Raw genomic sequence first — 121,896 nt, 5'->3', positions numbered from 1 at the left:
AAAATAATAGAGCTAGCATTTGGGGGAGATATGGGTGGATAGATTTCCCTCCTCCAGTGTGAACGGTGATTATAGTTTTGTCAGGGTCATTATTAAGTCCTTGAGTCCTTGTGCAGTTTTAAATTTTCATAACTTCTGTTCTACTATACATGATAAAATCAATCTGTAAAAAATGTTAGAAATGTAATTTAGTGAAGTTTAGTATGTACTAAAAGTGATTCATTTATTTTATTGTAGTTTAGCAAATTATTATTTATTTTTTTTTTTTTCAGAATTAGGCTTGACCAAATGGCTCCAACAGAAGAGAAAATAAATTGTGTTCTATGGTTGGCCAAGTTAAAGTCTGTAATTGCAGTACAAAAAAAGATTTAGAACCCATTACAACAAAAATGCACTACACAGGAATTCCATAACTAATTGAATGAAAAAGTTTTAAAGAAACAGGTTCCGTTAATGATAAACCATGATCTTGGAAGGCTTAGTGCTTAGTGTAAGTGAGGAGCCGACCGGGCTAGCCGAGTGGGTAAAGTACCTGCCCGGCAACCCAAAGGTCGCGGGTTCGATTCCCGCCTCGGGCTTGGATCAAAAGTACTGCAAAAACCTTGGAGGTGCAATATGGCCACAGAAGCCGATGCGCCAAAAACTACCAAATCAAAAAAAAAAAAAAAAAAAAAAAAAAGTAAGTGAGGAAAGTGTTGCATCTGTAGAACAATCTTTTACAGCAAGTCCACGGAAATCAATTAAATTCCAAGAATAAATGTATGTAAAACTGTAATAAATTCTTTCACTTACCCTTTTTACAGATTGATTTTATCATGTATAGAATGCTAGTTAAGAAAATTTAAATCTGCATATGGACTTTAATATTAACCCTTTATGGTATTATACAGTTTTGTGCAGTCTTTGTCACGTGCATTCATCCCCTCTGTAGAGAGAGCGAGAGAAATTTCTGCATTTCTATTTTTTTTTTTTATGTATTATATAAAATAAAATATTAATATTATTAATTGATTTATTTTAATTTAAAGCTAACTGTTGCATTATTGTTGACATGTAGAAAATTTAATACAAATTTTCTTTTTTTTTTTTTTTTTTTTGTTTTAATTTAATTATTTTTATTTATTTATTATTTTATTATTATTTTTTTTTTGCTGGCTGGGTTTCGCTGTGGTACCAGTCACTGCAACTGTGGGTTGGGTGCAGGTCTAATTCAATGGACCCGAGTAGGACTTGAGGGGCAGTACTATACACTTTCCCCACATATAGTGCTCTGCGGCTAATCCTTTGGAAAGCACCCTAAACAGAAGTTTGTTGTAATAGATATACTCTGAATAGCTGTTTGTAGCATTTTATATTATTGTCAATATTTACATCATGTACCCGAATACCATTTTTAATGTATTTATTAGGTAATTAACATAACCCAACTTAACAGTTAGATTAGGTTAAGTTACATTAATGTAATTTTTATGAAATATTAAGTGTCTATAACTAATGTAATTTATATCAAAAATAATTAATAGTATAACTCTTATTATACAAATAAGACTGAACTTATGATACAGGTTTGGCCATACTGACTGTACCTAGATTCATTAAGATGTCACTGGTGATTGACATTGCAGCTAACAAAATAGTATCAGCGTATTGAATGAAATTCATATTTTTTATACAGTAAACCCTCGATTTAATGGAACGGACAAATAATAATACAGTAATGTATATATTAATTTACATATGTACATATTAATGTACATATAAATGCTGATGGAACTGATATTCGGGTGACATTTGAGTCAAGTGGACCCAATTTCGGCGAAGTTCGGACGGTCTGTGACAGCCATATCCTCTGCTTGCACCTTCACGATGTCGGGACCGTTAGTAATCCTGGGTATAACCTCCATGCACAAGCACTGTGGGTGACTACCCAGGTGTGAACCAACGTAAGCAGGGGTTGAGGTGTGGCGCCCACACCACATGGAGGAATTCCGCCCCTCTGTGTTACCAGGCAATACTAGGTGGAAGATGACTCTCATCAACCGGTGCAATACCACCACTTTGCTTATTGGAGGCTTGAAGTGGTGAAACCCATGTTTAGTCTCCAGAGCTAAGTTCCGGTCAACCCTTCCCCATTTCTCTTCCATCATGCAGTATGACTGATGACTTTTGAGGTTATTATGAACATCATGGCGAGATCCCATCTTCCTTACATTTCGAGGGTACAGCTCTAAAACGGTGTTCGCAGGCCAGACGCTAGTTAGTACACCAGACCGAACCTATTGGTAACTCTTTAGGAGGCTTCTGGATCAGCTAGTGTATAATCTTGCTACCTCTACTCTGCCAGATAGTGACTGGAGGCAGTCCGAGTAGTGTGTATGCGGGGGGGGGGGCATTGTCAAGGCCACGTTATGTCAAGGATCTGGGTATATTCTTACCATTTGTACGCCATATCCAAAAATTTCATTACTTCATACAGCATGTCCCCCCCACTTTTTCTTACTATTGAATACACCATGAATTGTCAAACTAATAGAGTAAGCTTATCTGTGAAAAGATCTAAACCTCCCAAACACTTCCTAGTTTATTTCACAAATATACATGGTCTCAATTCTAATCTCAGTGATGTCCATTTCCACTTGCACTCTGCCAAACCCCGTGTACTTTTTCTGACAGAATCTCAGTTATCGGTTGATTCAATCACTGATATCCGTAAATCAAAGTCCAAATTGAAACATCTGTAACTAATGTAATTTATATCAAAAATAATTAACAGTATAACTCTTGTTATACGAATAAGACTGAACTTGTGATACAGGTTTGGCATAATTTTATATTGTTTTATTGTTATATTTATATAAAACATGATTTTATATTGTACAGTACTGTATATTGTATTAAAGCCTTTTTTTTTTTACATTAATTATAATAAAAAATGCCACTCCAGGTTACATTCCATTTAACGGACTTTCGGCATTAACAGACACCCTTTCTCCCCTATTAGTCCGTTAAATCGAGGGTTTACTGTACTATTTTTTTTTACTAGAATGATAAGGTATGCTTATTTCAGATGTAGTTTATGAAAAGAATCTCACCCCCAAACGAGACCACCTAACAATTACAACATAATCTTATACTATACCACGCATGCTGTATTATGTAACATTCTTTGTAATGAAAGGCTGAAGTGACCTTCTGAAAAACCTAGCTTCTTTTTAATATGTAACCATTTCTGATCACGCATGACAGAGGCAACAGAAAGTACAATTGCTGAATTAAACAAGTTGTAATTCCAGGAGATCTTAGCAAGCAGTCATGCCCTTTAGGATTTGTTAATTGTTTGTTAAATGAACGCATTGAATGGTTTTTAAAGTATTCATGCATGAGAAGTGGACCAACTGAATGGAGGCACCAAATCATGAATTGATACCAACAGAATGAATCAGCCAACAATTTCACAGGTGAAAAATTTATGGGAGTTGGCAAAAAACAAGACATTTGTCATCTTTCAAGAAATAAGGAATCAGCAACACCTTTGATCTCACTGAAGGTCTTGCAGACTTTGAAGAATGCAAACATCCAGACTGTAATATTAGTAATAGATGAATATCACAATAAAGATGATGAGAATTTGGTGTTAGTGGTAGCAAATGTAAGAAAAAAAGTTTATAATGCATCAGCCAAAAAAAAAAAAAAAAATTTCCTTCCAATAATTCGTTTAGTTCTTCCTTGAATTTACTCAAACTTCCTGCTTACAAAACAAATGGAAGTTTGTTCCAACAATCAATCACCTGCTGGCTGAAGGCAAACTTGCATACATATATCCTGCAACCAACTCTCCTCAGTTTGAATATATGCCCTCTCACTTGTGTTGTCTGAGCAAGAGGAAGAATACCATCAGTATTTAACTTGCTGAATCCATTAAAAGTGTTAAATGCCTCAATCAGATAACCTCACAGGTGCCTAGTCTCCGATGCTGTAATTTGCAGAACTAAAGCTTTCTTGGTAAGACCACCTTTTGTTCCCTTTACCCATCTCACTGCCCTTCTCTCCACCCATTTCAACAGGTCTACATCCTTCCTAAAATGAGGCCTCTAGACCTCTATATAGTATTCAAGATGTGGTCTACCCCTTGCTTTGTACAATGGGATAATCACTTCCTTATCCTGCTAGCAAAGTTCCTGTGTATCATTGAGAAAACCCCATGAGCTGCCCTGGTAGCTGGTTTGCACTGCTCAGTGAACCTCATATCTAACTGCACAGTTAACCCCCCCCCCAAGGTCTTTTTCATTTTCCAGTGTAGTATCACACAATTGTTACTTTGATCTAGGATTACCAGTCAGCGGGTGGTTGATTGCTGGAACAAACTTCTATCTGTCGTAGAAGTTGACAGCTTAAATAAATTCAAGGCAGAACTAGACAAACATTTGGAGTGAATGGATGGATGGGTGAAATGGGAAGGGTTTTTTTTTGGCTGATGCTGTATAATCTTTCTTTCTTGCATCATATTCCAATAATAATGCTAATGCTACTTGTATGCAGTATGTTGCATTTGTCAATATTAAACTTCAACTTTACAAATTGGCACAGTTCATTTCTCAGTCCATCATTAACAAATCTGCCAGTCTTTGTATTGTCTCTCTTCTCCTACTCAACCGTCTCTTCATCTATAGCAGTAACTTGCCCTTAATGCCACACTGCTCCAATTTGTAAAGCTTTTGATACTGTTGCACATTTTTTTATGTGCAACAATATCAAAAGCTTTCCTGAAATCTAAGTGTATGTTATCAAAATTATTTTTTACATTCAGTTCCTTTGCATCATAGTATCAATGTGATTGGTCAGACACGATCATCCCTTAACAAATCCGTGATGTGACTGCATGGATTTGTTAAGCATAATTGCATTCCTGTCTAGTGTTCTGAGACAAATAAATACTTCATTGTACACAGACATTTTGTTCAGTGAGCACTTGAGTCTGTATTTCAGTTATATGGTATGAAATTTTTTTTTTCCTGAAATTTGCTTTGAATACATTTGTGAATACATCAAATATGAATACATTTTGTCATCTATAAATTATGATAATGTGAAATCTTTTAATATTAATATTAGTAGCAGCAAATTATGCAAGAAAAAAATAAAAAGAAGAAAACTGCCCACCTGATCTGTTTACCCTTCTAAAGCATCCTCGCTAAGTTTGTTAATTTACTTTACAGAAAATTATAGAAAATTTTTTTTTATATTCATTTAAAATATATTTTAATATATTATTCTGTTCTATAGAAGTGTTCATATGTATTTGTGTTTGTAGAAAGATAAGAGAAATTTACCTCAATATGATAAATAGAACACTTCTGTATGATACTCTACAGAAATTAAAACAAATGAAAGATTAATGCAAAATGATTACAGAAAAAATCAATTGAACGCAATACAAAATTAATTAAATTCAAAAAAATTTTGAAAAATGATTTTCTTACCTTGTTTTTGAAAAACGAGGAATGTTTAACTTACGTTACGTTACGAGGTAACGTTTAACTTACGTTTAACTTTAATTAATTTTTTTTTAATTGTTTTTTTGAATTTTAGTTAATTTTGTATTGTATTCAATTGATTTTTTACTGTAATCATTTTGTGTTAATCTTTTATTCATTTTAATATTCTATGTATCATATTGAAGTAAATTTCTCTTATCCTTCTACAAATATTGATATCAACGTAGAATGCATTGAGCATCATAGCTCTGTTATATACAGGCAGTTCTTGCTTTACGAGTTTTAGTTTTACAACTTCCCGGGTTTACGAGTTTTTTTTCCCCCAAGTATGAAGTAGCAACAAAATCGAAAATATGAACATTAATTACAAAAAATGAATGTTAAACATTCATAAATACCGATTTCCAAAACACGTGCATAGCTATACAATACAATGTACCCCGCTTTACGATATTAATCAGTTCCAGAGACACCACCATATTGTTAAAATACCGTAATGTGAACCCAATAATACATTGGTTTTTGGTAATTCATTTCAAGATCTCGGAAATTGAAATTTTCGCTGTATAACTAAGCTATTCATCTCTCTAAAATGTCATTTTTAAGGTCACGAGCGTGACCTTAAGCCATATAAAAGGTCGTGAGCGTGGTTTGTAAATTGTATTAGTTACCAATTCAAATCATTAAAATGCACTACACGTTCATCATTATCATATGTTCCGTTATAAGAATTTTTGTAATATTTGCCTTTGTAATATTTTTCTAAAGCACATTTCTGGAGGTCACGACCATAAAACAATTTGCACATACCGGTTTATTGGGCTTTTTTGTTACTGCAACAATTATAAACGGGTAGTAAACTTGATCTTCTTGCATTTGCTAAAATACCGATAGCTGGAATTATGTGGTGTTTTACATTATTATGGTGAAATATGTTTCCCCTTTACTGAAATCTTCAATCGTATAAAAAACATAAATAAATTTTCAGAATCTTCTCTTCGTTCTTTTTTTTTAAGCTGTTACACTTGTTACTTGTTAACTCGTAAACTTGTTACTCCTCGCGAATCGTGTTAGTTGCAATTTGTGTGTGCCATTAAAAAATGCTTATGCATGCAATCGTGAAATTTATAATTAAAAGAGAAGATTATTTTGGAAACAAATGGCTCCTGAAACATTTCTGAAGAAGACTACTCCTTGTGCAACAAGCCAACGGGGTGCCGAGCCAATAATGAGTGTTGATGAGTGTGCATTTAGTCGATGATGATGAAGAATAAACATTCTTTAACATTTGTAAGTCGTAAATAATTTCTTTATTATTATGATTTTCTTGATTTTAAAGGCTACGTTTTCATTTCTTTCAATAAATCAATCATTGTTTAAACATAAACTAGTTAGCTAACTAATTTCATTATTGTGAACATATTTTTAACCTTATGTCTATGGGAAATAAATTCCTGCTTTACAGGCGTGTGCTAGGAATGAATTAACTTGTAAAGTCAAGAACTACCTGTACTATCAAATTCATATATTTGTGTAAATTTGTACAGTAATAATCAATTGTTTTTTTTTTTTTTTGTTATTCTAGTATCATGTAGAAAATGAAGATGCATGTAATATTACAGATGACGATGATGATGATATTTTCTATAAACTGAAAAAGAAGAAGAAAAAGAAGCTGTTGTTGGAAAAGAGTTCTATACTAAGGCCAATCTGTTCAAAACTTCTTTTTATGAAAGTGAAACCACAAATTAGTTCTAAAGGATGGTCTTCTTGTGCTGATGGTTTTGAAATTCCAAATGACATCGTCACCAAGCCACTGTGCCTAAAGCAGAGTAGTAAAGCTGCATTATTTGCTGATGTGTCAGATTCCTTCACTATTTCTGATAATGGTATGAATTCATATTGTAATATGAGGCATTCTTAAAAATAACTAAACTACCCAGTTGCATGGTTGTCTCTTAATGATTGATAATAAATACATGTCTAAAATCCTTATATCATTAACATCTTGAACAAAATTTATATTTCTAAGCAAGTTCTTGTAGTCAGAATACTGCAAAGCCTATTCTAAATATACAGCTCCTCTCTATCAGTAAAACTGAAACATGTCAGTATTGGACATTACAAAAAAAAATATATATATATATTTTTTTAAATATATATTTATTTACTGTAAACAGTTATTTATCATATCACAGAAGTAGATTTGGAGGGGAGTGGAATTTCTAGTGTTATTTGCCAACTTCTTGACAGTGCTTTATTAACTAACATATGCTTCTGTTTGTCAGTCGCACAGTATACAGTGCTCATGTCATATTTTGTTAAGTGTCTGTATTCCAACAAATAAACAAGTAATGATTAGCAGCAAATGTTCAAGTTACCTCAGCTTATGAGGTAACTTGTAACTCAATATTAAGTGACAATTACTGTACAAATTGTTCTGCGCTGTTCAGAACGTGTTATACTAGATACACTCTGTTGTACAATTGTATTTTGTTTTGTTTTGACTTTCTGCAATGTGTATCTTTAAAAAAAATATGTGCTCTAAGTATATGTGATAAACCTAAAACTGAGGGATGGGGGAAAAATTATGAAAATTTCAAGTTTGTTTATGTGCTGTTAAAATTTTTTTGATTTTTTATAAATAGGATGATTCAGGACTTTCTTGCCAAACTTTATTACTGATCACCCAGTACCAAATGGTATTGGGTGATCAGTAATAAAGAGGTTCTTATCAACCTAAAAACATTTTCTTACTAAGTTAGATTCAATTTTATTAGTCATCTACTACTCACTCAATACTTCTCATTACCTTGTTTATTTTGAATTGTTCTAATGGGATAAATAACATGTACAACCAATGCATATAGACTCAATAAAATAAAATCGCTCCATTCATCTAACTGCATCTGAACAGTGGTCAGAGTTGACTAACTACTGTACACTTGTTCCAAAAGCAATTCTTACTTTTGGAACAAGGAACTTGGCATATATCCTGAGTTCTTGCAGACACTTTCACTTTTATTAGAAGCGGTCAGCTATTTCTGCATGGTGTAACACCTCTGCAGTATCAAAATTAGCAAAGGGCTTAGCTAAATGAAAATTTCCTTCAGCAGTTGATTGGTTCAGAGGAAACAACTATCCAAGCCTACCTTCATTTGATTTTTACTTTTGAGAACACCTAAAGCAAGTAGAATGCAAGATTGAAGTGTTGACTCACTTCAAGACATGAAATCAGCATATTCAACATGCTTCTAAAGGAGTGCACGGCATCCCATATTGGTTGCATGATCTGTGAGAATTGCTTGTTAATGTGAGGCATGTATATAGGTTGAGGTGAATATTTCAAGCATTTATGAATTTTTTCATTTTTTTAAAGAAAGTACAGTAAATCCTTGTTAATCCGGATTAAGCGATAATCCAGATTAATGAAGCAAAAGATAGCTCTAAAAGACAAAAAAAACTTATAACACAAATAAATGGAAAATTTAATGATATAGATAGTGCTGATAAAAATAAATAAAAGAAATCACTGTAGAGCCTTTATTTAAAAATTATAAAAAAAGACAATACTGTATATTTATCCATTGATAGATGGATAAATGTACCGTCTTTTTATACATTTATCAGGTGGCATTTGTGTCGCACGCCAACACCACTTGATCGTTGCTGTGAATATCACTTGAATACAGCTTCTTCACTTGAATACAGCTTCTTTGACTATCTATTTGATACACTGCTTTTATCCCTCCCCACATCGAATTTCAAAGCAAATGCCTTTATAGATTCTTTTTCTTTTTTAATAACGACACTGTCCGTTGGCCAATACCAAATTCTTCAGCAATTTTTTTTCAAGGAACATCATTTTCAAGTTGTTCTATCACTTTGAGCTTGTCATTGATAGTTAAAATAACGTGTTTTATTTTACTTTTCAATTCTTTAGAACCCATAATTATATAAAATGTGTTAACTTATGTACATATATACGTATAAATAAGTACCCAAATGGAGTGCATCAATAGCATCCATCCGACTCGGAGTCAACAATAATACCAATGTAATGTAAGATCCGTCTCTCTCTGCACTATGGCGCCTCCGTAGCCAGGTGGGAAGGAGCAGCAGTGCGTAGCATACGCTTCTTGATTAGACCGGGGTTCGAGCCCGTCACCACCAAATACGGAGGATGCGGAAAGGTCAAGGGAATGACCACCGCATATTCCCGGAGCAATATGGCCTTAGTCGCTAATGCTCCTAAAAAAAAAAAAACCAAACAAACCAAACAACCTCTCTGCACTGTCAATCAGAGTGACTGATCTGCCTTCCTAAATCCCGTATGTCTTTCAAAGTATTCAACTGTGAACAGAATTTTTCATATTTAGATCTGGATTATTTGGCATCTAGATTAACTGTAACCGGATTAGCAAGGGTTTACTGTAATATAATAAATAAAATTATGAATTAAAGATTGTTTGAGTACTTTATATTTAAATAGCAAAATTTCAAATGCAAGATACTTTTAGAAATATTTATAAGTGTTTTTTTTCTTTGTTATTGTTTTCTGCAGATGGTAATGTTCTCTTCTGATTCAGTGTAAACACCTCAGATTTTGTATGTTCATCATGGAGGATAATCAAAAAATTTATTCCTTAAATTTTGTGGAAGTGTTCTGAATCACCCTGTATGTTTTTGTAGGAAATTTGAGGAATAAATTTTTTGATTAACCTCCATGATGAACATACAAAATCTGAGGTGTTTACACTGAACCAGAAGAGAACATTACCATCTGCAGAAAACAATAACAAAGAAAAAAAACACTTATAAATATTTCTAAAAGTATCTTGCATTTGAAATTTTGCTATTTAAATATAAAGTACTATTAAATATAAAGTACTAAAATTTTGTGGAAGTGTTCTGAATCACCCTGTATGTTTTTGTAGGAAATTTGAAACTAAAACTAAATTCTAAGTTTGTAAGACAATATTTAAAGAATAATGAAAATCTAAGAATTTCAGTCTGCATAGAGTGAAGTCTGTCTTTATTTCTTAAAGGATTACAGATATTTAGTATATAAATAGTGGCAAATGATGCAAGGAAGCAAGCTTATATAGCAAAAAAAAAAAAAAAATGCTACCCACCTCATTTCGCCATCCCTTCTAACAGTTTGGGTAAATATTCCTTAAATTTATTCAAATTACCCACCTCCACAATTCCAGATGGCAGTTTGTTCCAACAATCAGTCAACCTTTGGCTGAAAGCAGATTCTCACACATCTGTTCAACAACCATAATTTTTCAATATAAATTTATGTCTTCTTAATGTCTGGCTTCAATAAATATAAAGACTGCACAACAGGTATAGACTGATAATTAAATTATACAGAACTCTTTCTTTATTTAATTTCAAGCTTACTTGACATCAGAGAAGTACTTGTATTTCTTTAAGAAATTAAAGACACTTCATTCTACAGTGGTTGGTGTTTAGATTTTAACTTGGGTTAATAATATAATGTAATAAGGATAAATGTTAATAATATAATGTGGATTAATATTAATTGGTTAATATAGATTATTCGTAGATCAAATGTTAATAAATACCAGTGTACATGAATTGCTGCTCTTATTACATCAACTTTACATACCTAAGACATAGGTTGATTATTAAGCTGTATTTCAGGGCTATTTGGCCCCACTGAGAACAGTCTTCTCCTTCGGGTGAAGTGTTACTTATTCGAAGTAGTGCAATGTCATAGCAACTCATCGTGAAGGTATTCACAATATGAGATGTAACTTAAACGATGCCGCTATTGCAAATTTGCTAAACTATAATTAGCTGTGTATAAATGATGCAATTGCGCTAAAATACATATAGTCTAATCTCTTTCACAGCTTGAGGCTTAAGCCCTTAATGCATTAGAGAATAGTTTTAGGATAACTTAAGTACGTACTTTTAGAGTAACTAATCATTCATATAAATGCAGCTTAATAATAAACTTGTATCAGTATGTGAAATTGACAGCGTAACAAGGACAGTAGTTCAAATATGTTGTTTATTATTTTATTTTTGTTATTCATTAATTTGATCTACAAAATTTTAATCAATTAACTATTGAATTTATCTATTAATTGTAAATTGATGTATTAATATTTATTAATTCACTTAATTAGTTTAAATAAACTACAAATTAATTATAGTAAAAATTCTGTATAATTTATTTAATTTAATATGTGCAGTCTTAACAGTCACTGAAGAAGTTGCACAGGATTTACCATGCAATATCTATGAATTATCTGTATTCCTTTAAGAAATTAAAGACATTCTATGCTGGTTGATGTTTAGATTTTCACTATCCACCATTTTGATTTAACTGCATACCATGCCTGGCGCCTCCGTAGCCAGGTGGGAAGGAGCAGCAGTGCGTAGCATACGCTTCTTGATTAGACCGGGGTTCGAGCCTGTCACCACCAAATACGGAGGATGCAGAAAAGTCGGGGAATGACCACTGCATATCCCCGAGCAATATGGTCTTAGTTGCTAATGCTCCTAAATAACAAACAAACAAACAAGCATACCATGCCACTAAAAGGACAACTAAGGCAAAGTTTAAAAATATATATACAGTTGTTTGTTATTTGGTTTTTAGGAGCATTAGCAACTAAGGCCATATTGCTCCGGGATATGCGGTGGTCATTCCCTGACCTTTCCACATCATCCGTATTTGGTGGTGACGGGCTCGAACCCTGGTCTAATCAAGAAGCATGTGCTATGTACTGCTGCTCCTTCCCACCTGGCTACGGAGGCGCCTAGATATATACAGTACTCTGCAGTTGCCATCTGCTACCAGATTGTATTACAAGGTGAAATAAGGAAAACCTTATTTCACTTAACCATACATTATAAAGAGGTACACAAAGATATACATATTGCATTTTGGCTACTGGAATATTACAGTATTGTATAAAATGCAGATAACTGGTTTATCCAAGTAATTGGAAGACCATATTTTTTGCTGAGTGCCTAAGATGTTAGTTACTATGGCTGCCTTTTTCCTAATTGTATATTTTTTAGAATATTTTTGTGTTATTGTGCATGTTTTTGTGTAATTGGTTACACAAAAATAAAATATAGCATATAAATATCTAGGAATGGCTAAAACCAAAATTGAGCCCCTCTGTTCACACTGTTGTTTACTAATGTGCATACACCAGAGTATATGGTGTACCAGAGAATCACAGTAGTATACCACATTACTAAATCACCTTTCCTTCTTGAATTTCCCCTTCCCGCAGTGGAGGGGCAATGAAAGAAACTTCTTTCACCTAAGGGGAGGGTAAATTTGAGTTTGCTGTTGCCTTACTTTTCTTTTATCTTATCAGACAAACTCTTCACTTTATCACAAATAACACTTTGTGTAAGAGGAATTTTTTTCTTTTTTTCATTTGACTCATCAACCCACAATGAGAGTAACTGTTCCATTTTTCCAATCACAGGACCATGCAAGTATTACCTAAGAGTTGTAATAGTTTCCTGGTTCCACTTTCATTTTTTATTTTAAAGAACAAATTTATGAAAAATTCTAAGGCATAATATTAAAGTACACAATAAACACTGATAATGTAGCACACAGTAATTATAAACACAACTTCACAAACAGAGTTTTTTCAAATTAATTCACCGTTACATAAAGAGCCACTACTGTACACAACATTGTATAGAGAAAGAGCATATATATATAGGAATATATTCCTGAATGCACTGTTTGCCATTAATGCATACTCAGTAGCATTGTGCAGTGACTTTTTTTTTAAGGTGGTAATGCAGAATAGGATTTTCCAGAATTTTTGGTGAAAACTAACAAACTTACTAGAAAATTTTCAAACCGGCGGCTGTTCAAATCAGAATAAATGAAACCATTCTAAATGAAGGGTCCACTGTACTTAGATTTCAGAGAAACATTTGATACTGTTGCACATAAAACACTGCTATACAAATTGGAGCACTATGGTATTAAGGGTAAGTTGCTACTATGGATAAAGGAATAGTTGTGTGGAAGAAGACACAGTGGTTTAATGGGTACTGCTCTTCTTAGACTACTGTTATTAGTGGAGTCCCCTGGGGTTCAGTGCTGGGCCCATTATTGTTCTGTATTTATTAATGATACAGATGAAGGTATATCAGGCTTAATGTCTAAGTTTGCAGATGATACAAAGGTTGGCAGAGTTGTTAATGACAGTAATCAAAGTAAGTTACTGCAACCGGGTCTAGAAAAATTAGACAGATGGGCTGAGAAATGACAGTTGAAGTTTAACATTGATAAATGCAAGGAACTACATATGAGTAGTAGCAATCCTAGATTAAAGTACCAACTGTGTGGTATTATATATTTAGTGTAGTGGAAAATGAAAAAAAATCTGGGCGGGGGGAAATTGTGCAGCTAGGTATGAAGTTCTCTAAGCAGTGCAGACTGGCTGCCAGGACAGCTAATGGGGTTTTGTGAATGATACACAGGAACGTTTTTAGCAGTATAAGGAAGTGATTAGCCCATTGTACAAGGAAGTGGTTAAGCCACATCTGGCCGACCGGGCTAGCCGAGTGGGTAAAGTACCTGCCCGGCAACCCAAAGGTCGCGGGTTCGATTCCCGCCTCAGGCTTGGATCAGAGTACTGCAAAAACCTTGGGAGGTGCAATATGGCCACAGAAGCCGATGCGCCAACAACTACCAAATCAAAAAAAAAAAAAAAAAAAAGCCACATCTTGAATACTACATACAGGTCTAGAGGCCTCATTTTAGGATGTAGAACTGTAAGAATGGGTGCAGAGAAGGGCAGTGAGATTTGTGAGGGGGATCAAAAGGGTGGTCTTACTAGGAAAGGCTTCAGTTTTTCAAATTTCAACCTCTGAAAACTAGACACCTGCACCTGCAAGGAGATCTGATTGCAATGTTTAAGAATGGATTGAGTTGCCCAATGCTGCTGGAATCCTTTCCCTTGCTCAGACTACACATTTGTGGGGGTATAAATTCAAATTGAGGAAGGATTGTTGTAAGTTGGATGTGTGGAAATTTGCCTTCAGCCAGAGGGTGGTTGATTGTTGGAACAAACTCTCATCTGGTATTGTAGAGGTGGTTAGTTTGACAGATTATTAGTGGAGATGGACATATAATGTGGGTATTTTCTCTTTTATTTTAATGGGTGATACTATATAAGCTTATTCTTGGCACTTTGTGTCATTTACTGCTACTAATACTGATTTCACACTTTTTGTACATAATTTGCACTTGTCTATTGGTTTTGTAACAGCTATAATACATGAAAGAGAATGGGACTTTGGCACTGGTTTCCATGGTTTAGAAGAAGAGAATACAGCAGAACCAGTGGAAGCAGTAACTAAAATAAACAAGTTTTAATACGACAAGTAGCTTTCGGGGTCTTTACTACTTCCACTGGCTCTTTTGTATTCTCTTCTTCTAAGCTGTAATACATTATTCATTAGCACTGCTGTTATCTGGGCTTTTGTAGTGTTACCAAAGGATAAAAATTAGTTTGGCATAGACAATAAATGAACAGTAATAAAATATGAATTGCAACGAATATACATTTTTTTTACAAAAAAAAATCTCTGAGTTTACTAATTTTGTATGCTGTATTATGACATGTAATAATTACATGTTTTATAATTTTTTTATTTGTATTTAAAAGTACACATACAAAGAATTGTAATTTTGATGACTGCATCTCCTTTTTTTAGTAAATACAGTTTTCTGTTTTTAATATTCTGGAAATATTTGTTACAGATCATGATGAAATTGATTGGTCCTTAAGTGAAAGCAATGGATCAGATGTCGAAAGCAGAAATTACAACAGTAATTCTGAGTCTGAGGAATCTGAAAGGCAACAGATTCTAAGCTATAGTGACTCTTCAAGTTCAGAATGTTTTCATGCTTTGAGAGATTGCAAAACCAACTCAACAGAGGTGGAAAAAAATCATGACATAGAAGTGTTTTCTAGTCAGAATATTCAGTCATCAGAGCCATCTTTAGAACAAAATCATGATATAAAAGTGATTTCTAGTCAGAATATTAACTCAATAGAACTGCCTTTGAATCAAAATCATGATACAGAGGTAATTTCTCAGAAAATTGTGTTAACTATTGTTTTAAATGTCTGTTTATTGTAGATCTGACATAATTTTTAAGCTTCTCGATTTTCTCATTTTAGTAATTCTATTATTGTAGTAGTAGTAATAATGTTGGCATGTGATGCAAGAAAGCAAGCATATGAGCTTATGCAGCATCAGCCAAAAAAAAAAAAATTTACACAACCATTCCCTCTAAATGTTTTTTCAGTTCCTCCTTAAATTTATTTAACCTATCAACTTCCACAACGACAGATGGAAGTTTGTTCCAGCAATTAACCACCCGCTAGCTAAAGGCAAATTTCCGCACATCTGTTCTACATCTGTCTTTCCTCAAGAGATGAATCTGTTACGTTCATGTTTTCCCATGCCAACTGCATTGGTATTTAAAGTAGAGATGAAAGTTCTGTTGAGTATCTTTTATTTCTAAACAAGTTTGTGAATTATGCATTCTTGTAGGAAGCAGCATAGGCTAGGTTTTGCTGTACCCTTTTTCTTGAAATGGAAATTTAGATTTTCTAAACTAGAAAAAAAAAAAAAAAAATGTGGTTGAGTGGATTGGTAGATGACTATCCATTGGGAGGGTAATTATTTTGACCATTGGTAATTTTTTCCTGGCATATGCAAGAAATGGATATGTTTGTAAATTCATGTATCCACAAGTCAGTTTGCCTATTTGCATGCTGAAAAACCTGTGTAAATGTTGAGGAAGGATTTACACTTAAGACAGGCAAAGTCATCCCTGAGTGAAAACTGCTTTTTTTTTTATCTGTCTATATTGTTTACATTACTCCTTTGTGTCTTATCAAGTAGTGCTGGTCAAGTTGTGCTTTTGACCACAATGATATGTTCTCCAGTATCAAAAAAGCTCAAAGATCACTACTCACCTGTGTTGTTATTACCAGGGAAAATGAGAGAAATTCCAGTAGAGTTTGTGGCCACAAATGGTAAATCAGCCAGCCCCAGGGTATTTGCATTCCAGGAAGGTAACACAATAATATTTGTAACACTTTCCTGAAAATATTTGTCACAATAATATTTGCTGCATTACGAAAAAAAAAAAAATAGTGAATGTCACAAGAACCTTGGCGGGGAAAAAAAGAGATTAATACCATATTGCTGTTCCATTTTTATATTTGTTACATATATAGGCAGAATTAATAGCCAATTTATTATTTTTTTCTTGTTGAAATATGTTAATTTCAGAATATTTTTTATGAATATTGATTAAATTTGTTGTGTTGGAGTAATTCTAGAGTTTCATGCAATGAATGCCTTCACAGACATAAATTTGGCATTTCAGATTAACTATTTCATGTTTCCATTTTATGATACTAATATTTTTCCGAAAGTTTAACTATAATTAATAACCTTTTTTTTTTTTTTTTCCCCATCAAAACTACTGTGTATTTTTAGTGGCAAAAAAACATTTACAAAATTCCCAATTTTTAGTAAAAAAATAAAGCATTGCAATCAACTGGTAAGGGGTCAAGCACAATTCAAAAAACTGGACACTTTTTTTAAAAGATTAAAGTTAAAACCTCTGTCCTGTCAGGTTGTGTGATACCATTTATATTACAAAAAAGGGTAACACTACTGCTGGGTTAATTGAGAACATACTCATTATGTATGTGAGGGCATGGAAAGTACAAAGTCCTTTTACTGTGTAATTGATCTTTTGGACTATCACTGAGTTTCTTTGGTGTTGTATTTCCAATAAACAGTTGACCCTTTAATTAATGCTGGTTATGCTGCCTAATAATTAAGGTAACCTTACAAAAGGATTAGATGTTATTAATAATTAAAGAGATTACAGGCATTGCTACAAAAATAGCACCCAATATGAACGCTATACTGGAATGTGATTGGATAGTATCGTTGCCAAATAAATGGCAATGAGCATGACACGTTATTAGTTGTTATTTGGTTTTTAGGAGCATTAGCAACTAAGGCCATATTGCTCCGGGGATATGCGGTGGTCATTCCCTGACCTTTCTGCATGCTCTGTATTTGGTAGTGATGGGCTCGAACCCCGGTCTAATCAAGAAGCGTGTGCTATGCACTGCTGCTCCTTCCCACTTGGCTACGGAGGTGCCACATTATTAGTAACAAAGTGTGTGTGTGATGCATTTTTATTTTGTATGCAAGTGACGCATGCATTCCATGGACAGGACTTGTTATAGTGGAATGGTTTGTTCTTATATATTTGTAACACAGTACAAAAGCTATTTTTTTATTTTATATCTTTCTTTGTGATGAATGTTACAGGAAGTTGTTTAGATATATTAAAACAAATGATGTGCATCCTTGATTTCCACCTCATGGTATTGGAATAACCATCAAAATAGGTACCATCAGTATTAAAAGCTTAAAAGGCAAAGAAGTAGGATGAGCTTAACGTAAGGCCACTGCATAATTCAAGGGTGACTGTTTCATTTGCCATTTCAGGCTATGGCATCACTAGTTCTTATCTTTACTGAGGGATTACTCGAGAAAGCCCCACATCCTCAAAGCTAGGCTTGTGAGGAAGCATTTCTTGTCCTGACCCAACAGCAAAGTCTCCCCTTCTTGTGCTGTAACCTGTTAATAAGAAAGCCAGCTAATATGGCAACTGAATGAATGGAGGTGACTATAAATATAGAACTGATCTGGTAAGATTACAAACTGAAAACATCAATATGGTAAGACATCAGTTGAGAGTGAAACTAGCTGGGGCATCCCTTGGATTGATGAGGTCCCTGCTATACTTGTCAGAGAACTGGGACATGGTGTTAAATATAAATAAATGAATAAATGTCCATTTATACTCAGAACAGCTGATGCTAGAAGAGTTTGAAACTTCATTGTGATTGTTTTATTGCAGCTGACATAACAGCACAGCAGGCTAACAATGGGCTGTGCACTGTTTTGTGGCAGCATAAAGGCTTGCTCTCGCAATATGTGAATTTGCTTCTGTGCACATCACTTCAGGACCACAGCCAGCCCTCATGGTATTGGAATAACCATTAAAAGAGGTACCATCAGTATTAGAAGCTTAAAAGGCAAAGAAGTAGAATTAGCAAAACCAGTAGTATACTCTTCTGAAAGTAATGTATGCTACAAAGAAGATTTAGCAACAGTTTTGGAAGAAAGTTTAATTGGCTACCAAATGTCCAAAATACATTAATTGAATAGGGTTGTGTAGGCAATATTTAATATGGAAATTTAGGTGATGAAATTTGTCTGTGCATGGAGTCCCCTTGAACACTCAAAAAAAAAATGAAATAAAAGACTAATATTTTACAAGGAGCAATAGAAATTAATGACAAAGAAAGAATAGTAGTGGTTGGAGATCTAAATAGTAGGACAGAAAATAAGAAATTGTATAGAGAAAAATAAACGTAACAGTAATAGCAAAAGGTTATTGTTATTGTATCAAATTAGAATTTTGTGCATGCCACACCTTCTTAATTACAAATACAGTATTTTAGCATAAAGACAGCCCCAAGTTTACATGGAAGGAATATAATAGAAACAAGAAAAGAATATAATAAATCATTTTAGGAAAGAATCTTTTATGCAGTTTATTATAATTTGAGATTGAAAGTGCTCATTCTCAAAACGTCAAATTGGAAGATTAGATTGTTGATTAAGTAACCAGAAATTAGAACAAGTTTTTCAAAGAGATGCTGAAAGAATTGAATCAGCTGTCTATATTGAAAGAGAAAGTTAGTAATTTTGTATGTCTAGGAAGAACTTTTAATGAAGATGGAAAATTGGGCACAGAAATAAACCAAATAATAAGTAAAGCAAGTGTAGGAAACTAGTTAAATTCATTTTCAGCAAATTAAATATGAAAAATACAAGATTATCAGTGACAAAAGACAAAATTAAGATTACAAACGTTTAACTTGTAGGTTAGTGTGATCTTAATTTTGTCTTTTGTCACTGCTAATTTTTATATTTTTAGCTCAGCTGAGAACTGGATAAGAAACAAAAGAATTGATCTAAAGTTAAAATCTTAAAAAAAATGACAGTTTTAAGAAAATTAAATAGTGCTAACAAATAGAAGCAATGGCAAGATCATTATTATTATTAATAGCCATATGGTGCAAGGAAGCCTGAAGCTTATGCTGCACTAGGAAAAAAAAAAATTCCCAAGTTACCCTGAAAGAGAGAGAGAGAGAGAGAGAGAGAGAGAGAGAGTCAAAAGTAGAAGAGAATCACCAAGAAAGAGAAGAATGATGATATCCAGCTCAGGACCCTGGGTGTGCCAAGCCAGGACTTACCAAATGTTGAGCCCCTGTGGTTATATTAGAAATGGAGTAACAAGGAAAAAATCTTGGGGGGGGGGGTGACAAGTATTCAATCAGAGGTAAGTGAAGCTAACTGTCAATGGTATATGGATATGTAGAAGGGGTGGGAGAAGGGAGAGTAGCTAAGCAGATATTAAAAAAAAAATGATAATAGACAGGCAAAGAGGAAAGTGGATAAATATTGTCAAGCAAGCTTTAAAGGAAAGAGGATTTTAGATAACACTAAAGGAGGCTTTAAAGATCTAAGAGAAAATAAGAGAGCATGGAGAGAAATAGTGAATGGAAGGCTGGTGGGCCAGATTATATTGTAATGGGACTGGTCCCATCCTTACTAGAGTATATCAGATTCGGTTAATGATGATGACAGTAATGTACATGATACTGTTATCATAGTCAACCATATTGACAAAGATTTTGATACCATTTCTTGCTGATCTGCAGTGTATTTATCACTCAAGAACTTGCCTTTGAGCACATTACTTTTGGCAAGATGACCTGCAACACCACTTCTCTTATTCTCACTGGGATGACTCATTTCATAGGCAGTTACACACACCCACACTTGCTCTTGATCTTGCATTTCCATGTGTATTCTGTGCATAATTCTCAGGAGGTATGATCATTATGGAGCTAAGCTTATAATTCAATCCCTGTAGAAATCCTATTACTACCAAATGTCCAAAATACGTTATTCTAATTTTGTTTATGAATAAATTAGGAAAAATCATATTAAAAGAGAGAGAAATCCATCCCATTTAAAAATACAGCTTTAAATCAACCCATTTGTATTAACTAAAACCTTAAGTTAAATAATCAAAGACAATTTGAAAATCAAATCTCATGCCATCTTTTGTAAACATCCCAGTGAAATGAAGCATCATAAACTTGCCTTAAAGTATTAGTCTTTTGACCATCCTTTTTCAAAGAGATGCTGAAAGAATTGAATCAGCTGTCTATATTGAAAGAGAAATATCTCATTTATAGCCTTGGGTAGGAATGATGATAGTCAGGAATCTTTCCATATCCTCAGATTTCCTTAATAGTTTTAGGGAAAACAAATTATAATCTATTAACAAAAAATGACATGAAGGAAAGATTAAAGTTTTTCATCAGAGGCCCAGGTGCATTACCACCCATCCTACTAATAACCTCAGGTTCCAATTAGGAAAGACTTTTAAGAATTCCTACAGTACCCTATGAGATTCAAACTTAGACTTCTCCAAATGAGTGACATGGCAAAACAAAGAGAATCTTCACCATTCAGGTGAAATGATTTCACATTTCATCTCAGTTGGTATACCACAAGTGGAGCCCTTTTTGTACTGTTATTTGTTTCTTTAATTTCTCATTTTCATCACTTCCCATAATTTCTTAAGCTGGTAATAAAGGTAAAGTGCAGCCATTATCAACCCACTGCAGGATGGAAGCCTCCTCAACAATTCATGCTTAGGGAAATGGACCATAATCTGCCACGCTGGTTCAGTGCAGGTTGGCAAATCAACCATATTCAGCAGTCAGGGGCTTGAACCCCGGTCTGCTCAAAGAGCATGTGCTACTGCACTCCCGCTCCTGACCACTCGGCTATGGAGGTAAAACCAAAGTTGCAATCCATTTCTCATTCATTGAAGAGGTAACTAGTAATAGTTTTATTATGTATTAACATATTGTCATTTTTAAATATCTGAGGTCTTAATAGTAATAGTAATGGAGGCATGTGATGCAAGAAAGCAAGCATATGAGTTTATGCAGCATCAGCCAAAAAAAAAAAAAAAAAAAAAAAATTTCACACATCCATTCCCTCTAAAGTTTGTCCAGTTCCTCTTTGAATTTATTTAAGCTATCAACTTCCATGTTGATAGCTTAAATAAATTCATCCACCCGCTCGCTAAAGGCAAATATCCACACATCTATTCTACAACTGTCTTTCCTCAATTTGAATTTATGCTTCCTCAGATTCATAATCTGAGGAATCAGAAGAATTCCAGCAGAATTCAGCATGCTCAACCCATTCAAGGCCTTATACACCTCAATCAGATCACCTCGCAGGTGCCTAGTCTCTAGCCACTGCAATTTGCAGAACTTACGCTTTTCTTGATAATTGTTGAGCTTAGTGAAGAGAAGGAAAACTGCCTAACTGGGACACATCTTTAGAAATGAGAAATATAAATTGCTTCAAGTAATAATAGAGGGAAAGAGGAATGGGGAGGAGGAAACTTTCTTGCCTGAAAAACATCTGCAACTGGGCTGGCAGATCAGCTGAGGATCTTTTTCATCTCGCCCAAGACAGAATTACAGCGTGGTGATCGCCAACCTCCAGTAGGAGGCAGCATCAAAAGAAGAAGCCTTTCTTGGTAGGAGGAACCCTTCTTTCCCCTCACCAATCTTGTTGCCCTTCTCTGTACATGTTCAAGCAGCTCTACATCCTTCCTAAAATGAGGCTTCCAGACCTGTACGCAGTACTCAAGGTGTGGTCTGACCATTGCCTTATACAAAGGGATAATAACCTTTTCTCTACTAGCAAAATTCCTGTATATCATTGACAATACCCCATGATCTGCTCTGGCGGCCTGTTTGCATTGCTCAGAAAACTTCATATTTGACTGCACAATTACTCCCACGTCTTTTTCATTTTCTACCACCCCAAGTATAGTACCACACAGATGGTATGTTTCTCTGGAGTTACTTCTACCCATATGCAGTACTTTGCATTTGTCAGTGTTAAACTTCAGTTGCACCTCTCAGCCCACCTGCTCAAATTTTCAAGATCCTGTTGCAGTAGCACACTGCGATTACTGTCATTAACAACCCTGCCAACCTTTGTGTTACCTGCAAACTTTGACATTAAGCCTGATATACCTTCATCAATATCATTGATACAAAATAACAGTGGGCTGAATCCTGGGGAAACCCACTAATAACGTTAGTCCACGAAGAGCAGCGTCCATTAATTACCACTCTCTGTCTTCTCCCACTCAACCACCCTTTTATCCATTCTGGGAATTTACCCTTAATACCATACTGCTCCAGTTTTTACAGTAATCTTCCATGCACAACAGTTTTCCTGAAATCCAATTATATGATATCAAAATTATTTTATTCATTCAGTTTCTTTGTAACCACATCATAGTATCCAATCAAATTTGCCAGACAAGACTTTCCCTTAACAAACCCATGTTGTGTGTGAATTATTACTGCAGTCTTGTCTAGATGATCCTGCAATGCATCTTTAACCAGTGACTCCATTATTTTCCCCAGAACATAAATTAAACTAACTGGTCTGTAATTACTTGTGTCACTCTTAGATCCCCCATTGTGAATTGGGGATACATTTGCACATCTCCAGTCCATGGGGACTTCCCAAGTCCAAGGATGCTCTCATAATTATGGCTAAGAGTTTGCTTACTTCCTTTGCTGCCACCTTTAATATAACTGTATAGATCCCATCCACCCGAGGTGCTTATCTTCTCTTTAAATTCAACAATTTCTCCTCCACTTTGCTCTCAGTTATTACAAAATCATTAAGCACCCTGTTACAGTTTGATAAACTTCTGGCATTTTCCTCCCTTAATAACTCTTGTGTGAATGTAGATGCGAAATACTCATTCCAATTATCAGCTATCTGAACAGGATCATCAACAGTTGAACCATCGATATCAAGTGCACCAATCTGTTTCATCCCTTTCCTTCTAGAGTTTATATAAGTAAAAAAATCCTTGCTGTTTTTCTTAGCATCATTTTCCGAAGATTTCTCATCTGCCTTCGCTTGCCTAATCTTCTTTGTGACTTGATTACAGACTAGCTTATATCTGCCATAGGCTTCTGTGTCTCCTGATAATTTATATGCATCCCATGCATTTTTCTTCTCTGCCACAAGTCTCATTAATTCATCTGACATCCATTTAGGCCTAAACCTTGAACAATATTTCTTAATAGGTATGAAAAGCCTAGTAGCTTCCACGATTAGTTCCTTGAATGCTTCCCACTTAGAATTTGCTGTTGGTAACATCATCAGTTTGTCCCACTGTACAAAATATAAAAACTGTCTGAGACCACTGTAGTCACCTTTACGGAAGCAAAAAACCTTCCCTTTACCCCTAATGGTAATTATGTCTTTAAGTAAACCCCACATCAGTATTCTGTGATTACTGCCACCTAGTGGTTCCTTTATCTGCAGATTCTTAATGCATGAAGAATAACTACTGATAATCGTAGGTGGTAGATGACTTTCATCAACCGGTGAAATACCACCACTTTGCTTATTGGAGGCTTGAAGTGGTGAAACCCATGTTTAGTCTCTAGAGCAAAGTTTCCGGCATCCCCCTCCCCCCATACTTCTCCTTCAACCCATGCACGGTACTAAGTACTATAGGTTTTGATACCTTTCGTGTTTGGGGTTTTCATAAAAAAAATAAATAAATAAAATAAGATCACGAGTATTACTCCCTCTGGTTACCCCCCCCCCCCAAGAGTATTACTTCCTCCCAAACATGCTGCTGTAGAAAACAATCTTTTGGACTCCTGTTGAATCTTTTGAAGTTGGCACATTTATCTATTACAATGAGAGTTGTATCTTTTCCATTATATTTTGAAATATCTAATACTGCTGCTTACAAAGTCTTTGCATCTTTTATTTGAATTTACTGTGTAAACCTCCAAACTGTCTAAACTCTAATTTTCTAATTATAGTCAGTTATATTTAAATTCATCTGCACTCTGTGATGATGTATTTCGCTGCTACAAAATCAAATTTAAAGTTACTTTTGTTGGCTGAATTTGATATTCAGAAGTGGTCCAATGATAACCCTTTAGCTGACACCCCTAAAAGTCATTGGCACATATGATTTATATGCATGGAAATGGAAATGTTTGCAATAAAGAGATTCAATAATTTAAAATTTGGCACTTTTTAATGTATTCATTTCCACTGACAGTGTAGTGGTTATAAGAAGAAATAATAAGTATTTTCATTATTAAATTAATTAATTCTTTTTTTAAAAAATTAACATCAAACAGATTAAAATATCTTCTACTATGGAAATATATATAGCGTTGGCTTTGCATTGCACCTTGTGTAGGAATGGACCTAGGTGTGACATTAGTGAAGGCTGAAAGTCAGGACCTGCTGATATAACATTGTAGTTTGCACACGTAGCAATCAGTTTTTGAGTTATCTGCAAGGAAGAATGGGTCAACGTCGAGATCTTTCTGACTTCAAACATGGATCGTTGTGGGGCCAAGACATGCAGGTGCCAGTATTTCAACAACAGCCAGTAGCATTAGCATTAACAAGGGCATATGATGCAAGAAAGCAGGCTTATATAGCATCAGCCCCCCCCTTCATTCGAAATACCTGTCCAGCTGAGCCTTAAATTTATTTAGGCTATCAACTTCCATAACAGGGATGAAAGTCTGTTCCACCAACCAACTACCCGCTGGCTAAAGGCAAATTTCTGCACATCTATCCTACATCTGTCTTTCCTCAATCTCAATTTATGCCCTCTCAGGTGATTATTCTGAGCAAGAGGAAGAATCCCATCGGCATTGAGCATGCTCAAACCATTCAAAGCTTTATACACCTCTATCAGATCACCTCGCCGAAATTGATAATCTTGGATGCTGATGTAACAGTAAAGGATTATTTTATTTCTTAAGTACTGCAGACAGTACTAAAGTGATGGGCACGTACTAAATTATAGTGCTGATGCTTTCAGAAATTTTTTGTTGTCATGTCAGCAGCTCACTAGTGACTGTTATATTTTGCATGCCAGACTGTACTAACTGAATGCTAGTACTGAAAAACTGTCATGTGACATTTAGGGTAAAAGTCTAACATGCTGATTATATATGTAAGCTGACTTCTACCTTTTTTTTATGTATATATGTTTTTGTAGATCAGGAAATAGATCTTTTATTAGATTTTATTTACTTTTTTTTATCGATCTTTATTACTTTTTATTTATATGCCTTTTTGATTTTCTAAAGTATAACTGCAAGTAGTACTATAGTTAAATTTGGTTTATGAGGTGTAGTCTTATCAAATGAATTTTTTAATTTTTCATTGCTAACAGAAAGCTACATTAATAAAATGCTTTACCTAAAAATATATTACAAAATAGCATAATTTAGTTTAGTTTCTTTTTTTTTTTCATCATGACAAGTTTGTGATCAAAATGTTTTTGCTTAACTTTGCTTGTCTTATACCCATCAATTCAGAATACATATTTTTTGATATTTATATATTGAAATGTGTTCTTTTAGAAAGAACCTTGTCTTGGCTCCCCAAGTATTTCTCCCCCTCTGTCTCCTGCAGAAAGTAGTAAGCTGTCTGTTCCTACAGGTAGTGAATGGTTGGAAGCAATTTGCTGGGAATCAGAATTTTCTACAGTGACTGGAGATCCTTATCTAGATTCATGCAACAAAAGAAAGAAATTCATGAGGTACTAGTTTTGAATATCTTTAATGTTTAATTACTGCAGTCGAACCATCGATATATATGTTCCACAACAATTGTATTTGGCAGTGATTTATCAGTATAACTATTTTGGTGTGTTAATTTAAATTAAAGTTTACATTGTGGCAAATAAGGTTAAATTAAATTAAAGTTGATATTCTGCTTATTTGCATAGCATTCAGGTTTTTCATACAAAGACAAATTGTGAAGAGAAAATTCATCCAAGTAAATCAATAAATGATTTAGCTCTTTTTTGTTAACATATTTCTAGAATTATCCAAGTCAAACTGAAATTGCAATTATCTGAGTAAACAAATATGTAATAATAATAATAATAATTTCTTTACTGAGAGAACAATACATTTCAAGGCTGCCCTGTTTTTTTTTTTTTTTTTTGTTGCACTGTAAGACAACTTACTGTGTACCATACTATTATCCTGTATACCATTCAATTACTCTACATACAGAGTGAGTTCTTTCTCTGGTTTTCTACCATACCTAAGTTTTAGATAAACAAAATTGGCATTCAGTGAAAATAATGGTAACTGGCTATCAGTTAAGTTTGTTATATATTTCATCTTGCTTGAGATGGAGCAAAACCTGAGTGCCAATATGCACTCTCTGTATTAAGTTTATTCTCATTAAACTGTTAGCAGCAATTCCACAATTCCTCAAAAGTATTAACTGAATTGTGCATTTATTGTTATTCTAGCCCTGTTGCTCAAAATTTCATTAAATTTTCTAAATTTAATGTAACCATATTAGCATTAATCGAGGCATATGATGCAAGAAAGCAAGCTTATGCAGCATCAGCCAAAAATCTCCCATTTCACCTATCCATTCACTCCAAATGCCTGTCTAGCTCAGCCTTAAATTTATTTAAGCTATAAAGTTCCAGCAATCAACTACCCGCTAGCGAAAGGCAAATTTCCACTCATCTATTCCACAACTGTCTGTCTTCAATTTGAAACTGTGATTATTCAGGTTCTTAATCTGAGCAAGAGGAAGAATCCCGCCAGCATTGAGCTTGCTCAACCCATTCAAGGCCTTATACACCTCAATCAGATCACCTCGCAGGTGCCTAGTTTCAAGGCACTGCAATTTTCAGACTAAAGCCTTTTTGGTAAGAGCACCCCTTTGTTCCCCTCACCAATCTTGTTGCCTTTCTTTGTACTCTTTTTGCAACTCTACATCCTTCCTAAAAGGAAGCCTCCAGACCTGTACACAGTACTCAAGGTGTGGCCTGACCATTGCCTTGTACCACAGGATAATCACCTCCTTGTCTCTGCTAGCAAAATTCCTATATATCATTGACAAGACTCCATGACTTGCTGTGGCAGCCCATCTACACTGGTCAGTGAACTTCATATCTGACTGCACAATTACCCCCAGGTCTTTTTCATTCTCCACTTCCCTGAGTGTAGTACAACACAGTTAGTATGTTTCTCTTGAGTTACTGCTACCCATATGCAGTACTTTGCATTTGTCAATGTTAAACTTCAATTGCCACTTCTCAGCCCATCTGCTCAAATTTTCAAGATCCTGTTGCAGTAGCATACTATCATTAAGAACCCTGCCAACCTTTGTATCATCTGCAAACTTGGACATTAAGTCTGATATACCTTCATCAATATCATTGATGAATACACAAAACAACAATGGCCCAGCACCGAACCCTGGGGAACTCCACTAATAACATTGGTCCACGAAGAGCAGTGTTCATTGATTACCACTCTCTGTCATCTCCCACTCAACCATCCTTTTATCCATTGTAGAAACTTGCCCTTAATGCTATACCACTCCAATTTGTACAGCAGCCTTCCATGTCCAACAGTATCAAAATCTTTCCTGAAATCCAAGTATATGATATCAAGATTATTTTTGCAACCAGTTCCTTTGTGACCACACCATAGTATCCAATCAAATTGGTCAGACAAGACCTCCCTTTAACAAACCCATGCTGTGTCTGAATTATTACTGCAGTCTTGTCTATGTGCAATGCTTCTTTAACCAGTGACTCCATTATTTTCCCCAGAACACAAGTTAAAATACCAGGTCTATAATTACTTGTCACCTTTTAAACTCCCTTTGTGAATTAGGGATACATTTGCACACCTCCAGTCCACGGGGAGTCCAAGGAAGCTCTCATAATTTTGGGTAAGGGTTTGCTTACTTCCTTGGCTGCCTCCTTTAATATAACTGGATAGATCCCATCCATTCCAGGTGCCTTATTATGTTTAACTTCAACAATATCTCCTCCACTTTGCTCTCAGTATAGTGCCCATGGTTTAATTTCATTAAAAAATGGGCACTACATGAGTTGAAAAAAATTACTAAAACACCAAAAAAAAAAAATTGTTTTATATTGTTTTGTTTTGTTTTATATAAAACAGCATTTTATATTATTCTACTGCTGTTATATAACAGCAGTAGCTGTGGGGTGATTACTTATTTTAGTAATATTTATTATTAAATTATTACTGAGTGCCAATATGCACTCTGTATTAAGTTTATTCTCAGTAAACTATTGGTCGCTTTTCCACAAACACTCTAAAGTATGAACGTCACACTTCACAGCCAATTTGAATTTTGCAGTTACTGTTATTGTAGCTCTTTTGTCCAAAATTTCATTAATTTAAAATATCTCTAGAATTGGGATAATAGTAAACATCCTTTAACTCTAAGAAAATTCTGATTAATTCAAATATTTTTAATAATGAACAACCAAGTTCACTACAAATGTTTAAAAAAAAAATTGGTAAAATACTGAAAACAATAGCATTATACAAAAAAAAACAATGTTTTATATAACAGCAGTAATTGTAGTATGATTACTTATTTATTTAGTAATGAATATATTTTAATACATGAAATTTATTCATAGTGGAGGACTTGCAGAACAAGCAATGAGATTGCAATCTAGGGAAACATCATTAAGAAACATATGGATGCACGAGAAGTCTAAATTAGTCAATAAAGGTAATGTTTATTTATATTAAGGAATTATATACTTCAATGTTGACATAATTGTAGACATTCTTTTGTGTTATCTCTCTATACATTAAAAAAGTTTTCCTCTTAGTGATATTTATTCGAGCCAATGGGAGAAGACGGTGGGGGCATTTGCGTCTCTACAAATGCGCTGGTAAATAATTACATTGTTGTCTTCCATTGAAAGACAACTGCCTCCATAACGCTCACCAACCTCATGCGCATGCTTCACTGTCTAATACATGACCATGCCCAGCATCATTTGATGTTTCATTGTAATGTCAGCTGATGAAGGGACCCAATATAGTTTAATATTTTGTAAATATTTCAGATCTTGAATGTCGCGTGGTGGGATAGCCAATGGGAAAAGAGGGATGCGAGTCACGTGGTACAAGTGGACGGGGCAATTATGTCACTACAAATGCGCAAGTAAATAATTATGTAGGTCATTCCTTGATTAGATATAGATCAGTGTGTTTTGACAGATGTGTCTTTTACATAGAAAAGATTTGACTTATTCCGTCATACCTCTACATTTTACGTAGAAAAGTGTGCACGGGTGCTGATGAGTAAAGCGAGCAGGGCGCAAAGTCCCCCTAATCTAAATTAAAAATGTTTTGCATTTCAGGTTGAAATTGAACAAGATATTATTATATAACTTTTCTTTGATGTGTATTTGAACTTAAACATTTTGGGAAATTTATTTATTGGCAGCTGTGATTCAACTGCAGAAATGTGTCAAATAGAAAACTTTGTATCACCTTATGCTATGCTCAAAAGAGGGGAAAAAGAAAGGGTAAAATTGTTGCTTGAAATCCATACTGTTATATCATTCTCCTTGATCTAATAATAAAATTTAAAGGGAAATTATCCATTGGCAGCTGCATTATAAACTTGTAAAAATTTGTGCAAAATATAAATCGGATGTATTCAGACCATTGTTTTGTGCAAGGAAAATAGTGAGTGCTGTTCGTAACTATTTTTTGAAAAGCATATTATCATATACTCTCTCTTTGATGTTTACTTTTTTAGTAACAAAACGTGAAGGAAAATTATCTACCTGGCAGCTGCATTATAGACTCAAAAACTGGTGTTAAATAGAAAACTTCACATCCACCTTACATTGTGCACAAAAGGAAAAAGGTGCACAGTACTCATAAAAAATAATTTTCTTGTAAATCATGTTATTTAGCACCTATCTTGGATTTGTATTTAACCTGGAAGCATAATTTTAAGGAATTTTTTATTTTAAAAATAGTTATTGTATTTATCAATAAGATATTTTAACCTTGAAAACTAGATAGTACACTACTGAACTGGGGAAGGGGGGTTCAGTAAGACACTTTAAGAAATGCCAATGCTATTGAATTTTAAAAAGCAGGTCTCCTTAACCACAAGCAAAAACATGCCAGTTACTCATATGTTTACTTAAAGGATTAGGGATAAGTGTCAGATGGACTGAGTCAATGAATAGGAAGTTTTTCTTTGATAGTGATTCCCAGTAGTAGATATTTGTTGGATAAATAAATGCAGCTACAGTAGTGGGGAAGCAGCTAGTGCTGATGCAGAAGCTGCAGAAAGCTGTCCAGTTGAGTTAGCTAGGTAACTGAAGAAGGTGGCTACACTAAGCAGCAGATTTTCAACGTTGACGAAACGGCCCCTTATCGAAGAAGATGCTGTCTAGGACTTTCATAGCTAGAGAGGAGAAGTCAATGCCTGGCTTCAAAAATATAGTAATGATAAGTTTTGGAAAGGAAACTTTGAAGTTTCCTTTCCAAAATATGTTTTCCTTTCCTAAATATGTTCCTTCAACATTGAAGGAACATATTTAGGAATATAAAGAGCATATTTAACGTGTTCTTTGTGATTGATTGTAATCAGAAAAAGTCTGTTGTTATTTTAATATGTCTTACAACTCATTCCCTGTATTGCAAAGTAATTCTCAATAATCATTTTAAAAAAAATTATATTGCTTGTGTTGAATGCAAAATCAATTAATTTCAAGATTATTAAATTTATTGTTGCAATGTGTAAGAAATTTGTATAATTAAGAGAAATAAAGCACTAATATATTATAATCTGTGAGGCACAAATTTGGTAGTTTATATGCTATTGAAATTCAATAAGATGTAAGAAACTTTAATCAAAAAAATAATAAATACGTAAAATAAGAGTTTAGCCTGTGCAAGATCACAATCCATTATTTGTCACCCAGTTACTATGACTTAAAATTAGAACTATGTTTTTGATGAATTTTAGGTAGCGAGAGAATAGAAATACTGATATAGGAGAGATAATCCAAAGTGTGTACTATTAAAAAGAAGTTTAAAAAGCAAAGCACATATCATTGACAACACAAAACTGGCTATAGTGATAATACTGTGCTTATATATCAACAAATTGGGGACTTTTAATTGCCATTAAAAAGCAAATCATTATGAGCAGTTGAGGGTGTTTAATAGTGCATCTTCAATTTAGTTTTCCTTTTGCATATCTCATCATATGTGTGAAATTAAAATTGACATAATTATCAGCTACTTAAATTCAAAAATTTGGGGGTGTTAGAATTTTTCCTCTGATGGTTATCAGATGTACATGCAAAAATTTCAGTCTCCTGGTTCAAGCAGAGGTACCTTAGAATTTAACTGCACAGATATTAAACTCTCATTTTTGCCCTCACAAATATCTTCTTCAACTTGGGCCATTATATAGTTGTAAAAGTTGTGTTTCCACTGTCATGTTAGGATATTTTCTATTTTAATTCATCAATGGAGGGAGACTGGATTTGGTAGTTACACATTTCCCCATTGTTTAAGATAAAATTTATGGAAAATAATTACCAGATCATCAAATTTTAATAAAACAGGTAACAGGTGTATAAAAAGGTATATAAAGAAGTAGCATTCATATATAGAAGGAATACAGATTGATTCTTTTGAAAAGTTTAACCATTAATTCTATTGTCTTTCTGCAGTTACTTTTCAAAAAATAAATCTTATAACATACTGAATTTAGATAATTATTATTGAAATTTGTGTTCTTTAGTATTAATCCCATTCTTTTGGCTGTGATCCCTTTAACATCTTCTGTTTGTGAAGTGTGAATAATTAAGATCATTCTTGGAATTATCTGCTTTGTCTATCATCCACAAATAATAAGTTGTTTACCTTTCGAGTTGGCCCCTCCGTAGCCAGGTGGGCAGGAGCAGCAGCAGCAGTGCGTAGCACACACTTCTTGATTAGACCGGGGTTCGAGCCCGTGACCACCAAATACGAAGGATGCAGAAAGGTCAGGAAATGACCACTGCATATCCCCGGAGCAATATGGCCTTAGTTGCTAATGCTCCTAAAAACAACAACAACAACAACAACCTTTCTATCACAGAACTAGTTTCAAATGATTGCCATTAAGTCGTAATTTAAACCAATAAAAATACATAAATGGTGGAATTTAAAAATAGAATATCCTTGTGAAAAGCAGGGAACCTCTTCATCTTTGTTTTTTCCCTCCTCCAGGCTGCAGACTTCTATGTGTCTATCTACTTTCAAACAGATAGCATAAATGAAGGATTCTCCTGTCATTGATTTAAAACAAATGCAGGATAAGTTCTGAAACAGATGTTGATGACAGTCAAATTCTGAACTTATTGGCCCAGGTGCCAAGCAATTTGTGACTAAATGATTTTCTAGTGATTTCTAGTTTTTTTGTTCCTATTGTTAATAAATCTCCTTATTTCATAGCAGCTTTTGTTTCAAAAGTATTTGAAAAGTGCAAGAAAGGAAAGTTACCCTTTTTATTTTGTTTATACTAATATATACTAATCTTTGCTTGGTCATACTAGACACTGTTCCTGCTTTCCTGTGGCAGGGCTGGAAGCCTGGGTGGTAAAAATAAACTCCCAGGGCAGAAAAGAACTAATGTGGATCCATCACTTCAGCCTCTGAGCTCAATTTCTTCAGAAACACAACCAGTTTTGACCAATGTCATCCTAGGAGACAAAGAAAATAATTATTCCATAAGGAATGACCATGGTCACTAATAATGCATTTTCAGACAAGTCAATATATTCATCATTAAGTTCACTTTTTCCATTTCTTATTCAGAAATATCTCAAGAATGCTGCTGGATCACCTAAAATGATGAAAGGACCATGAACTATAGACACTCTAAATACCTGTGAGGGCATCCTGTCTGAATGAGACTTACTACACATCTCTGAAGAACAATTAGGTCAAGAACTACGAGAAAACAAAGTTCCACAGGTGAAAAGAATTAAAATTAAGAAAGGTACTGACCTCATACCTACATGCAGTGTTATTCTGGCATTTTCTGCACCAGTGTTTCCAACAACAGTTAAGCTGGATACGTGAACTGCCATATATGACCTTATATTCTTAATCCTGTTAGGTGCTTCAAGTGCCAAAAATTTGGCCATGCTCAGCCAGTATGCAAAGGAGACTTGTTGTGCCTGAAATGTCGGTCCAAGGAACACATGCAGACTGCACTGCATGTGTTCCTTGGAACTATCCAACTTATTTAAAAGTCTTGAAAACAGTAAAGAAAATACAAAAGTCTAAGCTAGAATATAAAGTGACTTCCAAGAAGCAAGGAAAAAAATTTTACTCATTATGCTGAAATATTTATTTGCAGCTGCAACACAAAATACAAATACATCCCTTGTCAATTGGGTACAGCTGTCTTGGCAATCCCTGCAGCAGTCCCTTAAAGAACACATCACATGCCACTACTACTACTACTACTACATCAAGGATCAAGAAAATAATACACCAGTCACAATACCATATACTGCTACTCCAGCCCCTCCAGATAATGCAAGACTGAAGAAATCTAATTCAGTGAAGATTGTGCAGTCTTTTTCATCTACAGACATTGAAACTGATGATACAACTAACTTTGATGAAACCATCTAAGAGACCTATGCAGAGGAGGATATGGATACTCCACATCCCATATTTCAAAAAAAAAAAAAATGTTAAAATTGGAGTGCTGTAAACAGATTGTTGTTAAAATGCAGTAAAAAACACTCTTCTTCCAATGCTAAATGGACAATTTGTACATTGAAATTGCAGAGGTCTGTGTAGCAATATTGATGATATCCATGGCTTGACTAATCAGTATCAGGAATGTGTGAACAGTGAGGGCGATCATTTTTAACGCCTAAGGAATTGTGTATTTTTATCTGTGTATTTTTTTACCTTATATAGTTCATGTATAACAACTGTATACCTACTTTTTCTCCACCTTGTATTATTCAGTATCAGTCTATTATCCTACAACCTACGTAGAATATATTTTTCCTTTTTTTTTTTTTTTTTTTTTTTGTCTTGCTACCTTTTGGCCCTACTGAGATTATGCAAATGGTATAATGAAAGTTAATTGATAACTTAATATATTACTTTTGGTTTTCTCTTTTTATTTTTTACAGAAGAAACCAAAGCACTTCATCTGAAAGTATTAGATGCCAGTGTAGAAGGAGGAATGGTGTTAGTTTGCTGTAAAATTTATGGAACATATAATTGGAATAACAGGGATGAACCTGAAACAACTGAAGTGCATTCTTTCCTGAATTGTATTAAAATCAATGATGAACCTGCATTTGGACATTCCTCACCTAGTAATTATGTAAAAATCTCAGAACATTCTATATTTAGAGAAGGAAGAAAAGATGTGTCCCTTCAGTTTCAAGAGGAAGGTCATATTTCTTTTATAGATAATTTTTTCACTGTATTGATTGATATCAACAAATACAATGAAATGAAACTTTCAAGAGGCAGCATTTTTCAGATATTCCCTCCATGGTAATTATTTTGTGGTAAATATCATTTATTCTTAATAATACTAATCATAGTTCTCAAAATAATTCCACATATTTTAGAAATTGCAGAGATCATTATTTTATAGAAAATGAATTTAACAGTCTCAAATGTCTAATGTTGCTGATCATCATGCACTATATCCTGTGTAAAAGTAACTGATAACTGTGATATCAGATGTCATCAAAAGAACAAGAATATAGTTTAATGTATTTACAGAAAGTAAATACATTTAACTAAATTCTTGTTTTATTGATGAAACTAAAGCACATTGAGAGCATAAAATCAAATATTACTAAAAACATTTATAAATTGGCTAATTTATGATTTCACATTAATTTAAGGTAGTATAAGTTAATCATTTTGGATTAAAATTTTGACAGGGAACAGTAAATTTCAGTAAAAATCGTGACATTATCTTTGTAATGAGACACTAATGCCTTCTAAAAGAATATTTTCATAGCTGCTGTGAGAGCCATCTTGCATATATGTGTGCATCTGAACACATATGTGCAAGATGGCTTGTGATAATTTATCTTATGATGACTTCAGATGACTTACCTGCAATATGGTAGTAGTAGTAGTATCAAGCTTGCTACTAATACTACTACCAAATAGGAACCAACTTGCGATCAACTTTGGTTTAGGCTATTTAAATTCATGAATAAACTGGCTATATATATATATATATATATATATATATATATATTTTTTTTTTTTTTTTTTTATAAAAACCCCAAACACAAGAGATAATTAGAACCTATAGTACTTAGTACTGTGCTTGGGTTGGAGGTTGAGAAGACGAAAGAAGATATCTGTTGACATTAGACTTGAACTTCTGTAGGCTGTAATTTTCAGGAAATACATACGAAGGAAGGTTGTTCCAGAAAATGGCAGTTGAATGAATAAACAAGGAAGACGAAAAGTTGGTTCTGTGAGTTTGAAGTTGGACAGTAAATGGATGTTGGCTAGTGGTGACCCGTGTTCGGACTATTTTGAAAGAGAGAGCGAGAATTATAGAAGCCAGTTCAGAAAAAGAACAGTGCCCATGGAAGTATCTGTAGAAAAGGCATGCAGCAGAAACAGTATGTCTATGAGACAGCGAGTGGAGAGACTCTGTTAGAGAGGAGTCATTAATTAACCTAACTGCCCTCTTCTGAATGGAATCTAGAAGCCTGAGAGAGGTTTTGGGGCACCACCCCAGATGTGGGAACAATATTCCATGGTAGGGCGGATTTGCAATTTGTACAGAGTTAATAGCTGCTTGGAAGAAAAGTAACGCCGAGAGCGAAAGAGAAAACAAAGTTTTTTAGATGCAGAGGAAGCAATATTTGTAATATGCTTGTGCCAAGAGAGATTAGAAGTCGGGGTAATCCCCAAAAGAGATATATCATTTTGCCTAGAAATTGGAGTGTCAACAAAGATAAGCATAGGAGCAGAAGAATTCTTTTTGCGAGCTATAAGACAAGACTGAGTTTTAGAAAGATTGAAATCAACTAAGTTGTCTTCGCCCCACTGGAGAATTACCTGGAGATCAGCATTTAAGGAATTGGTAGTGGATATTCAAGATGTTGAAGCTGATTGGGCAGGGCAAGTTTCTCAAATTGGAAAGTGGAATGTAATGTGCTATCATCGGCAAAACTATGGATAGAATTTCCAGTCAATGGAAGAAGGTTATTAATATACAAGAGGAAAAGAGTGGGTGAAAGAACTGAACCTTGGGGGAGCATTAGTGGAAAAGTTAGAAGACAGAGAGCCATCTATCATCACCATCAGTAAGTGATCAGAGAGAAAATTAGATAACCAATTACAAAAACAGTTGGCAAACCATAAGATGGAAGCTTGTTTAGGAGATCTTTATGCCAAACACAATCGAAAGCCTTTGAGATGTCAAGAGCAACTGTTTGTGTTTCCCTGAACTTTTCCATTAAATTTGTCCATAAATGGGTAACATAAGCCAGAATATCACCAGTGGATCGACACTGACGGAATCCATACTGGCGATGGTTGATCAGACGGAAGGTTTCTAGGTAATTTAAGAGTTGGCGGTTAACTGATTTCTCCATTACTTTAGAAAGAGTAGAAGTAATTTCAATGGGACGATAATTGGATGGAAGGGATTTGTCACCCTTTTTAGGAACTGGCTGGATATGAGCAAATTTCCAAGCAGAAGGAAAAACACCTTTGGAATAAGAAAGTGAAAAAAAAAGGCGGCAAAGAACAGGAGGAAGTTCAGGAGCACAGGTTTTGAGAACAAGTGGAGAAATACCATCGGGACCTGGAGCTTTCTTAGCACCAAGATTCGTCAAAATCCTTCTGATATCCTTTTGACGTTAGACCACAGGAGGCATTGAATGGAGCGTGTTGGGAATGGTGGGAGGTGTTTTACCAAGATCATTAATACATGAGTTAGAAGAAAAATCGGATGCTAGCAGGTCAGCTTTATCCTTGACTGAAGTGACAACAGAACCATCCAGTTTTGGCAGAGGTGGAAACAGAGATGAGCAAAAGTTGCAGCCAATAGCTTTGGCAAGAGACCAGAATGCTCGGCTGCCATTAGGGCAAGAAGCAAGTTTTCTACTCTTAGCCTGTTCAAAATCTAGTTTGGACTGGTTAATAACTGCTTTACAATTGTTGTGAACTTTGGTGTAGGCAGAAAATGAAATTGAAGATTTGGAAACAAGCCAATTAGGATATGCAACATTCTTCTCTTGAACTGCCTTAGCACATTTATTGGAAAACCAAGGTTTAGATAAAGGACGAGATTTTAAAATGGAGTGTGGAATAAAGGATTCCATTCCTACAAGAATAATTTCACTGATTCACAAAAATTTACACACGTACACCAGCCTTCAGAGAATACTGCCCTTGCTCCTGTGGAACAACGTGCTGAGAGCCGTGAGCCTGCTGTTATTTAAGGAAGTGTTGTACCATAAAAATCTTACTGTTGAGAAAAAAGGCAGATGCCTCTGAAAGCTTCGGGATTTTAGCAATTTTACTCTCATTGTTTTATCGGTATTTTAGTGATTTTAGTTTCACTGTTTTATCGCTTTTATTTTCTCATAAATTTTTCTTATTTTATATATATATATATATTTTACATTTTATTGTAAATAGATTTTATTTTAATTCTATATTAATTTAAAGAAAAGTTTTATTTCATCAGTTGTATGTATATTTTACAGTAAAGTAAATTAAAAGTAAATTATTTCAGCAACGGTTGGTGTACGTTTGTAAATTTTTGTGAATATGAATTTTCCCAACCCCAGAGGCCTATTTGAAGAAAATAATTTCACTGACATGATCGGAGCAAACATTGACATCAGAAGTTTTGAAACAGTAATCCGACCAAGGAAAATAAGAAAAGAAATATCACAGGTCATCCCATTTTGCATTCTTGTAATGCCAAACAACACGAGGTTGGGAATAACCATGAAATAAAGGCTCCATTGGAGAGGAGACAATCACCAAGTTGTGATCTGAGGTGCCTAAAGGACCACTCACTTCGACCGTGTACTTAGAAGATTTGTTTGTGAGAAAAAGATCAAGCCTGTTGGCTGCATGATTAGGATTGTCCGGTATTCTTGTAGGTAAATGAACAATCTGTGCAAGGTCATTAGTAATTGCAAAAGCCTCAGCATCTCGACCAGCTGGGTCGGTGTGACTAGAAAATGGAAGCCAGCTGGAGTTGTGAACATTAAAATCACCAAGAAAATTTACCTCACTGTTAGGAAAGTTGGACTGGAGAAAGTTAAGTTGCAAAGAGAGGAAGTCAAAGAGCTCCAAGTGATTAGTGGATTTGGGACAGTGGTAGAGACAACAGTTGAATTTGATGCAATGAGGTAGAGAGATTTGAAGCCAGAGGAGATTCCAAATTACCAAGTCTCTGACGGGGAATATCAGAACGGACATATGCACAGTTACCACCTTTGAGGTGAAAGGAATCATACAGCGAATAATTTGGGGAACTGAGATGAGCAGTGGTTGAATCAACTGATAACTGAGATTCTGTCAGAAAAAGTACATGGGGTTTGGAAGACTGCAAGTGGAAATGGACATTGTTGAGATTAGAATTGAGACCTCGTATATTTGTGAAATGAACTAGGAAGTGTTTGGGAGGTTTAGATCTTTTCACAGATAAGCTTACTCTATTAGTTTGACAATTCATGGTGTATTCAATAGTAAGAAAAAGTGGGGGGGACATGCTGTATGAAGTAATGAAATTTTTGGGTATGGCATACACATGGTAAGAATATACCCAGATCCTCGACATAACGTGGCCTCGACAATGCTCCCGCATACACACTACTCGGACTCCCTCCAGAGTAGAGTAGAGTAGAGGTAGCAAGATTATACACTAGCTGATCTGGAAGCCTCCTAAAGAGTTACCAATAGGTTCGGTCCGGTGTACTAACTAGCGGCCGGCCTGCGAATACCGTTTTAGAGCTGTACCCTCAAAGTGTAAGGAAGATTGGATCTCACCATGATGTTCATCATAACCTCAAAAGTCATCAGTCATACTGCATGATGGAAGAGATGGAACTTAGCTCTGGAGACTAAACATGGGTTCCACTACTTTAAGCCTCCGATAAGCAAAGTGGTGGTATTTCACCAGTTGATGAGAGTCACCTACCACCTAGTATTGCTTGGTAACACAGAGGGGTGGCATTCCTCCATGTGGTGTGGGCACCACACCTCGAATCCTGCTTACGTTGGTTCACACCTGGTGGTCACCAACAGTGTGCATGTGAATGGAGGTTATACCCAGGGTTACTAATAGTCCCACCATCGTGAAGGTGCAAGCAGAGGATTTGGCTGTCACAGATCGTCCGGACTTCGCCAAAATTGGGTCCACTTGACTTGAATGTCACCCGAATATTAGTTCCATCAGCGTTTTAGACTCCCAGTAGCGAGTACAGCTTGTCTGGCATATCTGAGAGAATGTCTGTGACAACGTCAAGGACATAAACTATAAGTTAAAATGTATGGCTTATATAGCCAATCACTACTATATCCATTTTATTCATAAAATATATGAAATTGGTTGCAGGAAACTATATTAAAATTGAAATAAGTGATGTGATTTACAAAAAAAAAAAAAAAAAAAAAAAAAAAAATGCACTTACACAAATCCAAAAATTAAGGAACTGTTTAAGTATATAGCAACAAGTAGCTCAATAGTTATGTACTTTAAAATGCAAAAGGCTGAATGCAAATTGTGGACATGATTCTCATGGACAACAGGCCTCAAGAATAGTTCCTTGCAACTAATTGTTTATTTATTTATCCATTTTTTTAAATAGGATTTAATTTCTGTTAATCAACTTTTATATTTGCAATTTAATTTTTTATATTTAATTAAATATGAAATCTAATACTATTATTACATTGCACTAATAACATTCTTATTATATAAGATTTTTAAATAGTATGAACTAGAGCGCTAATGCTCAATACGTTCTACATTGATATCAATATATTTGAAAAATTATAAGAGGTTTATCTCAATATGATATGTAGAACACTTCTGTATGATACTCTCCAGAAATTAAAACGAAAACAATTAAAAAATTGAGAAACTTACATTACAGTCAAAAATAATTAAAAATCAATTTAAATGAAATTAAAAATCAAGTAAAAAATTAATTTAACAAAAAAATTGAAAAACAGTTTTCCTTCTTGAAGCTGACAATGCTTTTTGACCATATGTTGTAATCACAGGGATGAAAATTACCGAATAGGGGTGAGCATGAAACTTAAATAGGGATTATTTGTCTTCGTGCATGTGCTTTAAAAGACCACAAATCGGAGATTAAATATGGCTGGCGATATTAACAGAATTCTCATGTAATTTAATTTTGATGGTTTCTGCAATTAATAGTCTCGTATAATTACGTTGGACACTAAGTATTTTTGCTTCATTAAATAAGAAAGTATGTTTTTTGTTAACGGCATGAAAGGCTAATTCTGATGCTGCTGAATGAGGAGCACAACCTGAGGCCGCATGTTGATTAACACAAAAATTGAGAGGAAACCGCGTAGAAACTTGATAAGATGAGTCGCAATTGCCACAAGAAATGTTGTATACCAGGTCATTTATTTGTGTTCCAAACGAGGAAAGGACTGAGTGATTTTTCAGTATAGTGTATAATTTCCATATTGGCCTGGACACAATTTTAAATTCAGTATTTTTGAAGAATCTGTTAAGCTGTTTGTGCCACTGTTCAACATATGGGACAGAAATAAAGTATTTTTTGATATTACTATTGTCGGTCGGTTGGTGTAGTGTTTTGTATCCTATCCTTAGCTTGTATCCTAATTCAGTTTATTGTAGCAAGGGGATAACCCCTGTTTAAGAATCTGCTGGTTAATATTTGTATTTCTGTGCCCAAAGCTGATTCCTTCATTGAATATTTATAGGCATTGAGAAATTGATTACAGATAATCGATCTTTTGTAGGTAAATGGGTGGTAGCTGTTATAATGCAGAAGCATATTGGTGTTTGTAGGTTTACGATAGAGGTTAAATTGGATTTTATTCGAGTCCTGAGTAAGCATGAAATTTAGAAAATTTAATGACTTAGTATCCATATTCTCCCTTTCCAATGTAAATTTGAGTTTAGAATGAATATTATTAAACGAATGTAAAATGTCTTGGATAGTGCTACTATCAGTAATAACTAGAATATCGTCTAAATATCCCCCATAGTATGTGGGGGATATTTAGACGATATGGGGTAAAAAAGGCATCAAATGTATACGCTAAGATACCTCTCCAATCTGCAGCTGCTCACGCAGCGCCTTTATAGCCAGGTGGGAAGGAGCAGCAGTGCATAGCACACGCTTCTTGATTAGACCGGGGTTCAAGCCTGTCACCACCAGATACGAAGGATGCGGATAGTTCAAGGGAATGACCACTGCATATTCCCGGAGAAATATGGCCTTAGTTGCTAATGCTCCTAGAAACCAAATAACAAACAAACAGCTGCTCACGCTTAATCCCATTGGTAACCCAAAAATTTGTTTGTATACTTTGGCTTGAAAGGTGATATAGTAGGCTTCAACTAAGATATTCATTAAATGAAAAATTTCCTTAATAGGAATCTTCTTATAATTAATCAGTATCGAGTTATCCAAAGGATTAAATTATAATTTGCCACCTCGAAAACTGCCTAAAAAAACAGTGCGTAACATATATTGAATTTGGACTTCGTAATGTTCCACAAAAAGACTTATTTATTCAACAAGTTAATCAAGTAGTAGTAGTAGTAGTGGCATGTGATGCAAGAAAGCAAATGTATGAGCTTATGCAGCATCAGCCAAAAAAAAAAAAAAAAAATCACACCATTCCCTCAAAATGCCTGTCCAGTTCCTCCTTAAATTTATTTAACCTATCAACTTCCACAACGACAGATGGAAGTTTGTTCCAGCAATTAACCATCCACTGGCTAAAGGCAAATTTCCACACATCTATTCTATATCTGTCTTTTCTTAATTTGAATTTATGCCTCTTAGGTTCGTAATCTGAACAAGTGGAAAGATCCCATCAGAATTCAATGTGCTCAACACATTCAAGGTCTTATACACCTCAATCAGATCACCGCGCAGGTGTCTTAGTCTCCAGCCACTGCAATTTGCAGAACTTAAGCCTCTCTTGGTAAGAGGATCCCTTCATTCCCCTCACCAATCTTGTTGCCCTTCTCTGTACTCACTCAAGTAAATCTACATCCTTCCTAAAATGAGGCCTCCAGACCTGTACGCAGCACTCAAGGTGTGGCCTGACCATTGCCTTATACAGAGGGACAATCACCTCCTTCTCCCTGCTAGAAAAATTCCTATATATGATTGACAAAACAACATGACCTACCCTGGCAGCCTGTCTGCATTGCTCAGAAAACTTAATATCTGACTGCACAATTATTCCCAGGTCTTTTTCGTTTTCTACCACCTTAAGTGTAGTACCACACAGTTGGTACGTTTCTCTGGGGTTACTTCTACCCATATGCAGTACTTTGCATTTGTCAAGGTTAAACTTTGGTTGTCACTTCTTACCCCATCTGCCCAAATTATCTAGATCCTGTTGCAGTAGCACACTGCCATTAACAACCCTGCCAACCTTTGTATCATCTGCAAACTTCGACACTAAGTCTGATATACCTTCATCAATATCATTGATAAATATACAAAACAACAGAGGATCCAACACCGAACCCAGTGGGACTCCACTAATAACGTTAGTCCAAGAAGAGCAGCACCCATTCATTACCACCCTCTGTCTTCTCGCACTTAACCATCCTTTTATCCATTGTAGCAACTTACCCTTAATGTCATTCTGCTCCAATTTGTACAATAGTCTTCCATGCGCAACAGTGTCAAAAGCTTTCCTGAAATCCAAATATATGATGTCAAAATTATTTTTTGCATCCAGTTCCTTTGTAACCACATCATAATATCCTATCAAGTTTGTCAGACACGACTTTCCCTTAACAAACCCATGCTGTGTCTGAATTATTGCTGCAGTCTTGTCTAGATGATCCTGCAATGCATCTTTAGCCAGTGACTTCATTATTTACCTGGAACAGAAGTTAAACTAACTGGTCTGTAATTACTCGTGTCACCCTTCAATCCCCCTTTGTGAATTGGGGATACATTTGCACTCTCCAGTCCGTGGGGACCTCCCCTAAGTCTAAGGATGCTCTCATTATTATGGCTAAGGGTTTGCTTAGTTGCTTTGCCGCCTCCTTTAATATAACTGGATAGATCCCATCCACCACAGGTTAAACATCAGAAGTTAAACATCTTATGTTTAACTTCAACAATTTCTCCTCCACTTTGCTCTCAGTTATTACAAAATCATTAAGCACCCTGCTACAATTTGACAACCTTCTGGCGTTTTTAAACCTTAATAACTCCTCATGTGTGAATGTAGATGCAATATACTCATTCAGTTTGTTTCCTATCTGAGCAGGATCATCAACAGTCGAACCATCGATATCAAGTGGACCAATCAGATTCATCCCCTTCCTTTTAGAGTTTATATAAGTAAAGAAATCCCTGCTGTTTTTCTTAGCATCTTTTGCTAAAGATTTCTTGTAATCTGCCTAACCTGCTTTGTGACCCGATTACAGACTAGCTTATATCTGCCATGGGCTTCTGAGTTGCTTGATAATTTATATGCATCCCATGCATTTTTCTTCTCTGTCATGAGTCTCATTAGTTCATTTGATAACCATTTAGGTCTAAACCTTGAACAATATTTCTTAATAGGTATGAAACTTTTAGTAGCATCCACGATTAATTCCTTGAATGCTGCCCACTTAGAATTTACTGTTGGTAACATCATCAGTTGATCCGACTGTACAGAATTTAAAAACTGTCTGTGACCACTGTACTCACCTTTACGGAAGCAAAAACCATTTCCTTTACCTCTGATGTTAATTATATCTTTAAGTAAATCCCACATCAGTACACTGTGATCACTGCTACCTAGTGGTTCCTTTATCTGCAAATTCTTAATACCTAAATGATCACTGCTAATAACCAGATCAAGAGTATTACTCTCTCTGGTTGCCTCTCGAACATGCTGCTGCAGAAAACAATCATCCAATAAATTCACAAAAGTCTTACTAGTATGTGAGTGACCAACCCACAAGTTCCAGTCAATATCTGGGAAGTTAAAATCCCCATTATAAGACATTCTAATTTACTAGCCCAGTTTATTTCTCTGTACAATTGTTCATTGTACTCATTCGAGTCATTAGGCCTATAACACACTCCTACTCTTATTTTTGCTTTCACAGTGCTTATGTCACACCAAACTGACTCAGCAGTGCACTGTCCATCTATATCAACTGGATGCACTTCTTTTGATTTTATGTTTTTCTTAATTAACAGCATAACACCTCCTCCCTTTCCTATCCTTTCTGTACACATTGTACTCCCCAAATTCCAGTTCTGCATTCCTTATAACTGTGTGACACCACGTCTCTGCTATCCCAACAATATCTGCCTTTGATGTCTTGACCAACACTTCAAATTCTTTAAATTTTTTTACTATACTTCTAGCATTGGTATACATGCAAGTATACATGTACCTATTCCTAGTTACCCTGACACATCCCATATACCCACCTGTTTCACGATGACTGCCATCAGTCCCTGAAACCCCCAGCACCCCTCGCTCCAGGTCACTACTTATTCTAATAGAAGTTGTGCAAGAATCAGAATCACCTTCACCTCTGCCTGCAGCTACTTTTAGTCTGTGAATCCTCCCAAGCTAGCAGTTTTCCGACCCACCTAACACTGCCTCGATAGCATCAGCAAATATTCTTGCACCTTTTCTATTTAAGTGTATCCCATCCCTGTAAAAGCAGACTCTCCTGTTAACAAGCACAGAAACGCAACTTCCTAAATTGAATACTCATGACAGTTCAGCTTTTTTAATTGTGTTCAGTTGATTTTTAATTATTTTTGACTGTAATGTAAGTTTTTTGATATTTTAATTGTTTTCGTTTTAATTTCTGGAGAGTATCATACGGAAGTGTTCTACGTATCATATTGAGGTAAACTTCTCTTATTCTTTTACAAATATTGATAATGTAGAATGTATTGAGCATTAGAGCTCTGGTTCGTACTATCTAATTCTTTTTTTAAACTTATTGACTATTTCATTCACTTCCTTTCTCTCTGGGTATAACTTATCAATACACACAAAATTACATTAGATTAGCACTAAGATATTCGGCCCAAAGTTACCATATTTCTTTTCTAAAATATTGCCTTCAAAACAATGTCATTCCAAAGTTTGCCATGGTCAATTTAAGTTATAATTTCAGGCATAAAGGAACTAACACTTATGACATCATGTAATATAGTTAAACTTGCCTTAAGATCTCAGTATTCTAATAAACATGAATACTTTTCCCAGGTTAGGAAACTTCATATGAGTTCAAGCACATTGTCGCGAGCTTGTGACCAAGTGCATATGAGATGGACGATGACCCCCCCCCCCCTGCATACACATAATGTGCTACCGCAGAATACTTCAGCTAGTTTGGGAACACCCCCTAATCTGTTGATAAGTCGGTCCATTGAATGGCCCGACTTATCAACAGGTTACAAATCTTTCCTCATATACACTATCACAGGACCAGATTTCTCTTTTATTCAAAGGATTAAATTATAATTTGCCACCTCGAAAACTACCTAAAAAAACAGTGTGTAATTGATATTGAATTTGGACTTTGTAATGTTCCACAAAAATTTTTATTTATTCAACAAGTTAACCAAGTGGTGAATAACATAAAAGAAACGTGACTTCCTAAATTGAATACTCACAACAGTTCAGCTTTATGTGAACTTCGGGAAAATAAAGACATTATTATTCAGAGGGCAGATAAAGGTATACAGTGGTAATACTTGATAAACCTGATTATATTAATAAGTTAGATTCAGTTGTATCAGATACCTCCACTTATCTTGAAGTAGACCTGGCACTATTTACCAATTTGGTTAATCAATACAGTAAAATATTAACCACGTATGGAAAAAATGACTACATTACTATGGTTCAGTTAAAGGAATTGAAGGGCAGAACATACAATATTCCTACACTTTTCAGTCAGGTAAAATTATATAAGACCAGATTTCCTATTTGGCCTATTGTTTCCTACAGAAACTCGGCATTTCTGTTCTTGGCCACACATGTATATAGCATTATAAAACCCTTAGACAGGCAATACAATTTGGAATTAAGAACTACGATACATTATTTAATAATCTTAAGGACTGTAGACTTGGTGATAATGATAATTTATTCTCACTAAATGTTACCTCGTTATATACAAATGTAAACGTTGAATACACATTAGATATTCTTTGGGATATGTTAAATAATAACTTGATACCGATTAATTATGCGAAGCTTCCTATTAAGGAAATTTTTCATTTAATTAAACTCTTCGTTGAAGCCAACTATATCACCTTTCGAGACAAAGTATGCAAACAAATTTTTGGGTTACCAATGGGATTAAGCTTGAGCGGCTTAATATTGGAGATCTATCTCTCAACGATTGAGCGTATACCTTTGACGCCTTTTCTACCTTGTATCTCATACTGTGAGAGGTGTTTAGATGATGTTCTAGTCATCTAAACACCTCTTGTCTTGGATAGTGCTACCGATAGTAGCACTATCCAAGACATTTTACATTCGTTTAATAATATTCATTCTAGACTCAAATTTACATTGGAAAGGGAGAATATGGATACTAAGTCATTAAATTTTCTAAATTTCACACTTACTCAGGACTCGAATAAAATCCAATTTAACCTCTATCGTAAACCTACAAACACTGGTATGCTTCTGCATTATAACAGCTACCACCCATTCACCTACAAAAGATCGATTATCTTTAGTCAATTTCTCAATGCCTATAAATATTCAACGAAGGAATCGGCTTTGGGCACAGAATACAAATATTAACTAGCAGAGTCATAAACAGAGGTTACCTCCTTGCTACAATAAACTGAATTAGGATACAAGCTAAGGATAGGATACAAAACACTACACCAACTGACAATAGTAATATCAAAAAATACTTTATTTCTGTCCCATATGTTGAACAGTGGCATAAACAGCTTAACAGATTCTTCAAAGATACCGAATTTAAAATTGTGGCCAGGCCAATATGGAAATTATACACTATACTGAAAAATAACTCAGTCCTTTCCTTGTTTGCAACATAAATAAATGACCTGGTATACAACATTTCTTGTTGCGATTGCGACTCATCTTATCAAGGTTCTATGCGGTTTCCTCTCAATTTTTGTGTTAATCAACATGTGGCCTCAGTTTGTGCTTCTTGTTCAACAGCGCCAGAATTAGCATTTCATACCATTAACGAAAAACATACTTTTTCATTTAACGAAGCCAAAATACTTAGTGCCCAATGTAATTATACGAGACTAATTGCAGAAACCATCGAAATTAAATTACATGGGAATTCTGTTAATGTTTGCCAGCCATATCTAATCTCTGATTCGTGGTCTTTTACGCACATCCGCAAAAACAAATAATCCCTATTTAAGTTTCATGCTAACTCCTATTCGGTAATTTTCATTCCTGTGTTCATGACATACGGTCGAAAAGCATTGTCAGCTTCAAGAAGGAAAATCGTTTTGCATTTTTTTCGTTAAATTAATTTTTTACTTGATTTTTAATTGTTTTTGACTGTAATGTAATTTTTTCGATTTTTTAATTGTTTTTGTTTTAATTTCTGGAGGGTATCATACAGAAGTGTTCTACATATCATATTGAGGTAAACTTCTCTTATTCTTTTACAAATAATATTTTTAAATATTGAAGAAGATAAATAAAACAACATAAACAACAACACAGAAAAATTGAATATCTAAAAACAAATATTTAAAGGGAAAAAAAGAAAAAAGTTCTATATATACTCTGGCATGACCACTAGATCAGAAGAGTTTATAGTTAATAATTTCAACAATGAATACAGTTGTTTACCATATTTAGCAACCATGCAGGATTAAACTACAGTCCACTCAAATGCACACACTAGTCCACTCTCCCACTTAACCACTTGGCTATGTCAGGCCTAAAGTCAGTATGAAACATCTGTTCATGATGTTCTGTTTTAAGCTCAGAGAGGAAGAATATCACACTTAGAGCTATCTATGTGGCTACATACTGCACACACCACCAAATACGGAGGATGTGGAAAGGTTAGGGAAGGACCACCGCATATCCCCGGAGCAATATGGCGTTAGTTGCTAATGCTCCTAAAAACCAAATAACAACAATAACAACAGCATACTGCACAATATGAAGGAACGGGCTGCAGATTGGACTATGCTGCCTTTGAATATTTGTGCAGTGTAAAGCAAAGCAGGTTTTGTAACGTTGCTAATAAGTTTGCTAGCTGGTTTAACATATAAGCATCAAACAGTACCTCAAGTGCTATGCTGGGATGCATATAGGTGGCCATTCTTCAGTGGTCAATATACGAGTGGTACAAAAGTAAAGGCACATGGAATGAGCTGCTCAATTCTGTTGGTATACTGATTAACTCTGGGCTATTAACATCAATGATTCATTTTTGGTTATAACTTGGTACACATTTGTTTTCTGTGTCTGTCAAGATTATTTTATATATATAGAATTCAACTTCGATAAAATTTTTAGTTTTGTTCTGATTTACAGCTTAGCTCAAAGCTTAGTTCCCGTTTAGCTATGAATTTCAGACTTTTACTTTTCTACCATTATTTACAAATTTTTGCGATATTGAGGATTTCAGAATGTTATTTCTCAACATTCTGAAAATTATGGCACATTGAATGCATTCTCTTAAATATAGGTAGCAATGAGCATGTTAACCAGACAAAAGGCTGCAGGAAAACCCAATCTTTTACTTTACTGAAGCTGTCTAACATACTTTAGTTGAAAGAGAAGCTAGGTTAGTTGGTGATCATATGTCCAAAGTGTGAAAGAAGAGTAGCAAGATCAAAGTTAGTCAATTGGGGAAGTGTTCTTGTTAATGCTCTGGCACCTCTACTAGGTCAGAGGTGTTTACAATTAATTATTCTGACAATAAATTCAATTATTAACTGTATTTAGCAGTAATGTGAATTTGAGGAGCAATCCATTCATACACATGTTTGAATGATGCCTGGAGTAGGCTGAAAACTAAAAGGTCACAAGGCTGTGTACTGTTTGTGGAGATAATTTTAGAGAGAAGTTTATGCTGCAATCCTCCTGGATCTGAGCTGGATGAGAGATATCCACAATTGTTACAGAAGATAGGTTGAAGGCTGGGATTCTTTTTGGTCCTAGAAGGCCCGGAAAAGGGAGTTTATGCTATGGAAAGGCATGATGGAGAGAAATGGAGTTGAAGGAAAAGAGGAAAAAGAAGGGGAAGAGTGAGGGAGAGTAGAAGTTAAGAGGCAAGGTTGGTGAGTGCAGTTCTGTCTTAGTGTGCTGTATGGCCCTTGATGTGCGAATGGCAACACAATGGTGAATCTAGGATACATCTCTAACCAAAATAATGTTTAAAAATGGATTGTTTTCAAAGTCTGAAACTCAGTAACTGCACATTGTTTGAACTACATTTTCGGAGATGTTTCCACGTAAAATAGTGTTAACTTGTAAACAACATAGCTGCACAGAAATTTCACTATGTACCTACTGACTAGAAACTATTGGTTACTTACTTGGAGAACCTAGTTGGAACTTGCTGCACCATCTAGTGCTCAGATTATGAACAAACAGGCATTACCCTTCAGCCCAGTCTGGTATATAGGAAAAGGACTGAAACTGTAGTAATGAGGTAATCTGTATTAAAATAATACAGATTATTTGATATAACTATATAATATAGTTATATACATACTTAATTTAGTTTTTGCCATACTTATAAGTAAATCAATTTTTTGTTTTTCTTTCTATGATCGTGGTTAGAATGCACAACAATTGTATTGTAAAAATATTTCTTGACTAAATGTCTAAGAGTATGAAAAGGTTGTTTATGCATGGGTAATGCAACTTCCATCATTTCTACTACCCAGGTAATATGCATGCATTGTTTGATTATATCTCATATTGTGAATACCTTCACAACGAGTTGCCGAGGTATTGCACTGCTTTGAATAAGTAACATTGGTCTTCTCCACTGTTGAAGCTTTACTTATCAAAGCAGTGCAATACCTCAGCAACTTGTTGTGAGGGTATTCACAATATGAGATATAATCAAATGATGCATGCAATACTACCTGGGTAATAGAAATGATGGAAGTTGCATTACCCATGTATAAATAACCTTTTCAAAATTGTATTGTTTTAGATGAATAAAGAAAATTGTAAAGTTTTCTTTATTCATCTAAAACAGTACGATTGCTTAAATTTATATTTATATCAGTGAAAGATTATTTATATCTTTCATCGCTTTCTATTTTAGGCAATTATTAAGAGTTCCTTCTACATCAAAACCTGTGATATTTGGTAACTATTTATTAAGAGAAACCAATGGTGACATCTCAGAAGACAACAGCAAAGTGTTAGTTCAGCATGAAAAAATAATAGATGAATGGTTATGTCCTTGCAATACAGGTATTGTGGTATTACCTTAAATATTTACCCTGCCATTTTATTTTATTCTTGTATTTTCAAAAAGGTATGCCGTAAGGGCATTGGGATGTTGGGGTGGGTGGTTTTCTATCTACTCTCTGAAGAGGAACTAAACAAAAATGAATGCTCTGTTTGCTCTTGACTCTTAAATTGTATCAGGTAATGAGGCCTTTTGATATAACATTAGTGATTAAAAATCTAAATCGAACCTCAAACATTTAGTTGTGTTATAATAATTAATTATAATAAGTTTACACTAAATTATAATTATATATAAATGTATAACTAAGTGAATAAAGATTCCTTTACCCCACATTTATTAATGTAATTTGTTTATTGTGGACAAAACAATCAAAATACACAAAATGTTTATGCACCATAGCACTTAATATGCCTAGGTCATTATCTCACTATGTTTCAGAATTCACCTTGGTGCTTCATTATCAGCCGAAATAAAACTAAATCAGAGACAAGAAAAAAAAAGAAGTGAGATTATGAAATGGCCTAAATTTGAGACATGCAAACTGTTAATTATAAATATATGCATGTATGAAATTTAACTTAAGAAAGAACTTCCCCATTTTAAGTATAATTAACATACTTCCAATAAAATGCTAAAATAAGAACAGTGCCCATAGAAGCATATAAAAAAAGGCATGCAACAGAAACTGAATGTCTGTGAGACAGTGATTGGACTGACTTTGTGAACGACAGGTCAGGTAATTAACCTGACTATCCCTTTTTGAATAGTCTAGAAGCTTGAGAGAAGTTTTGGGGGCACCATCCCAGATGTGGAAACAATATTCCAGAATAGGGTGGATTTGAGATTTGTACAGAGTGAGCTGTTTAAAAGAAGAGTAACACAGTGAAAAAGAAAACCCAGTTTTTTTGATGCAGAGGAAGCAATATTTGTGAGGTATGTTTATGCCAAGAGCAATTAGAAGTCAGGGTAACCCCTAATATGAATATATGACCTTGTCTAGAAGTTTGAGTTCTAGACAAGGTCATATTTTCGAGACTTTTTTTTTTATACTGTCTTGTAAAAAAAAAATAATAAGAGGAGTAGACTTCTTTTTTTTTTACAAAAAATAAGATAGGACTGAGTTTTAGAAGGAATGAATTTAACTAAATTATCTTTGTCCCATTGGAATATTTCTTGAAGATTAGCATTTTCTAAATTACAGCAATACCTCTCTTAGCACGGCTTCAAACAGCACGGGTTTCACTATAAAATGGTTTTCAATTAAGTTTAAGTCAAAAATTTACTGTACATATTAAAACTCATTCAATAGCCTAGACATGTACTCTGCATATATGCTGCATTGTTGTAGCCTAGGAACACGTACAAAGATGCTGCAGTGCCAACTCTATTGTCTCACATGCACATGTGAGACGATAGAGTTGGTACTGCATCCCTCAGGCAGTCACTAGCAAAGTGCAACAGTGTTCAGTATTCTTAATTCCATCCTGACAAGACAACATGATAGCTTTTCATTTCACAGTTTATTTTTTACTCCTTTAAATACGATCGAAAATATATTTGCATCTTGGCTAGAAACCGCTGCCAAACCATGCATTCTGTTTGGCAGTATGTTTTGCCCCATTTGGCAAATTATTTCACTGGTTTTGAATTATGAATTCAGACAATTGCCAAAGACATTGTGAAGATCGGAAGAGACTTGAGATTTTAAACTTTTTGACACTGCCAATGTACATGACTGCATTGACTCACATGCAAATGACTTAGATGATGCAACTCTCCTTGAAATTGACGAGCAAACTGCATATGAAGAAGAGGAAAACAATTCTGAAGTGGATAACACTGAAGTAGCACCAAAAAAATTTTCAACAGAATTGAAGAAAGTTTTTTTTGGGGAGGGGGGTTGACATGGCCTGCAAGGCAATTATGAATGGAGATCCGGATGTTGAACGTAGCATCAAGATGCAGCAAATTTTACAAGATGGGTTTTGATGCTACAAAAAGTCAAAAACTTGTACACTGAGAAAAAGAAGGGACGACTTCACTGGACTTTTTTATTGAAATACCTAAATAAACAGTACAGCTTTTTTCTCATCTCTAATGATGTTACCTTTCATTAATAAAATTTTTGCAGTATTTTTAATTTCAAATCCTTTTAATTGCCTATCAACCGCGAATTGTTTATAGATTTATTATAATTGTTTATAGACTGTTTCTTTGGTACGCATTCAATTAAAACCCATTATAATTATACCTCAATCAGCATGGTTTCACATAACACGGAACAGTTTTCGTACCAATTATCAGTGTTATGCGAGGTATTGCTGTATATGCAATGTAATCAAAATGATTGTAAACTAATTATCACCCTGTATATGGTGATATTTGTATTTTTTGTATCTATTTGTATTTGTATCTTTTTCCTGGAAGAAACAAATTTGATTCATTTATTCTTTAAAATTTCAAAGCATTAAAAATCTAACATTTTCCTAAAAATATGTTTTACATTTTCTTATAGATTCAGTTAGCAAGCCTACTCAGTGTCCTCAAGCTAAATCTAGCTCAAAACTATTCCAACCCACATTGAAGAAGGATGATTTTAAAAATGACAATGATTTTATTAAGTTTGAACAAATAAAATCTTCTCAGTCAAATGCAAACCTAAAAAATCCCCCAAATGAGAGAGTTTCTGGAATAATGCCTGATTACAGACAATTGCTACTTAACTTGGTATATAAAGATACCATTTCAACTGCTATAGATCTAGCAGGAGAAGGAATACAAGCTTCTGATATTAGTATTTGTGGACGGATACAACGAATATGGAAATCTGTATCGATGCCAGCAGTCACAATAAATTCTGATTCCTGTATAAGGAAATTTTCAAATGATATTAGGTATGTATGAAATCTGCTAACTTGATCCATTTTATTTTTTTAAAATTTAGCTATGCCTAATAGTCATACCAGCCAACTCTTCAGATTTGATTTTGTCAGTCAGAAGATTCCAGTAATCAGGGTAAGTCTTCTGGTTTTCTGATAAGTTTGATTTCCTTCTGATTTTTAGTAAAGTTTGTGTTATTTTTCAAAGTCACAGATATGTAAGTTTTTCAATTATATGCTTTCCAACTTTAATGATGTACAAGGTGTGGCAATAAAGTTCCCAGACTGGTTCAATAAAAACAACACAAAGTGAAAGAGCTGAAAAATGGATTTATCTTTGTTCAAAGTAATCAGTATCTGATCGAATTCACGTATTACACTGTTTTAAAAGTTTTTGAAAAAATTCAGGGAAAGCATCCAAAGAAATTATGTTCACTTCGGTGGTTACATTTTTCTTTGTCTTCAATATCCTGAAATCTCTTTCCTTTCAGGAAAGCTTTCACCTTGGTGAAGAACTCTACTGGTGCTAGGTTGGGAGAGTAGAGTGGATGGTTGACCTGTACAATGCCATGTTTTGTCAGAAATGTCTTCACAAGTGCAAAATGGGTGGAAGGCATTGTTATGCAACAAGAACCACTGCCTTTCTCTCCAAATTGCAGTCTCATCTGGGAATGCACTTCAGTAGTCTTTGAAGCACCTGTACATAGAATGCAGTATTGACTCTCCCCTTCAGGTACAAATTCTGTGTGAATCGCCCTGTTTTTTGAAAAAATGATCAGATAGTCCTTATCCTGAACTTCTGTAAACGAAACTTTGTGGACCTTGGTGTTGATTTTGAAATCCACTGCATGCTCTGACACTGTCTTTGTCTGGATCATACTGAAACAGCAAACACTCATATACAGTGACAATGCAGTTGAAGGCAATTAGGATTTTCTCTTAAAGAGTCTGGATGAAGTTTGCATGACGATGTTCTTCATTGCTTCTGCTCATCCATGAGGCTGTGTGGCACAAATTTTGCACAGAACTTCCTTTTCTAAATCTTCAAGCAGAATTTGATGAATTGTCTCCTTATTTATATCCAACTCATCAGCCATCATGCTGAGGGCAAAACAACAATCTCTTGCCAAAAATTTCCCAAACATTTGGAACTCTATCCTCATTTTGAGAGGTTGACAAGATGTCCACTTCTTGGGTCTTCGTGAAAATCCTCACATCCATCTTTGAACTGCTTATACCATTCAAACAGACTGATATAAATTAATGTTTCATCACCATAAACAGATTTTAACATTTCATATGGTTCTGTTGCAAATTTTCCCAGTTTAAAGCAAAATTTGATATTCATTTGTTGCTCCATTGCAAAATTGTAACATTGAATGTTAACACTACTAATGAAACTGGTTGTTATTTGCAACCTGTCAGCCTAGTGGACAATCTCTGTACCATCATCTGTTGGAGGAAGTTTGAACTATAACATACCACTTCTAGTTTTTTTCAAACTCATCGAACGTGATCATAACAGCACCAGTCTGGGAACTTTATTGTTACACCTCATATGTTTAAAACTGGTGTTGGGTGATTCGGCATTAAAAAGGTTGTGAGGCTAATTTTGCACATTCCTCTGTGGCATAACATTATTATTGGGAACATCACATCAGTCTTGTTCCATACTTTAATATTGCAATTTTGAACTGTTCCTATGATATTTTCCATCACTCATTGGTTAGAAGTACTCCATATTTATATGGGGGATTCCATTATTAATTGAAATATTATGACCCCCCCCCCCTCTATACACCTGATTATGAAAGCAGTAATTTTGCACTGTGATGCGCAATGAAAAATTCTGTGCAACGTACCCATTGTGTTTCCCTGGCATCAGACAAATAATTCTTTTGTTTTTCTCCCATTCTCTTTTCTCTTTCTTTTGTGTTCCTTTGGTTTCTCTCTCTCTCTCTCTCTCTCTCTCTCTCTCTCTCTCTCTCTCTCTCTCTCTCTCTCTCTCCCCCCTTTTCTTTTCTTATATTGCTTATCCCTTCTTTTTTTTTTTTTTTTTTCTCTCATCTTTACACGATCCATGCCAGTTCTTTTCCAGAATAGACTTGCACTGGGTGAAGTACCCTCAGTTACCCACTTTGCAGGTAACCTGAGGGTACTTCACCCAGTGCAGGACTATTCTTCAGTAAATTTTGTGGTTCATGGATTAGATGTGGGTTCCATTTTTGAATGTAAATAATTTAATATAGTAATACTAAAAATTAATATACTAACTCAAAAAGTAACTGTTAATATTATTATTTTCTTTTTTCTAAGTTAACATTTTTTGCTAAATTATCAGGTGTTTTGTATTTTTAATGCGTAATTTGAATTACGCACAACACTGCTCCACTGCTAATGTCTATTTAAATTACATACATTCACCTAAAAGGTATGATTAATTATCTAGATTTAAAACTAATATTTCAGATTTTGTTGTTGTTTTTATTATATAGCTAATATGGCCTTAGCATATAAGGCTATATTGTTATGTAATAACAACATTGTGCTTCTGATTATGAATTTTGCACTCAGTGCTGCAGAATTAGAAATTAAATTAACATTAAAAATGAAATCTTTCAATACAAAACTGAAAGTGCATCATTAAAAGTATTCTAAATTGCAGCTTAAAAGAACATTAACTCTTTAGGATTGCATTATCCTAAAGAGCTCACAAAAGAACTGGATGCAGGGAATAGCTTTGATATTATATACTTGGATCTTAGAAAGGCTTTTGATACTGTTGCACATGGAAGACTGCTACACAAATTGGAGCAGTGTGACATTGGAGGCAAATTGCTGCTATGGATAAAGGGGTGGTTGAGGGAGAGAAGACAGAGAGTGGTAATCAATGGACACTGCTCATCGTGGACTAATGTTATTAGTGGAGTCCCTCAGGGCTCAGTGTTGGGTCCATTATTGTTTTCTTTATTTATAAATGATATTGATGATGGTATATCAAGCTTAATGTCCAAGTTTGCAGATGATACAAAGGTTGGCAGTGTTGTCAAGGACAATACTGACACTATGCTGCTGCAACAGGATCTGGCAAGGTTGAGCAGATGGGCTGAGAGGTGGCAAATGAAGTTTAACATTGACAAATGTAAAGTACTACATTAGCATTAGCATTAGTAGAGTCATTTGATGCAAGAAAGCAAGCTTATGCAGCATCAGCCAAAAAAAAAAAAAAAAAAAAAAACCCACTTCCACTTTACCCCTCTGTTCATTCAAAATACCTGTCCAGCTGAGCCTTAAACTTATTTAGGCTATCAACCTCCACCACAAGGGATGGAAGTCTGTTCCACCAACCAACCACCCGCTGGCTAAAGGCAAATTTCCGCACGTCTATCCTACATCTGTCTTTCCTCAATTTGAATTTATGCCCTCTCAGGTGATTTTTCTGAGCTAGAGGAAGAATCCCATCAGCATTGAGCATGCTTAAACCATTCAAGGCTTTATACACCTCTATCAGATCACCTCGCTGGTGCCTAGTCTCCAGACACTGTAATTTGCAAAACTTAAGCCTTTCTTCGTAAGAGCACCCCTTTGTTCCATTCACTAATCTTGTTGCCCTTCTCTGTACTCGTTCCAGCAGCTCTACATCCTTCTTGAAATGAGGCCTCCAGACCTGTATACAGTACTCTAGGTGTGGCCTGACCATCACCTTATACAATGGAATAATCACCTCCTTATCCCTGCTGGAAAAATTCCTGTATATCATTGACAATACTCCATGAGCTACTCTTGCAGCCCGTCTGCACTGCTCAGAGAACTTCATATCTGCCTGCACAACCACCCCCAAGTCCCTTTCATTCTCACCACTGTCAGTGTAGTACCACAGAGTTGATACGTTGCTCTGGGGTTGCTGTTTCCCATGTGTAGTACTTTACATTTGTCAATGTTAAACTTCATTTGCCACCTCTCAGCCCATCTGCTCAACCTTTCCAGATCCTGTTGCAGCAGCATAGTGTCAGTAGTGTCCTTGACAACCCTGCCAACCTTTGTATCGTCTGCAAACTTGGACATTAAGCCCGATATACCATCATCAATATCATTTATAAATACAGAAAACAATAATGGACCCAACACTGAGCCCTGAGGGACTCCACTAATAACATTAGTCCACGATGAGCAGTGTCCATTGATTACCACTCTCTGTCTTCTCCCCCTCAACCACCCCTTTATCCATAGCAGCAATTTGCCTCCAATGTCACACTGCTCCAATTTGTGTAGCAGTCTTCCATGTGCAACAGTATCAAAAGCCTTTCTAAGATCCAAGTATATAATATCAAAGTTATTCCCTGCATCCAGTTCTTTTGTGACTGCATCATAGTATCCAATCAAGTTGGTCAGGCAAGACTTCCCCTTAACAAAACCATGCTGTGTCTGAGCTATAACTGAAGTCTTGTCTAAATGATCCTGCAGTGCTTCTTTAACCAGTGCCTCCATTAATTTTCCTGGAACAGAAGTTAAGCTCACAGGTCTATAATTACTTGTGTCAGCCTTTGATCCTCCTTTGTGAATTGGGGTCACATTTGCACATTTCCAGTCTATGGGTACCTCCCCTGAGTCCAAGGAAGCTCTCATAATTATGGCTAAGGGTTTGCTTACTTCCTTTGCTGCCTCCTTTAATATAACTGGAGAGATCCCATCCACCCCGGGTGCCTTTCTTGTGTTTATCTTCAACAGTTTCTCCTCCACTTTACTCCCAGTTATTTCAAGATTCTGTAGCTTACTGCTAGAGTTGAATACACCTCTGGCATTCCCCTCGCTGAATAACTCCTCATGTGTGAATGTCGATGCAAAATATTCATTTAGTTTGTTAGCTACCTGAGCAGGATCATCAACACTTGACCCATCAATATCAAGTGGACCAATCTGATTCATCCCCTTCCTTCTAGAGTTTACATAAGTAAAGAACTCTTTGCTGTTTTTCTTTGCATCCCTTGCCAAGGATTTCTCGTAATCTGCCTTCGCCTGCCTAACCTCCTTTGTAACTTGGTTGCATATCAACTTGTATCTATCATAGGCTTCTGTGTCATGTGTTAATTTGTATGTATCCCATGCATTTTTCTTCTCTGCCATATGCCTCATTAGTTCATCTGACATCCATTTTGGCCTAAACCTTGAACAATATTTCTTAGTTGGTATGTAAAGCCTAGTAGCTTCCAAGATAAGTTCTTTGAATGCTTCCCATTTTGAATTTGCTGTTGGTAACATCATCAGTTGGTCCCACTGTATAGAATTTAAATACTGTCTCAGTCCATCGTAGTCGCCTTTACGGAAGCAATAACCCTTCCCTTTACCCCTAATGGTAGTTACCTCTTTGAGTAAATCCCACTTCAGCACACTGTGATCACTGCCACCTAGTGGTTCATTTATCTGCAGATTCTTAATGCATGAAGAATCACTGCTGATAATCAAATCAAGAGTATTACTCCCTCTAGTTGCCTCCCGAACATGCTGATGTAGAAAACAATCATCCAATAAATCCACAAAAGCCCTGCTAGTGTGTGAGTAACCAGCCCCCAAATTCCAGTCAATATCTGAGAAATTAAAATCTCCCATTATAAGACACTCTGATTTACTGGCCCACTCTATTTCCCTGTACAGTTCCTTATTATACTCATCAGAGTCATTAGGCCTATAGCACACTCCTACTCTCAATTTTGATCTCCCAATGTTTATGTCACACCAAACTGACTCCACACTGCACTGTCCAGCAATGTCGACTGGCTTCACTTCCTTGGTTTTTATGTGTTTCTTAACTAATAGCATAACCCCTCCCCCCTTCCTATCCTGTCTATCCTTTCTGTAGACGTTGTACTCCCCAAATTGCAGTTCTGCATCCCTTATATCTGTGTGACACCACGTCTCTGATATCCCAACAATATCTGCCTTCGATGTTTTGAGCAATACCTCAAATTCATCCAATTTATTTACTAAACTCCTAGCATTGGTGTACACGCAAGTATACCTGCACCTGTTTCTATTCTTAGCTACCCTAACACAACCCATGTGTTTACTTGTACCGCAATGGCTCCCAGCAGTCTCTGAAATACCATGCATCTTGTTTTTCAGACTTCTGCTCATTCTAATAGAAGCAGTGCAAGAATCTCTTTCACCTCTGCCAGTGGCTACTGTCAATCTATTGGTCTTTGTCTCCCCCCAAGCTAGCAGTTTTCCGACCCACCTAACACTGCCTCGATAGCATCAGCAAATATTCTTGCACCCTTTCTATTTAAGTGTATCCCATCCCTGTAGAAGCAATCTCTCCTGTTAACAAGTACAGTCCAGGCTGAAAAAAATTCTACCCCTTGAGCCTTGCACAATCTTTCCAGGGCCGAATTGATCGACAAGGCTCTCATCATATACTCCCTCCTATCATGTCTGGGCAGAATTGCAGACACTTTCAAATTCAACCCTAATTCTCGGCTTTTGTTCAACAGTGACCTGTACTTGTTAAGTAATTCTGCCGGTCTCCTACTCTTAATATTATTAGTGCCAACGTGTACAACTATATCACCTTTTGTGCCCTTAAAAGATGATATTCGCTCTACAACGTCATCAACCTTTGCCCCTGGCAGACATACCCTGGTCCTGTTCCACCTATCTTTTTTACAAAGCATGTTCCCCGTTTCCCTGACAATAGAGTCACCAACAACTACTAGTTCCTTCGGGACCAGCGCATTCTGCCTTAGGGATTGTCTCTGTGTCACGCTATGCCCAAGTGCAAGCTCTGGCGCTGATGTGGGCAGCTGAGAGCTGGATGGGCCCCTCAATTTAGTTTCTTCGAGGGCATCCACCCTGTCCTTCAAGCTCTCATATAGGCCCACAAGAACGCCGAGTTGTTGCCTGATATCGATACACTCCTTGCATCGCGTACACACAAAGACATCCCCCATGGCAGTATCATGTCCCGTACCTGATTGCTCTGCAAACATCAAGCAAACAGTGCATTTTATAAGGCTGTGAGTCAGAGGACAACTGCCCCCCTCAGTTCTGCTCGGAGCCACAGCACTTCCGTTAGCTTGAGCCTTTTGCTTTGCTGCTCTGGTCTGAGTCATGATTCTATTAATTTATTAATTAATTATGTTATGTTATTAATTATATTACGTTTGTAATCTAAGTCGTTATGTATTTATTTAAACGTACAATTTAACTGCCAACGAAGTTCAACTAACGCTATCTAGTACGGTATATAACCTACGGTATATCTAGTACGGTATCACAGTGGCGGGAAAGTTACTAACGGTAGCGGTAGTTACGAACACGTGGAAACCCTTACCGATACTTTTACAAGGCCGAGTAAAGAATAAATACACCAAATTAATCAAAAAAATCACAAAATAATGTTATACTACTAAATTTAAATCAAAAGTTTTAGAAAAACAATAATTTCAAATCAATAAATAAGAAAAATCCACTTAGCGGCTTTGAACACGACCGTCACTAGTAGCCTCGTCAGCAGACCCCCATGTGGGAAACAGCAACCCCAGAGCAACGTATCAACTCTGTGGTACTACACTGACAGTGGTAGAGAATGAAAGGGACTTGGGGGTGGTTGTGCAGGCAGATATGAAGTTCTCTGAGCAGTGCAGACGGGCTGCAAGAGTAGCTCATGGAGTATTGTCAATGATATACAGGAATTTTTCCAGCAGGGATAAGGAGGTGATTATTCCCTTGTATAAGGCAATGGTCAGGCCACACCTAGAGTACTGTATACAGGTCTGGAGGCCTCATTTCAAGAAGGATGTAGAGCTGCTGGAACGAGTACAGAGAAGGACAACAACAAGATTAGTGAATGGAACAAAGGGGTGCTCTTACGAAGAAAGGCTTAAGTTTTGCAAATTACAGTGTCTGGAGACTAGGCACCAGCGAGGTGATCTGATAGAGGTGTATAAAGCCTTGAATGGTTTAAGCATGCTCAATGCTGATGGGATTCTTCCTCTAGCTCAGAATAATCACCTGAGAGGGCATAAATTCAAATTGAGGAAAGACAGATGTAGGATAGATGTGCGGAAATTTGCCTTTAGCCAGCGGGTGGTTGGTTGGTGGAACAGACTTCCATCCCTTGTAGTGGAGGTTGATAGCCTAAATAAGTTTAAGGCTCAGCTGGACAGGTATTTTGAACGAACAGAGGGGTGAAGTGGGGTTTTTTTTTTTTTTTTTTTTGGCTGATGCTGCATAAGCTTGCTTTCTTGCATCAAATTCCTCTACTAATGCTAATTAGTCACAGGAAGTGCAAAATTAATGTATAATTTAAGTACCTTATGGTTATACTTAAAAAATTATCAGAATTTTAATTTTTTTTACTGTTTATTAAAATTATTTTTATAGTGTGTATTCATATCTAGACTCCTTTAAGGTCATAGAGTTATAAATATGGATAGAAAGATTTGACTGATTAGATTTTAATTTTTGTGGTGCATGAACATGATGCAGCAAGTCCAAAAATATAAAGATATGAGGATATAAAATATAATAGACTATAAATTAAAAATAATAGAATATATAATTTAGAAAAAACGAGTATTTAGAGTTGGAATTCAGGACTGAAAATTGAGGCCAGAGATACAGGTGGGCAGAGATCCCTCTGCCCATTGCAAAGTGCAATTGTAGATTTGGCTGATAGTTTAAGCAATGTGCTTAAATTATGTTGTATCATATGGATCAATGTGGAAAGTAACATTTCAGGGTATATAATTTCATCTGGTCTTTATCAAGTTGTTGATAAAGACTAGATGAAACTGTATATCCCTCCTACTCTCCCCTCTGTTGGAAAACAGGAGGGATTTAATTCTTGCTGACCATGCCAACAGTGCAGAAATTGAAAGTTTTCTGCATCTGGATTTCTAATCCAAGAAAGAAGAATACAGCTGAAACCTAACACTATTGATGTTCTGTTTTCACAGAGCAGCTTACCAAAAAAATCTGTAAAATTAATTATGAATATTCCATTTTTTTTTTTTTTTTTTCAATTTAATTTTTTATTTTTATGTATTATATACAATATGATGGTAATATTATATTGTATATGATTGGTTTATTTTAATTTAATGTTAACTGTTACATTATTACTAATGTGTAGAAAATTTAATACAAATTTTCTTAATGTTGTCACTTTTTTTTTTTTTTTTTTTTTTCCCCTGGTTTGAATACAAACAGTGGGATGGGAGGGTCAGATTCAGGTATGGGTTTAATACAGTGGACTCATACAGGATTCTCTAGTTCAGACACTGACACATGTCTACCTTCCCATTTAAACTTTTGTATGCCATGCCATTCTTTCAAGAAAATGGAGGAATATTCCATTGTCTTTCAAGGCATGTTCTATTTTTTCTATTCTGTTTTTTAATTAATTTGTTTTCTGTTTTATCTTTATTTTTGTTTTGTTTTTATGTATTTTTATTTTAAGTAATTGCTATTTGTTTATTTATCTGCTATTTAGGTGGTTGTTGCAAGAACTTGAATATTATAGTGTCTGATTTTGGGAAAACAGTAAGCAGTTATTGTTTCTGGGACAAATTGTGAAAACAGTGACACATTGTAAAATGTCTATTATTATTTTTAAAATATGGCAATTTTTAATATTTTCATTTTAAAAACTGTGTGCTGTGATTTTAATTTTATACATATAATATGCAACATTCAAATTTGTCTATTTCAGATATTCTATCTTGATTCAAGATACAGAAAGTTTATTTTGTGAATTGCAACTTTCAGACAAAACTTCCAGTTTTGCTTACAGTGAATATTGGAATGATGTTTATAATGGATTAGGACAGGTGTTCTTGTTTTCAGGCATTAGACATGTTAAACAGTTTACTGATTTGAGGTACAGGTAACATTATGTATAATAATAATAATATATAAAATATGTCTATAGCATATATTGCTTAAAATTCCTGTTATAGTGCCTATTTAAATTGCTTATAGTGCCTATATGCATACTTATTTGTATTAGTTTTTAAAATAAAATTGAACTAAAGAATTTAAAAAAAGTAATATTTATTTTATAAAATAGTCCATTTTTTATAAAGTATATTATTTAATGAACATAAGTCACATTATTTATAATTGCTCAATATCCATTAAATAAAAAGTTTTTATTAAATAAAATAAGGCACTGAAGGAATTGAGCAAAATGATTGAATGTCTGTTTTCCCTTGTAGGTGAGATAACAGCTAGTGGCTGGAATCATTAAAGGTATGACCTTTAAAGGCATAATATTGTAGTCCCAAGTATTCAACCATGAGCTGGAAACTATCAGAAAAATTCTTCAAACCTACCTGTATTTTGTGACAAGATTATAGTCACCACAATAGCTAAGTTCCAGCTCTCCCCTCTCATTGTTCACCTTCTTTATCATTCTTGAAGTTTAGGATTGTGTCTAGGATTACTAGTAATTGTAATGTAAAAGTCTTCTACAGCAGAAAGTAAAAGCAGGAAATTAGACAGTTTACCAAGTTCATTGCCATTGTTGCAAACACAACATAGGGCAATCATACTGTAAACTGAAACCTTGCCTTATGAAGCATTCAAGGGTCACCAGGTTAAAAAACCTAACAGGAAGTGATATTACTTTCCATAGTATCACTGACTGTCACCAGGTTTTCTTACACCAGCTCTATATACTTGTACTTTTCGTGGTTTACTGCCAATACAGAAGGAATTTCATTGAAACCTGGATGATCTAGCCTGACCTGTCAGGAATTTCAACAGAAACAGAGCATGATTATCATCTCACTATCCATTATCCCTCTATAGGTAAGCAGCAACAAGCCCAGCCAAACACACCAAACAGGATTTCCCCCCTCCATTTTTTCACAACTTGGTATCCCCAGGACAGAAGGTAGAAGGAACTTTCCTACTATCCAGAGACCATCCAATCGGCCTTGATATGGAATCAAAGTTCAAAGTACCAACTAGAAGCAGACATTTAATATTCAGTCATAACCTCCAAACCCACCAATAGATACATACCAGTTTATATCACCCTACAGAGAAAGCCAGTAGGGCAACTATTCAGGAACAAAGGATATGCTTCCCAAAAAATTTTGCCGTGTTACGTTGAGCTGTTTTCCAGCATAGTCATCAATTTAGTAATTTCCAGATTTATGTAGCCAAGTTCTTCTTGACACTAAGCAATGTTATTATAAGATATTTTATTGTGTTCTTATTTATTTTGCCACAAGAATGGAACAAAAAGTCTGTACCAGAATGTTTGGAAATTGAATCTTTAAATTTCATTTTAAAATAGTTATTACAAAATTCAAATAAATTTTCTTTTATCGCAAGTGACATAATTATGAGGTGTAGCAAATAAAGTTCTCCGACTGTTGCAATAAAAAGAACACAAAGTGAAGGAGTTCAAAAATGGTTTTATTTCTATTCAAAGTAATCACCACCTAATTAAATTAAACTTACACCATTCTGAAAGTTTCTGAAAAGAGTCAGGGAAGGCATCCAAAGAGATGATGATGTTCAGTTCATTGGTTACATTTTTCTTTATGTCCTCAGCATCCTGAAATCTCTTTCCTTTGAGGGCAGTATCTTGGGAAAGAGGAAGAAGCCTGATGATGCTAGATCAGGAGAGTAGGGCGGATGGTTAAAATGGGCATTGTTTTGCAGTAAAAACCAGTGCCTTTCTCTCGAAATTGCAGCCCCACCTGGGAAATGCATTGAATCACTCTTCATTCAGAGAGTCAATTCCACATAGAATGTGACATTGACTCTCTGAATGAAGTGTGAATTACACCATTTGTCAAAAAACATAATTAGCATCATGATCCTGGACTTTGGAAACAAAACATTTTGGGCTTTGGTGATGATTTTGAAGTCCACTGCATGCTCTGATGCTGAGTCAGTCTGAGTTGTACTGAAACACCTAACAATTATCTCTCTCTCTCCAGTGACAATACAGTTCAAGAAATTAGGATTGTGATGACCAGTCTGGATGAAGCCTTCGTGCAATGATACACTTCATTGCTTATGCTCGTCTGTTAGGCTGTAAGGCATAGATTTTGCACAGACCTTCCTTTTACCTAAATCTTCATGCAAAATTTGACAAATTGTCTCCGTATTCATATTGAACTCATCAGCCATCATTCTGATGGTCAAACAACCAATCTCTTTCCACAATTTCCCCCAAGCTTTTGCAACTCTGTCCTCATTTCAAGAAGTTGATGGACTCCCACTTCTTTGATCATCGCAAACATACTCACATCTGCCTTTGAACCACTGTACTGTTCGAACACATTGGTATGACTTAACATTTCGTCACCATAAATAGTTTTTAACATTTGATATATTTCTGTTGCAGATTTTCCTATGTTAAAGTAAAATTGGTATTTGTTTGTTGTTACTTGCAACCTGTTGGCCTATTATTGGAGAAAGTTTAAAGTATAACATACCACTTCCATTTATTTTTAAAATTATCAAACATTATGGCAACAGCACCAGTCTGGAAACTTTATTGCCACACCTTGTATGTCAATAATTATTGACATTATTTCCATTAACAAAATTATCAGATCTGTGTTTTTGTATACCCTTCAACCACTATATCAAAAATTGCATTAATTAAATTAATAGCTGAACAAGTTAGTACAAAGTGTCATTTTAGTTTGTATCACCTACCTTGGTGATGCAAACGAAAAGTGTTAAATTTTGTATAACAAGAAATGGCATATTCTTGTTATATCTCATTGTGAATGCTTCACAATGTTTGTTTGTTATTTGGTTTTTAGGAGCATTAGCAACTAAGGCCATATTGCTCCGGGGATATGCGGTGGTCATTCCCTGACCTTTCCGCATCCTCCATATTTGGTAGTCACGGGCTCGAACCCCGGTCAATCAAGAAGCGTGTGCTACGCACTGTTGCTCCTGCCCACCTGGCTATGGAGGCGCCACTTCACAATGAGTTGCCTGCGTATTGCTTTGATAGGCTGGGTAGCATATTCTTCTTAGGAGATATATCTTAAAAGAAGCAATCACCCTTGGTCCATGGGTTAGAGCAGTGATGATCAGAACACAATCTTGATGTTGGGGTCTGCACCAGTAGGGTGCAGAGGATGTCTGGAGTTATTGTTCAAGGGCAACAATGCTTTAAATGGCAGTTTGTTCTGCTGACAGTGACTAAACCATTCCTCCAAATGAGCTCTAGTTGTCCAGACTCTGTAACTGGATTTGCAGATCAAAGTTTTCCTTTAACATAATCCTTGCATGCTCTTGGCTTTCCAGCATAATAAACAAGAAAGGGTTTCAGATAGGTTTTTTTGAAATTGCATGCAGCATTTGAACCATTAAAAGGACTAGTGTTCCCTTTCCTGGTTTAAAACTAGCATTAATTTTTCTTCATGACTGAGGTTAGGTTATTGAAGGCTTTCCTGGATCAATAACCTCCCTCATGGATCGTTTTTGTTTTATACTTATAATATTTGATATTTGAGTTTAAAGTTTTGAACTCTGAAATATCTGGGGTTATTAATTTTGTATCACAAGTTAAAATATACTCAGTTAAAACACAGGTTAAAAGATTTAAAGCCATCCACTTTATATTTGTTATAAGAATTCAGTATTATAGTATATCTAATATTTTAAATATATTTCTTTACTTAAATAGTAATTTTTAAATTGTTATTAGGCTCCTTTTTTTTTTGTAAAACATAAATGAGTTACTTACTTTGTTTATTCATTGTTTAAAGATCCCCTGCATTGTTTTCTCTTCTAAAAGGAATCATTTATGACCAACAAAAGGAGAATAAGGTAAAATCTTTGATTATGTATAATTTAATTTATATTATTTCCATATACAGGTGACCCCCACTTAACGCTGATAATTCGTTCCGTAAAAACAGAGCGCTAAGCGAGCGCCGCATTCCCATAAGGTAACATATGTATTTGTGAGTTGCGGTCAGTGCCATAGGATATTTCCTAATCAATAATAAACGGTAGTGAAAAGATGCACAAATGTCGGTCAAAATATTTAATATTAAAATATTTGTACATATAAAATATTCTGCATTACATACATATATAATTATGTGATAACTACTTATGTATCAAAATTAAACTTAAAATTCCAATTAAAATCATGAATTTAATTGACCTAAATTGATTTAATTTAATTGATGAATTTAATCAAGAAAAATGTGTCAATTTTGGGTTGAACTTTGGCCCTCTTCCAAATAAACTAAAAGGGGTATTAATTTTAAATCCCCCGCAGCGTTACCACTCAACAATAAAGTCAACTGATCCTTCGCCGCTTTGAATCCTGAACAAAATAATAATAAACAGAATTAATATGAATAAGGAAATCAAATATAATGAAGTATTAAAAACAAACAAATTGACAGAATAAATTAAAACATAATGAAGAAAGTGAGGATTGGTCATGAGCATTCAAATTAAAGAGAAAAGAGTCAGAGAGAAGAATCATACAAATCAAGGAAGAGGTGGGGAAAACACATGAAAACTCAGTGGACCATTTTACAAAAGTGATTCTTGCACTACTGTTATTGAAATGCAATTGAGCAGCAGCCTGGAAAGCAAGGCAATGGGAATTTCCAGGACTGCTGGGAGTCATAGTGGAACAAGTAAATACATGGGCTGTGTTAGGTAACAAAGAGTAGAAACGAATTTATTAACTATACTCCTAGCATTGGTGTACATGCAAGTATACATGCATGTACACCAATGCTAGGAGTATAGTTAATAAATTCGATGAGCTTGAAGTGCTAGTCAAGACATCAAAGGCAGATATTGTTGGGATGTCAGAGACATGGTGTCACACAGACATAAGCAGTGCAGAACTGGAATTTGGGGAGTACAAGGTGTACAGAAAGGATAGACAGGACAGGAAGGGAGGAGGGGTTATGCTGTTAGTTAAGAAACACATAAAATCTAAGGAAGTGCATCCAATTGATGTTGGTGGACAATGCAATGTTGATTCTGTTTGATGTGACATAAGAACTGGGAAAGGAAAAATGAGAGTAGGTGTGTGTTATAGGCCTAATGAATCTGATGAGTATAACGAGCAATTGTGCAGAGAAATAGAGTGGGCCAGTAAATTAGTGTCTTATAATGGGGGATTTTAATTTCTCGGATATTGACTGGAATTTGTGGGTTGGTCACTCACAAACTAGCAAGGCTTTTGTGGATTTATTGGATGATTGTTTTCTACAGCAGCATGTTTGGGAGGCAACTAGAGGGAGTAATACTCTTGATCTGATTATCAGTAATGATTCTTCATGCGTCAAGAATCTGCAGATAAAGGAACCACTAGGTGGTAGTGATCATAGTGTGCTGAAGTGGGATTTACTCAAAGAGGTAACTACCATCAGGGGTAAAGGGAAGGGTTTTTGTTTTCGTAAAGGTGACTACGGTGGTCTGAGACAGTATTTAAATTCTATAGGGTGGGACCAACTGATGATGTTACCAACAGCACATTCAAAATGGGAAGCATTCAAAGAATTAATCGTGGAAGCTACTAGACTTTTCATACCAACAAAGAAATATTGTTCACGATTTAGGCCTAAATGGATGTCAGATGAACTAATTAGACATGTGACAGAGAAGAAAAATGCATGGCATACATATAAATTAACATGTGACACAGAAACCTATGATAGATATAAGCTGGTCTGTAACCACGTTACAAAGGAGGTTTCAGGCGCCTCCGTAGCCAGGTGGGCAGGAGCGGCAGTGCGTAACACACGCTTCTTGATTAGACCGGGGTTCAAGCCTGTGACCACCAAATACGGAGGATGCGGAAAGGTCAGGGAACGACCATCGCATATCCCTGGAGCAATATAGCCTTAGTTGCTAATGCTCCCAAAAACCAAATAACAACAACAACAACAACAAAGGAGGTTAGGCAGGCGAAGGCAGATTACAAGAAGTCTTTGGTAAAGGATGCAAAGAAAAACAGCAAAGAGTTCTTTACTTATGTAAACTCTAGAAGGAAGGGAATGCCAGAGGTGTATTCAACTCTGGCAGTAAGCTAGATAATCTTGTAATAATTGAGAGTAAAGTGGAGGAGAAATTGTTGAAGATAAACATAAGAAAGGCACCTGGGGTGGAGGAATCTATCCATTTATATTAAAGGAGGTGGCAAAGAAAGTAAGCAAACCCTTAGCCATAATTATGTGAGCTTTCCTGGACTCAGGGAAGGGACCCATGGACTGGAGATGTGTAAATGTGACCCCAATCCACAAAGGAGGATCAAAGGAAGACAGGTAATTACAGACCTGTTAGTTTAACTTCTGTTCCAGAGAAATTAATGGAGGCACTGGTTAAAGAAGCATTGCAGGATTATCTAGACAAGACTTCAGTTGTATCTCGGACACAGCATGGGTTTGTTAAGGGGAAGTCTTGTCTGACTAATTTGTTTGGATACTATGATGTATTCACAAAGGAACTGAATGCAAAGAATAACTTTGATATCATATATTTGGATCTTAGAAAAGCCTTTGATACTGTTGCACATGGAAGACTGCTGCACAAATTGGAGCAGTGTAGCATTGGAGGCAAATTGCTGCTATGGATAAAGGGATGGTTGAGTGGGAGAAGACAGAGAGTGGTAATCAATGAACACTGCTCTTCGTGGACTAATGTTATTAGTAGATTCCCTTAGGGTTCAGTTTTGGGTCCATTGTTGTTTTCTGTATTTATAAATGATATTGATGATGGTATGTCAGGCTTAATGTCCAAGTTTGCAGATGATACGAAGGTTGGCAGGGTTGTTAATGACACTAATGACAGTACACTGCTGCAACAGGATCTAGAAAAGTTGAGCAGATGGGCTGAGAGGTGGCAAATGAAGTTTAACATTGACAAATGTAAAGCCAGCAGGTGGTTGATTGCTGGAACAAACTTCCATCTGTCATTGTAGAAGTTGATAGCTTAGATAGATTCAAGGCAGAACTTGACAAACATTTGGACCGAGTGGATGGGTGAAATAAGGGGTGGTTTTTTTTTTTTTGGCTGATGCTATATAAGCTTACTTTCTTGCATCATGTGCCTATGCTAATGCTAATACATCTATATCAAAGTAATTTTACTGTAAAGACTAACCTTGTTATGTCTCTAAGACTAATATAGAAAATGGAACTAAATATACCACAAAAATAATATAGCAAATTAATTCTGCAATTGGGGTTATACTTGACAAGGTGTGATTCTGCCACATAGGTAACGATACAACTCCAGTGTTCAAAATAAAATAAAATCATAAATAAGACAAAACAACATAGTGCAGATGCATGCCTCCCACCCAAAGAGACTTGCCCTCTCACCTACCGAAGCATGAGTGCTACTTTCTTAATGAAATAAACAGGAAAAATCCATAAGCACAACTCCTCAAAAAGACTTCCATGCTTATGAATTCTGAAAATAACATAATCTGTTGAATTTTCTTTTGTTTCCCCTTCTTTCTTGATTTGTATGTTTCTTTTGCCTCAGTCTTTCTGCCTTGGTTTCAGTGCTTTCTATAATTTGGTTTGTTTTTAGTAGTTTATTATATTTTAAATTATCACTAAAGGTATTAGCAGCAACAATTCCCATGACAAAATCATGTGACCTTCTCCTGTACTGAAAATTTGAACTTGCATAACACTTAACTTCCAAGACAATACATTCTAAACAAGTACTGCAACTGTACATACATTTTACATAGGACACATTGATTGATAGAAAAAGATCTTGTGATTTTGTCAGGGTGATTGAGAAAGCATGTCAAGTCTAATGAATTTGTGTACTGAAAATTGATGTCGTGCCCTCTCTCCACTTCTGCTTGGATTTAGCTCAATAACAGTTTGTTCTCTCTCTCTCTCTCTCTCTCTCTCTCTCTCTCTCTCTCTCTCTCTACCTCTACCTGTCTGTCTGTCTGTCTGTCTGTTTGAAATATGTGCATTATAGAACCATAGACCATTTTCATTCATAAATGGCTTACTAACACAATTTTTTTTTTACTCCCTCCAGGAAGCATCCAAAATTAAGGTTCAGCAGACATTTTATATTTTTTCAACTTGCTGTGGAAAGAAAGCTGAGTTACTGTCAACAGAAATTGCCTTACCTCTGTACTCTCCATATCACATTAGAAATTTTAAAACCGTACTAAAAGTAAGTTAATATTATATAGTTGTTTATTTTTGAAGACTATATCTTTCTTGGCATGTATTATTCTCTCCTCCACCCTTGCCTCAATTCAGATGAACATTAAAAATGTAATATTGTAAAGCATTTAAATAAGGATAGTTTTTTCCAGTTCACTCTTTAAATATTCGTAAACCTCCTAGTTCAACCAAAATTTATGAAAATTTAATTTGGTTTATTGGAATTATACTTACAATATACCAATACATGATGCCAGTGATCTATATAGTACATTTCATGTAATAACTCCGCATGGAAACATCACTTCCGAAACCACTTGTGTAAGATTGTGCATATATTTAGGGAGGTAGATAGAGTAATGACTACTAATTTCAAACAGTAACATGCAATAGATTTCTTTGGGGGGATCTGTCAGATTCCCCCACCATTACTGCCAGGTTAATTTAAATCTGTCTGCATGTGTGTGTTGTCTAAGAAAGAGAAAGAAAGGGTATCCATTATGATGTGAGATAACAATATCCACTGTGTGAATATCTTTATCTTATATGTTGAATATATTATTTTCCTGTTTGTATCAATTATAAATAAATAACCATTGCTTTTTAAAAATAAAAGAGTAATCACATCTTTGTTTCTATTGACAAAACTTCATATAATTCATCAATAGAGTCATTTGTAGTTCCCAGTAGCCAGTTGCATTCATGTCAAATTGTATCATTACCTAAATCTTTTTCATCTTAAGTTTGTTGTTTCCAAATTAATAAGTTAATTCAGGATTATTGCCATATAAATGCAGGATGAATAGTTTCAGGCTGTTTAAATAAACCACCCTGGTCACCCTCAGCAGTAGTTTGATGTTACAGCAGCAACACTAACATCAAATTTGCAATACCTTTGACAGTGTTTAGTCTTTTTTTTTTTTTTTTTTTTTTTGACATCTATTCTCCATAACAGTATATTGAATTCACTTGTCAGACCTCTCCAGATGTCTCACTCATTTGGAGAGGTGTCTGGGTTTGATTTTTGTTAAAGACTGGAGGAATTCTTAAAGGACTTTTCAACCATTGCTGTCCTTAGCTAATTTTAGGCAGAGAGAGAGAGAGTGTGGTTTTCCCTGACTCATCCCATGTTTTTTCAGTCCAGATACCATGAAAATCTACCTCTGAACTTGCATTTCTACAGACATAATAGACTGAAGCAGTGTGGTCTAATATGCTAATAACTCAAAAAATCAATAACTTTGGCATCTCTCACACAGCTGATGTGCAAACTGAAAATTACAGAGAATTGTCTACATAATCCTGCACTCATTCTGAATGCACAATGGGTTGCCACACATTACAACTTATAAACATATAGTAATGTGTCTTAAAAAAATAAAACAAATAAAAATAAAAAAAACTGGTGCACATTTTCATGTGCACAAGTTTTGTCATCTGCTGCAGTGTTTTTCAACTTTTTGTGCAGTTTCCTCTCTTAAAAAAAAAATATATATATATTATTAATTTATCCCCCAGTACCTATAGTATTGATGAATACAATACAATTTTTGATATAAATACAATTCACTTTTCTCAATTTCATTTGTATTGGCATATTAACCACCCCCAAGACTTCTCAACCTCAAGTGGTATGCATACTTCAGTTCAACTTCAGTTCACCATTTTTTTTTTAAAGCTTAGCAAATTAGTATGACTTTCCACGTACTGTATTTTAAATTTTACTTCTATAGAAATTGCCAGTTTTATCTCCATATGGGGTCAGAGGAGTTTATAAGATAAAGAATACAAGAACATTACCATATTTAGTGATTACTTTAATTCAAACCATGGCCAACTCAAATGTATGTACTTGTGTACCCCCTGCATTGACCACTCAGTTATGTAATGGATAGTCATTTAATAGGCAAAGCATATGTAGCCCTATTTTAAATTTGTTAAAACTTAAGTCTAAAATCAGTGTACAAGTTAGTGCAATTGCATCATTTCAGCCTATTCTGATTTTAAACTATTCTGTAGTCTAAAGTCAGTTTGTGTCTGCTTGTAACTTACTTCATTAGATTTTAACTAATTTGGTTTGGCCTTCTGACTAGATCTAAATTTAAAATGCACATGTAGGTCCACTTATGTCACAGTCTCCACTAGTTATGGCATGATGGCTGGGATTACAGTTCAGCAATCCATGTGACACTATCCACTCTGACTGTATAACTAGTTTAGTGGGTATAGATTTAATTTGTATAATTAATATGAAAGTATTCTTTGTGGAGAGAATTTGGAACTCCAAAGAATTTCTAGGTAGCTTTGTGTCTTACTTTTATAAATACTTTCCTTCATCTAATCATTGTGATTGTGCATTACGTTTTCTTGCTTGGTTAAGCAAGACATTAATTAAATGATTTTGTGTGTGTGTGTGCGTGAGTCTGAATAGAAATTACACTTTGGACTTTCACGATGTACGTAATAGCAGTCTTTTTTCTTCTCCAGACTTCAGTCTGTTTATTTCTACATATATGACTGGACAATTATTACTATTATTATTGATTTTAATACTTAAAATATATCTATTTATTCCATAAATTTTACTGAAATTAGCTTTATTTTTACTTAGAGCTCCCTTGATAAGGAACGCTGCAGTTTCCTTGCCAAAATTCTATGGATCAAAGCAGATGTCTTGTTTGTGACTGACTTATCACTACTGCAACAAGATGAAGATAATTCCAAAAATCTTTACCTAAGACCTTATGAAGAATTGCATATAAAACCTGATTGCATTCTTCCCAATTTAAAAGGATCATCAGATAATATTATTTTAATTCTTGATTGCAATTATTATGAAGGTACAGCATTTCTGTTCAAATAATATATATGTATTTTATTTTTTTTTTAATCAGTTACCCACACAGATATTCCCCTAAGATTATTTGTTCCTGTTCAAAAAGAAAAGTATCCACTTAGAAAAAGTATAATTACAACACAAAACTAATTTAGTATGTTTAGTAAATATCATAACATAGGATTAATGATGAAATAAGAAAAGTGTAAATTAAAAGTGCATTACATTGTTTCAGCAAAAAAATGTGTTATTACAGAGAAATGATTTAAAAAATGGCAGTTACAATCAGCAGTTTTCATGTGCACCAGTTTTGTCATCTGCTGCAGTGTTTTTCAACTTTTTGTGCAGTTTCCTCTCTTCAAAAAAAAAATATATATATTATTAATTTATCCCCCAGTACCTATAGTATTGATGAATACAATACAATTTTTGATATAAATACAATTCACTTTTCTCAATTTCATTTGTATTGGCATATTCCCCACCCCCAAGACTTCTCAACCTCAAGTGGTATGCATACCACTGGTTGAGAAATGTTGATCTTCTTTTTACTGCCTCTGTTTTGCATAATTATCTAGTAATTAACTTTTTCCAAAATACATATATAAATTTACATTTTGCATATCTTTTTGGGTAGAATTTTCTCAGTGTGGTCTGTGCTTGTTAATAGGAGAGACTGCTTCTACAGGGATGGGATACACTTAAATAGAAGAGGTGCAAGAATATTTGCTGATCCTGTAGAGGCAATGTTAGGTGGATCGGAAAACTGCTAACGTGAGGGGATTTACAGACTAATAGATTAACAGTAGCCGCAGGCAGAGGTGGAAATGATTCTTGCACTGCTTCTACTGGAATGAGCAGCAGCCCGGAAAGCCAGTTGCTGGGGATTTCAGGAACTGCTGGGGGGTCATGAAACAAGTAAATACATGGGCTGCGTTAGAGTAACAAAGAGTAAGAACAGGTGCATGTATACTTGTGTGTACACCAATGCTAGGAGTATAGTAAATTTGATGAATTTGAAGTGCTGGTTAAGACATCCAAGGCAGATATTGTTGGGATATCAAAGACGTGGTGCCACTCATATATAAGGGATACAGAATTGGAATTTGGGGAGTACAATGTGTACAGAAAGGATAGATGGGATAGGATTGGGGGGTGTTATGCTGTTAGTTAAGAAACACATAAAATATAAGGAAGTGCATCCAGTTGACATAGATGAACAGTGCAGTGTTCAGTCAGTTTGGTGTGACCTAAGCACTGGGAAAGCAAAAATGAGGGTAGGAGTTTGTTAAAGGCCTAATGACTCTGATGAGTAGAATGAACAATTATACAGAGAAATAGAGTGGGCCAGTAAATCAGTGTCTTATAATGGGGGACTTTAACTTCCCAGATATAGACTGGAACTTGTGGGTTGGTCACTTGCACACTAGCAAGGCTTTTGTGGATTTATTGGATGATTGTTTTTCTACAGCAGCATGTTAGAGAGGCAACAAGAGGGAGTAACACTCTTGATCTGATTATCAGCAGTCATTATTCATGCATTAAGAATTTATAGATAAAGGAACCACTAGGTAGCAGTGATCATAGTGTACTGATGTGGGATTTACTTAAAGATGTAACTACAATCAGGGGTAAAGGGAAGGGTTTTTGCTTCCGTAAAGACAACTACAGTGGTCTCAGAGATTTTTTAGGTTCTGTGCAGTGGACCAACTGATGATATTACCAACAGCAAATTCTAAATAGGAAGCATTCAAAGAAGTAACTTCGGAAGCTACTAGGCTTTTTGTTCCAACTAAGAAAAAACTGCTCTATATTCGGGCCCAAATGGATGTCAGATGAACTGATGAGACTCATGGCAGAGAAGAAAAATGCATGTAGTAGTAGTAGTTGCACTTGATGCAAGAAAGCAAGTGTAGGAGCTTATGCAGCATCAGCCAAAAAAAAAAAAAAAAAAAAATCACACCATACCCTCCAATTGCCTGTCCAGTTCCTCCTTAAATTTATTTAACCTATCAACTTCCACAACGGACAGATGGAAGTTTGTTCCAGCAATTAACCACCCGCTGGCTAAAGGCAAATTTCCGCACATCTATTCTACATCTATCCTTTCTTAATTTGAACTTATGTCCCCGTAGGTTCGTATTCTGAACAAGTGGGAGGATCCCATCAGAATTCAGCGTGCTCAACCCATTCAAGGCCTTATAGACCTCAATCAGATCACTGCGCAGGTGCCTAGTCTCCAGCCACTGCAATTTGCAGAACTTAAGCCTCTCTTGGTAAGAGGATCCCTTCATTCCCCTCACCAATCGTGTTGCTCTTCTCTGTACACGCTCAAGCAAATCTACATCCTTCCTAAAATGAGGCCTCCAGACCTGTACGCAGTACTCAAGGCGTGGCCTGACCATTGCCTTATACAGAGGGACAATCACCTCCTTTTCCCTGCTAGCAAAATTCCTATATATCATTGACAAAACCCCATGACCTGCCCTAGCAGCCTGTCTACATTGCTCAGAAAACTTCATATCTGACTGCACAATTACTCCCAGGTCTTTTTCATTTTCTACCACCTTAAGTGTAGTACCACACAGTTGGTATGTTTCTCTGGGGTTACTTCTACCCATATGCAGTACTTTGCATTTGTCAAGGTTAAACTTCAGTTGCCACTTCTTAGCCCATCTGCCCAAATTATCTAGATCCTGTTGCAGTAGCACACTGGCATTACTGTCATTAACAACCCTGCCAACCTTCATGTCATCTGCAAACTTCGACATTAAGCCTGATATACCTTCATCAATATCATTGATAAATATACAAAACAACAGTGGACCCAACACCGAACCCTGTGGGACTCCACTAATAACATTAGTCCACGAAGAGCAGCACCCATTGATTACCACCCTCTGTCTTCTCCCACTTAACCATCCTTTTATCCATTGTAGCAACTTACCCTTAATACCATTCTGCTCCAATTTGTACAGTAGTCTTCCATGCGCAACAGTGTCAAAAGCTTTCCTGAAATCCAAGTATATGATATCAAAATTATTTTTTGCATCCAGTTCCTTTGTGACCACATCATAATAACCAATCAAATTTGTCAGACAAGACTTTCCCTTAACAAACCCATGCTGTGTCTGAATTATTGCTGCAGTCTTGTCTAGATGATCCTGCAATGCATCTTTAACCAGTGACTCCATTATTTTACCCGGAACAGAAGTTAAACTAACTGGTCTGTAATTATTCGTGTCACCCTTCGAACCTCCTTTGTGAATTGGGGATACATTTGCACATCTCCAGTCCGTGGGAACCTCCCCTGAATCCAAGGATGCTCTCATAATTTTGGCTAAGGGTTTGCTTAGTTGCTTTGCCGCCTCCTTTAATATAACTGGATAGATCCCATCCGCCCCAGGTGCCTTTCTTATGTTTAACTTCAACAATTTCTCCTCCACTTTGCTCACAGTTATTACAAAATCATTAAGCACACTGCTACAATTTGATAACCTTCTTCCATTTTCAAACTGTAATGATTCCTCACGTGTGAATGTAGATGCAAAATACTCATTCAGTTTGTTTGCTATCTGAGCAGGATCATCAACAGTCGAACCATCGATGTCAAGTGGACCAATCATATTCAGCCCCTTCCTTTTAGAGTTTATATAAGTAAAGAAATCCTTGCTGTTTTTTCTTAGCATCTTTTGCCAAAGATTTCTCGTAATCCGCCTTTGCCTGCCGAACCTCCTTTGTGACCTGATTACAGACTAACTTATATCTGCTACAGGCTTCTGCGTCGCCTGATAATTTATATGCATCCCATGCATTTTTCTTCTCTGTCACGAGTCTCATTTTCATTTGATAACCATTTAGGCCTAAACCTTGAACAATATTTCTTCATCGGTATGAAAAGTCTAGTAGCTTCCACGATTAATTCCTTGAATGCTTCCCACTTAGAATTTACTGTTTGTAACATCGTCAGTCGATCCCACTGTACAGAATTTAAAAACTGTCTGAGACCACTGTACTCCCCTTTACGGAAGCAAAAACCCTTTCCTTTACCCGACGGTAGTTACCTCTTTGAGTAAATCCCACTTCAGCACACTGTGATCACTGCCACCTAGTGGTTCCTTTATCTGCAAATTCTTAATACACGAATGATCACTGCTGATAACCAGATCAAGAGTATTACTTTCTCTGGTTGCCTCTCGAACATGCTGCTGCAGAAAACAATCATCCAATAAATTCACAAAAGTCTGACTAGTGTGTGAGTGACCAACCCACAAGTTCCAGTCAATATCTGGGAAGTTAAAATCCCCCATTATAAGACATTCTGATTTACTGGCCCACTCTATTTCTCTGTACAATTGTTCATTGTACTCATTCGAGTCATTAGGCCTATAACACACTCCTACTCTTATTTTTGTTTTTGCAGTGCTTATGTCACACCAAACTGACTCAACAGTGCACTGTCCATCTATATCAACTGGATGCACTTCTTTTGATTTTATGTTTTTCTTAATTAACAGCATAACACCTCCTCCCTTTCTGTCTTGTCTATCCTTCCTGTACACATTGTACTCCCCAAATTCCAGTTCTGCATTCCTTATATCTTTGTGACACCACGTCTCTGCTATCCCAACAATATCCGCCTTTGATGTCTTGACCAACACTTCAAATTCATCAAATTTATTTACTATACTTCTAGCATTGGTATACATGCAAGCATACATGCTCCTATGCCTATTCCTTGTTACCCTAACACATCCCATGTACCCAACTATTCCAGGATGACTGCCATCCGTCCCAGAAACCCCCAACACCCCTCGCTCCAGGTCGCTTCTTATTCTAATAGAAGTTGTGCAAGAATCACCTTCACCTCTGCCTGCGGTTACTGTTAAACTATTAGTCTTTGTATCCCCCCAAGCTAGCAGTTTTCCGACCCACCTAACACTGCCTCGATAGCATCAGCAAATATTCTTGCACCCTTTCTATTTAAGTGTATCCCATCCCTGTAGAAGCAATCTCTCCTGTTAACAAGTACAGTCCAGGCTGAAAAAAATTTTACCCCTTGAGCCTTGCACAATCTTTCCAGGGCCGAATTGATCGACAAGGCTCTCATCATATACTCCCTCCTATCGTGTCTGGGCAGAATTGCAGACACTTTCAAGTTCAACCCTAATTCTCGGCTTTTTTTCAACAGTGACCTGTACTTGTTGAGTAATTCTGCCGGTCTCCTACTCTTAATATCATTAGTGCCAACGTGTACAACTATATCACCTTTTGTGCCCTTGAAAGATGATATCCGCTCTACAACGTCATCAACCTTTGCCCCTGGCAGACATACCCTGGTCCTGTTCCACCTATCCTTTTTACATAGCATGTTCCCCGTTTCCCTGACAATAGAGTCACCAACAACTAATAGTTCCTGTGGGACCAGCGCATTCTGCCTTGGGGGTTGCCGCTGTGTTGCGTGATGACCAAGTGCAAGCTCTGGCGTTGATGTGGGCAGCTGAGAGCTTGATGGGCCCCTCAATTTATTTCCTTCGAGGGCATCCACCCTGTCCTTCAAACTCTCATATAGGCCCATAAGAACGCTGAGTTGTCGCCTGATTTCCTTACACTCCTTACATCACGCACACACAAAGACATCCCCCATGGCAATATCATGTTCCGTTCCAGAGAGTTCGGCAAACATTTCATGGAATGCACATAGATTGTCAGGTGACACAGAAGCCTATGGTTGATACAAGCTAGTCTGTAATCAAGTCACAAAGGAGGTTAGGGAAGCGAAGGCAGATTATGAAAACCTTTGGCAAATGATACAAAGAAAACCAGCAAACACTACTTTACTTATATAAACTCTAAAAGGGAATGAATCAGATTGGTTCACTTGATCAATGGTTTGACTGTAGATGATCATTCTCAGATAGCTGTGGAACTAAATGAGTATTTTGCATCTACATTCACATATGAGGAGTTATTCAAGGTTGAGAGGACCAGATGTCTATCAAACTCTAACAGGGAGTTAAGTGATTTTGTAATAACTGAGCGAAAAGTGAAGGAGAAATTGTTTGAAGTTAAACATAAGAAAGGCACTGGAGGTGGATGGGATCTATCCAGTTATATTAAAGGAGGCAGCAAAGGAAGTAAGCAAACCCTTAGCCATAATTATGAGAGCATCCTTGACTTTGTGGAAATCTCCAATGACTGGAAATGTGCAAATGTATCTCCAATTCACAAAGGGGGATCAAAGGGTGACACAAGTAATTACAGACCTGTTAGTTTGACTTCTGTTCCAGGGAAAATAATGGTGTCATTGGTTAAATAAGCATTGCAAGATCATCTAGACAAGACAACAGTAATAATTCAGACACAGCATGGGTTTGTCAAGGGAAAGTCTTGTCTGACCAATTTGACTGGATACTATGATGTGGTTGCAAAGGAACTGGATGCAAAAAATAATTTTGATATCATATACTTGGATTTCTTTTGGAATCCAATAGTCGCTATGAGGGACTTTCGTTGAATAGAACGTCATCAGTTGGCAAATGTTCTATTTAACAAAAGTCCCTCGTAATGACTATTGGCATCACCGATCTTTTTTTCACTTGCGTCCTTTAACCTCTTTACGACAACCAAGGACTGGAGATCTACATTTCTACTTCCTTGCGCTCATTTAAAAATCTGTTTAAAATATTTTCACCCCACTCTCCGCTTTAGTTCTTTTTAATGCACCTTCAACCTAAATTTAATCACCATCTACCAATAAATTTATTGCAGATTTATACAAGGTGAGTACCATTTTTTAAGCACTTGCTATTAATTTTTAGTCAGATTTATCACGGTTTATAAGATTACTATAATTTCATTATCATCACTGTAGATTGTAAATGATAGTACTAACCTGGTGGTGCATACTTGCACTCATACTCATAAAGAATACCATGATGCATGTATTGCAGAACCTCTGTTAGGTTTGAGTAAGTGTTCATTTAGTAGCAAATATTTTTCACAGATATCCAGATATGCTCAGAGAGAGAGAGAGAGTACTATTAAACTAAGAGTAAAATGTCATATTCTTAATGGCAGAAGTTATATTAAATTTGAAAAACAACTTTTATAAAAGAAGTAATGTATGGTATACTTTCCATCATAATGTTTAGAAGCTTATGATGCAGAATGTGAATAGATATGTTATAATTAACTTATATTTTCTCACTCATAGAGAGTTCTCATTGAAAATTATTTTTCTGATCAGATATATTATAAAGAATGAATAAAAAAATGAAACATCACATTCATAACAGCAGTAGTTTCTTTAAAAAAAACTCAGACAACTTACTTAACAATTTATAATACATATTAGCATTAGCAGAGGCATATGATGTAAGAAAGCAAGCTTATACAGCATCAGGCAAAAAAAAAAACCCTTCCCATTTCACCCATCCATTCACTCCAAATGTTTGTCTAGTTCTGCCTTCAATTTATTTAAGCTCTCAACTTCTACAATGGCAGATTGAAGTTTGTTCCAGCAATTAACCACCTGCTGGCTACTAAAGGCAAATTTCCGCACATCTATTCTACAACTGTCTTTTCTCAATTTGAATTTATGTCCCCCTCAGGTATGGAATCTGAGCAAGAGGAAGAATCCCATCAGCATTGAGCTTGCTCAAACCATACAAAGCCTTATACACTTCAATCAGGTCACCTCGCAGGTGTCTAGTCTCCAGACACTGTAATTTGTCAAACTTAAGCCTTCTCAAGTGATTTAAGAGGGAGTGACTTCCATTAAGACCAGTTTCATCTGAATTGTAAACATTGTCCGTGGAAAAACTTTCTTCCTCTGCCATTTTCAGAAAAGACTTTAAAAGCTTTTTAACTCCTATAATGACAAATTAAGACTATTTCTATGCTATACTGCATATATCTTCAAATAAATAATCAGAAACGAATGCATTAAGGGGCAGGAGTAATATTTCAGTATAACACCAGTGCACTGATAGTAGATACTGTAATTTTTTTTTTTTTTTTTTTTTTAGCGCTGGTGGTTTGAATAATTGATGGTTCAGATAATCAATGTTCTACTGTATAAACAAAATTACAATTAATAATACAAATTATATAAGTCCTGGAGTATGTTTGTGTCATGTCGAGTCCCACTCGACAAGGGAGCACAGAAGATAACGTAATGAAACGTAATGAAACTGTTATCGTTTATAATGTGAGGTTTTTTTTTATTTTGGAATTATAAATTGAATGATCAGTTCACATATGTAAATACTGTCATTATGGTTTAACACAATAATAAGGATATATCTTTTTATAATGAAATAAATATATAAATTTTAAAAAAATAATAAAAAGTTTAAGTAACTTAAACCCAAATTACGTGGCACCCCTGGAACGTTGTTGCAACATCCTAAGGTGCCGTGGCACCCTAGTTGAAAACCACTGATCTATAATTCAAAAAGATAGGGAAGTGGCCAATGAGAGTGCGTTAGTAATTTTTTGAAATTGACTCTTAACTCTTCCTACTGGCTTATGTTTCACATCTCATTCCCTGCTTTTTGGGTGCCTCTGTAGCCAGGTGGGAAGGAGCAGCAGTGCTAGCACACACTTCTTGATTAGACTGGGGTTCGAGCACGTCACCACCAAATACAGAGGATGCAGAAAGGTCATGGAATGACCACCGCATATTCCCTGAGCAATATGGCCTTAGTTGCTAATGCTCCTAAAAAAAAAAAAAAAAACCCTGCTTTTTGATATGCAGCAAAGTTGCAGCATATCAAAAACCAGTTGTCACCTTGAGAATGAAAAGAGTCATTTTCAGGAAAGCCATCTCCACATTTTTTGCTTGTTTTATAAGTCTTGCAAAGGCTGCATTGTAAGAAGGTAATGATTTTATGAGTTCTACTTGCAAGGATAAAGACATTCGGGGTGAATAAATAAATATACAGGTAGTTCTCGACTTTACAAGTTAATTTATTCCTAGCGCACGCTCGTAAAGCGGGAATTAAATCCCATAGACAATGTTAAAAATAGGGGTTACGTTCTCAACAATGAAATTAGTTAGCTAATTATTTTATGTTTAAACAATGATTGATTTATCTAAAGAAATTAAAACATAGCCTGTAAAATCAAACAAATTATAATAATAAAAAAAGAAATTATTTATGACTTAGAAATTTTAAAGAATGTTTATTCTTCATCGTTGACTAAATGCACACTCGCTGATCACTTATTATTGGCTCGGCACTCATTGGTTTGTTGCACAAGGAATCGGCTTCTTCAGAAATGCTTTGAGGTGTTTGTTTCCAAGATAATCTTCTATTTTCTTTATAAATTTCAATAGATGCATAAGCATTTTTTAACAGAACGCACAAATTGCAACTAACACAATTTGCGTGGAGTAACAAGTTTACAAAGCTTAAAAAAAAAAAGGAATGAAGAGAAGATTCTGAAAATTTATTTGTTTTTTATACAAGTAAAGATTTCAGTAATGGGGAAACACATTTCACCATAATAACACAAAAAACCACACAATTCCAGCTATCGGTATTTTCACAAATGCAATAACGTTGAGTTTACTACCCATTTATAATTGCTTGCAGTAAGAGAAAAGTCCAATAAATCGGAAAGTGCAAATTGTTTTTATTGTTTTATGGTTGTGACCTCCAGAAATGTGCTTTAGAAAAATATCACAAAGCCATTCAAAATTGGTTCTTATAACAGAATATATGATAATGATGAAAGTGTAGTGCCTTTTAGTGATTTCAATTAGTAACTAATACAATTTGCTCTATAAAAACGACCTTTCAGAGAGTTATATAGTGAAAATTTCAACTTCTGAGGTCATGGAACGAATTACCAAAAAACAATGTGTTATTGGGTTCACATTACAATATTTTCACGATATGATGGTTTCTCTGGAATGAATTAATATCATAAAGCTGGGTACTGTATAGCTACGCGTGTAGTTTGAAATGCGGTATTTATGAATGTTATTTATGAATTAACATTCATTTTTTGCAATTAATGTTCATATTTTTGATTTTGTTGATACTTTATACTTTGAAAAAAAAAAAAAAAAACTCATAAAGCGAGAACTGAGTGTAATCTTGGTTGTGGTACATAAAAATATAGAAACAATCCCTTCAGTACTAACGAACATGTGATTAAAAAAATTTTCTATTTTTAATTCGACATGACTACTGAGTTATAAAAGTTTACAATTTATCATTTCAACAACAAATGCGAATGTTAATCATATTTAGTAGTCGTGCAGGCCAGAATATTTACTGGTCACAGCCAAAGCTTCAAGGATGGAGGTTGCTGTTTCTTCTTTAAAGTCCTCTATAAAGATTTCTATTTGCAGTGAAATGCATCAATTCTCAACTTTAATTGCTGAGTATTTAGCTTTTATGTCATTCTTTAATTGTGTTCTTGTTAAAAACTCTAATTTTATTTTCAGATTTATATTTCAACAGAGTTGACTATTTTAAAATCACAGTTCTAAAATAAATTAATTTACAAATTTTTATTTGTATACACTGCAAAAACCAGTAATGTAAACTGCATACATTACTGGTTTTTACCAGTAATGTATGCAGTTTTCTTATGTATTTGTTTTTATTTAATCTCATAGGTTCGTTTACTCTTGACAAATACAGCATTGTTTTGATGAATGATTTTACTCTCTTTGGTACAGACTGCCTTAGTTATTGCAAAATATTTAATAAGTGTAATATGGAATTGGTAAGGAAATTCTCCTTGAGAGATGTCTGCAAAGAAAAGCTTAATTCTGAAAGCAGTATTGGTGATCTAGTACATATTGAAGGTTGGTAAATCTAATTATCAATCTTATTTTATATATTTATTTTTGTATAATTCGCCAAAGCAGAGGTCATTAAGATTTTTGGCACATTGCATTTGAGTAACCAGGATATAGTAAAATTGTGTTTCAATGTTTATATAAATTTGTTTCTCTTGATGTATTTGCTGAATTTTATAAACTGCATCAGGCAAAGACTGTCATTTCATACAACAGTTCTCAGATATTTGTGGTCAGTAAAAGATTGACCAAAGTCGGAAAAAAACTGAAAATCCAGTTTTCAGTTAACATAACAGAGTATTATGTTAACTGTTTATTCAACTTGAAAATTGATTCAGAAAATCAAAAAATGATCACGAGCAGCTATATTTAAGGAATTTTTTATGAAAATCCTACCCTATGATCTAGGTTGTCCTCACTCATTTGACCATATATCTTAGAATAGCAGACACTCACTTCAATATCCTTTACTCTTCTATTAAAAGTGGACCTGAACAGAAATAACATCAGAAAAGTCTGCATTTTAGCCTTCTTCTGGGGGCTGTTTCAAAGCATATCCAGTAAGTTTAATTTATTCCCAAACTAAACTTGCTGTGTAAGGAGAGTCTTGCAATGGTAGAAAAAGAAATGTTCTGTTATACTGCAAAGCAGATGGTACTAAAAAGCTGTACCAACGTATGATTGTGAAATTTTCCAAGCCAAGGCATTTTAAAGCAGTTAACCAACTTCCATTCAATTATGGAAGTTGGTTATGGATTACAAATCAAACACAAAGTGCTTGATTTGTAATCAAAATTTTTCATTCTTGCTAGAGTGGATAGAAGAATGGCTACAGAAAAAAAAGAAACATTTTGATTATTAGATCATTGTACATCACATTCTGCTGAGGTGCCTCTATAGCCAAGTGGGCAGGAGCAGCAGTGCATAGCACACGCGTCTTGATTAGACTGGGGTTTGAGCCCATGACCACCAAATACGGAGGATGCGGAAAGGTCAGGGAGAATGACCACCGCATATCCCCATAGCAATATGGCCTTAGTTGCTAATGCTCCTAAAAACCAAATAACAAAAAAAAAACATTCTGCTGAGCTGCTTATGCAGAAGAACATACCTTCCAGTACCACCAGTTTTATGCAGCGAATGGATCAAAGCATTATTTTTTTAACCTCAAAAGAGCATATAAAGTCTACCTGATAAGATAGTTGATCAACAACTTAGGAGTGAAATTTTTCAGCCAAAGGGAAATACCATGGATGTTATTAATAACATTGCTATTGCTTCGGATGATACTGCATCAGAAAGAATGGTATTTGAAGGTGACATCGACAAAAAAAAACATGGTCCATCAAATGAATATGATAACAAAAATGAAGAATGGGAAACTTTGAAGGAATGTCTGGATTTTGTTAGAAAATCTAAATAGTTAGCATTAGTGGAGGCATAATGCAAGAAAGCAAGTTTATACAGCATCAGCCAAAAAAAAATCCCTTTCCCTTTTCACCCATTCAGTCATGCCAATTGTTTGTTTAGTTGTCTTAAATTTATTTAAGCTATCAACTTCCACAACGACAGATGGAAGTCTTCCAGCAATAAACTAGCCGCTGACTAAAGGCAAACTTCTGCACATCTGTTCTACAACTCTTTCCTCAATTTGAATCTATGCTCCCTCAGGTTCTTAATCTGAGCAAGCGGAAGTATCCAATCAGCATTGAGTCTGCTCAAACTATTCAAGGCCTTGTACACCTCAATCAGATCATCTTGCAGGTGCCTAGTCTCCATGTGCTGCAACTTGCAGAATTTAAGCCTCTCTTGGTAAGAGCATCCCTTTTTTCCTCTCACCAATCTTGTTACCCTTCTCTGTACTCATTCTAGCAACTCTACATCCTTCCTAAAATGAGGCCTCCAGACCTGTATTCAGTACTCAAGGTGTGGCCTGACCATTGCCTTATACAAAGGTATAATAACCTTATTGTCTCTGCGAGCAAAATTCCTCTATATCATTGACAAATCTCCATGACCTGCTCTGGCAGTCATCTGCACTGCTTAGAGAACTTCATATCTGACTGCACAATTATCCCCAGGTCTTTTTCATTCTCCACCTCCCTGAATGTAGTAGCACACAGTTGGTACATTTCTCTTGGGATACTGCTACCCATGTGCAGTACTTTGCATTTGTCAATGTTATACTTCAGTTGCCACTTCTCAGTCCATCTGCCCAACTTTTCTAGATCCCGTTGCAGTAACATGCTGTCTTTACTGTCATTTAACAACCCTGCCAACCTTTGTATCATCTGCAAACTTGAGCATTAAGCCTGATATACCTTCATCCATATATCATTGATAAATACACAAAACAATGGGCCTAGCACCAAACCCTGGGGGACACCACTAAATAACATTAGTCCACGTAGAGCAATGTCCATTTATTACCACTCTCTGCCGTCTCCCACTCAACCATCCTTTATCCATTGCAGCAACTTGCCCTTAATGCCATATCACTCCAATTTGTACAGCAGTCTTCCATGTGTAACAATATCAAAGGCTTTCCTGAAATCCAAGTATATGATATCAAAATTATTTTTTGCATCCAGTTCCTTTGTGACCACATCATAATATCCAATCAAATTGGTCAGACAAGACTTCCCCTTAACAAACCGTGCTGTGTCTAAACTATTACTGCAGTCTTGTCTAGGTGACCCTACATCACTTCTTTAACCAGTGACTTCATCATTTTCCTGGAACAGAAGTTAAACTGACAGGTGTATAATTATTTGCGTCACCCTTTGAACCTCCCCCCCCCTTGTGAATTGGGGATACATTTGCACATCTCCAGTCCATGGGGACCTTCCCTGAATCTAAGGATACTCTCAAAATTATGGCTAAGGGTTTGCTTAATTCTCTCGCTGTCTCCTTCAATATAACTCAGTAGATTCCATCTGCCTCAGGTGCCTTTTTTACGTTTAACTTCAACAATTTCTCCTCCACTGTTATTACAAAATCATTTAGCTCCCCATTAGAGTTTAGTAAATTTCTGTTCCCCTTCCTTGCAGAATTCCTCACGTGTGAACGTAGATGCAAAATACTCATTCAGTTTGTCAGCTAGCCGAGCAGAATCATCAACAGTTGAACCACCAACATGAAGTGGACCAATCTGATTCATCCCCTTCCTTCTAGAGTTTTCAGTTTACATAAGTAAAGAACTCTTTGCTGTTTTTCTTTGCATCCTTTGCCAAGGATTTCTTGTAATCAGCCTTTCCTTGTCTAACTTCCTTTGTGACTTGATTACAAACTAGCTTATATCTGCCATAGGCTATGTCACCTGATAATTTATATGCATCGCATGCATTTTTTTCCCTTTGCCATGAACCTCATTAGTTCATCTGGCATCCATTTAGGTCTAAATCTTGAACAGTATTTCTTAGTTAGTATGAAAATCTTAGTAGCTTCCAAGATTAATTCCTCAGCAGCTTCCCATTTAGAATTCATTGTTTTTAACATCATCAGTTGATCCCACTGTATAGAATTTAAAAACTGCCTGAGACCGCTGTAGTCACCTTTACGAAAACAAAAACCCTTCCCTTTACCCTTGATGGTATTTATATCTTTAAGTAAATTCCACATCATAGACTGTGATCACTGTCACCTAGTGGTTCCTTTATCTACAAATTCTTAATGCATGAATAATCACTGCTGATAATCAGATCAAGAATATTTCTCTCTCTGGTTGACCCTCGAACATGTTGCTGTAGAAAACAATCCTCCAATAAATCTACAAAAGTCTTGCTAGCATGTGAGTGACCAACCCACAAGTTCTGTCATTATATGTAAAATTAAAATCCCCATTACAAGAGATTCTGATTTACTGGCCCACCCTATTTCTTTGCACAATTGTTTGTTGTACTCATCAGAGTCATTAGACCTATAAACACTCCAACCTCATTTTCCCTTTCCAAGTGTTTATGTCACACCAAACTGACTCAACATTGCACTGTCCACCCATGTCAACTGGATGCACTTCCTTAGATTTTGTCTTTAGTATTAGTATTAGTAACGGCCAAATGGTGCAAGAAAGCCTATGGCTTATGCTGCACCAGCCAAAAAAAAAAAAACAATGATAAAAAATAAATAAATAAATAACTAAATAATAATAATTAATAAAAAAAAAAAAAGGAAATTAAACCTATCATCCTATGCGCTTCCCTTACCCGAAAGTACTATCCAGATGACCTTTGAATTTCCCCAAACTGTCAGCCTCTACCACCCATGAAGGCAACTTATTCCAGTAATTTATAACTCGCTGGCTAAAATAAAACTTTCTGCAGTCCAATCTAAACATTTCCCCCGTAACTTGAATTTATGTCCCCTAGTTCTAGCATCATTTATAATCTTGAAAATTTCATCCTCATTCATTTTACTGATGCCTCTCAGAGCCTTAAACACCACAATCAAATCTCCTCTAAGGTGTCTAGTTGCCAAACTCTGCAACCCACATATTCGAAGTCTTTCTTCATAAGGATGCCCTTTTGCCGATCTCACCAGGCGAGTTACCTGTCTTTGCACCCTTTCAAGAAGCTCGATGTCTTTCTTTAGGTGCGGTCTCCATACTTGAACACAGTATTCCAAGTGTGGTCTAACATAAGCCTTATATAATGGGATTATCACGTCCCTATCTCTACTTGCAAAAGTTCGATAGGACACCATGTACCTTCCTTGCAACCTGTTTACAATGCTCAGAGAATTTCATGTCTGACCGTATCGTAACACCCAAGTCCCTTTCCTCCAGTACTGGGTTTAGTTGAACTCCACCAAGTGAATAAGTTATTTTGGGATTACTGTTTCCCAGGTGTAATACCTTACACTTTGTTGGATTAAAGCATAGCTGCCATTTTTCTGACCATTCCTGAAGTCTATCTAGATCTCTCTGAAGAAGCTCAGCTTGACAGTGATCATTAACTACTCTACCAATTTTAACATCATCTGCAAATTTAGACATCACGCCCTCTATCCCTTCATCAATGTCGTTTATGAAAATTAAAAACAACAGTGGTCCTAATACTGATCCTTGGGGAACCCCACTTCTTACATCAACCCAATCTGAGGAATAGCCATTTATCACAACCCTCTGCCTCCTGCCCTGAAGCTATCCTTCTATCCATCTAAGGATTTTCCCAGTGATTCCAACCTGTTCCAGCTTATAAAGCAACTGCTCATGTGGGACTGAGTCAAAAGCTTTGCTGAAATCTAAATAAACAATGTCGAAATTATTCCCTAAATCCAGCTCGTGAGTGACCCTTTTGAAATAGTGAACCAGATTTGTTAAACATGATTTTCCCTTTACAAAACCATGCTGAGTATCCTTGAGAATTTCAATTCGATCCAAATGATCCTGAATTCCACCCTTGATCATTGCCTCCATGATTTTCCCTACTACTGAAGTCAGACTGACAGATCGATAATTTCCAACTTCACTTTTAGAGCCACCCTTATGTATGGGAGATACATTTGCACTTTTCCAATCCAAGGGAATCTCCCCAGAGTCTAGTGATGCTCGCATAATTAGCCTCAATGGTTCAATGCACTCGCTTGCTGCCTCCCTTAAGATTATAGGGTATATTCCATCAACTCCAGGAGCCTTACTGGTCTGTAGGCTCGAAAGTTTTTTCATTAAATAATCTTGCGAAATTTCAATATCATTAATTACATATTTTTTAACTTCGCTCCCACAATTTCCCATTGCCACAAAAGGCTTTTCATTTGTAAATATCGATGCAAAATAACTGTTGAGTTCATCTGCAACGGCAGCTGGTGTATTTATTACTATCCCCTTTCCCTTTCTTAACTAACAGCATAACTGCTCCTTCCTTCCTAACCTTTCTGTATACAATGTACTCCCCAAATTCCAATTCTGCACTGCTTATATATGTGTGACACCATGTCTCTGATATCTCAACAATATCTGCCTTTGATGTCTTGATCAGCACTTCAAATTTATTTACTATACTTCTAGCATTGGTGTACATGCAATTATACATGCGCCTGTTCTTACTCTTAGTTACCCTAACACAGCCCATGTATTAACTTGTTCCATGATGACTCCCAGCAGCTCTTGAAATCCCCATCAACCTGCTCTCTAGGCTGCTTGCTCATTACAATATCTTCTACATTCTAATTTCTTACTTTATTAAATTGGATGAAAATATTGCAATCACATCAGTGCTGGCACTAAAACAATTGATGACCACCAAACAAAAATGACAAAGTTGTTATTACCAGTGTTTAAAATGAAAGTTAAAAAAAAAAAAACTGAATTCACTGTCTTCTAAAAATGATCCCCAAAATGCATTAAAAACAAGAAAAAATCTATTGTACTTTGTTTGTTCTGTAGTTAAGAATGAATGTAAGAACACAAACTGTGAAAATACAAGAAATCTTTCTTTGAATTAGATTAATTAATTAGAAAGTTAATTTGTTTTCACTGAAAACTTGTTTCCTTTAATATTAATACCATTGTTAAGGTTTTACTATTTTATGTAGTACTACTTATATATGTGGTCATTTCAATTATGTTATTTTATTATTATTTATTATTATTATTATTTTTTTTTTTTTTCAATTAGACTTAGTAGTGGCAAATGATGCAAGAAAGTAAGATTATACAGCATCAGCCAAAAAAAAAAAAAAAAAAAAGTCATTCCCTCCAATAGTTTTTCTAGTTCTTCAGTGAATTTATTTAAGCAGTCAACCACATGCTGGCTAAAGGCAAACTTTTGCACACAGAAAACAGGTGTGTAATTCTGCAACGATCCTTCCTCAGTTGAATTTGTGCCCCCTCGTGTTTAGTCTGAGCAAGAGGAAGAATCCCATCAGCATTGAGCTTGCTCAATCCATTCAGAGCCTTAAACACCTTGATCACCTTGCTGAAACCTATTCTCCAAATGCTGCAATTTGCAGAACTGAAGCCTGTCTTGTTAAGAGCACCCCTTTGTTCTCCTCGCCAATCTCATTGCCCTCTTCTACTTGTTTCAGCAACTCTACATTCTTCCTAAAATTAGGCCTCCAGATCTGTATGCAGTACTCAAGATGTGGCCTAGCCATTGCCTTATACAATGGGATAATCACCCCCTTATCCCTGCTAGCAAAAATCCTGTATTTCATTGACAAACACCCTGAGCTGTCCTGCAGCCTATCTGCATTGCTCAGAGAACTTCATATCTGACTACTTGATCTTTGTAACTTCCAGGTAATTGTACAGGTATTTTCATTTTCCACTACCCTCAGTATAGTACCACACTTAATTGATACCTTACTCTAGGGTTACTGCTGCAGTACTTTGCATTTGTCAATGTTAAACTTCAGTTGCCATTTTTCAGCCCATCCACTTCTCTTGATCCTGTTGCAATAGCATACAGTCATTCCTGTCATTAATCACTCTGCCAACATTTGTATCATCTGCAAACTTGGACATTAAACCTGATGTGTCTTCATGAGTATCATTAATAAATATATAGAAAACAATGGCACCTCTGTAGCCAGGTGGGCAGGAGCAGCAGTGCGTAGCACACACTTCTTGATTAGACCAGGGTTTGAGCCCATGACCACCAAATACGGAGGATGCGGAAAGGTCAGGGAATAACCACCTCATATCCCCGGAGCAATATGGCCTTAGTTGCTAATGCTCCTAAAAACCAAGTAACAACAACATAACAACATTAATAAATATAGAAAACAACAATGAGCTCAACACTGGACTCCACTAATAACATTAGTCCACAACCAGCAATGTCCATTAATTACCACTCTTGTCTTCTCCCACTCAGCCATCCCTTTATCCATTGCAGCAACTTGCCCTTAATGACACACCACTCCATTTTGTACAGCAGTCTTTTATGTGCAACAATATCAAAAACTTTCCTGAACTCCAAGTATATGATACAAAATTATTTTTTACATCCAGTTCCTTTGTGACCACCGCATCCAATCAAATTGTTCATGTTTCTCCTTAACAAATATTTTCCCTTAACTAACCATGCTGTGTCTGAAGTATAATTGTAGCCTTTTCTAGATGATCCTGCATTACATCTTTTAACAGTGACTACATAATTTTCCCTGGAACAGAAATTAAACTACAGGTCTGTACTCGTGTCACCCTGTGATCCCCCTTTGTTAATTGTAGATACATATGCACCTCTCCAGTCCTATGGGGACCTCCCCTAAATCCAAGGATGCTCTCATAATTATGGCTAAGGGTTTGCTTACTTCCTTCACTGCCTCCCTTAATGTAATTGGATAGATTCCATTCACCTCAGGTGCCTTTCTTATATTTAAATTCAACAATTTCTCTTTCGCTTTCCTCTCAGTTATTATAAAATCATTTAGCTCTCTGTTAGAATTTGATAAACATCTGGCTCCCATTCCCTAAAGAATTCCTTGTGTGTGAATGTAACTGCAAAATACTCATTCAGTTTGTCAGAAACCTGAGCGGGATCATCAACATTCGAACCATCAATAGCAATTGAACCAATTTGATTCATCCCCTTCCTTCTAGTGTTTACATATGTAAAGAAGTCTTTGCTGTTTTTCTTTGCATTCCTCACCAAAGATTTCTCATAACCTGCCTTCACTTGCCTAATCTCCTTTGTGACTTGACTATGGACTAGTTTATATCTACCATAGGCTTCTGTGTTGTCTGATAATTTATATACATCCCATGCATTTTTCTTCTCTGTCACAAGTCTCATCAATTCATCTGATATCCATTTAGGCTTAAACCTTGAAGAGTATTTCTAACTGTCTGAGACCACTGTAGTCACCTTTACGAAAGCAAAAAGCCTTCTCTTTACCCTTGATGGTAGTTATGTCTTTAAGTAAATCTCAAATTAATACACTGTGATCACTGCCACTTAGTGGTTCTTTTACCTACAAATTCTTAATGCATGAATAATCACTGCTGATAATGAGATCAAGAGTATTACTCCCTCATGTTTCCTCTCAAACATGCTTCCCTAGAAAACAGTCATCAAATAAAATTATGCAAAAGTCTTTCTAGTCTATGAGTGACCAATCTACAAGTTCCCTCAATATCTGGAAAGTTAAAATCCACATTATATGACATTTAGATTTACTGCCCACTCTATTTCTCTGTTCATTGTACTCATCAGAGTCATTAGGCCTATAACACATCCTACTCTGATTTTTGCTTTTCCAGTGCTTATATCACACCAACTGATCAACATTGCACTGGCCGCCCATGTAAACTAGATGCACTGCCTTAGATTTTAAATGTATCTTAACTAAAAGCATAACCCCTCCCCCCGTCTATCCTGTCTGTCCTTTCTGTATACATTGTACTCCCTATATTCAAATTCTGCATCCCTGATATCTGACACCACATCTCTGAAATGTCAACAATGTCTGCATTTGATGTCTTGACCAGCACTTCAAATTCATCAAATTTATTTACTAAACTTCTAGCATTGGTGTACATGCAAGTATACATGCACCTGTTCTTACTCTTAGTTACGAGGTTGGTTCAATGAAGAATCGCCCTCACCTACTTCCACATATCGCAGAGTCGTCATAATATTTTGTGTGTAGCATCATATATCTCTGTACTAAAGGTGTAAAATTTCAGGCCTGTGTCTTAATTTGTTTTTCTCTTACAGAGCTGAACATGTGACGAAGTAGCATCATGCACAAAGTTGAAGCCAGAGCTGTAATCTGGTATCTGTTTTTGAAGGAGAAATCTCCTAAAGAAATCCACGAGGAGATGACTGCTGTATATAAGGATGACGCCCCATCCTATGGCATCGTGAAGCACTGGCATAGCCAGTTTAGGTGTGGTCGGACATCGGTAGAATCTGAGCCCATTCCATGTCATCCCCATTCAGCCATTGATGACAGCATGATCAGAAAAGTGGAGTCATTAATCATGAATGATCGCTGGATATCTGTGCGTGAATTGTCCCAGGAGGTGAAGATTAGTGTGAGCTCTGTTGAAACAGTCCTTCATGACCAACTCCATTTATGGAAATTGAGTGCAAGATGGATTACTCGATTATTGACTGGTTTCCAGAAGGCTGATCAATGACGGAAATCACGAGTTGTTAGCCCTGTGCCAAAAAAATGAGGAAGACTTTTTCTCTCGCCTAATCACTCAGGATGAAAGTTGGATACACCATTTCGACCCTGAAAGTAAAAGGCAGTCCATGGAATGGCGATATCATGGTTGGGAACCATGATATCACAAGGAAAGCAAGGGTCCAAGCTTCAGCAGGAAAGGTCTTGCTGACAGTATTTTTGGATGAGAAAGGCGTAATAATGACTGATTACCTGCCAAAAGGTAGAACAATTACAGGTGCTTATTATGCCAACTTACTCACAAAATTATAGGAGAAAATCAAAACATGAAGGTGTGGCATGCTGTCCAAAGGTGTGAGAATGCTTAAAGACAATGCCCCAGCAATGCAGACAGGCTGCCAGGGCAGGTCATGGGGTTTTGTCAATGATATATAGGAATTTTTCTAGCAGGGAGAAGGAGGTGATTGTCCCTCTATATAAGGCAATCGTCAGGCCACGCCTTGAGTACTGCGTACAGGTCTGGAGGCCTCATTTTAGGGTTGAGCACGCTGAATTCTAATGGGATCCTTCCACTTGTTCAGATTACGAACCTAAGGGGGCATAAATTCAAATTAAGAAAGGACAGATGTAGAATAGATGTGCGGAAATTTACCTTTAGCCAGCGGGTGGTTAATTGCTGGAACAAACTTCCATCTGTCGTTGTGGAAGTTGATAGGTTGAATAAATTTAAGGAGGAACTGGACAGGCATTTGGAGGGAACAGTGTGATTTTTTTTTTTTTTTTTTTTTGGCTGATGCTGCATAAGCTCATACACTTGCTTTCTTGCATCACATGCCACTACTACTAGTAGTTCCCACTTCTGAAATTGCAACAACACAAGGAGCCACTTGTGGATATGAAATACTTCCCCATCCAGCCTACTCACTCGATCTTGCACCATCAGACATCTTGTTTCCTTCCCTCAAATCATTTCTTCGGGGGACCCACTTCTCTGATGATGAGACACTCATTTCTGCAACAGAGTCATGGTTCAAATACCAACCTCACCACTTCTACAAAAACAGTATCCTTAGCCCCATCCATCAATGGGGAAAATGTGTAAATCTGCACAGTGGCTGTGTAGAAAAGGACTAAAACCTGTGCCAAGAATCAACAGACTAGCACCTCTGCAGCTAGGTCAGGGCGATTCTTTATTGAACCACCCTCGTACCATAACTCTGCCCGTGTATGTACTTGTTGCATGATGACTCCCAGCAATCCTTGAATTCCCCAGCACCTTGCTTTCAAGACTGCTGCTTGCTCCAATAGAAGCAGTGCAAGAATCACTTTCACCTCTGCCTGCAGCTCTTATTCTATTAGTCTGTGGATCACCCCGACCTAGCAGTTTTCTGACCCACCTAACACTGCCTTGATAGCATCAGCCAATGTTCTTGCACCCTTTCTATTTAAGTGTGTCCCATCCCTGTAGAAGCAGTCTCTCCTGTTAATAAGCACGGACCACGCTGAGAAAAATTCTCAGCATGGTCCGTGGTCCCCATAAGTCTTGCAGTCTCTCCAGGGCCGAATTGATTGACAAGGCTCTCATCATATATTTCCTCCTTTCGTGTCTGGGTGGAATTGCAGAAACTTTCAAATTTAACCCTAACTCACAACTTTTTTCAAAATTGCCCTGACTTGTTAAGTAAGTCTGCATGCAGATCTCCTACTCTAATGTCATTAGTGCCAATGTGTACAACAATATCAACTTTTGTCCCTGGCAGACATACCCTGGTCCTGTTCTACACATCCTTTTTGCAAAATATATTTCCTTTTATCATGATAGTAGAGTCACTGACAGAAACTAGCTCCTGTGAAGGCCCATAACAATGCTGAATTAGCACTTAATATGCTCATGCTCCTTACATTAAGCACATACGAAGAAAACTCCCTTTGATGATACCATGTCCCATTCCTGATTGCTCTGCTAACATCAAACAACCCATAAAATGAGGCTGAGACTCAGAGGACAACTGCCTCCCCCCCTCCTCAGTTCTTTCTCTAGCTTGAACCCTTTGCTTTGTTGCTGTGGTCTGAGGCATGATTTTCATTCAAATTCAGTAGAGTTAAAATAACTACACTAAACAAATATATTTAATGCAGTAATAACAACATGCACTGGTGTTATCACTGCTATGAAGTTTATGTTATTAATTATATATAATCAAAATTTGAATGTTCTTATCGATACAAAACAGTGACAGCTGCTGAAGTCAAATGTGGTTCCTTAAGCAATTATAAACAATAAGTAACAAACAAATTCATCAACGTATCCCAGATATTAACTACACTTCTAATTCTGAATAAAAAGTTCTAATTCTGAATGAAGGCCCATAACAAAGCTGAATATACTTAATATACTCACACTCCTAACATCAAGCACATACAAACAATACAATGAAGGCCCATAATAAAGTTAAATGCATTAACAATCCTACTCCAATTCACCAATTACCTAGCAATAATGCTGCCTTGCTACCAAGTTTGTGTTATGTGTATTAGGCTAGGCTATACCGTTCAGCCTGAAAGTTATAAGTGAATTATATTATAATAACAAAATTATCCAACTAACACCAACCTAAGTGATTCTTACTGTAGAGCTACCTATTTACCACAATTAAATAATTAGAGTTCCCTTACCACTCATTCTATAACTAAAACAATGGCAGCAAGATTTGACCAATACAGAGGTTCTACATATATTAAGTAGTAACCTGCAAATTCTCTAGCTAAATTAAAAAATAAACTAACAAGCCTGACTAGGACTATAAAACTACTTATAGAGTATGATTTAATACGTCAATGAAAATGCAAAATTTTTCAAATCTTATCCGTTTTGTGGAGCTAAAGATTCTTCAATTAGGACTTAGATACTCTCATCCCAAAGTTAGTTTCTCTTAGACAAAGAAATGGTCATGGTCATATTTTTGCATTTTTTGGTGGATTGCATTATCTGAAATTTTAATTCCATTTAACTTCTTTTTATTTGTGCTTTTTTTTTTTTTTTTTTTTTTTTTTTTAAGTCAGAAGATGAAGAAATGGCTACTTTAAACAAAGTGAGAGTAAATTGGGCATATACACAAGTGCAAAAGGGGGGGGGGGGGAAGCAGCGGAACCATAAGATTTATCTTCTTTCTGCCATATTCAATCAAAATAAGAAATATTTATGGTACACTCAATTGTGAAAGGCTTTGAAATATCAAGAGCAACTGTTTACATTCCAAAATCTTCCCATGGAATTAGTCCAAAAATGGTGACTTAAGCAAAATCCCCTGTACATGAACAGTAGTGGAATTTCTGCTGGTATTCATTAAGTGAGTTTTCTGGTAGTTTATAAATTGGTTCAAATTTATCAATTACTAAAAAACAAGTCTAAATAACAGCTATATGATAATAACTAAATAATAAACTTTTTTTGGAATAGGCTGCATGTTTTTTGGCTTCAGGAAATTGCTAATAGAGGAGGAGAGAGTATAAAAATATTACACCAAGTAGAAGCTAATGTTGGACTAAATCTTTGGTACTAAGATTTGTTAAGATTTTTTTTTATCTCTTTTTGGAAATAAATAACGAATTCTCTGTTAATTTCTTAGAGAGCTGAGGCCAGTAGAGTTTACAAATGCATCATAACTTTATACATGCTGAATTATTAATGGCAGTTGAATTTTCAGCACCACAGATACAATGGACCTTGCATTTTTTGTTCAGCGTGCAGGTTGAAATCTACAACCTTCTTCTTACTTATAGCCACACACTGTCTGCTGGCCCACAGGCAGCCCAAAAATGATACATTTTATGGTGGGTGGATTTTTCTAGTAATTATCATTGCAGGAAAAATAGCTACAGTTAGTTAGTGGGCCCTTTTGGTGATGTCAGGAGATTGGAAGTAATTTTGTCTATATGTGGCTAATTGGAACTGGATCTCATCTCTAGTTTGATCTAATTGTTCAATTAACTAGATCGTGCATATATGTGCAATATCACCTTTATAATTGTGCATGGATGACATCACACATAAACATTTAAATTATACACTTCATTTGGAAAGGTTTCATTCTAGAGTATAAATTATTATATATTGCCAATTACCCCTCTCATTTATATTTAATTTATTGTTAAAATATATATTTAATCTGCAGGTACCATAGTTGGTGTTGATGAAGAAGCTTCCTTTTCATGGATGGAATGTGGACTGTGCAATAATCAGAATCTGTATGAAGATGCAAGGTAGGGTGATTTTTATATATTCTTGAAAATGAATGCTCTCTCTCTCTCTCCCCCCCCCCCAGAAATAAATAACCCTAACTATGGAAAGAAAATTTATTTGAAAAAATATTCAATTCCTATCAAAAGTTCTCAATAGGAAGCCAAATTAAAAAAAAATAGGGAATTTGCACATTCAATTTAAATTCCCTGTTTTCACCAGTTAGTTGAATTACACAACAATACACACAATTCTAAGTTTGAACAAAGGTCATTCAAAAAGTAAGGTAATATGTTTTTGTGAAAAGCATTTAATCATGAAACAATGAAAGAATGCATAGATGAAAGCACATTAATATATAAAATGCTCATCATCACATTCAGAGACTTTTTCCGCTGTGTCATCACTGTAGTTATACCTAAAGTTTGCTAGATCATCTATTCCTATTTGGATAATAATCATCAAGCAGTTTGTGCTAGATAGTCAATAAGTTTTGGTTTCTTGTACATTCCAAATTGTATAATTAGTGGCCTCTTACTAATAGCTACTTTAAACCATATGCACTTGCACATGACATTAAACATCAAGTTATGCAGGGTTGAAGAGATTTCTAGTTTTAAAAACTGAGTAGCACCAGAATTTATGAAAAATTCTTGGTTTTTGCCCCCTGATCAGTAATACACTTTAGTTTAAAACTTTGAAATATTTTATCTGTAATCTTAGTAGTTATACACTGTAATCCTGACCTAGCAGTGTCACCTTGATGACATGCTGGTTGTGTTGAAAACTGTGCAAATCTCTGAAAGAACAAAAGCATGGTGGTCTCCTTTTCTCACTTCTTGCTTTAACCAAAAATAGGACCTCCACAAGATATGGAAACCTACTGGGGCCATCCATGCTGTATTGTCTCAGTCTCTTCAAAGTGGAAAACATCCCACAGAATGGCTTGATCTGATTACTAGGTTCTTGAACCAAAAACACATGACATTGTCTCTGACTTTCAGTCACCATCTGATGCCTTGGCAGATATCACAATCTCTAGGCAACAGCTGATTAAAACTGTTAATATGCTACCTCCAACTGCCACTTCTGGAGCTGATGGGGTGCCACCATTTATAATCAGATGCATAAGTTCTTTAATCTTAGAACCTCTACAGAACATCCTGAATACAGTCCTTCACCGGAACTTTTCCCTCAACAGTGGAAGGTGTATGTTGTGAAACCCATACCTATGATTCCATCCATATCGCAAGTCTAGTCACTACTAGTCCATTTCATGTGCCTAGTCTGCTTGAGTTTCTCAAGAAAATGTTGCTACCTATTTTCATTGAACAGCTTCTGCCAGGCAGACTTCTGTAAATTCACTATGCAATACAAAATTGTTCTGCTACAACCAACTTCTCAATACATTCCAAGACTATGTAGAAATTGCTGGCACCTACCTCAACCTCAAATCTACTTTTGATTCCATTGACATATCAGCATTCTCTCCTCTCTGTCAGAGGCACTTCCACATTTCTGGAAACATGCTCTCATTTTTGAACTTTCATATATCTCAGCCTCACTCGCTCATCTTGACATGAAAGGTCTTTTGTCAGTAAAAACTGATACGAAGTATCTATTCATTTCAAAAGTAGCATCAGCTAAGACTTTCCCACACCCAGTACACAAGAGTCTGATTTGTTTTCTTCTTTGTATTCATACACATGAAAAACTCCTTGTTCCCATTTTTTACTGTCTTAGCCAGTGCATTCTCATATTCAGCCTTTGCCTTCCTAATCTTATCTGTTGTACTGTTACAGATCAACTTGTAGCTGTTGATCTGTAACAGTACAACTGTTACAGATTGTATATTTGTCCATCTTGGCATCCTTCTCATTCTCCATTTTCTCAATGATATATATACAATCATGGCTTCTGTGATTATTGCTTTAAAGGTATTCTATAATTGAATGTATTTGCTCTCACTCTGCAATCCACCCAATTATTAGATGCCATGTAGTGCCTTATAGTCCCCTTTTCTAAAATTAAAACCCATGCCTTTATCTTTAACTATGCACCATCTTTCTTCATCTTCCAACTGATGACTGCATAATCACTACCTGCCAATTGTTTCTGTACTGTAAGCCCTGTATATCATATGATTTGTGAGTAACGCCTAATATCCTTACCCCTAGTAGTTTTTCTAACGTGCTGGTACAGATAATAATCTAGTTTATTTAAAAATTGTGTTTCCCATGGTTAGCTTCCCTCCCACTTGTTCCATTCAGTTAGGCAAAGATTGTAGTCATCCACAGTAAGATATTCACACTTTCTTGCTCATTCCATCTGCATGAAGAGACTTTCATCATAGTCTGCAATCCTGTGATCTGTAGATTACTCCCGCTCTCATTATATCTTTGCTTCCAAGGTGATTTGTTTCAGTTGTGTGGATAGTGTTATTGAAGGGCATGAAAAAGCTGGAAATCACAGGGTCTAGTCAACGTTGCTTGCATGTGAGTTGGTTCATTGGAAGGCTAGGTTACAAAAAATTACCTTCTTAAGGAAATGAGATGCAGTTGATTCCCAATTATCTGGAATGGTTGGAAAATAGATAATCAAAACTTTGTATAATTCTAAAAATTAAAGGAAAACATAAATGTGTCAGGAACAAATTTATTTACATACATAACTATATTTATAAAATTTAGTATGCACATATTACTTTTTAGAGGGGGGGGGAATGAAATTTGTTTTGGCCTTCTACAAATGGTAAATTACTGTGTAAATTACCTCTGAAATTACCGCATAAATTTCAAACATCTTGTCAGCAAAATTAGCTCCATGTTGTTCTGTTAGTTAATTCAGGACTCCACATGAGATAAGTCAGGGCTATGGCAATCCCAGTTAATCTGTAGAGAGGTAACTGTGAATCTTCGGCATTTGTTTATTTTTTATATATATATGTGTATATATATAATATGTGCATTACTTATTTTTTTATGACCTAAATGTGCATAAATTTAAACTTATTAATTTTTTTCAGTGGAACAATTTACTGTGAAACCTGTGGAACAAATGTAGCTAAACTCATTTTAAAAATGAGTATGGAAATATTTGTTAACATTTTGGATCTGGAGCAGAGTCAAGCAAAAGTTAATGTAAGTTTGCAGTTCTTTGTATATAAAAGTAATATTCATTAATTAATTAATATACATTAATAAAGTAACATAGGCCATTAAGACTAAAAGGCTCACCTTAGAGACAGCATTATCCATGTCAACCAAAATTGCAAATAGCAACCCACAAAGACAATTCTGAAATTCAGGGCACTTTGCTTACATACTTTTTGAGACGTACTGGTCTCTCACTGATTGAGGTTTATAAGGCTTTGAATGGGTTGAGCACGCTGAATTCTGATGGGATCCTTCCACTTGTTCAGATTACGGACCTAAGGGGGCATAAATTCAAATTAAGAAAAGACAGATATAGAATAGATGTGCGGAAATTTGCCTTTAGTCAGCGGGTGGTTAATTGCTGGAACAAACTTCCATCTGCCATTGTGGAAGTTGATAGGTTAAATAAATTTAAGAAGGAACTGGACAGGCATTTGGAGGGAATGGTGTGATTTTTTTTTTTTTTTTGGCTGATGCTGCATAAGCTCATACACTTGCTTTCTTGCATCACATGCCACTACTACTATGACAGGTAATCTCTGTTAGCAAATGTATGCCTACCTGTAAATAATGTCTCGAGTTTGAGGAGTAATCAAGCAGTGTATGGAAAGGAAAACTCAATTAAACACATAACAAAAGTTATGGATTATATTTCACTTCAGGCATTAAAATAATTTGGATATGTTTCTACATTCAGGTTCCACCTTGAGAATGCTTTGGTTCCTCCAGTGACAGAGGCCAGTTTTCAGCCAAGTTGATCTCTGTTATTAGAGGAATCAGAGTATCCTAAAGATAGAATTGAACAGAGATACAATTTTTAAAATATGGGCTTCATTTAAAAAAGAAAAGTTGCTTTTTTTTTTTTTTTTTTTTCTTTTTATCCTGAGAATGGTTCTTTTAAAATAAACCTCCTTCTTTATTACTGTTCCAGCACTGTTTCCAGTATTGTTAGTATAAAAACAACCTAATTTGGGAAAGATCTTTTAAGAATGCTTATGTTTATTTTACATTAGCTTTTAGAACTAGTAGAAAACTATACTCGTAAACTTTTTTTTTTTTTTTTTTTTCGTTGCAGAAGTATAGTACACAAGTAATGTTTATGACATGAAAGTTCATTCTCAAGTTCCCAATTTCTTACCTGTTTAGTAAAGAAGTTTTTCACATTTTTTTATCAAAAAATTTACCACTATGTTTTTATGACAACCAATTAGTGTATTCGTGTTACTTAGAAATTTCATAAATTGTTCTGCATCATATAGGAGAACAAGGCAACAATTAAAAAAAGAAAAAGAAACTCTCTAGATATGATTGCCAAACCATGACAATATGCTCTGAAAATGTAGTGATAGGATTTCTTTAAAAAGGTGCTTTGCCCCGGTGAACTTTTGGTTTATATGAACAGAAGATTCTTCATCGAACAATATCTGGAATACTTCATAATGATAGATTTTAAATTGGCAATATTTCTTTCTTTTTGATTATAGATTTTGCAATCAACAATGAAAGAGCTTCTTCCGGAGGTTGCTTGTTCTGATCAGGTATGTAACTTAATATTACCTAATATGACATTCTAAATTAAATACAACTTTCCTTTTATTTCCAAGCTGAGTCACGAAGTTTGTTTTATGATTTTCTAAGTCATTTTTGTTATATGCAGTACAGACAAAAAATTATGGTTGTGTATAATTTTATGAATGTGCTTTGAAGAATTGATTCTTCATATCACATAGACAAAATTAGCTAAAGTGTGTTTACCAATTGGAGTTTGAGTAGGAAATTATATAATTTTGCTGTTTTGCTTTGAAAGTATTAAAATATAAAGAGCTATATGATATAACCTTATAATAACAATAAGAATATGGGGAATGTGGAGGGAGGTGGGGGAGAGAGAGTGAGAGAATTATCCAAATCTGATATTTCCATTAGGTATACAGTTCATATGGTAGAATGTATCATTTCTTCTAGATTATCAGCATTCCACTCACTGTTTTCCCTCCATGCTATTCTATTTCTCTTTTTTTCTAATGCTTTCTCTTGAGCTCTCCCTGGCTCTCGAGCATGAGGCCTTGTCCTAAATTTACTTGAGTCTAAGCTTCCTTGATTCTCACAGTTGATCCACCTTCCTCTTGGTTTGCCTGTAGGCCACTACTATTCATTATTGCTTTGATTATAATATGCTTAGCTCCCTTCTTCCATTCTCTCTACATGCCCATTTTATTTTAAGTTTGCTTTTAGCATTAGCATTAGTAGAGGCACATGAAGCCAGAAAGCAAGCTTATACAGCATCAGCCAAAAAAAAAAAAAAATTCCCATTTCACTGATCCATTCATTCAAAATGTTTGTCTAGTTCTGCCTTGAATTTATTTAAGCTATCAACTTCCACAACAACAGATGGAAGTTTGTTCCAGCAATCAACTACCCACTGACTAAAGGCAAACACATCTGTTCTGCACATCTATTCTACAACTGTCTTCCCACAGTTTGAATCTATGCCCCCTCAGGTTTGTAATCTGAGCAAGTGGAAGAATCCCATCATCATTCAGCCTGCTCATTCCATTCAAGGCCTTATACACCTCAATCAGATCGCCTTGCAGGTGCCTAGTCTCCAGAAGCTGCTATTTGCGGAACTTAAACCTTTCTTCATAAGAGCATCCCTTTGCTCCCTTCACCAGTTTTGTTGCCCTTCTCTGTACTCGTTCTAGCAACTCTACATCTTTCCTAAAATGAGGCTTCCGAACCTGTACGCAGTACTCAAGGTGTGGCCTGAACATTGCCTTATACAAGGGGATAATCACCTCCTTATCCCTGCTTGCAAAATTCCTGTATATCATTGACAATACCCCATGATCTACTCTGGCAGCCTGTCTGCACTGCTCAGAAAACTTGAAATCTGACTGCACAATTACCCCCAGGTCTCTTTCATTTTCCACTATCCTGAGTGTAACACCACATAGTTGGTACATTTCTCTGGGATTATTAGCATTAGCAAGGGCACATGATGCAAGAAAGCTAGCTTATATAGCATCAGCCAGAAAAAAACAAAAAAAAACCCCTTATTTCACCCATCCACTTGCTCCAAATGTTTGTGAAGTTCTGCCTTGAATCTATCTAAGCTATCAACTTCTACAACAGATGGAAGTTTGTTTCAGCAATCAACCACCTGCTGGCTAAGGCAAACTTCAGCACATCTATCCTACAACCGTCTTTCCTCAATTTGAATTTATGCCCTCTCAGGCGATTATTCTGAGCAAGAGGAAGAATCCCATCAGTATTGAGCATGCTCAAACCATTCGAGGCTTTCTGTTCACTAATCTTGTTACCCTTCTCTGTACTCATTCCAACAGTTATACATCCATCTTAAAATGAGGACTCCAGACCTGTATACAGTACTCAGTGTGGCCTGACCATTGGCTTATACAAGGGGATAATCACCTCCTTATCCCTGCTAGAAAAATTGCTGAATATCATTGACAAGACACCATGAGCTACTCTTGCAGACCGTCTGTGCTGCTCAGAAAACTTAATATCTACCTGCACAATTACCCCCAGTTCCTTTTCATTCTCTACCACTGTCAGTGTGGTACCACAGAGTTGATACGTTACTCTGAGATTACTGTTTCCCACATGTAGTACTTTACATTTGTCAATGTTAAACTTCATTTGCCACCTCTCAGCCCATCTGCTCAACTTTTCTTAATCCTATTGCAGCAGTGTACTGTCATTAGTGTCATTAACAACCCTGCCAAACTTTGTATCGTCTGCAACTTGGACATTAAGCCTGATATACCATCATCAATATCATTTATAAATACAGAAAACAACAATGGACCCAACACTGAACCCTGAAGGACTCCACTAATAACATTAGTCCACGAAGAACAGTGTCCATTGATTACCACTCTGTCTTCTCTCACTCAACCATCCCTTTATTCATAGCAGCAATTTGCTTCCAGTGCCACACTGCTCCAATTTGTGCAGCAGTCTTCCATGTGCAAGAGTATCAAAGGCCTTTCTAAGATCCAAATATATGATATCAAAGTTATTCTTTGCATCCAGTTCCTTTGTGACTACATCATAGTATCCAATCAAATTAGTCAGAGAAGACTTCCCCTAAACAAACCCATGCTGTGTCCCGGATGATGATCCTGCAATGCTTCTTTAATCAGTGCCTCCATTCATTTTCCTGGAACAGAAGTTAAACTAACAGGTCTGTAATTACCTGTGTCTCCCTTTGTGGATTGGGGTCACATTTGCACATCTCCAGTCCATGGGTACCTCCCCTGAGTCCATGGAAGCTCTCATAATTATGGCTATGGGTTTGCTTACTTCCATTGCCACATCCTTTAATATAACTGGATAGATTCCATCCACCCCAGGTGCCTTTCTTATGTTTATCTTCAACAATTTCTCCTCCACTTTACTCTCAGTTATTACAAGATTATCTAGCTTACTGCATTGTTGAATACACCTCTGGCATTCCCCTCCCTGAATAACTCCTCATGTGTGAATGTAGATTCAAAATATTCATTTAGTTTGTTAGCTACCTGAACAGGATCATCAACAATTGAACCATTGATATCAAGTGGACCAATCTGATTCATCCCCTTCCTTCTAGAGTTTACATAAGTAAAGAACTCTTTGCTGTTTTTCTTTGCATCCTTTGCCAAAGATTTCTCATAATTTGCCTAACCTCCTTTGTAACTTCGTTACAGACCAGCTTATATCTATCATAGACTTCTGCGTCACATGTTAATTTATATGTATCCCATGCATTTTTCTTCTCTGTCACATGTCTAATTAGTTCATCTGACATCCATTTAGGTCTAAATCTTGAACAATATTTCTTAGTTGGTATGAAAAGTCTAGTAGCTTCCAAGATTAATTCTTTGAATGCTTCCCATTTTGAATTTGCTGTTGGTAACATCATCAGTTGGTCCCACCCTATAGAATTTAAATACTGTCTCAGACCACCGTAGTCACCTTTACGAAAGCAAAAACCCTTCCCTTTACCCCTGATGGTAGTAACCTATTTGAGTAAATCCCACTTCAGCACACTGTGATCACTGCCATCTAGTGGGTCTTTTATCTGCAGATTCTTGATGCATGAAGAATCACTACTGATAATCAGATCAAGAGTATTACTCCCTCTAGTTGCCTCCCAAACATGCTGCTGTAGAAAACAATCATTCAGTAAATCCATAAAAGCCTTGCTAGTGTGTGTGTGACCAACCCACAAATTCCAGTCAATCTCTGGGAAATTAAAATCCCGCATTATAAGACACTCTGATTTACTGGCCCACTCTATTTCTCTGCAGAATTGCTCATTATACTCATCAGATTCATTTGGCCTATAACGCACACCTACTCTCATTTTTCCTTTCCCAGTGCTTATGTCACACCAAACAGACTCAACATTGCATTGTCCACCAACATCAATTGGATGCACTTCCTTAGATTTTATGTGTTTCTTAACTAACAGCATAACCCCTCCTCCCTTTCTGTCCTGTCTATCCTTTCTGTACACATTGTACTCCCAAATTCCAGTTCTGCACTTTTTATGTCTGTATGACACTATGTCTCTGACATCCCAACAATATCTGCCTTTGATGTTTTGACTAGCACTTCAGGCTCATCGAATTTATTAACTATACTCCTAGCATTGGTGTACATGCACCTGTTTCTACCCTTAGCTACCCTAACACAGCCCATGTATTTACTTGTTCCACTATGACTCCCAGCAGTCCTGGAAATCCCCATTGCTTTTCTTTCCAGGCTGCTGCTCAATTGCATTTCAATAGAAGTAGTGCAAGAATCACTTTTACCTCTGCCAGCGTCTACTGTTAATCTATTAGTTCGTGTATTCCCCCCAAGCTAGCAGTTTTCCGACCCATCTAACTCTGCCTCAATAGCATCAGCAAATATTCTTGCACCCTTTCTATTTAAGTGTATCCCATCCCTGTAGAAGCAGTCTCTCCTGTTAACAAGTACAGACCAGGCTGAGAAAAATTCTACCCCTTGAGTCTTGCACAATCTCTCCAGGGCCGAATTGATCGACAAGGCACCACCATATACTCCCTCCTATCGTGTCTGGGCAGAATTGCAGACACTTTCAAATTCAACCCTAACTCACGGCTTTTTTTCTGCATTGACTTGTACTTGTTAAGTAATTCCACCGGTCTCCTACTCTTAATATCATTAGGCCAACGTGTACAACAATATCACCTTTGTGCCTTTAAAAGATGATATCTGCTCTACAACATCATCAACCTTTGCCCCTGGCAGACATACTCTGGTCCTGTTCCATCTATCCTTTCTGCACAATATGTTCCCCTTTTCCCTGACAATAGTCACCTACAACAACTAGTTCCTTTGGGACCAGCGCATTGTGCCTTGGGGTTTGCGACTGTGTTGCTTGATGTTCAAGTGCAAGCTCTGGCATTGATATGGGCAGCTGAGAGCTTGATGGTCTCTCAATTTAAATCCTTCGACGGCATCCACCATGTCCTTCAAGCTCCCATATAAGCCCATAACAATGCTGAGTTGGCGCCTGATTTCCTCACACTCCTTACATCGTGCACACACACAAAGACATTCATTCCCCTTGGCAATATCATGTCCCATTCCTGATTGCTCATCAAACAAGCAGTGCATTTCAATAGACTGTGATTCAGAGGAGAACTGCCCCCCTCAGTTCTCCCCTGAGCCACAGAACTTCCATTAGTTTGAGCCTTTTGCTTTGCTGCTCTGGTCTGAGTCATGATTTCTATTCAAGTTCAATAAAATTCCAATAAAAAATATAACCCTAAACTTATATCCCAATGCAGTTATAACACTATATATATATATATATATTTCGGTATCGAATGTTATCTCCGAGTTACGTTATATGACTTTCTTATCCCCTGTCAACTTATGTATTAATTTATGATGTTATGTTTGTAAAAACTAGGTCGCTATATTTATTTAGTTAAAGTACAATTCAATTGACAATGAAATTTAATGAGATTAATAAATTTTACTGATTAATTGATACTACTATACTCGCTATCTAGTTTTCCATTAGACCTTACGCTATCTAGTTCGGTGCACACGTTGTATCATATAACAATGGCAACAAGTTATGAACGGTTAATCTATGGACACGAGGTATTATTTACTTTCCAAATCGCGCTATCTAAATTCAAAATAAACCACGGAGCTTGACTAGGTCTATAAGCTACTTATAGAAATAATTTAATCTAACAATTAAGTCAATAAAGTGGCTAAGTATAATTAATAACTTGCGTTCGCGGGAGCTGCAAAACCTGTTCAACACGTGGATTTGATACCCTTACTGATACTAAGTAATAACCTACAAAATCTCTATCTAAATTCAAATTAAACTAAAGTATTGTTACTAGGAATATAAAGCAACTCTAAAAAATAAATTGAATACTGCTACCCATATGCAGTACTTTGCATTTGTCAATGTTAAACTTCAGTTGCCACTTTTCAGCCCATCTACCCAACTTTTCCAGATCCTATTGCAGTAGCATACTGTCATTACTGTTATTAACAACCCTACCAACCATTATATGATCTGCAAACTTTGACTGCAAGCTTGATATACCTTCATCAGTATCATTGATAAATATGCAAAACAACAAACTGTTTTTCTTTGCATCCTTTGTCAAAGATTTTTTATAATCTGCCATCACTTGCCTAACCTCCTTTGTGACTTGATTACAGACTAGCTCGTATCTACCATAGACTTCTGTGTCGCCTGACAATTGATGTGCATCCCATGCATTTTTCTTCTTTGCAATGAGTCTCATTAGTTCATCTGATATCCATTTGGGCCTGAACCTAGAATAGTATTTCTTAGTTGGAACAAAAAGACTAGTAGCTTCCAAAATTGCTTCTTTGAATGCTTCCCATTTAGAATTTGCTGTTGGTAACATCATCAGTTGGTCCCACTGCACAGAACCTAAAAAATCTCTGAGACCACTGTAGTTGCCTTTACGAAAGCAAAAACCCTTCCCTTTACTCCTGATGGTAGTTACATCTTTAAGTAAATCCCACATCAGTACACTATGATCACTGCTACCTAGTGGTTCCTTTATCTGTAAATTCTTAATGCATGAATAATCAAATCAAGAGTGTTACTCCCTCTTTTGCCTCTCTAACCTGCTGCTGTAGAAAACAATCATCCTATAAATTCACAAAAGCATTGCTAGTGTGCGAGTGACCAATCCTATAACATTAGGCCTATAACAAACTCCTACCCTCATTTTTGCTTTCCCAGTGCTTATGTCACACCAAACTGACTGAACATTGCACTGTCCATCTATGTCAACTGGATGCACTGCCTTAGATTTTGTGTTTCTTAACTAACAGCATAACCCCCTCCTCTCTTCCTATCCTGTCTATCCTTTCTGTACACATTGTACTCCCCAAATTCCAATTCTGCATCCCTTGTATCTTTACTCACCTTTGATTGGTTATTTATTCCTCCAAGGTTATTTCTTGTTTCTCTATTTGTAATGTGATTTTGCTATTTCTTTATGTATTAGGTTTACATTTATTAAAACTCATTTCAGATGATTCTATTTTTGATAAATTCCTTTATTTCTTACCCAACCTCTTAGCTCCATGGCTTAAAACTGTTGTAAACAGTTAATATTTTGGCTAATTTCTCTTTTGCTTCAAATGAATTTTTTTTTTACTGGTTTCCTACTTTATTAGAGACTGTACCTAGATACACAAAATAGAAATTTGTTTCAATTTTTGATTATTTATTCTGCACTCTACATTTTTCTTGTCTCTTCCAACTTTCACAACTTTTGTTTTTGTGTAACTGGTTTTCATCCCAATTGTCTGCAGTTGACATCTAATTTTTGTAATTATTTTTGACTATTTTGCATGCTACTTATATAACAGCACATTATCATCCATGTATAATAATGTAGCAATTTTTACATCTCCTCCTCTAAAATTTGTGAATAATTTACTATGTATTAAATGGTCCATGAAAATTATAAAAATAAGTACTGACAAAGTGCAACCCTTCCTCAGTCCAAAATCCTCACTTTCTATTCTTCCACCAATCCTCACTGCAAATTTGCCATTTTTACATAGAAACTTTTCATTCCCGTTAAAAGATTATCCTTGATGTCCTCTTTTTCTAAAATTTGAAAGAGCAGTTTTAAGTAGCTTATGTGCTTTTTCCTTAAGAGCAATATCCTGAATATAAGTTCTTATGTTTTTGATTTTCTCTAATAGTAGTAGTAGTAGTAGTGGCACATGATGCAAGAAAGCAAGTGTAGGAGCTTATGCAGCATCAGCCAAAAAAAAAAAAAAAAAATCACACCATTCCCTCCAAATGCCTGTCCAGTTCCTCCTTAAATTTATTTAACCTATCAACTTCCACAACGACAGATGGAAGTTTGTTCCAGCAATTAACCACCCGCTGGCTAAAGGCAAATTTCCGCACATCTATTCTACATCTGTCCTTTCTTAATTTGAACTTATGTCCCCGTAGGTTGGTAATCTGAACAAGTGGAAGGATCCCATCAGAATTCAGCGTGCTCAACCCATTCAAGGCCTTAAAGACCTCAATCAGATCACCGTGCAGGTGCCTAGTCTCCAGCCACTGCAATTTGCAGAACTTAAGCCTCTCTTGGTAAGAGAATCCCTTCATTCCCCTCACCAATCGTGTTGCTCTTCTCTGTACACGCTCAAGCAAATCTACATCCTTCCTAAAATGAGGCCTCCAGACCTGTACGCAGTACTCAAGGCGTGGCCTGACCATTGCCTTATACAGAGGGACAATCACCTCCTTTTCCCTGCTAGCAAAATTCCTATATATCATTGACAAAACCCCATGACCCGCCCTAGCAGCCTGTCTGCACTGCTCAGAAAACTTCATATCTGACTGCACAATTACTCCCAGGTCTTTTTCATTTTCTACCACCTTAAGTGTAGTACCACACAGTTGGTACGTTTCTCTGGGGTTACTTCTACCCATATGCAGTACTTTGCATTTGTCAAGGTTGAACTTCAGTTGCCACTTCTTAGCCCATCTGCCCAAATTATCTAGATCCTGTTGCAGTAGCACACTGCCATTACTGTCATTAACAACCCTGCCAACCTTTGTGTCATCTGCAAACTTCGACATTAAGCCTGATATACCTTCATCAATATCATTGATAAATACACAAAACAAAAGTGGACCCAACACCGAACCCTGTGGGACTCCACTAATAACATTAGTCCACGAAGAGCAGCACCCATTGATTACCACCCTCTGTCTTCTCCCACTTAACCATCCTTTTATCCATTGTAGCAACTTACCCTTAATACCATTCTGCTCCAATTTGTACAGTAGTCTTCCATGCGCAACAGTGTCAAAAGCTTTCCTGAAATCCAAGTATATGATATCAAAATTATTTTTTGCATCCAGTTCCTTTGTGACCCCATCATAATAACCAATCAAATTTGTCAGACAAGACTTTCCCTTAACAAACCCATGCTGTGTTTGAATTATTGCTGCAGTCTTGTCTAGATGATCCTGCAATGCATCTTTAACCAGCGACTCCATTATTTTACCCGGAACAGAAGTTAAACTAACTGGTCTGTAATTACTCGTGTCACCCTTCGATCCACCTTTGTGAATTGGGGACACATTTGCACATCTCCAGTCCGTGGGAACCTCCCCTGAGTCCAAGGATGCTCTCATAATTATGGCTAAGGTTTGCTTAGTTGCTTTGCCGCCTCCTTTAAAATAACTGGATAGATCCCATCCACCCCAGGTGCCTTTCTTATGTTTAACTTCATAGTGCATAGTGCACTATGCCATATGCACTTCATATGGCATAGTGCAAATATTTGATCCTGACATCTCCTGTTTTGAAAAAAACCTGGCTACTCTTCTTTCCTTGAGGTTACGTTCAACAATACCTCTAATCCTTTTCTCTGTGATACTAGTATAAGAATGTACTTGGCACACCGAAGTGTGAAATTCCTGTGTTATTTCCACATTCAGCTTTATTTCTCTTTTTATATATTGGTATTAATTAATAACTTACTCTGATTTTCTGGAACTTGTCCTTTAGAAAATTACTTCTGCATGTGTTATAGCCACCGTGATGCAATTTGCCTTTCAGCTTTCATCATTTCAGATCTTAATTTCATCTTCATTTTTCCATACTTCTCTATCTTAGTAATAGAGATAGTACCCAAAATTTCCCCCATTTAAATCTTTTCTTCTTTTTCATTGGTCTCATCAGCTCTTTTGCTAGCAGATCATCAAGATGTTTATTCCATACTTCTAAAATAACTTCCTATCTTGTTTGTTAATTGCATTTGACTGGAAAAACTTCTCTCACTGAAGACTGAATGCTGAGTACTCAGTGGGCTTATCTTAAGGACAAAGATTATTATCCATGGTTCTACCTAAGTTGCTGAACTGGCTGATGCTGCAGCCAGGTCACTACAACCCATTAACAACAGCAGCCTGTTAGTCCCCCTATATAGACTACAGGCAGCTAATACACTCAGCATTACTCTTGGCATGGACAGGTTAGAAACAAGCTGAAAGGCTTGTATAAATTAAATAGTGAGATTATCTTTTTTCTTTTTGCAGGTAATACAAAGTAGAGAACATGTACTTAAATTAAGGAATAATAATTTGTTTCACTGAAAGAAAATTTTCTTTCAGTGAAAGAGTCAGTAACTGATGGAATAGATTATCATCCAATTTTGTAGAACTAGAGAGGGCTGGACAGACATCTGGATGAAACCAGGTGACTTTTCTTTTAAAGGTAGTGCAAAATAAGCCTGGCTTCCCTGCCTTTACACCTGCTCTCAAAAAAATAAAATAAATAATTAGTCTCTCTAGTTTCATATTTTATCTCGTAATGGTTATCTAATCCGTCCTTAAATCTGACTCTACAAGACTGTGGTAAGTCCTTCATGACAGTATAGTGGTTTGACCACTTGTTTGGAGAGGTCTGGATTTGAATCCCTTTACAAACTGAAAGTGGTTTCTTCAGTTGGGGCTGTAGTTGGCCAGTCTAAGATGAAAGGATGGGGTCTCTTAGACTGTCCAACTACTGGCAGACACATCTAATTTACAATTATATTTCATTAATTTCAGTATATTTTTTTCTTATTTGTGTTATACTAGAAGGAGAAAATATACCCCTATATTATTTGCTCAATCCTATACAGATTCCTGGTTCCTAGAATTTTGTGTCCACAGCTTAGTTTTATTGTCCTCCTTTATATCCTTCCAGCAAGTTACTTTCTTGAACTGAGGTTCCAGGCTTGTGCATAGTATTCTAAATATGTGGTCTAGCCATTGATTTGTATAATGGGATAACTAGCTCTGCTTAAAGCCAATTCTACTTCAAAAAAACAGAATTCTACTGCAAGATTCTTTTATATCATTGATAGAACACCATGCATTGTCCTATCAGCTTTACTGCCCAGCTGAGAGAACTGAATGTCAGACTGTTACAACTCCTAGATCCTTATCTTTAGTGAGATTACATGTTTCTGTTTAGTTCATATTTGTCTAATTTCAAGAATATGATAATGTATTCCTGGAAATCATGAAAGAAGCAAAAAGGAAATGCACATGAAATTCCCACAAAAGGCTCATGTCTGCAAATTTCACATCCCTTCTAGAAATTGGTTTGAATAGTATATTTCATTTTATTCCAACTATGTGAGAAAATGTATGATGATATGCACATTCATTGCATTTTTGATAAGTTTTATGAGTTATTAACAGAGCCATGCCGAGGGTGAGGCGAACGAGACTCTTGCCTTAGATTAAAAGCTGAAAGGGGCACCAAAAGAAAGATTAAATAATTTCAAACGTTGCCATGATTAACAGTAGGGTACAATTTTTAATTCTTGCCTCAGGTACTAAAATGGCTCAGCATGGCCCTGGTTATTAATTTATTATGCGTATCTACACAAAGTTATATTGAAATCTTGGTAAGTCATAGTGAGATGTTTCTAAAAGTGTGCAACTTCTTTAATGTTTTGCACACGAAAGTAGTTAAGTGTGGTATGTACATACTTCATAGGTAACTATGCACAACTAGTAGTTGTACTTTCAAATAGTTAAAACACAGAACTATTAGAACTAGGGTTGCCATCTCTCTCGGGATCAGGATTAATTCATTACAGATAATTCCTTCTAACTCTTTATTAAAAAATTCTTTTATACTTTGATACACATTATAAAACCCATAGTGGTGAGAGCAATTTACACCTTTGTTGTAACTGTTATTTGACAGCTAGTATGCTAAAAAAGAGTTAACAATGAAGCATATTTTTTGCTGTGGTGTGTACACACTCCATCTTGTGCCATGCATATTAGTAGTTAGATGCATTACCATGTGACCATAGAATAGTTGTTATTAATAGAATTTATTATTATTTCTTTTAAAATATTGTAACAATAAAATTAATATTAAATATTCATTGTTCACATAAATTGTTTCTCTCTCTACTCGGTGGCGGATTTCCGCACAGGCACACGAGGTGCATGCCTGGGGCCTCTTAACTCGAGAGGGCCTCAAATTTCAGGTCTCAAAAAAAAAAAATTGTTTCATTTTAAATTTTTACACTCATCTTTATTACCGTTACTGAATAAAACTATAATTTAAAATGAGAAGTTAGTAAACTCTTATGTGAATATCCCTGCATATTATATGAGATATCTATGCGAACTAAGTGAATCTAAAGTAGAATACATATTATCATTAATGCTTAAATTAAACACTTTCAGTTTTTTCCTAGTGGAGGTAATTCCATGAGTGAAGAACCCTGTGACGATATTGCTCAAGAAACGATATTAGATTTGTTCGCGGAGGCAGTTCAAAACTATTTGCAACTAATTGGGAACCAATAAGCAAGCGCAGTAGTCTTTTAAAGCCTCTGAAATCACTACTGCACTGGCTCACATGTAACGGAGCATCGTCTTTTTTAATAGCTTTCGGAACTAACATCACTCACGAATCTGTTACAAATTACTAGAGTTTGGTGTGGTTGGTGTTTTAGTGTAGGAGTATTTTTGTTTTGTTATCAAGTAAGTATCTGTAATATCTTATGTATTGTTTATGTATTTATCAAAACTGAATTGTTTGACGAGGCGTGACATTTATAGCAAGTAATAATTGGGAATTAATTTTTTAATTCCCAATTAATAAAATATGTATGAAAGAATTGCGCAACCAAAATGATTAAAACCGCAACACCAAATCTAGAGCGTGTGCTATAGTAAAAACGTGCATGTAGAATGCACACTGTAGTGGTACCGAAAATATTTAGAGGGGGGTCTCAAAACTGAATTGCGCCTGGGGCCTCTCAAGTGCTAAATCCGCCACGGTCTCTACTTAAAAAAAGTAAACCTGAATTAACTGTCAATCAGGTAACTGCATTTAGAGCATTTAAGAGTCTTGATCAACATAGATGATTCAAAATTAAAAACAAGTAAATCAAAAAATATAAAATACCATTTTGGTTAGGATATCCCATGTACATCTTTGATCGCATGATAATTACATGAAGCTGCTGCTTGGTGACAGGTGGGGTTTTTCTGACATTCAGTTCTATACAGCATATTCATTTCTAAAAACCCTGGTGTCACATTGATTGCAGATTCATGTAAAGACAAAAGTATGTATTTTGAACTTGTATAACTTGAGGGATTCATGCATAACAACCTCGTATTCACTAGCATTAAAAGTTAGCTTTTTCAACACACTCACACACACATAATTGTTTTTGTTTTCTTCAAATAGCAATATGAAGTGATGGATGTGCTCTGCAAGCATCTGGGACCAATAATCTGTTTTGTAGAAGATAAACAGTATGATGCTAATACAAGGTTATGTTATTTTCTCTTACATCAAGTGGAATAAATCACAATTTATGTACAATAAAGGTGGTTGTAAATATTTTAAAGAAATCAATTGCATATTCATTTCATTACTTCATTTTTATAAAAAAAAAAAATCTTAAACTGTGCATAAAGTTTGCTATATGGCTGTTCATTCTTTACACATCAGAAACAGAGAATTCAAAATTATGAAGTTCAGAATTATCAACAGTTTTTATTGATCCTAATTTTTAACTGTTACTACAGAACCAAGCGCTGTGGCCCACATAATCGGAGTCTTTCCTCATATGGTCGTCCTTTTTACCAATCTCACCATGCAAGTTGACTGTCTTTGGACTCTTTCAAGAAGCTCGGTGTCTTTTTTCAGATGAAGTCTCCAGACTTGAACACAGTATTCCAAATGTGGTCTTACAATTGCCTTTATATGACCTCCCTATCTTTACAGGATAATATTCGATAAATTATTGAACATTATACACATAGTTAAAACACAGAACTATTAGAACTAGGGTTGCCATATCTCTTTCATGATCAGGATTAATTCATTACAGATAAAAATACAGAAAGCCCATGATATCATACAGATGCGTGACCTGTAGGATACTACGGGCTTTCCTGCTGCCTGTTTACACTGTTCAGAAAACTTCGTATCCCTGTATCATAACTCCCATATCCCTTTTTTCCTCTGCTGATTTTAATTCAACCCCATCAAGTGTATAATTTATTTTGGGGTTGCTGTTTCCCAAGACCTTGCATTTTGCTGCATTAAAACATAGCTGCCACTAGTTTCTCTGACTATTTTTGAAGTCTTTTTAAGTCATCCTGAAGGAGCTCTGCTTGGCACTGATCATTAACGACTCTACCAATCTTTACATTGTTTGCAAATTTTGACATCAAGCCTTCTATCCCTTCGTCGATATCAAACAGCAGTGGTCCAAGAACCAATCCTTGGGGGGGTGGGGGCCATTCCTCACATTACACCAATCTGAAGAATATCCATTAATCACAATCCTCTGCCCTGTAGAAACCCAGCAATCAATCTTAAAATCTTCCAGTAATCCCGTGTTCCAGCTAATACAGTAACATCTCATGAGGGACTAAGTCTTAAAAATGCTTTTCTAAAATCTAAATAAATTATGTCGAAATTGTTCCATACATCCAGCCCATGAGTAACTGTGTCAAAAAAAAAAGCCCACTGTTAGTTAAACATGATTTTCCCTTAACAAAATGTCCCTGGGTTGCACACTGTTAATCATTGCCTCTAAGATTTTCCCTACCATTGAAGTCAGACTAACTGGTCTGTAGTTACCAACTTGATTCTTAGAACTGTCTTTATGTATTGATGATACGTTGGCACTTCTCCATATTTAAGAAGTGCCAACTTGTTTAAGGATTTCATAAGCAGAACTGCTGATGAATCTTTGCTGTTTCCTAAAGTTTTCTCCCATAAGATGGATGGAAGATAATCATGTTTTGAGCAGGCAGTATATAGTACGTTTCTGTTATCGTGATTCTCAGATAGCTAACAATAAAGAGCATCATAAGCAGCAAAACAATTATAAGTAGAACCTCATTTTGAGGACTGTTTTCATATTTCAACAATGTTTTGGTAGATAATATTGATTTACTTGATTCCCGCCACCCTTTCTTTTGCAATGTTTATGAAGCAATGGTTTATATATAAGTTGAAGACCTGTAAGTCTTATGTACTATGCTTTGTTTTTTGCATGCTATTAAAAAGAATGAGAAGATTTAAAAAGATTTTATTAAATTAAACATACATTGAGTATTATAAAAATGATAAAGGTTCCATTAACATATAATAATATCATCATAAGCAAAATTTATTGATATCATTTTGAACACACACACATATAGACACTGGTTAATATACCAGCCCAGCAAGGGAAACAGATGAACAATGTTGAATTTAACAAAGCTCAGGTGAGTGTGTGAATGTATCAATAAATGTGCAGATACTGAATTGTTAAGAGTGACAGTTTTACCTGTTAAAAAATCCAGAGGAGCCAGATGCTTTGAGTTAAATATGAAATAAACCAATGCATAGCCTTCACTGGAAATGATTTCTATGAAGTAAACAAGTGCACCATAAACAATTTACGGAGAACATGTCCTGAGTATAAAAGGATGAAAGGATGGTGGTACAGTGTTAAAAATTTCTGTACTTAAAATGTATAACACTTCAGTTACCCACCAAGTTTCACACAGTTTCAGTAGCCTCTCTCTTTTTTTTTATTTTTTTTATTATTATTATTATTATTATTTCAGGTCCTGAGCCAACAAAGTTGTGTGAATGAGGAAAGATGGACAATCACGGTGCAGTCATTCAATATTTGGGAAAGAGGGGATTAACACCAAAGGCAATTAATGAGGATATGATTACAACATATCCTCATTAATTGCCCCTTTCTATTCCATGGTTAAGAAGCAGTCAGCAGAATTTTAAAAATGGGAGGAAGAGCCTAGAAGGTGATCATGTTGTGGAAGACCTGCAATGACCATCACTCCAGAAGTTGTTCAGAGTGTGCATGATCTGGTGATGAGTGATTGACAAGCAGCAGTTTGGTACATTGCCAGTGTCTTGAGCATCTCATCTTAATGTGCATACCACATAACAAAAAGGTATTAGTGTGATGGGTCCCAAAGTTGTTCACAGCAGATCAAAAACTCACAAGAGTTATCAAGGGAATATTTGCATCGTTTCCAAGCAGATCCAGCAAATTTCCTTGCAAGGTTTGTGACCATAGATGAGATGTGGGTCTATCATTTTCAGCCAGAGACAAAGGAACAGTCCAAACAGTGGAAACACAGTTTTTTTGGGATGCTGATGGATTGTTGCTAGTAGATTACTTTCTGAAAGGCCATATCATTACAGGGGCATATTACGTAGACCTCGTGTGGTATTTGTGTAAAAACATCAAAGGCAAATGCTGAGGAAAAACCCAACAAAGTAGCCCTGTTCCACCAGGACAACACACCTGCTTATAAGTCTGTCATTTCCATAGCTGCATTGCATGAATGCAGCTTTTAAATCTTATACCATCCCAGATCTATCACCATCGGACTTTCACCTGTTTCCTAATTTTAAAAAAAATACTTGGCTGTCTGGATCCATTTACCTACCGACAGTGACATCTTGGCATTCCTGGAGGCTGAAGCGAAACCTTTCTTCATAGCTGGAGTAAATGCATTGCAGCATCAGTGAAAAAAAAGTGTATTGACTCCAAAGGGGACCATATTGAAAAGTAACATAGCTTATTCCTCAAATAAACCCTTTACACTCAGGCTATGAACTTTTCTATTTCCACCAGCAGAGAATTGTCTTCCATTCCTTTCCTAAGACCAAAAATCAAAAGGAAATAAGGAAGTTGGGACCTTAATAAAAAAAAGGGGGGGTTGCATTATAAGCAGGAAAAAATTTTAAATCGGAGCACTATAAATGTTAAAGAAATGTATGATATTTCATTGGGACAGAAGAAAGTCCATGTTTTA

At 35.8% G+C, this 121,896-nt stretch overlaps 1 protein-coding gene across 1 annotated transcript; it reads left to right on the top strand.

Moving 5' to 3' along the window:
• Positions 1-3,469: 3,469 nt before the first annotated feature.
• Positions 3,470-64,086, top strand: LOC150082756 (uncharacterized). Its single transcript, XM_090378268.1, has 9 exons — positions 3,470-3,649; positions 7,081-7,384; positions 15,286-15,614; positions 26,180-26,358; positions 29,257-29,351; positions 34,810-35,182; positions 51,168-51,319; positions 53,836-54,214; positions 63,909-64,086. The coding sequence occupies exons 1-9, from the start codon at positions 3,470-3,472 to the stop codon at positions 64,084-64,086; spliced, it is 2,169 nt and encodes a 722-aa protein (XP_090234394.1).
• Positions 64,087-121,896: the final 57,810 nt, after the last annotated feature.

Source organism: Mastigoproctus giganteus, chromosome 7 (genome assembly GCF_048544385.1).
Source record: "Mastigoproctus giganteus isolate SK-2022 chromosome 7, ASM4854438v1, whole genome shotgun sequence".
NCBI classification, from domain to species: domain Eukaryota; kingdom Metazoa; phylum Arthropoda; class Arachnida; order Uropygi; family Thelyphonidae; genus Mastigoproctus; species Mastigoproctus giganteus.
This window is presented reverse-complemented; position numbering and strand designations above follow the sequence as displayed.

Excerpts from the sequence above, each read along its gene's own strand:
- LOC150082756 (XM_090378268.1), top strand. The coding sequence starts at position 3,470 with ATGGGAGTTGGCAAAAAACAAGACATTTGTCATCTTTCAAGAAATAAG. Across the intron at positions 26,359-29,256 it reads AAAAGAAAGAAATTCATGAG|TGGAGGACTTGCAGAACAAG; the intron begins GTACTAGTTTTG and ends ATTTATTCATAG. Across the intron at positions 29,352-34,809 it reads GTCTAAATTAGTCAATAAAG|AAGAAACCAAAGCACTTCAT; the intron begins GTAATGTTTATT and ends TATTTTTTACAG.